The sequence below is a fragment of the Quercus suber genome, unplaced genomic scaffold (genome assembly GCF_002906115.3).
Source record: "Quercus suber isolate HL8 unplaced genomic scaffold, Cork oak 2.0 scaffold_152, whole genome shotgun sequence".
NCBI classification, from domain to species: Eukaryota; Viridiplantae; Streptophyta; class Magnoliopsida; order Fagales; family Fagaceae; genus Quercus; species Quercus suber.
The window spans coordinates 184,277-328,455 of NW_027069613.1; the positions used below are offsets into that span (position 1 = coordinate 184,277).

General features: G+C 34.8%; 8 protein-coding genes and 1 long non-coding RNA gene across 13 annotated transcripts in view; 3 read left to right on the forward strand and 6 right to left on the reverse strand.

Annotated features, from left to right (window-relative positions):
• Positions 1 to 20,111: 20,111 nt before the first annotated feature.
• LOC112012526 (uncharacterized protein At5g39865) lies at positions 20,112 to 21,306 on the reverse strand. The gene has a single exon (XM_024044899.2). It carries the CDS (start codon positions 21,199 to 21,201, stop codon positions 20,323 to 20,325), a length of 879 nt encoding a protein of 292 aa, XP_023900667.1. The 5' UTR covers positions 21,202 to 21,306; the 3' UTR covers positions 20,112 to 20,322.
• Positions 21,307 to 25,158: 3,852 nt separating this feature from the next.
• On the reverse strand, positions 25,159 to 27,983 carry LOC112001989 (uncharacterized). The gene is made up of 4 exons (XM_024034165.2): positions 27,767 to 27,983; positions 27,099 to 27,200; positions 26,106 to 26,266; positions 25,159 to 25,506 (listed from the first exon to the last, which is right to left on the reverse strand). Exons 1-4 carry the CDS (start codon positions 27,861 to 27,863, stop codon positions 25,399 to 25,401), a joined length of 468 nt encoding a protein of 155 aa, XP_023889933.2. The 5' UTR covers positions 27,864 to 27,983; the 3' UTR covers positions 25,159 to 25,398.
• A 5,778-nt stretch (positions 27,984 to 33,761) lies between these two features.
• LOC112012522 (RING-H2 finger protein ATL70) lies at positions 33,762 to 34,718 on the reverse strand. Its single transcript, XM_024044893.2, has one exon. It carries the CDS (start codon positions 34,540 to 34,542, stop codon positions 34,042 to 34,044), a length of 501 nt encoding a protein of 166 aa, XP_023900661.1. The 5' UTR covers positions 34,543 to 34,718; the 3' UTR covers positions 33,762 to 34,041.
• Positions 34,719 to 51,292: 16,574 nt separating this feature from the next.
• On the reverse strand, positions 51,293 to 51,858 carry LOC136069108 (uncharacterized). The gene is made up of 2 exons (XM_065777278.1): positions 51,635 to 51,858; positions 51,293 to 51,551 (listed from the first exon to the last, which is right to left on the reverse strand). The coding sequence occupies exons 1-2, from the start codon at positions 51,856 to 51,858 to the stop codon at positions 51,293 to 51,295; spliced, it is 483 nt and encodes a 160-aa protein (XP_065633350.1).
• Positions 51,859 to 54,589: 2,731 nt separating this feature from the next.
• Positions 54,590 to 56,838, forward strand: LOC112012523 (uncharacterized). The gene is made up of 3 exons (XM_024044894.2): positions 54,590 to 55,005; positions 56,102 to 56,206; positions 56,310 to 56,838. The coding sequence occupies exons 1-3, from the start codon at positions 54,691 to 54,693 to the stop codon at positions 56,619 to 56,621; spliced, it is 732 nt and encodes a 243-aa protein (XP_023900662.2). The 5' UTR covers positions 54,590 to 54,690; the 3' UTR covers positions 56,622 to 56,838.
• Positions 56,839 to 63,537: 6,699 nt separating this feature from the next.
• LOC112012527 (protein VERNALIZATION 1) lies at positions 63,538 to 65,318 on the reverse strand. Its single transcript, XM_024044901.2, has 2 exons — positions 63,923 to 65,318; positions 63,538 to 63,806 (listed from the first exon to the last, which is right to left on the reverse strand). Exon 1 carries the CDS (start codon positions 65,164 to 65,166, stop codon positions 63,946 to 63,948), a length of 1,221 nt encoding a protein of 406 aa, XP_023900669.1. The 5' UTR covers positions 65,167 to 65,318; the 3' UTR covers positions 63,538 to 63,806; positions 63,923 to 63,945.
• A 1,771-nt stretch (positions 65,319 to 67,089) lies between these two features.
• Positions 67,090 to 68,922, forward strand: LOC136069102 (uncharacterized). The gene is made up of 3 exons (XR_010630381.1): positions 67,090 to 67,228; positions 67,940 to 68,025; positions 68,748 to 68,922. It is a non-coding gene; the product is annotated as an uncharacterized LOC136069102 (long non-coding RNA).
• Positions 68,923 to 120,305: 51,383 nt separating this feature from the next.
• On the forward strand, positions 120,306 to 130,413 carry LOC112011729 (uncharacterized). Of its 5 annotated transcripts, none has more exons than XM_024044071.2 (5): positions 120,306 to 121,279; positions 122,003 to 122,141; positions 122,213 to 123,415; positions 124,112 to 124,555; positions 130,222 to 130,413. In XM_024044071.2, exons 1-4 carry the CDS (start codon positions 120,432 to 120,434, stop codon positions 124,502 to 124,504), a joined length of 2,583 nt encoding a protein of 860 aa, XP_023899839.2. In that variant the 5' UTR covers positions 120,306 to 120,431; the 3' UTR covers positions 124,505 to 124,555; positions 130,222 to 130,413. The 5 variants fall into 5 exon arrangements, with proteins under 5 accessions (XP_023899839.2, XP_023899840.2, XP_023899841.2 ...); XM_024044072.2 differs by having other exon boundaries at positions 130,225 to 130,413; XM_024044073.2 differs by having other exon boundaries at positions 122,216 to 123,415.
• Positions 130,414 to 143,485: 13,072 nt separating this feature from the next.
• Positions 143,486 to 144,179, reverse strand: part of LOC136069109 (uncharacterized) — a 783-nt gene continuing 89 nt past the window's right edge. The window contains exon 1 of the mRNA XM_065777279.1: positions 143,486 to 144,179. This exon is cut by the window's right edge and continues 89 nt beyond it. Coding sequence (XP_065633351.1) covers positions 143,486 to 144,179 — 694 coding nt within the window.

A 144,179-nucleotide genomic window follows, 5' to 3' on the forward strand; every position in this document is an offset into this window, starting at 1 on the left:
TAGTTGAGTCCGACGAGATGATGAACAAATTCATTGTTGACTATGGGATACCCAATAATGTGAGTTTGAAGTATTGTGAAGAAGGGGAGTGGTACATTAGGAGGAGAGAGGGCGAAGTCGTGATCCCGATAGTCGCTTTCGTAGAGGGAGGGATGAGAATCCCTATGAGGCCAGTGACTCTCAATTACCTTAGGCATTTCTGCCTGGCTCCTACTCAGTGTGCCGTGAATGTATTTAGGAAATTAGGGTGTATAGATACCCTGAATGAGAAAATGGGGCTGAGACTGACTCACCACGATGTGAACTGGTGCTACAACCTTCATCACCTGAGGGGTAAGAAGTACTATATGAAGACAAGGGACGATAGGGTTCGTCTCATCCAGTGTCTTCCTGATTCCAATAAGGGGTTGACCCAAGATTTTCTCATAGTGTTGGGGGAGTGGCACAACGGTTTTCATTGCCCAACAGTAGAGGGGGAGCCAGGTAGGGTATCCGAAGTAAGAGACAATCTAGGTTTCAGTATTTTCAAGTTTTATAACTGTATATCCGATTTGGTTGATTAACCATAGGAGTTTCACTTTTCTTTTCGCAGATCCGCACGCCTTTGCATGTCATTTCCACTTGGTTAACAAAGCGGATTTGGAAACCGTTCTTAGGTCGGACCTTTTCCTGAACGAAACTAATAACCAGGTCAGAGCTGCTCATCAAATCCTCGGATACGACCCAGCTCAGAAATCATTCCCAGTCCCGAAGCACGTAATTAGAGCTCGTGACCCTCAGCTTACGCAGATTACCGTGGTGGAGGACGTTTTGCATTTTTCGAGGGGTCTTATATACCTGAAGGCATTCCGCTAGCAGGTCCCTCATCATCCCAACAAGTAACGGTGGCCGAGGAAGGACTATCTAAGAAGGCAAGGGAGGTGGTTGAACTGAGTTCTTCTGAGGACGAATATAGTGTGTTCAACCTAGCTGATCAGTCCGAGGATCCCTCTGGTGATCTAGGAGACCCTCGTTTGTCCGAAGCCGACCTCCGGCCCCTAAGAGTTGGTACTCAGGCTGAGATGGGTTTAAAAAGACAGCCCCAAACCAATCTTCTTGACCTGCTCGAAGGCGGTTCCAAGAAGGGTGTACCGGAAGAGTCGCAGCCCCAGCCCCCAGCACCTCCGCCCCAGATTTTAACTGTGCAAACCAGGTCATCCTCTGTCCCCATAGTATCAGACCCTCAGACCGAGTCTCATGACCCGAAAAGGAAGAGACCTTCTAAGGGTAAGGAGCCAATGGATGGGAGCAAATCCCATTCCCCGCCCGAGAAGGGTAGATTTCATAGGCCTCCGAAGCAGCTGAAGCTCGGTGGTCAACGGAAAGGTAAGAAGACCATCCAGCAGTCCGAGGCTCAAGTCTGGCTGCCCGTTGCCATGCTCCATGATCAGCCCCTGATGGATAATGCATCGATGCGGGAATCTCAAGGAGCCGAGGGGGCTCTCATAGCCGATGCCCTGGAGAAATCTCTTCTTCTTCCCACTGACATGGCCGAGTTAAGAAATATGAGTGGGTCAGAGGTTGTCCTTGACATTAAGAAATATCTAGGCATGGTGGGTCCTTTGGCACCTATTTACTTTATTCGAATTTTGTCGCTTAGTACCTTCCTTTCTCTTTACGGAGTTACTTGTTTTTATTGGCAGGCTATCCAGGCTCTTTTCAGGTTAGACGAGGAGGTCGACGGCCAGAGCAATGCTTTAGCGCAGGAGCGTGACAAGTTCTTGGAAGCTGCTAATACCCTCAAGAGATCTGAGGCCGACCTAAAAAAGGCGACCGAGGATCTAGAGGAGGTGACGAAGGCCAGGGACACTACTGCCTCCGACCTAGCCGTGGCCAGGAAGTAAGCTGAGGATCAAACTAATTGCTTGCAAGACGTTGAGGGTCAACTACAGACTGCCAAAGGGGACATTGCCTATATGAAGGAAAAGTTGACCGTGGCAATCCATGAGAAAGGTATTGCCGAGTATGCCAGGGACGAGACTGTGAGAGCCAAAGACGAGGCGGTATTTGCAAAAATAGACACTGAGCGCTCTGTAGAACAGGCAGAGGAGGAGGCTTTCGCAGATTGGGTGGCTAAGACCGAAGCCACCCTTCGGGCTCAAGTTCCTGCAGTGTGCAAGCATTACTGTTCTCAGACCTGGCATGAAGCCCTCAACCAAGCAGGGGTTGATGCCTCTTCTGACCTTAGGAGAGAGGACAGGGTATATTACCCTATTGCAATTCGCGAGACTACCTCTGCTGCTCCCGAGGAGGGGTCCTCATTACCAGCGGTTGAGAGTCACGATAAGACCGCCGAGGATATATCTTTAACTGACCAACCATCCGAGGAGGTTAAACCCCAGAGAACGTTGAGGGGAGTTATAACCGAGGGTCAGGAAATACCACAAGACATGGCGAGGCCTCCGGCGGACCCTTCGAGACAAAGCCCTTAGGCCTTGGCTAAAGCCTTTTGATTTGCTTATCGAATTAATTTGCCTACTGAGTTGGGGAGACTGATATACGACATAGGATAATTTTGTTTATTTTCTCTTTTATTTCATTTTGTTTCTTGCCTCAGTGGCGTTGTAAGGAAATTGTATACTTTCTGTTTGAGCTGAATGCTTAATACTTTGCTTCCAACTACAGATATTTTCTTTTATTTGCTTCACTATAATATTCTGCTCGATATTTGTATTTTATTCTGGAGTTAGTCTCATGAAATCATCTGTTATCCTTCAAATATAAATCTAAAGACCGTATCATAGCTTGACTTTAGGTAACGCTTTGGTTTTTCTCCAGATAGTTATTTTCTCCATGGGTTCGAGTCCGAGGACCATGCAATACCCTGGTTCCGTCTAGTACTTCTATTTTTCTGTAAGTATCTAGTTTTCCATAGGCTTGGGTCCTCGGACCATGCAATACCTCGGTTCCGTCTAGTACTTCTATTTTTCTGTAAGTATCTAATTTTCCATAGGCTTGGGTCCGAGAACCATGCAATACCTCGGTTCTGTCTAGTACTTCTATTTTTCTGTAAGTATTTAGTTTTCCATAGGCTTGGGTCCGAGGACCATGCAATACCTCGGTTCTGTCTAGTACCCAGGTATAAGGGTGTGAATAGTTTTACCATAGGCTTGGGTCCGAGGATCATGCAATACCTTAGTTCTGTCTACCACTTCTATTTTTCTGTAAGTATCTAGTTTTCCCATAGGTTTGAGTCTGAGGACCATGCAATACCTTGGTTCTGTCTAGTACCCAGGTATAATGGTGTGAATAGTTTTACCATAGGCACCCTTCCCCCCCCCCCCCATTTTCTTAATTTACTCGCTGTTCTTATATAGTCTTCATCGTCCTATCTTGTTCTTCCATCTGTTGATCATCCATTCGCCTTTCTCCTGGCCGTCCGTCCCCTCAGAGGTCTTATCAGTACTCAAGTAGTTCACTCTGATCAACGTTACCTTGCTAAGGGGTTATATCTCCATTAATGCGGCCAAAGGGGTTAGGTGAATGCATTAAGTGTGAGGGTGACAGCTTATTTTGGGCCTGGTCTTTCCCAAAATCATCATTGGCATGCCAAGGACGATGAGGTCCTCGGCGTGGATCCGAAAAAGAGGCTTTCCCCAATTTAGCCTTGAATGGTCAGTCTTCCTCGGCGTGAGCCTTGGGCCTGCTACACGATGGGCCGAGGCTATCAGGCCCACGGGCCCCACAGTTATTCTTACAGTTTAGCTATTTAATAGTTTGGTTGTGTTTTTATTACAAGGAATAGTCATTATTTATGAATAAGTATTCTTTAAAATGAGAAATAAACATTCATCTCTAAAAGAGATGTAATAGTTATTCCTTAATAGGTGTATTAATTTTTAAAATTAATATATTTCCAAATAAACAAATTTTTCATATGCACATAACAATTATGAAAATAAAATATCATAAGAAAATAACTAATCTTTCTTTCAAATTTAAAAAATATTATTTTTTAGGAAATATAATTCAATGAGTAAGATATTTCCTAAAATATATTTTAAGTTTGATTTAAAATGCTTTTATTCCTTTGTCTTCAGGTTGTGTTGTCACCAAACAAATGAATTGTAATAAGTATCACATTACAGTGTCTTGTATTCTTTGTAATATTTATTTTTATTCCTATGTAATTAACTAATTATCCTTACAGTCTACCAAACGTACCCCTAGTTCTCTTTTAAGTCTTAATAGTGGAACAAAAATAAAACTGAAACCCTATTAGCATCACACACAAACAGAGACTTTGGTTTTTTTTTTTTGTTACAATTATGAAAGATTGGAAAGTTTCTTGTTTAGTCTATGGTTTAATGTGTCTTAAGGATAAACTATGAGTTTTTTAAAATTAAAAATTACACCTAAAAAAAAAAAAAATTCCCCTAGACATTAATGTTTTCTTTTGGCTAAAATTCAAATTGAACTCTCTAAGTTGGATTGAAATTTATTTCAATCCTCTTACTTTTGTTCAATTAAGTCTAAATTTCAATCCTCTTACTTTTGTTCAATTAAGTCCTCTAAGTTTTAAATTTATTCAATTCAGGCATTTTGCCTATTTCTGGTAAATGTTCATAGATTTATTTGTCTGAGTTTTACACCAAAAAACGTAGTGTTTCTCTTTCTTTGCATACACCCAATAAATTGTTAACTTCCTCAGATATATCATATATGTAAACACTACAGAGGTGGACTGATTTAGGCCCATTCGCTTTCTATTTGTGTTTTGTGTTTTTTTTTTTTTTGGGACAAATTTTATTAATCTTTTTTAAAGGACTCGCCTCTAATGTTTTGTTTAGACAAAGTAAATTTCAAAAGCCCAAGATGGACTAGCTTGGGCCGTTTTAAGAAATGCTAAAAGGAACACAAACTGTTGAGCAAAACAAGCTTACATCTATGCTTTTGGGCCAAATCACACAACCTTCACATGCTGTTCAGTACCCCAAATTTACTCTACACGTCTCTTATGCACCCTTCATATGCAATACGTATAGAACATTTGTTACGTCAGCCTAGTGACCAACCCCAATTAATTATTTCTATATGCTTTTCTTTTTAAGCCTCTATAAGCTTTAAAATTAAAATTGAGCAAACAATCTCGTTATTTTATCCAAAATTGTAAATAGAACAGCTATAATTTATAGTAGTTCTCTCTCTCTCTTATATATATATATATATAAATATATAAAATAGTGCATCAAGTTATATAAAGATCAAGTACAAAATAATCGAGTGTACATCACATCCGTAGCATTGGCCTTAATATAATCTGCAACAAAATAATATGTATAGTGGTTGCCTTTCCTATGAGAATGTGCAATATGATAAGCGGTCAACTTAGTAATAAGATTTATACAATTACAAACAATTACACTTGATGGGAGAGATTCATGATACATTAGAAAGATAAAAACCTTAGCCTTATCTAGTGTGAGAAATCGAATCCAATAATTTATTATTATTAGGCTAGAATGCGAATTACACCCTCCAAGTTTAACAAAAATTTATTTCAATCATTTAACTTTTATTTTGTTTAATTGCTAAGTTTCAAATTTATGCAATTCAAGAATTTCGATATTAAAGTGCCATTAAGTATGCAATTAACTAATAAAAAAATTTTGAAAAAAAATATTCTCACATTAAAATCTATGAAATATTTTTATTAATTATATAGATTTTTTTCATGTGAGAAAAATATTTTTTTTAATAGAAATTTAACGAGATTGAGCAGAAGGCTTGATTTAAATAAATTTAAATTTTAAAGAATTCAATTGAACAAATGTGAAGTAAGAAAACTGAAATTAATTTTAATCAAAAACTGTGGATGCAATTAATTTACATTTTTATCTTTTCTTTTTACGCTGCTCTTTGAAGTTTTGTTATTTGTGGAATTCGTTTTAGATGTAATGGATCTTGTTAGGAGGTTTGAGATCTTGATTTACTTCTTGGCGAATAGTTATTGATATTTTGTCGGCTATTGAACTTTTGTTAGAGAATAGATATAGATATTTTATTTGTTATTTGATTGTTTTTATGAAAATAAAATTTGACTTTAAGTGAGGTGTTGCAAAATTATAAGGTGAAAGTGAAACTTTATTGGTGCGTAATCGTTTTCAGTGTTTAACTCATATGATTGGATTAGGAGAATGACATTGGATTACTTGTGTAATTATTTGTTTTGAGTTTTGACTGCCTCCAGGCCCAGGCTTGAGAACAGTCTAAAATGCCACTTAACCAACACAAACAAAAATGCACACGGTGGGATTAAGAAGGCATCACACTCAATTATTATTATTTTTTGGGATAATATCCCACTCAAATTTTGCTATTCACCTTAATCTACAGCTTTACGAAGCAAAGAGGAATCCCTTTCCTCTTTTGGTCATTTGATTTTTCACACCTTTATCATGTACTTCTAACCGATTAAGCTTTTTAATGAATTTTCATGGTCTTTCTTCTCAAAAAAAAAAAAAATAATAATAATAATAATAATAAAGTTTTGAATGTGAGAAAGAACCATGAACTCACGCATAATATATTGACAAAATATAATGACTACCACGGCGATAGATAAAAAGTTAAAAACAAGGATAATAATACTAAAAAAGTATGAAGAGCTTCGCTGCCCAACGTTGAGGACCATTTCTGAATTCTTGCCAAAGCAAAAGTGCCCTCTCCTTCCTAATACTATATTGTAAACTTTTAATTATCATTTATGTGGGAATCAAATTTTGACATCGATTACATTGTCACATAGAAATTACATTGGTTAAATACAATGAAATAATTCAAAATAATAGTACAAAAGTAATTAGGTAAGGAAGAGCACAATAACTAAAGCTTGTAAATTTCTTTTCATGTAAACTAAATCTGGTACACTTGTTATATAAGATACATTGGAGGATTATATTGGTACAAGAAAAGTTAAATATGAATATATGACAATGCTAGGTTCATGTATTAGACAAATAAGTTGCAGGGATACTACTTTCCAACTCACCCTTGATTGTCAAATTGGTTGCCAAATTTCTGACATGGCTAGAAGATTGAAAATTCCAGCTTCTGATGCTGGTTTGATCCATCGTTTCACAAGTTTTCTGGACTTATCATGCTGTTTGATCACTCTCTTCACAAATTTCTGAGTTTATTGCGCCTTTAAATCCTCAATAAGCCTTGGATGTTTTGGAGTTAATTGAGTTTCCGGGCTTATCGCGCCTTTAAAAGTCTCAATAAGTCCCAACTGTTTTAGAGTTGTGCAAGCAATTCATTATTTTATAGACCGAAATATTAAGATAGTGTAGTCTAAGAAAAAGACAAGTAAAAATAAAAAATAAAAATCAAGGTGCTGGATTATTAGAAATTACATTACTAACTCAAGTGCTAAAAAAAAAAAAAAAAACCAACAGGAAGGAGGAAGAAGCAATTGAATGGTCATCAGATATAAAAATGTAATGATTCAAGTTCCAAATGATGAAATACCATCACGATAAATACGTTATAGAATTATTTTTAGTTTTTAGCTCAAAGAGGTTTGAACACAAAACCTAATATCAAATTAATATCATGTTAGAATACAATGACTAATAGTAATTTGACACACATTAAACAATCAAAGGAAAGGAGCTAGTGAAGAATTATTGAATTTCTTTTATAGGTGACTTTTTTTGTTTGTTTCAAATCATTCAAGTAATAATATATAAGAACCCTAGAGATGCGATAGTAGGAAGTAGGAACATACCAAAACCAGCAAGCTTCCATCGGCATTGTTACACTAGCCTGAGAAACTAGTGTATGCTTCAAGACTCCATGCCTGCCTAGTTTTGTCCCGTTGCTGAAAAAGGCAATTTTATACCGAAAAGACTGAGTTAAGGTGCAAATATAAGAAAGCTTGAGTGCTTAAGGAATTAAAGCCGTGGGTAAAAAAACACTTTTTCTGTATACGTAATGTACTCAAAATAGATATAAAAGAAAAGAATAATTTATATTTATCCCAAGATAAATTTTATATATCAATTATCATATCAGAAGAAGGGTTAAAACTTAAAAGTAAGCTTGATCATAAAATCTAAAAAAAAGCTAAATGGAAGATGGTTAGGCAAAGAACTTGCCATTTAATAGTAGTGTAAATAATTAACGTCGTGTGAATGCTTTCTGGTAAATCATTGATCCGATTTAAAATTCTCCTAATCGAAGATCTTTTCAGATTCTCATAAGAAGGATAGTGCCTGGGGGGACGCAAGGGTGCTGGTTGGGTTGGAAACATGGATATTTCAATGGGTACAAAGCATAATCATTGGGAGACTGCAATATTCGTTGTCTAGAGGAATATTTATACCCTCAAGAATGGGACTGAATTGAATCCATGACATGCCTTCCAAACCAATTTAGGAAGCACAAAATCACAATTTCAGGACAGCAGATAAGGATGGTGAATTGACATTTACTATGTTGCCAATTTAAGAAGAATTCCCTTTTCATTTTCTTTCCACATATACCATATGTGCATTGCCATTATCATCAAAATTTAATTTCATTCCAAGTCATGGAAATTTTTCAGCATTCACAGACAATATATGTTTAGCATGCCAAATACATGCACATTAAGATAGGGTAAAAGGAATTTATATCAATCCAAATTATTGTCCAAGTCCTACCTACCACGCAAAATTTTTTGCTTTCCTTTTGTTCCCAAATAAAGATTTAAATCTCAATATTCTTTTAATTATATTTATTGATCAAGGAATCACACTTTTTTTTTCTTTTTTTTGAGAGGGAAACAAATCAAGCTTTATTAAGAAAAAACCAACAATGTCATATTGGCCAACTAAATTTAAGCATTCATTCGGATGGAACTAAACTCTCTTTATTTCATAGTCTTTTTTTTTGGTTAAAATATATATATAATTTAATAGTCTAAAGAGTGTAATGACGCTTAAAATTATAAATAACATGACATTGAAAAGACATTTAAATTTATAATATTTAATATTAGCTTTTTCAAACGTGCTAGCCTGCCAGGTGTTCAAATGCTTTTATTTATTTATGGCGAAAATGCCATTTCGTCTCCATATTTTCATCAAATTCTCATTTTGGTTTCTACTTTTTATTTTTACTCTTTTTAGTCCTTATTTTGAAAAACGCGTTCCGTTTTAGTCCTAATTGTTATCTCTTTAACGGAAATATTCTACGTGGCTAAAAGATTACATTGTTGGCACTCAAAACGCCTATGTGACCATTAAAATAATAATAAAATATTTTAGTTAACATTAAAAAAGTCCATGCCAACATTTAAATAAATAAATAAACACAACAAGAAAAAAATAATAATAACAAAATTTTTTGTTTCAATTTTTTTTTAAATAAGATAATTAAATTAATTTTTATATTCCTTTCGTTCTTTTTTTTTTTGGAAGAACATCATCATGTTCTTTGTGTTCTTCTCCAAAACATGACTCATATTCTTAGCAAATTAAACATTATTTTCTTCCCTTTTCTTTGTATTTCTTTTCTTTTCTTTTCATGTATTTTCTTGGCAACCAAACTCGAAAAAATCTCATTCACAAACCTAGAAAATTTTCACACAATACTACCTTATCAAACCAGTTCACTGCCTTCTAAAATATTCTTAAACCTTCCTCTCTCTCTCTCTCTCTCTCTCTCTTCCAAAACTCTCACAACTTTTTCTAAGTCCATGGCCAGCCTCCTCTACTCATCGCTATTGTTGCCACCACCACAACCAGGAGTGGTTCTTTCTTTTCATTCTCTTACCAACACACTCTCTCTATCTCATGATTCGCTCAAACTCAGACCCAAATGGCTCAAAATCTCTCTATCTCTCGATTCTCTCTCTCATGGATCGTTGTCTCTGTCTCCCAAATTAGTAAGTCTCTCTCTTTTCTCTCTTTATCTCTCAGCTCAGTGGTGTATGTTGATTTCTAGGTTTGTGGTGTATGTTGATCTAGGTTTATGGGTTTGTGGTGTATGTTCTGATTTGGGTTTGTGGTGTATGTTGTATTCCGATTTGGGTTTATGGGTTGTGGGTTTGTGGCATATCTGTGTTTCTAGGTTTGGATTTTGTGATGTGGAGGTTTGATTTTTTGGATTTGTTCATGTTTAATTTTGTGTTGATGTGGATTTGATGTTAATTTTTTAGGTTTTAAATGTTCTGGGTTTTAACAAGAAGATGATGTAGACCTTTTGTGAACACTGGACGAGCAGTTGTATTCATAACCCGGTCTTTGCTGGACGAACTCTATGGCTGATGGCTAAAATTTAGACTGGGTTCACCTATGAGATGAACCATTGAACAATTCTATTGCATTCAACAAATGGTAGCTATGGTTTGAGTTTTATAAGTGGCTTCTATTATATCTGTGTGAGGCTTAGGCTTCTTGATGGCTTGGAGAAGAAATGGAATTAAACCTTCCATGATTTCTTCTTCTTGATGGCTGGGTTTCAATATCCTGTTCAAATTTTTTAGGTTTTAAATTTTGTGTTCATGTTTAATTTGATGTGGATCTGAAATTTAATTTTGTGTTATTATTTTTTGGGTTTGTGATTTTGGCTTTTTTTTTTTTTTTCTTTTTCTGAAGGCTTGGTTTTTAATTTTGTATTTTGTTAAGGACATATTTTATGTAATTGACTAATCCTTTAACAAAATGCACTTGTAATTAGGTAGATCTAGAATCGGTTTAAGACTTCAAGAAACATGTTGTTCAAATCAAGTGTTAAAACCATGAAAATCTGACTAAGAAACAAGTGAAGAAGAGCTGTTTATTAAAGCCCAACAGAAGTCTCGACAGAATCCTTTCTATCGAGATTTAGTGTTGAAGCTCGACAGAAGCTGTTTCTATCAAGACTTACGAAATCAGAATTTTCATATTTGATTTTCAACCCTTGTTTGTATATTTGTATAGAATTTCTCTTCTCACAACCCTAGACATATATAACGCTTATTTTGAAGGCCATCATACATAGAGAACACATGCAAAAATTGACCTAGTTCATTATTCTCTCTGAAGAAGCTAATGCGTCTTTACGCCATAGGGTTTATGTAACCAAGGAGCTTCCTAATCTTCATCGTTGATAAATTGAAGAACTCTGCAGCCAACATCTTCTTCAAGTTGCTGATGTTAGTCACGTGCTTGGATCCGTGTATCATTGGTTAGTCACATACTAGGACGTACTGGGATTCGTGCATTGAACTGGAAGATTGCCATTATAATACAAGTCCAATTGGGTATCGGGGTAAGGTTTCAACTGTAGGTTGGTATTTTGAGATAGGCTAAAGGGTTTGGTAAGATTTCTTATACTTGTAATTGCTTGTGATTGATAATGATGGATTCTTGGGAGTGGTGACTTGAAATTCACCCGGTGGAGTTTTGCCTCTGTGGTTTTCCTCATTTGTAAACAAATCACTTATGTCAAATTTATTTTCCGCTGCATTTAGATAATTTGGTGATTTGTTTGTGCTACCACACTATGGCATGTAATTGAACCTAATTAATTAACTTAGGTAATTAATTAATTTGCAAAGGGTCAATTCATTTTAACCCAATAAGTAGTATCAGAGTAGGCACACTCTAATTAGGTTTAATCTTTGCTATGTGATCCATTGACCCTTGTTTGTCATGGATAGAGAACAGTCTCTTATTATACCTATTTTATTTGATGACATTAACTATGCATATTGGAAAGTACGCATGAGAGTTTTCTTGTAGTCTTTAGAAGGTCTGGCAAGCTATGGAAATTGGCTAGGTGAAGCCAAAGGAAGTGCCGGCTGATTGGAGTGAGGCCAAGATCAAAGTGGCAAACTTCAACAGCAGAACATTGAATGCCCTATTCAATGCAGTGACCAGTGAGGAGTTCAAGAAAATATTCTCAACTAAAATTGCAAAGGAAGCATGGACCATCCTCCAGAAAACCTATGAAGGGACTAAGGTTGTCATGGATTCAAAGCTCCAAAGGCTTATGACTAGCTTTGTGGAGGAGGATGAGACATTCGATGAGTTCTATGCCAAGCTGAAGGACATAGTGAACTCAGCATTCAATCTTGGTGATCATATTCCCAAACCTAAGATTGTGAGAAAAGTGCTCAGATCTCTCCCTGAGAGATTTCATGCCAAGATAACAGCAATTGAAAAATCAAAGGACATTGACACCATTCATTTGATAGAGCTGATTAGCAACTTGCAAACCTATGAATTGGGTTTGACTAGACTTGGGAAAGGAACCAAAAGTAAGAATATGGCACCGACGGCCAAAAGTAATGAGATTGATGAAGAATACCAATGTGCAAGGTTTTGAAAAGGACCGTAAGCAATCCAATTCTTCACAATTCAAAAGTCAAGACAGAGGGAAGAAGGATGCTAAGGATGGCGGTTAGTATACTATTCCCTCTGGACCAAAGTGCTTTGGATGTCAAGGTTTTGGACACATGAAACAATAATGTCCAACATATCTCAAGTTGATTAGGAAAAGCAAGGCTCTTGCAGCTACCTTTAGAGATACCGAGCTTGAGATTGAGTTAGATGACAGTGATGACAAGGGAATCTTGAGTGCTTTTATTGCCACAGTGGATCCTACTGAGGGGATCTTAGAAGTAATGGATGAAGAAGAGGACTTAGTGGAATCTAAGCTTGAGAAAATTGATGAACAAGATGACATCCACACAGGTTATGCAAAATTGTACAAGGTTTCTGAAAAGCATAAGAAACTGTATAGGCTGGCCATCAAGAAGCCAAGCGATGTGGAGCTAGATCGAGAGGAACTCTCTTCCAAGGTTGATAAAGCCAATAAAACCTTTGGAGCACTGCGATTTAAGAATAATTTCTTGGCTAAAAGGATTAAGAAGCTTAAAGCGGAGGTGTTTCAAGTCAGAGCTCAATTGGAAAGTACTTTCAGTGCATAGCTCGATGAGATGCTAAGCTTTCAGAAAGCTGCTTCTAACAAAACTGGTTTGGGGTATGAATTCTCTTTTCCTAATATTGTCTCTTCTAGTAAGATTGTTTTTGTTTCACCCACTAATGATAATGATGCTGAAAATAATGAAGCTAAAACTAAAATAGCTAGTTAGAAGTTAGAAAAGGGAAAATCTATTCTAGGAGCACCCCCAAAGGTGGAAAAGAAAAAGGCTAGGAACCTAGGACTAAGAAAGACAATAATAAAAAGTCTCAATAAAAGAAGCTGCATTTCTGTTATCACTACGGAGCTTCAGGGCATACTCGTCCAAATTGCAATAAGTGGTTAGCCACTCAAGAAAGCAATAGTATGCTCTCGTTTGGAAACCAGAATTAGTTTTCATTCTCTCTTTCTTCTCTGGGAGATCTTCTTAAGGTCATTATGTTTCTTTTGAACCTTAATGGATTCAATTCTTTCCCCTCTCCTCAAGATCAAAGGTTCACACAAAGGAAAGGTACTTCCTCCAATTCCAAAGTGTGGAAGGAAAAAGGTTCCAAGTGATTAAATCACTTCCTCTCTCTTTTGTTCTTGCATGTCCTGTTTGTCTGTTTTTTAAATATTTTGAGTCAGTCTAGCTTTATGCTTTGTGTGTTTCTTTATGTTTTTGTTTGGTTGTTTTCAGTTATTTTTTTTCATAAAAAAAATTGAAAAATTAAAAAAAAAAAAATACAAAAACAGTGTGTGTATATGTATATTGGTACTTGTGTACCCTAGATGGCTATTAAAACTAAGTTTTCTAAACTTTGTATCTCTTGTAGCTTAGATGAGCATCTCTATGCACAATTAAGCAAGTGAGCTTTGTAGCTCGTGTTTATGATGAGTACGATCAAGTGATCTTTCACTCTTTATACTCTAATCACTCTTTTTAATGGGAAGGACTAGAAAATCCTAAGAGAAATGCATAAATAATAATCTCACCACTAAAACCCGCCAATCATGTATAACATTTGTATGCTCTAGTATAGCAAAATTGTGATGTTTTTGGCTTACATATTTGGGTATTTCTTTTCTCTCTATATATGCCCATGCATGGAATTTTTAAAAAGAAAAATATGCAAAGAACATGAAAAGATAAAAAGATCAAAATGTTTTTAATAATGGTTGTAAGCGTGTTTTTAGGAGATACGAGAGTTATATGATGTAGCTCAAAGATGATAGTCCCCATCAAACAGTTATGATTGTGTGTGAAGTATATTAGATCACCTCATATCTTGAATCTTCATAATATGAGAAACTTGTGCAATCTTGCTATATTTTCACACATAACATGCATAGTCTTTGCTACTTTTGATACATGTGCAGATACAATGTGATTTGGTTATCACAAGGAATACATGTGTTAATATATGCTCACTAAACTGTCTTAACTTGTTTTTTAAATATAAAATTGGTTAGACTTGTTTAGTGTGTGCGTGTGTGTATGTTATGGATCTATGGATGCTTTGCTTATATGTTGAAAGATGTTTTGAGAGCTTAACATGTTGATTTTTTTTTTTTTTTTTTTTTTTAATTTATTCCTCTCTTGAAAAACTCATTTTCTTCAAGATGTTTTGAGAGCTTAACATGTTGATTTTTTTTTTTTTTTTTTTTTTTAATTTATTCCTCTCTTGAAAAACTCATTTTCTTCAAGCTTGATAGATTCTCGACAAATACCTCGACACATCCATTTCTATCGAGCCTCTTTGCTTTGCTCTCGATAGATTCTCGACAATAGGGCGATCCATCGAGATTTTCTTCTGACCTTTCTGTCTAGTTGACAGATCCTCGACACATTCTCGATCCATTGAGATTTTTGGGTTTCTTCTCGATAGCACCTCGATAGCTTTTCAATCCATCGAGATGGTTTCCTTGAGCTTCTGTCTCCTCGACACCTTCTCGACAGAAGTTTCGATCCATCGAGCTCATGTTTTTGCCGTTGATAGCACTTCGACAGCACCTTGACAGATTCTCTTTTGTCGAGATTTAGTGCTCGACAGATTCTCGATAGATCCTCGATCCATTGAGATGCGTTTTTCTATATATAGCTGCGGCGCAATCCAGTTTTCATTTTCTCACTTCTCTCTCGATAGAAAACTCTCTCTCTCGACCCAAAACTCTTTCTCACTCTCAAATCTCCTCACCCATGTGTTCTTCGGCCTAGATCAAGCTCCAAACACTTTGTAAGTGTTTTCATCTTCTCTCTTTTCATGCATTCATGCATTTTAGACCTATGTGTTAGGGTTTTTTCAAAATTTTTGGGGTTTTTAAGTTTTTTTCATGAATTTTTGGGTTGGGCTTTTTGATATTGTTGTTATATGTTGATGCATTGCATCTTCTATACATTATAACAATGTTTCTTGAATTTTAGAATTGCGTGCTTGATTAAACTTGAGAGTGCTGTTAGGTTTGGATTAGGTTTTTCTCATAATACTTTTAACTTTTGCACATCACATGTTCATGCATTCTTCATGCATATGTTTTTTCTTTTCTTTCCTTTTCTGAAATTGTGTTGTGTTTCTATTTTTTCTTTCTCTCTCTCTTTCGAATAGAACCTTCCTTATGGCACCCAAACAGCGCAAATCTACTCTGGCTCAGAACCCTCTTATTTATTCCCTCTCATATTCAGTTCCATGATGAGAAGGCCAAGACGGACTTCTTTGAGAACTTCCAGAACCGTGGTGTTCATTCAAAACGCTAGATCATTCTGTCGAATTTCTCTGACACTATGCTACCCGATGTCATTTGGACTCGGGGATGGGAATCTCTCTGTGAGAAACCCGTGCGTTGTCCAGTCATGTTTATTCTAGAGTTTTACTCCAACATACACAACATCGATACCTCTGTGCCTCAGTTTGCTTCTACATTCATAGGTACACGAATCATAGTTACTCTGGATCTTATATTCAAGGTACTACACGTCCCTAGGGTAGCGCATCCTGACCACCTTGGCTATGCGCATCTCCGGACTGTGTCTAGAGACAACCTGATCTCTCACTTTTATGAGACTCATTCCATATGGTGTGGTAAGCTAAACACTCCATGCTCGAGTTTTGCTAAAGGCCTGAGATTCCTTAACATGGTCATGACATTCACTCTCACACCATTGTCTCACTATAACTCTATCACTAAGCCTCATGCTTGTTTTTTTCTTTCTTTGATGGAGGATCTTTCCATTCACTTTCCCTCTCACTTCATCACATCTATCATAGATGTGTATTAGGACACTGCTACTAATGATAATCTCATCTTTCCTTCGGCTATCACGCATATCCTTACACACTTTCACATTCCCATTCCTCTCTCTCTCTACTCTCTTCACCATCATAGGTGCCATATGCCCTGGTTTTGTCTGGCGGAGTGAGGCCCAACTTTGACCGAAGCAGCCACGAGTGGAGACGACTGATCCTGCAGCTTCTGCTGTTCCACCCTCTTTCTCAGCTCCATCTACCTCCACAGCTGGTGGTGTGACCCTTGAGGCCATCATGGCGTAGCTTCAACGAATGGAGATTGACTTTGGTGGTCATCTTGACTATCTCGCAGAAGAGATGTGTCAGATGAACACCCGAGTCAGTCGCATTGCACGCTGACAGGCTCGCATGGCTAGTTTTGCTCCTTCACCATCTCCAAAGCGTCCCACGGCCTCTCCTTCTATAGATGATGAGGATGATGCTAGCTCTTCTAGTGATGACGAGATGACAACCTCTATGTAATTTGCCCTTTGTTATTCATGACAAAAAGGAGAAGAAGTTTTGGGTTTGAGAGTATTCTACTTAGGGAAGAGTTAGTATATGACTTTTTATGATAGGGGGTGTGCATATAGTATTGAGAGATGTAGTGAGGACTTTATGTATTTTCTTTTCTTCTTTATTTACATTAGCCTCTTGTATACCGGTCTTTTGACCATTTTATGACATACATTGTACTTTATTTTCTTATATATGATGATGATGTATATTCATTTTCTTCACTTACCTTTACATGTGTTGTTTTTTTTCTATCTTTATTCACATGTTTCTTTATGTACGCAATCTTTATTTTTGTTTCACATATGATGTCTTGATGAGTTTTGTTTAAGTGTTTCGGAAAGACAAATTGTTAAAGTCTATTTTGACATGAACTCTCTTCTTGTAAATTTTTTCAAGAGTTTGTAGTAAGGATAGATTTATTTTGTAATACAACAAGTGGTTATAAGTTTAGTGATTTAAGACTTCTGTTATGATTATTTGTTTGTTGTGGTTTTGTCATGGACTGCCAAAGGGGGAAATTGTTAGAGACATATTTTATGTAATTGGCTAATCCTTTGAAAAAATGCACGTTGCTTGTAATTGGGTAGATCTAGGATGGGTTTAAGACTTAAAAAAAAATGTTGTTCAAGTCAAGTGTTAAAGCCATGAAGATCTGACTAAGAAACAAGTGAAAAAGAGTTGTTCATTAAAGCTTGATAGAAGTCTCGACAGAATCCTTTCTATCGAGATTTAGTGTTGAAGCTCAACATAAGCTGTTTCTATCGAGACTTACGAAATCAGAATTTCTAGATCTAATTTTCAGCCCATGTTTGAATATTTGTATAGGTTTTCTTTTCTCACAACCCTAGACATATATAAGGCTTATTTTAAAGGTAGTCATACATGGAGAACACATGCAAAAAGTTACCTAGTTCATTATTCTCTCTGAAGAAGTTACTGCGTCTTTACGCCATAGGATTTGTTAACCAAAGAGCTTCCTGATCTTAATCGTTGATGATCTGAAGAACTTTGCAACCAACATCTTCTTCAAGTTGCTGGTGTTAATCACGCACTTAGATCCGTGCATCATTAGTTAGTCACGTACTGAGATTCGTGAATTGAACTAGAAGATTGCCACTACAATACAAGTCCAATTGGGTATTAGGGTAAGGGTTTAACTGTAGGTTAATATTTCGGGATAGGCCAAAGGATTTGGTAAGATTCCTTATACTTGTAACCGCTTGTGATTGATAATAATGGATTCTTGAGAGTGGTGACCTGAAATTCACTCGGTGGGACTTTGTCTTAATGGTTTTTCCCATTCGTAAATAAATTATCTGTGTTAATTTTATTTTCCACTGCATTTAGATAATTTGGTTATTTGTTTGTGCTACCACGCTATTGCATGTAATTGAACCTAATTAATTACCTTGGGTAATTAATTAATTTGCAAGGGGTTAATTCATTTTAACCCAACATGTTTAATTTTTTTTTTTTTTTATTCAAGATATACTTTGATCTTAATTCATGTAATCTTAGATACAATCTATAATTCATGTTCCAGTTGATGAGACCTGTAAGTTGTGTGGGGAGCAAAGGGAATTGCTAGTGCATAGCTTATGGTTGTGTGATCAGGCCCAATATGTTTGGAAATCCGATCTAAGTTTTGCTTCTTTGTATCAGAGACAGTCCGGGTCTTTTTTGGATTTGATTTCAGAGATGTTGAACAAGTTTTCAACTTATCGAATCGCTTTGTTCTCCACCATTGCCTGGGCCTTATGGCAGAGACGGAACTGGCTTTGTGAGCGTCAACACACCTGGAGTCTTCAAGAGTTGGGGAGTCGAGCTAAGGAGCTGATTGGAGAGTAATTTGAAGCAAATTCCCAGCCTTCTCAATGTGCACCTCGACGTGCTAGGGTGCGTTGGTGCCCTCCGTCTGAACAGCACTACAAGGGAAATTTTGATGTAGCTTTCTTTGATGGTTCGGGTTGTGCAGGGATTGGTGTGGTTTTTCGCAATCACACGGGTCAGGTTATTGCTGTATTAAGCCAGAAGATCAAAATTCGTGTGCATTGCACAGAATATCAATCAATATATATATAAAAGAATGATAGTGATCTAAAGTTCTACCAAGTGATGCATTCTTTGAGAATGATAGAGAATTGTCTTCAATTACCCTTCCAACTCATTAAAACTCTGCATTTATATTAATGTATTAATAACCTACTATGTGTCAATGGGGTATATGAATTTATTTCCATGTATTAATTATCTATATTTGGTGCACTAATGCTATGTCCATAATATATTTACAACAAATTATAAATGATATGTTGTCATTGGTTGTTACTAGTGGACAAAAAAGTAATTTCATTAATGAATTCAAATTAAAACTAATAACAACTTACCACCTATGATATTTTGTGAAAGTATTGTAAAAATGTTGTGGATGTAACACTTCTCATTTGAGTAATGTGTGACAATTACCCATATTTCTTTTAGAACCTCATTAATATGTTAATAGTTTATGGGTATGCATTTGTGTTAAAACATTCATTCTCTCTCCCTCATGTGTGTGTTTGGTTCCCAAAAAAAAAGATGGATAGTTGTCCCACAATCCTTGAAAGTGTGTTCTATGTGATATCACTTGCACTTTCTTCCCTTAAAAATTACCATGACTCTTACGTAAAATTTACGGTGTACCTTTATACTAATTTAAGCGTACTTTTATCTTAAATTAGTGGAAATAATTAATTATTTGTATCCATTCCATGTCATGAGTACTCTTATAATATATTTGAGTAAATATTTCCATAAACATTGGGGGTAAGGCTACATTTAACAACTTCTCCCAAATATTACTAAAAGTGAGTGTTTTGTGTAGTAATACAGCCTTTATACTGTTACTATTATCTTGCACATCAAAGAATAGAATTTAAAATAAATTAAAAATAAAAATAAAATAAAAAGAGAAGAAAGAAAGAAAGAGAGAATATATGCAATGCCGACAATAACATAATAGGGAATAGGCAAAGCCCGTGGTGCGCTTTATCATAAGCTCATCTTTCTCAGTACATAACCCCTTGAAACTAACCACTACCAGTGACTTTTGTCTACAATTTAATTAATAGCCATGTGCGTGCTCTTCCCTAATCATTATTCCAAATTTATATTTGATACAAAAGAAGTTCGAACTTATCAAGCTCCTCATTAATCAACTATAAATTGATATTGTTCTTTCCTTTACTATTTGTGATTCCTATACTTCCTGCAGCAAGGTGCATTACGCATTAACATAGTCTGCCTCACAGCCTGCATAACCAATCCACCTGATCTAACATTTATGAATGTTTTTCACAATAGTAATAACATGCCATTGTTGGAACTTTCTACTCTCAGCCAGCAATAACATTCATGTAAAATTTAATTCCAGGAAGAAAAAATTGCTTTTGTAGTGTTCAAATTAACATCACGGTGCACCCTTTTCCACCTAGACAATCTAGTGCAACAACAATCAGATTTAACAATTGTACAACTTAAGAATTCTCTAGCATGAAAACATAAATATCATATTTACCAGATCATGAAGAGCTAGAAAGGTAGTAATATATCAACAATAGTTAGATTCTCAGCAGCAAATGGGGCACTTAACCAAGCCATTTTCATTACATTCAGGGCATCTAATGTACAATTCATCGTTCTCCCCATCTGCAACAATCTTCCTGCTGCCATTGCAATTGAGGCACACCACGAATCTCACATTGGCGCACCCGCTGCATGAGGAATTGGCCAGTTCTAGTGGTATACCTTTCAAAAGCCTCCTAAGCTTGCCTTGCTCATGCAACCCAACTACTTCATCAGCTCCTCCAATGTACCTTCCCTTTATGAAAAGCCTTGGAGGTATCACTCTTTCACCCAAGATGTTCCACAATTCTTCTCTATATTCCAAGTGCATTGAAACATCCCTCTCATAGAACGTTACTTTAAAACTTTCCAACAAGAATCGTATGCTGTTGCAGTCTTCAAATGTTTTTCTGATACCTCTCATGCTTGTTGTGTAGAAAATGACCAATTCGCTTCCTCCTGGTGGACAATTCTCTTCAAAATCTGACAGAGATGAGTATTCTTCATTGTCCTCTGTTGCTTCATGTTCCATGATGATGTCTGACAAGATTGGAACCTCTGGATTTTCTATTGCAGGAACTGTATCTTTGGACTTTATGGGGGATGTAATAGTATCTTTGTTGCCAACACTGAAGTCATATTCCATTTCTTCATCTTTAGGATGTTTGTCACCTTCACATACGCCAGTACTGCCAAACACTAGCTCTGAGAGGTTGTTGCTTTTTTGATCTTGCTCTTTGTAAACAAGTGGAAGTGGAGTTTGGCAGTGTTGATTGGAAAACTTCTCCGAGGGGCTTAACTGATGAACTATACCTTGTTTCAAGGTACTAAATGTTGGGATGGATTTCAATTTCCTCAAGAGTTTTCCCCTCATTCCTTTCATGCCTAATATTCTAATCTATAGTTCCCAGAGTACAGTGCCTGTGATGGTTCCCAGTTTGAAGAAAGGTATGGGCAAGTTTTGAGGTAAGAGAATGACTAGTGAGGAGATTAGAAGAGAGTAGGAAGATGAGATGTCTCTTTTGGTTTCCAGTGAGAGGAAAGTGAAAACTGAAAAGCCGTGTTGGGGATTGCTTTTTAAAGTTTTGAATGATCAATGCATGGAGTGGGGTTTGGCCAGTCCATCTTCATTCTCCATTAGCATCCATGGCCCCATTATCAAACCATTTGGTGGCTTAATCATTGTATGAAGGGGTATGTTTGTCAACTCATCCATATACGTATATCTAAAACGCACATGCATGATTACCATAATAGTGACCATGCCCTCTAGACCCTAAATTATGGCACAGTTTCATTGGTCTACTTATGCTTTTAACAAAGGGTACCCCAGGACCGCAACTAATCCCTGGAGACAAGGTGTGGCAATGGTCATGACTCAATAGCAAAGAGTGCAATAGCATCTTTCCCTTTCCTCTTATCAATTGGCAACCTATATAGTAGTGAATGAATTCTTTGTACCTGAGCTAATAAATAATCAAACAAAAAAGAACCTTTTTACAGGGTCTGACCCTAAAGTTTCACCCTTTTAGGCTTTTACCCGCAATCACATCCAATTATCACGCCAAAAAAGCAAGAACGATTCCAAAGTCTCACCGCATTTAGCTCAACATACTTCAAACACTATCATGCCTGAAGGAGGCCAGTTAACTTACTCCCAAATGATGAATGTCTGGAACATTTGATTGCATTGGCATTGCAGACACATTGATCCATACATACATACATTCACCCAATTTTAGAATGAGTCCAACCTAAATCAACCACATCATATGGTGTGTCAAGAATCATCCCACACAATAAATGTGTTCAATACCAAAAATAAAACAAAATAAAAATCCCAAAACAAGGGAAAACTATTTAATACTCTCTCCACTCACATGAATAGTAGGTCTCACTATGAATTTAATTAATGAAACTTAATATTATGGGAAAGAAATGAGCATTGCTCCTAAAATACTGAATAATTACTCCAACACAAGACTTATTCAGTAGACCCGGTGCATTACCTCTCTCACTAATATAGATGTGGACTAAACAATATGGGTATCATGTATGAGACCAAAATTTATTTGAAAGAGATGTGTAATACGTGGGATGCATTGACATTGAACACATAGAGATCGCATTCAAATTAGTTCAGCCATCAGATTTTTCTCATCAATGTTCCCTAATGGACCTTGATTTCAATGACGGCTACTCTCATACCAAGAATCAAAATGACCAAACAGTACATATCTTCATGTGACAACAGTGTAACATAATGTTTTTAGGTAATACTTTTTATCATGTACTTTATCTTACATTCCGTTTTGTAGTAGCTGTAGGATTAACTTCCCATAGTTTCCCATGTAGTAGGAATAGTCACAATTATACAACAGATAGTGCTGACAGTTTAAACGTACATGGAAGCAACCGATAGTGAAGAGTTATTTTTACATCCTATTCATACGCTGATTATTGAGACTTGAATGAATAATCATTCTTGGAAGCACTTTAACTATCAGCCACAGATGATGCAAAGCCAATGTCAAAATCGAAGCCAATGCATGTCAATTGATTTTGGTCTGCATCATACATCTTCATTGTAAGAGAGTATGAGCCCTGCATAGGTCAAACATCTTTAGAGACACAAAGCATCACAAATGATTTAAGATGAACATCACACAAGCATTCTATCACAACCAAATCTACTATTTCCTAACTTAGCATTCTATTGCCAGAAAGTGAAATAAGGCTGCAACTAAGTAATTGCAAAGTGAATCAAGTGTGACACAAAGGATACACCCAAGATGTTCCACAATTCTTCTCTATATTCCAAGTGCATTGAAACATCCCTCTCATAGAACGTTACTTTAAAACTTTCCAACAAGAATCGTATGCTGTTGCAGTCTTCAAATGTTTTTCTGATACCTCTCATGCTTGTTGTGTAGAAAATGACCAACTCGCTTCCTCCTGCTGGACAATTCTCTTCAAAATCTGACAGAGATGAGTATTCTTCATTGTCCTCTGTTGCTTCATGTTCCATGATGACGTCTGACAAGATTGGAACCTCTGGATTTTCCATTGCAGGAACTGTATCTTTGGACTTTATGGGGGATGTAATAGTATCTTTGTTGCCAACACTGAAGTCATATTCCATTTCTTCATCTTTAGGATGTTTGTCACCTTCACATACGCCAGTACTGCCAAACACTAGCTCTGAGAGGTTGTTGCTTTTTTGATCTTGCTCTTTGTAAACAAGTGGAAGTGGAGTTTGACAGTGTTGATTGGAAAACTTCTCCGAGGGGCTTAACTGATGAACTATACCTTGTTTCAAGGTACTAAATGTTGGGATGGATTTCAATTTCCTAAAGAGTTTTCCTCTCATTCCTTTCATGCCTAATATTCGAATCTATAGTTCCCAGAGTACAATGCCTGTGATGGTTCCCAGTTTGAAGAAAGGTAAGGGCAAGTTTTGGGGTAAGAGAATGACTAGTGAGGAGATTAGAAGAGAGTAGGAAGATGAGATGTCTCTTTTGGTTTCCAGTGAGAGGAAAGTGGAAACTGAAAAGCCGTGTTGGGGATTGCTTTTTAAAGTTTTGAATGATCAATGCATGGAGTGGGGTTTGGCCAGTCCATCTTCATTCTCCATTAGCATCCATGGCCCCATTATCAAACCATTTGGTGGCTTAATCATTGTATGAAGGGGTATGTTTGTCAACTCATCCATATACGTATATCTAAACCGCACATGCATGATTACCATAATAGTGACCATGCCCTCTAGACCCTAAATCATGGCACAGTTTCATTGGTCTACTTATGCTTTTAACAAAGGGTACCCCAGGACCACAACTAATCCCTGGAGACAAGGTGTGGCAATGGTCATGACTCAATAGCAAAGAGTGCAATAGCATCTTTCCCTTTCCTCTTATCAATTGGCAACCTATATAGTAGTGAATGAATTCTTTGTACCTGAGCCAATAAATAATCAAACAAAAAAGAACCTTTTTACAGGGTCTGACCCTAAAGTTTCACCCTTTTAGGCTTTTACCCGCAATCACATCCAATTATCACGCCAAAAAAGCAAGAACGATTCCAAAGTCTCACCGCATTTAGCTCAACATACTTCAAACACTATCATGGCTGAAGGAGGCCAGTTAACTTACTCCCAAATGATGAATGTCTGGAACATTTGATTGCATTAGCATTGCAGACACATGGATCCATACATACATTCTAAAAAAAGGCCATTCTTAAACATCGATGACTCTAGGGTCAATTCTATCCTATTTTATCTTATCTCCTACTTGCTGGGTCTCACCCAATTTTAGAATGAGTCCCACCTAAATCAACCACATCATATGGTGTGTCAAGAATCATCCCACACAATAAATGTGTTCAATCCCAAAATTAAAACAAAATAAAAATCCCAAAACAAGGGAAAACTATTTAATACTCTCTCCACTCACATGAATAGTAGGTCTCACTATGGATTTAATTGATGAAACTCAATATTATGGGAAAGAAATGAGCATTGCTCCTAAAATACTGAATAATTACTCCAACACAAGACTTATTCAGTAGACCCGGTACATTACCTCTCTCACTAACATAGATGCGGACTAAACAATATGGGTATCATGCATGAGACCAAAATTTATTTGAAAGAGATGTGTCATACGTGGGATGCATTGACAAATTTAACCATTGAACACATAGAGATCGCATTCAAATTAGTTCAGCCATCAGATTTTTCTCATCAATGTTCCCTAATGGGCCTTGATTTCAATGACGGCTACTCTCATACCAAGAATCAAAATGACCAAACAGTACATATCTTCATGTGACAACAGTGTAGCATAATGTTTTTAGGTAATACTTTTTATCATGTAGTTTATCTTACATTCCGTTTTGTAGTAGCTGTAGGATTAAATTCCCATAGTTTCCCATGTAGTAGGAATAGTCACAATTTTACAACAGATAGTGCTGACAGTTTAAACGTACATGGAAGCAACCGATAGTGAAGAGTTATTTTTACATCCTATTCATACGCTGATTATTGAGACTTGAATGAAGAATCATTCTTGGAAGCACTTTAACTATCAGCCACAGATGATGCAAAGCCAATGTCAAAATCGAAGCCAATGCATGTCAATTGATTTTGGTCTGCATCATACATCTTCATTGTAAGAGAGTATGAGCCCTGCATAGGTCAAACATCTTTAGAGACACAAAGCATCACAAATGATTTAAGATGAACATCACACAAGCATTCTATCACAACCAAATCTACTATTTCCTAACTTAGCATTCTATTGCCAGAAAGTGAAATAAGGCTGCAACTAAGTAATTGCAAAGTGAATCAAGTGTGACACAAAGGATCAGGCATTAGGCATTTATGTTTTGGTTTCAAAGATAAATGCCTAATGCCTAATCCTAATGTGAAAGTTTAAGGGCAAGTTGTTTGCATTAAAAGGATTTCATCTCTATCATTTAAGGGCAAGTTGTTTTACAGATACCATGGGGCAATTGGAGATATTAAATTATCAAGTAACACTAGCACTAGCTGTGTTTTATTAGATGAATTTACAAGGGTGAATCCCTCCTGAGGTAATAAACTAAACAACTATCAGAATATGACTTAATTGAATACACCAAATGAAGCAGAGACCTAGGTCTTTGAATTGGTCCAGATGGAAACCAAAAACTAAACTTGGTGTCTTGTTCCAAGATTGTAAGTCAGAGGTAGTATAAAATAGATAAAATTTAAGGGTTAAATAACTGAATAGAATAAAGACTTACTGGTGGAGTGAATCCAGGTAGCTCTTGTGAGTGAGCAACAATAAAATCACCAGTCGAAACAGGGCAAGATGTCTCCCCACAAAGGTCATGGGTCTCACTGTGAATGTGCCATCCAAAGTACGAAACATCAATCACCATCTTTCCTCCAGAGATAGTTTTCCCTGTATTACATATAAGAGTCTCCATGTCAAAATTAAAATCCCAATAACTATTCAAAGGGCATGGGTTTGTACAGGTTGGGCTTGTTTTGTGATACCATCATTAACCCTGTGGATTGCGATTTTTCAATTAAAAAATGAATAAAATGGGTGGATGAGGATGACAAGGAAAAGCGCTGTCAGCTTTCTCTCATAAACAGAAACTTTAAAAAATAAACACATGCAAGCACAACAGACAATCATGAATTGGGGAGGGGGGGTCACCCAAGAAGCCCAGATATTGCATATTGCATATCCATCAAAAGATAATTGATCTTTAAACCTCTAGAAATAAAACAAATATTAAACCCTTATTTATAACTTCTTTCCCTTACTTTCTTTTTGTCACATTGCTGTCCATTTCCCTAATAGAAACTTACAAAGAAGTACATATTTTAGCCATCATGCTGTAATTGTATGGACCAGTTATCATATATATTATATGCAGGTCCAAATTTTTGTGTGTAAACTTTACAAATTGATGTGTAAACTTTAAAACGCAAGACAAAAAAACAATTAAAAAAGTCATTTTTATAATGTTGTTAGGGTGACACCATTGCATTCATAGTAATATCAATTTGTAAGCCTTTTGTAGTAAAATTAGTAGCAACTTTAACATCTTCCATATAACTTCCGGTATACAAAAAACACTAATTTTCAGTCCCAAATGAATAAAAAAATTCATCAAGTATATGGTAAAAACTACGCGCAAGTTATAATTAATCAAACAGCACTCAGTATTGAAAGAGTCTAGAAGACAGGTCAAAGTTCAATCAGATTGATATATTGATATTACCTGTAGAAGCAGAGATGCTAAAGGTTGCGGTCTTGCCTCTCGCGATGGGATACGGGACTATCTCAACCCCGCTGACCTTCACATCATACTCAGCTTTCTTATCTACAACATCAAAATTTAATTTAATTAAATATTAAATCATATAAAGGGTCCATTTGGTTAGGCATTTTGAGAGATTAAAAAAGTGTTTTTAAAACCCGAAACTCTATTTTACAAACACTCAATTTAAAATTTAAACTCAAAACACAGTTTTCCAACCGCTTATACAAACGAACTCTCAATAATTGTACACATACATAAACGAACATAATCAGTTATTAACAATTCAATTGAAAATTACGAAATCAAATTAAATATTAACTCATATTCAGTAATTGTACACCTACATAAACGATCATAATCGGTTATTAACAATTTTCAATCGAAAATTATAAACAACATAATTAGTAATATATATGTTTTTTCGTTTATGGAAATAATTGTACACCGTTTATCAATAAAAGTAAACAATAATCAAGAACCTATTTGAGAATATAATCGAAACCCTAATATAGAAGCAAAGCACCGCGTTTCTGTTTCTGACAATAAGGTGCTCAAATAAGTTGATTTTCCAGCAGAGACTCAAAGAGAAAGGAAAAAAAATTTGAGAGAGAGAGAGAGAGACTGACCGCAGTACTTGACGTCGGTAGTTGCTAGGGAGAAAGATACGAGCATCGAAAGCGAGAGAAGGAAGAGAGCGAGGAGCTTGCACTGAACAGCCTCCATAGATTCTGCAATTCGTCAAAAAAAACAAAAAGATAAAAAAAAATATATATATATCAGAGATGTTAAAGTATCAAATTTTAAGGGATTCTAAGCCAAGAAGATTTGTTTGGGAATTTGGGTGAAGAATGGAAAAGTGAGAGATTGGGAAGTTTTAATATGGTAAATAGGAGGAGAAGAAGAAGACCTGAAAGAAGAGAATGGTGGTTGGGTTTTGGGGAACGTTAGGTGCGTTTGTTTGGACCTATCTGTTTGAAAATTTTTGTCATATTTTCTTAGTCTTCGTCCCGTCTATTTTAGGAATCAATTATCTGTTCCCATTTTATCAACCCAAAAAAAAAAAAAAAAACTAAATTATCTCTTCCCATCTAAACTTGACCCGAGTTTTTTTTTTTTTTTGGGGGAAAAATTATAAAAAATCTCACTATATCGAGCTAATTTCATATATATATATATATATATATTTAAATTAATTAGTTTTTAATGGTCGAAATTTACTGAAGAGTCTGCTTGGGATTAAGCTTATTCTGCTAACTGAAAGTACTATAGATAAAGGTAAAAGTTAGTTAAAATAGTACAGTGAAACTCATGAATAGTAGCAAAAGTGCAATGAGATCCAAGAATAGTGTCCGTTTGGCATGATTAATTTTGCCAACTTATTTTGCAAATCAGCTTATTTTTGCTACTATTTATAGTACTCATTGCACTTCTTGGTACTATTTATGGGTCTCACTATACTATTTTAGCTAATTTTTATATTTATCTACAGTACTTTTAATAAAATAAGTGGATCCCAAACAGACACTTAGTGTGCATTTAGCTCCAAATTAAAAAGCCAGCTTATTTTACTATTCAGTTTATTTTTGTTACTATTCATGTGTCTTACTGCACTTTTTAATACTATTCATGAGTTCCACTATATTATTTCAGTTAACATTTATCTTTATTTACAGTACTTTCAATAACAAAGTTTTCAGTTTCAGCAAAATAAGTAGATTTCAAATAGATTTTTAAGTAATAGGTCAGATTACAAATGAAAGTTGACAATAAGCTAATATAAAAAACAGAATCCAACATGAAGTGCCAAAATACAAATTTTGAAACAAAAAAAAAGAGCAAAACTGAAAAATAACCCCAAACTTTAATTGCCAAAATTTTATTTTAATCTATTTAAAAAATAAAAAGGATTGACTTGTATCCTGTACTTTAGAACACAAGACATGATGTAGACACGAGTCACACAACACATTAAAAAATGACCATTTTTGTGTCATGTCCCTGCATTAGACAGAAGAGTGAATTGAGATTTAAGGGGATTTTCACCCAAATCGATTCAGTCGGTTTTGATTTTTAATCCTTGATACCAACCAAACAAATGGGATCCCAAGAGCCAAACCAAGGGCGATTTGGTTCGGTCAGGCAGGCCTAGGCGTGCGGTGTTCTTCTTTGCTTTATTTCCTATTCTTATTTAAAAATAAAAAATAAAATAAAATAAAATAATAAAAAATAAATCAGCACCATTTTTGGTTGAGCAACAAAAAGAGGCCCAAGTCCCTCTGCAAAATTGCAAAGAAAAGGTCATATAAAAGAGAAAGTACCAAACAAAAGTTATATATTTTGTAAATTTAAGTAGGTTGTAATCCCTTTGGAAGCGGAAGAATGATGTTTTAATCACATTTTGAAAGTGGAAGAGTGTCATTATTGTTAGGATCTAAAAATTTAGATTTAAACATTTAGAATTATGTTTGTGTTGTGTTGGCAAACCGAGATCAAAACATATCTAATCTACATTTTTAGGCAATGTTTAAAAGTAGCTGTTTCAAGGTTCAAGTCCAGCTGATTGCAGAAAATGAAGTATGGTTCTGCCTTGCTCGACCGAACGAAAATCACAAGTCCAGTTTTTTTTTTGTAGAATTTTAAATAGGCCCTAGCCTGCAAAAACTTTTAGGGTTTCGTCTAAACTTCGTCACATATAAAAGAGAAACCCTAGCCACGTTTTGAAGAAGTTGAAAAGACTTGTGTGTTACTCTTTGTGAGATTTGAGAGGTTTTGTACCTTTTAACTACACAAGAATCTACTGGAGCAAGAACTAAAATCAAGCATTTTGGTAGAACATATTTGCTGCATCAAGATCATTACTGATGGTGATCTAAAACCTTTTAATCTCAAAGTCACAAGCAAGGCGGCTTGTGTTGGTGTAAATCCAAGAAAAGGAGTCCGTGAATTTGGAGCTTGCACGTAGTCGTATCAGTAAGTTACTACTGCAAGTAGCAATAAATTTAGGGTTAAATCTGATGATAAAAATTTCGATTCTCTTATAGTGGATTTAGTTTACCTTGAGAATAATTAGGTCAAATCTTCCCTAGGTTTTTAACTTGAAACGGTTTGTTTCATCAGTTTTTCTAGGTCATCATATCGTGGTATTATTTACTTTTCTGCATCTTTGCATGATATGATTTATTTGTGTTTAACCTAGATCTGAAAATTAATCTAAGTAATCACTTGGTTAATATATTAGGTTAAACAATTTGGTTTAAAGGGTCTAAAAAAACAAACAATTATCTTTGTGTGACTTCAAAAAATTTTAACCTAAAATTAGGTTGATCAAATTTTGAGCAAATGTCGAGTGAAAGTTTCTATTTGACAATATCAAGTAAGAATATGCAAAATTGGTGTTTTTGCAAAATTTACGTGCAAGAGTTATATCACTCGATATTTAACCTTTTGTGAATGTTCAAAGTAAAGGAGTGCAGCCAAACCACCAATTCACCAAAATCGACCTGACCCAACCCAACTCCCCAGGTTGGGTTGGTTTTTAAGGGTTGGTGGGTTGGGTTGGGTTATGAAATTTTTTTAATAGTGGCCCGAGTTGAGTTCAGGTCATAACAATTTCAAACCCACCTAACACAACCCAACCTATCTATTTATTTAAAAAATATATTATATAATTAATTTTTTTATTTAATTTTTTTCCCTATTCAGCTCTTCCTATATAAAACGCAATTACCTCACAAACCCTAACAATCTTATTTCTCTCTCTATCACCTCCCACTGTCCCACTCTACTCCTATTTGTTGTAACTAAGTTGGGATACTAGGTTTCTCAAAAAAAAAGTTGAAATATTTTTTCATGTATATTTTGTTTATCAACTTAGTTGGATATATTTTGTTTATAATTGAGTTTGAATACAAGTTCATGTATATTTTTTTTTATCAACCTAGGGTAGGTGGGATATATATATATATATATATATATATATATATATATTTTTTTTTTTTTTTCTACTCACTTTAATAATAATAGTATAAAAAAATATATATATATCCAACCGATGAGTTCAACCTGACCCGACCCGATCCATGTAGGTTGGGTTGGGCCCCTGTGATGGGATGGATTTTTTTTAACCTACCATGGTGGNACACCCTATTGAAAGATTGTTTCTAACTAGTTTCTAATATTTGTAACAGTTTTATTTGGGACTTTAATGGCTGGTATATATTGTTTAAACTCTTATTATTATTGTAAGATTGATTTCTTTAAGAAACATTAGAAATCTTGTGGGCTTTCCAAAGTCAATATATGTAGATCCTAATAGGTCTGGTGATGAATTGCTTGTATCCCATTGGCATACTCAATCAAGTGGGGGCAAATATCATTTTAAGGGAAAAATTTATCATGCCTCTAAGCCTTTCTAATGAAGATTGCATTCTTCCCTAACCCACTAACCCCAACGGCCTTAACATGATTTTTTATTTAAAATGGAAGGAGGGGCATTACAAGTGATGAATCAAGAAGAAAACTATTGTTTTCTTAATTGGTGAGAATTGGTGAACAAAGTAGAAGGAGATAATAGTTTCCAATGTATTTAGTCAAGAAATTCATGAAGATTTATCAAAGAAAATTTGATAAAACAAGTTCTTGTTTGTGGGCAAGAATTGATGAAGAACCTACTGTAATTGATGTAGAGAAAAGATAGTGCTGCTTAACATTTTTGTTATTCTAAGTTTTAGTTAAGAAGATAAACAACGTACGTTAAGAAGCATATATATATATATATATATATATTTTATAAGAACATAAAATATGTTTTGTAATTCAATTGACACCTCATAATGTTTTAATGGAGACTTCATGATTCAATCCCCTTTCCACAATTTTCAAATTATTAAAATAAAATAACCAATTAATAAGCTATTAGTCTATATGTATATATATATATATATATAATATAATATAATAATAAGTGAAGTGAGAGAAACTCAAATTAGAATTCCAAATTAGAGTTCTAATTTTGCACCATGTGTCATAAATTATTTATTCTTAAAGAGTTCTATTTCTTAATTTTAGAATCAAATATGAGATCACATCATAAATATTCATCCAAGTGAGTTATTAAGTACAAGAACCAAAGAGTCTAGAATAAATGTCATAAAAAATAAAAAAAGTGCTTCACACTAATTAAAAAAAAAATGGACAATTTACATTTTATACCTAATAATATCCTTACAAATTTTTTAAAGAGTTAAAAAATATATAAAAATGACTATCAATAATATTTAAATTATATATATATATATGAATTATATTATGCATCTTATTGTATATCTTTAATTTTATTCATGCATATGCATGAAGCTACAAGCTCTTTTTATAAAGAAAAAGAAAATTGAAATTGTTTTGCAGAAGTTTCTCTAGAAATTTATTTGAGTACTTTTAATAAAGGGAAATTAAGTGAGAGAGAGAGAGAGAGAGAGAGAGAGAGAGAGGGAGAGGAAAATGGAAAAGGTCATAGAAGTATCACTTAGGTCCGATATGATACATCTGCAGAGAGAGAGAGAGAGAGAGAGGAAAATTGAAAAGGTCATAGAAGTATCACTTAGGTCCGATATGATACATCTGCACAGAGAGAGAGAGAGAGAGAGAGAGAGAGGGAGAGGAAAATTGAAAAGGTCATAGAAGTATCACTTAGGTCCGATATGATACATCTGCTGATTTGAAATATCCGTGCTTCTTTCTTAGGTTCCAACTGAATTTCATGTTTGACCCTTGTTAAGGGAATGGCCTAAAGATTTGATTTATCGAAAATTTTCTTATAAAAGAAGTAAGATTAACGTGGCATGCTTCTGTTGAATTGTGAGCATCTAGCATTAATTGACTGACTCTCTCCTATGACTGCAAGCTAGAAAAAAGTTACTCTCCTATGAATTATTTTAGATCTTGTGTAGATTATGTTTGACTATGGAGGCTTTATTAGGTGGGGGGCAGCTATTTTCATTTCTAGACCAAGTGGATTGAAAGAGCTTGCGTTTGTTTTGTAGGAGATTATTTCAATGTGTTCAACTCATGTTTAAAGAAAGCTTGAAAGAAATCAGTGTTACTTCAAGTCAATTATGTCCAAGAACATTTTTTGAACTCTAGCAAAGCTAAATAGACTTATTCTGTTCTTCAAGTTGAAGAGGACTCTGTCATTAAAATCTGAAGTACCCATCTTCTTAACAAGACAATGGATTGTCTCTTAAGTTTTCAGGTTGTGAATATTGTAAATAGATTAGGGAAGATATTCCAGGATTTGTCATCAAATCAAAGAAAGTGAGCAGAAATTACTCAAATGGGGGGAGGTGGAAATTGATGAAATTCTTTATATGAAGAGCAGGCCTCAAAAGAACATAGTTTGGCCGTTTAGGAATTATTCCAAAATTTTGCTAGAAAGATATTCTTTGGGACATGTTGTGGGGTCTCAGAGCATCATAAAATCTTAGACTTGAAGCTATGAATTCGTTTTACATTCTTCTTTCTACAATATTGTGGTTACGTTTTAGTAATAATTAGATGTATGCATCTGAATGCAATTTCCCCATGATTTTACATTTCTGGCTCTTGCCCAAACTGCTGGCCTATGCATCCTGTTTATCTCTATGCATTGCAAATCTGTTTAGAATGCCAGTTTTATACTACTGCCATTCCTGCTTCAAGTAAAACACACAAAAAATTCATTTCCAGACCATATACATAAATTCCTGGACTTAGCGACACAAATTTCAGTCACTATATGATATAGAATTAGATTAAAGGCTACCCAAAAAAAAAATTTCATAATCTACCAAAAGAGTTGTCATGTTGCAATTTGTAAATAGACCAAAATTGCATTTCTACAATCTCCACTCATTGTAGCCACCAAATATCAATCCCTTCTGCTTGCCAATGGAACTACCTCGGCCAGAGGTGTCGAGAGTGGCGTTGGCAATGGAGATGTTCTACAGACTGGACAAGTGGGGTTCAGCCGCAACCACGGATCAACACACTTGAGATGGAAGAGGTGCTCACAATCAGGCAGCAGGCGAAGCATATCAGTACTCTTGTAATCTGCTAAACAAATGGAGCAGCATGTCGCGGTGGAGTCTGTCTTCTTGAGCTTGGCCTCCGAGTATAGCAGCTTTGGATAACTCAGGATGGTGGCCTCATCGAGGCCTACATCGACGACATAATCATGAGTTTCAATGGGGTGTTGAGGAAGAGTCCTTTGAGTTGCTGGGGCCACTGTCTGCAGGTCAGTTCGGGTGCAGAAATAGGAAGCCAGGGTGATAGTTGTGATCAGCAGAAGGATTCCAATTGAAACTCCAATTCCATATCCAAATCCTCCAACGCTGTTAAAAAGTCCACCAGAATCTGCTGTGCTATTCATCTCCTTGAGGAAGAAGGAAGCTGCAGGGATTGGAAAAAGAGATTATGTGAGTATTGATTTGGTCAGCCATGGCAATGACTAGAAAAATTGTTATTTGGGTTGTTTAAAAAGTCAACTAACGCATGAGATAGAGAGAGGAAGAGAGAGATTATTGGTTGAATTTTAATTAAAGGAAGTTTTATTTGGTTGCAAGTAAAGAGAGGCCAATGGGGCATTACATGTGACTCATTATGCTTATTTGGTTGCAACTTGCAAGTAAGATTATGGGTATTTCAGCATTTGTCTGCAAGCTCTTGGAGGTCAACGGTTCTCATAACCCTTTTGTTTACACCTGTTATTTGATAAGAGTAACGTCTTTATTTCGAATAAAGAATTTATATATCGTCTCTCCATCTCCAAGTTACAGTGCACATTCGATGCATTGCAAGGTTAGAGAGGCTTAATTCTATTTTATTAGAATGAGTCAAAGAGTTATGTAGTCCTAAACTTAAAATAGAATGAGTTAAGAGTTATGTACTCCTAAACTCCCAAATATTTTTAATGAAGAATTTTAAGATTTAAATCTAGAATAAGGTCAGCTTGTGTCATGTTCCAAGGAACTTTTTTTAATATATAGATATGATAGAATTAAATCTATGACATGACGATTGATCTTTATCATCAAACCAAAACTTAGAAGTCAATTTCATATTGGAGGTCATTTCAGTCTAATTAGAGAAATAAAATATTTTGATACTGATTAATACCGGTATAACATTTAGTTGTTACCTATACATATCCCCTAAAAAAAACCAATATATATATATATATATAATGTAAATATATATTTATTTATATGTTTATAATCATTTAATTTAAAATCCACATATTTATATGCCCAAGTATTAGTATAAGTACATTAGTCCAATATATTAGCTTAAATAAAATATTTTTATTAGTGGTGGCTTTAGGAATTTTTTTTAGAGTAGTCATTAAGAAATTTAAATTATACAAAATTTAATAAATAGATAACTCGAATATATCGCAAATACATGAAGTATTACAATTTTTTTATACCAACAAAGAGAAAAGGGGGAAAAAAAGGACTAATAAGAGATAAAATGGAAATTAAAAATGTTGAGATGAGAATAATAAAGTGAGAGAAAGTCTGAATTAATTATAATAGAGAGGGAGAGAGAGAGAGAGAGAGAGGGAGAGAGAGAGAGAGAGAGTGTGTGTGTGTGTGTGTGTGTGTTAATATTTGCTATAACTGCGAGCCGAGCAGCTAAGTCGAGCAAAATTGTTGCGATTGCAAAACCAAAGATAGCATAACTACTGGCACTGCCAAGAAGAACTCACAACCATAGTTTTTTTTCGTGGTACCATTTTTTAAGGAAAAATGAAATTAGAAATTATTTTTATGTAATAGGTTGAACGAATTACAAATTTAAATGATTAGAGATTTTTTTTTTTCCCTCTTTTGAATATGATTTTTGTTGAGTTATTTATTCATTTCTTGTTGTTTGGTCTAGTCTTGTTTTTGTTTGGGTTATTTTTGTTGTTATTTGGGCTAACTTTTATTGTTGTTATTTAGGTCTTTTTTTTTCTTTTTCTTTTTCTTTTTTTTTGGTTTTTAGGGTTAAGAATTATGTTTGGAGAGCCATAATTATTTTTGAAATAATGTTACGTCTACAACATTGTTCACAACAAATTTTATGCGACAAACTGTTATTGGTGAGTAAAAAAGTAATATTAGTATTGAGCCCAAATTAGAATCGGTAACAGTTTACCACATAGAATTTTTCATGAAATTATTGTGAAAATGTGGATGCATTACTCTTTTTTTTGTTAAACTCAAATTCTTGTAATTTTCAAGTCTGGGTATTCAAAATTTTTACTAGCTAGAGTGGTCAAAATAGGTTAGTTTATTATATAATTTTTATGCAAAGAAATAAATAAATATATATACACACACACATACATATTTTTGCAAGTCAAGGTTGTCTTGTGACCACCCTAAGTTAAACATGGAGTTGTCACTGATTTTTATTATTTTTTACTATATCATCTGAAACATCAATATTGCTAAAACATCAGAAAAACTCCAAGTACAATCCAGTATTTTATCAAGTATGTTTTAGAGGAGTACTAGTATCGGTTTATGGCCAGCAATATATTTCCTCGAGTACTAGTATCGGTTTAATGACCGGTACGATATATTTCCTCAATATGGTTGGTATCAATATTGTATTAATTTCCTTGACCAAGACACCAATTAGTTTTGATGTAGGCAGGATGACCAAGACACCAATCGATTTTGATGTAGACGAGATTTTTGAACCATAGATCTTTTATTCAACAACAAAATACTTTACCAATCGATGACAATTGCTTTTACCAAAACACCGGTTGTTTTTTAGTATATAGGTGGGCTTTGAACCATGAATTTCTTACTTGACAATAAGACTGTTTACCAATCGGGGATAATTGTTTTTTTATCATCAGACAAGAGACTTAACTTTTTCAACAATAAGATAAAATACCAATTGATTCTTGATGTAAATGGGATTAAAACCCTAAACTTATTAAACGACAAGAGTCTTAGAACTTATTGTTTCCAATGAACTTGATGGTTGTATAAGAAATCTGGGGTTTAATCCCCACCTACACCAAAAACGGATTGGTGTCTTAGTCTGATGATAAAGAGTTATCATTAGAAGCGGACGCAATAGGTTGAAATTCTCTCAAAAAAGAAAAAAAAAAAGAAAAAAAAAGGAAAAAAAAAAGGAACTTTTTTTTTTTGAGAAGCAAACTGAACTGGATTTTATTTATACGTAAAATTAGCCACCTTCGGCTAGAAGTACAGGTAAAATGTGGGAGGGAACCTCCTCCATCCAAATCACTAAGCCGCTCACATGTCTAGCATGTCGAGCAAGGCTATGAGCTACAAAATTCCCTTTTCTATTAATATGAGAAAATTGGACAGTAGGAAAAGAGTTTGCATGTATTTTAATCTCTTCAATGAGATTACCATAGGAAGCTAGGGACTGCTCCTCCGCTAGAATAGCTTTGGTGACGATCTCCGAGTCTCCCTCAAGTATTATGGAATTAAGGTTAAGCTCCTTTGCAAGCAATATGGCTCTTCTTGCTGCTGCTGCTTCCACGTCTGCCACTGTCTAAAGGAGAGGAATTTTTTCTGACAAGGATGCAAGCACCCTGCCCTCATTGTCATGTATTACAGCCCCCAAACCTGCACAGTTGGATTCCCGAAACACAGCACCATCATAGTTTATCTTCATGAAAGGGACACGTGGAGGGGACCAGGTCGCAGCTGTGTGCACCGAAGCCATTTGGGTCGTTGGCTTCACTGATTGTACCCGGTTGTAGTCCAGCAGCTGTTGTCGAGCACAGGGCATGATGTTGCCGAGCGGGGTAGCAGAAAGACCCAATCTGACCTGGTTTCTTCGATGCCACAGCTGCCAAACAGTCATGGCAAACAAATCCAAGTCAAGACCAGCCTCTTCCATATGCAGTAAGAGCTTTTGGATGTCATCCCAGTGTGCTCTGTTTCTGAAGTTCCAAACCGTATCAGCATCCCAGACTTCATTCAAACACGGACACATCCACAAAGCATGAACCACGTCCTCTGAACATGATTTGCACTGATCACACACATCGTCCTGTAGCACCTGCCGTTTGAGTAAGTTTTTTTTAACTGGAATGACATTTTTTGCAGCCCTCCACATAAAGTTTCGGACTTTTGGTGGTACCGAGAGCCTCCAAATAAGCTTCCATAACATCTGTGATGGTTCAGGATTATTGTTTGGAGAGTCCAAATCGTCTTTTTCCTTTGACAGTAGATAGTAGCCTGATTTAACCGAGTAAGTACCAGATTGAGTATGAGGCCATATCCATCATATCTAGTTGCGTTATCACCAAGTATAATGCCCTGTATCAGTTAAACCTCCTCCGGCTTGAACAAAGCTTTTAACAAATCCCCATCCCATTTTCTAGTTTGGTCATTAATCAAGGAGCTTACCCTCACTTCTGGAAAATCAATTCCCATTGGATTGCTGACCCTTGGTGTGAGAATAGATGGCAGCCAGGCATCACCCCAAATGCTAATATCCTTCCCATTACCCACCCTCCATCGCCCTCCTTTTTTCAACACCTCCCTTCCCTTCAAGATGCTACGCCAAGCATACGACCCTTTGGCTGAAACGGGTGCTTCCAAAATAGAGCAATTGGGAAAAAACTTCGCTTTGAAAACTCAATAGAAGAGTGAGTTTTCATTGTGGAGAAGCCGCCAAGCCTGTTTTGCTAGGAACTTGATTTCCTTGAATACACCTAAATATAATGACATTGCATCCCTTCTTTACTCTCTTATGATTTCCTTGAATACACCTAAATATAATGCCTTTGTATCTCTTCTTTACTCTCTTATATGCGGTCGAATTATTCTATGTTGGGAGCCAAGACCATGACATATGAAGTTGTGATAGAGATAGTAGTTTCCATCTACCGAACCGCCACAATATGTACAATATTCAAAATTATTGCTAATACTCCTATATATTCTAACGTAGAGGTTTGCCAAATGTCAACGTGTTCTTTTTTAGTTTTTTTTTTTTTTTTAATATTTATTTCTTGAGTTGATGTAGGACAGTAGGAGGCCCACCTCTTATGACAACATACAGTTGTCATCAAAGATACAGCTCATCCTTGAAAAAAAAGTAGGCCTTGGGGGTGGTTAGTGAAAAAGACACAACTCATCCATTTTATTGGAATACATAATAATTCAATTAGCTGCATGTTTTATCTTTTTGTTTTTCTTATCTTCATTCACATATGGGGCTGGAATAACTCGGAGGTCGGAGGGTGAAAGCCATTAACATGTTTCAATCCGATCATGGTAACGTATGTCCAAATTTATTATTACCAAAATGCTTCAATCCATTGGGTACATACGGCATTATTCCATCGATGCTTACAATTTATCGAATTTGATATATATATATATATATATATATTTGATGAGCTGTTCTTATTTGGGAATGTAGTGCTTTTTCAATATCGTGATTGAACATTGAAGACTCCATTTTTAATTTTGTGACACTGAAGTGGCAAGCATGACAGGAAAGTGTAGAAAGAACTATTAAAATATGTTAGAGCTAATATAGATTTTACTACGACGTAGAATAATTTTTATAATATAATTTTTTTTTTGAGAGAATTTTATAATATAATTGAGTTTGCAAAGTTTTGAGTGGTTCTCATTTTAGCCCAATATTAACACCATATTGCTGGGTTTGGAAAATTATATTTTAAAGTTAAGTGTGTTTCCAACTCACCAACTCAATGAAACTGACCCAACACAACTTAACATCTTGGTTGGTATTTGTGAGTTAGAATTTTGAGTCTCGACTTAGGTTAGATTTAAGTTTATAGTTTCAACTTGTTTAACCCAACCCGTTTAACCTAAAATAAGAATTTTATTTTGGGTTGGTTTTAGCTTTTAGGGATGGCAAAAGGGACGTAAGGTATGTGGTCAAAAGGGTTTTCACGGGCATCTGGTGTCACAACAAGCCTTCAACCTAAGCTGAGGGCTCTCAAAAATGGGTTAAGTATGACTTTAGACATGGGTATAACTCGTTTTGAAATTGAACTTGACTCATTGACAATTATTGAACTTATTGAATCAAGCAAGATCAATAACGATTTTTTTTAGACCTATTGTGGATTAGCGTAGGTGCTTAATGGGGAGGCTTGAGCGTTACAATGTACATCACATCTACTAAGTGGCTAATGAATGTGCAGATATCGTCTTTAGACTTCAATCAAAATATACTTAGAAACTCTTTAGATTTCTTATATTGATTGTAAACAAATGTTTGAAAACTATTTACACTCTTAAAAGTTTTTGGGAAAAATACATTGTTGGTCTATAAACTTTGGCCTATGAGTGATTTTAGTTCATGAATTTTACAGTGATCGTTTTTAGTCCCTAACAAACTTAAAGTAATTTTTAGTCATTCCGTCATTATCAGTTAAATCTCTTTAAAAGAAGATGATGCGGCCAGACTAAAAATTGATAAGTTAGGTACTAAAAGATATTACTTTGATTTTATAAATGATTAAAAGCTATCATTTTAAATTTTAAGGACTAAAATCACTTATGGCTTAAAGATTACTAGTCCCATCACATGTGCTTCACGTGTGTGATGAGACTTTTTATTATTATTTTTTTTTATAGTGTCATAATTTTTTATTCATTCCAATTTAAGGTTTACACATTTTCTCATCTATACTACTACTATTTAAGGGGTTTTCTCTATTTGAGATCCTCAATTTAGATGCCTAAAATACCCTCAAATTCATCTGTTTCTAAGTCTTATTAAATCATAGGGTTAGACATGTAAAATTTGTAATTTAAAATTTCCTAATTTTTAGCTAAAAAAAAAAAAAAAAAACAATTTTTTCTTCCACCTCCACATTTCTCTCTCAAGTTAATTGTCAAGTACTAATACAACTTCTTCTTTTAAAAAAATAAAACTACTTTTTTTTTTCCAACAAATGTACCATTTTTTTTTATCACTAAACCGTTTTTTCCCACCTCCACATTTCTCTCACACATTAGTAGCCAAGTACTAATACAACTTTTTAAAATAAAAAATAAAATAAAACTACCATAAGTAAAATGTGTAAACTCAAAAAATAAAAAATAAAAAGCCTCATCGCATGCGCGACGTGCGTGTGATGAGGCTAGTTAATATTAAGCATTTAAAACTACTAATACAACCAAGAGTATCATAAGACTAGCTTCAAAAAATAAACAAATATTACACGTTTATTTTGTAGCCAAAAAAAAAACCTATGTTTTTATTTTATATATATATATATATAATTTTTTATTTTGAGAATCTAATTTATAAGTGGATAAAGCAATTTGAAAATCAACAGGAGAATGACCCTATTTTTTAGGCAATGTTTTAATGGGAGTTAGAGTTGTATTTTTACCGAATTGTTCTTTAATTTTTTTTCTACTTAAACATATGAGTGTAGGGGTATTTTTGAACAAAAAAAAAAATGAAGATCATAAACAGTGGAAGCCTCTTAAATAATAGTATAGATGAACAATTAATAACATGATTTTTTGTACTACATTGCTAATTATATTTTAATAAATTATTAGGTTAATTATAATTGTAAGGCCAAGATTTGAGTCCCTAGCCCAAGGGATTGATGGGTTTAGGCCCAAAAAGCCCAATACAATGAATTTGTAGAGAGTGGGTTAGAAAACTAGACTTTAATGAGTTAGGTAGCAATTACAATTGATCCAAATGACAATAAGGAAAAGATAGAATGGTTCTTTTTTTTAAAGAAAATAGTCATCGGCACAATCCAAGGAGATCAGTTCTTATGTATTTCTTCTCAAGTTTGATTACAAGTTCAATTCTTGATTGCTACAGTGTTTTTCTCTTAATTTCTCGATCCCTTTCTCTCAGTGTCTCCCTTCTATTTTATACTATCATTTTTCCTTTATCTCTGTCTTCTACGTGTAAATTAGATTGTTGATCCTGATCCTTGTCACATCAGCACTCTCCTGAAATCTTTAGGGAGTAGCTGTAAGGCTGAAAACTACTGTTCAGGTATCATTTCCTCATTAATGCGGTCAGAGAGTTAGCTGTAGAGCAATTAATGCGATAGTAGCAGCTTTCCCTTAGTTATTTTTCAGCTCCCATTTGTCCTATACGTTTACAATGCATATCCTTTTCAATAGAATTTCCTGGAACGTCACTCTGGATGATTGAACACACTTTCTGACCTCTACTTTGTTTAGCTGAGGAGATGCTCCTCCTTAGCCTACCTCCCTAGCCTTCACAATCATGGCTTGCTTGTGAAGTTCAAAGTCTTACATCTTCCTTACTATTGATCTATCCTCGAATCACTAAGCCTTCTCGGACAAGACTCAAGGCTCAACATATATTTTGGGCCCCTTATCCCTACAATAATCCCTTAAAACTCCAGTTTTCCCCTTATCCCTACAATAAATCCCACATGTTCCTTCGATTTCCACATGTGAGAATGTCACTTCGCTTGTCCTATAACTATTCTTGACGCTTTGGAGCCCGCAATTTCTCATTAAATGCTCTAGGAGGCACTTTGTTCCCCGCATCTTACAGTGAGATGTAGATCCTATGGTTAGCATTTCTCCTTGAATTTTGTGCGGGATAACTCCCACTCAATTCTGCCTTCTATATAAGGCGCCTGAGGGGAGTCATTTTTCCTTATTTTACAAATCTTCGAGCTCTCCAGAAGTCCCAAACTCTCAAACCTTCAAGGCTTCCCAAGTTTCTAAATCTTCCAAGTCTTTTTCTTTAAAAAATTTTAAACCTTTAAGAAGTACAGGAAGTAACACATGTGCTTATTCTTATAAGTTCCTTCTTTTTTAGGTTCTTTTCTCCTCAACCGATCTCCTTGGCCTTCTATTCTTTATTTCCTTGAAAATTTCTTCCACTTCCCTTTAGCTTACCTTGATGGGTAGATTTAAGCACCTTGTAGACTCTCCCGCCAGTATAGAGGGCTTCAAGGCTAAGTACCACATTCTTCAGGGAGTTTCCCTACGGTATTGTGCCCCGGACCAAGTGCTTACCCATAGGGAGGAAGGGGAGGTGGTCATTCCCATGATCGCCTTCATAGAAGGGGGGATGACCCTTCCCATGGGTAAGGTAACCCAAGACTACTTACTCGCCTATAGGTTGTGCCCCCATTAGTGTGCACCCAAGCTCTTTAAGATTTTGGGTAATGTAGATACTTTCAACGAGCACATGGAGCTAAACCTCACTTGGCACGACGTCGTCTGGATGTACGAGTGCCACCTACTTGGAGATGCAGGATACTATCTTAAGTTTAGATCCTCAGTGGTCAGGCTTATCTCGTGCCTCCTTAAATCCAACGAGGGTATGAAGGATGACTTCTTGATAGTCTCAAGGGATTGGCACGACGGTCTTCACTACCCTGTTCGAGAGGTAGAGCCAGGTAGGGTGCCTTAGACTTAGGTTTTCCTTTTTTCTCTTTACATAGGCATTAGTCTGGCAATTTCACCACTATCTTTTCTCTTTTAGTATCCTGTTTACTTCTGATAGACAGCTTTGTTATCCTAACCGTGTTTTTGCTTCTCAGATGTTTTTGCAGATAAAAGATATGTAGGTCCTAACCGCAACCTCGTCAACTTCGCTGGTCTTAACAAGGTACTAAGGTCAAAAGTGTTCATGAGTGAAGACAGGCAATTGCGAGCCATCCACCTCATACTTGACTTTAAGCCTTTGTCAACTCAATTCTAGGACGAAGGCCACGCGATAAGGGCAGGAGATTATCAGCTAGTGTAGATTGATGTTTCTGTGCCTGATTTTCTAGCCTGAGAAGACCTCCTACTAGTTGAGTTGCCTTTCCACCGCTCTCCCCGTGAGGTAGCTACCCCGATAGAAGAAACAGCCTCCTCACGCCTATCCTTTGAGGCTAAGATTGACCAATTGCACCTTGAAGAGGACAGAGAGGAACAGGGAGAACCTATAATCCATCTCCTGGACTCCAAGGACAAGTTAGGCTAACACTCCATTGCCTGATCTCCCAAGCTCATCATTGCGTGTGTTGATAACGACTTCGAAGAGGAAGACGAGATGCCACTGGACAACAAAAAGAAAGAATTGTGCGACCTCCTCAAGGGTAGGGGGTTAGGCCCCAAGGACGCCTCAGGATCCCAGCTTCCTCTTGCACTCCCCCATCTCCCTCCTCCGTCCACAGTCGACTTGCTCCCCATCCCAAACCTGAAGAAGAAAGGAAAAGAGAAAGAAACTACCGATGAGAGGGAGGTGGTCCCGAAAAGGAGCCCAAATAGCAAAAGATAACTAAAGACAGGGGTAGGTCTCCTCGTGGAAAGCAAGGAGGCTAAGCACTTGGCTGACGTGCGCCATCTAACTTGGAATCCCAAGTTGGAGTTGGACGGTGCAGCGTTACCCTGGAACTCCTCAATCAAGGAGTTCTAGAGAGGCCACTCCTACCATGTGGTCAAGGCTCTAAAGCGTCATCTCCTTCTCCTCAAGGATATGGACGCGTTAAAACATATGAGGCAACCAAAGCTTTTCTTGTCCCTAAAAAGGAACCTAGCCCTAGTGAGCTCCTTGGCATCCTTTATCAATAGTAATTCCCTTTTCTTTTCTTTTCTTTTTTTTTTTTTTTTTTTTTTTAACATACTCTTTTGTTACTTATATGCAAGCTATCGAGGAGGTCTCTGTGGCCGAGGAATGGGTCAAGGACGCGCTAAATGAAGCTAAGGTTGAGGCCAATCTCTATGCCAAGACTAATAGGGCCTTGGGCACTGCCAAGTAGAAGAACCAAGAGCTTAAAACACAGCTGATAGCCGAGGAGAGGGCACAGAGGAGTGCTGAGGCTGGTCTACAAAATGCCCAGGACCTAGCTAAAGACCAGTGCAAAAAGCTCTATCATATTGAGATAGAGTTGGCCACCCAGAACTAGCTGGTCTTGGAGTTGAAGACAGATCTGCAGAAGGCAAAGGAAGTAGCTCGAACGGCTAAAGAAGCTGCTGAGGCTTCGGAGCAGGCATCCTACCACCGTGGGGTGGAGGAAACCGAAGTTTGGCTAACGGAGGAGCTAGCGGAGGTGTGCAGAGATTACTGCAAAGAGGTGTGGGCAGAGGCCCTCAATCAAGCAGGAGTCCCTGCTACGTCCGAGTGGAACCTCCGAGTGGAGGCTCACTGAGAACATATTTTCTTAGAGGACATCCGAGAAGTTCCAGCGGTGCTTCCTCCTCCCACTGTTCTTACTCTTCCCCCTCGGAGCCGCCTTTCACCACCCATGCCTTTCTTCCTCCACTTGAAGTCTTCAAAGGGCCTAGTAAGGCTGGTAACCAAAGCCAAGAGGTTGAGGTGGCCGAGGGCAAAGAGGCTGGTTAAGGGGGTCCTCAGCTCGAGGATAAGGGCAAGGGCAAAGAGGTCAAAACCCTGCCAGAAGCCAAGGGTAAAGAGGTTGCACTCAAGATCAAGGATGTTGACTCCAAAGCCAATGATACTGCTACTAAGGTCAAGAATGCTGACTCCAAGGCCAAGGATGCTACTACCAAGGCTAAGAATGCTGATCCCAAAGATGACCCTCCTCGCACCAAGGCATAGTTTTAGGATTTTTCCTTTCTTTTTTGTACTTTTTTCTTCTTTTTGTTGTGGCAGTTTGCCACTGTTTATAACGTACCCCTCTTTCCTTGTTTAATGAAAAGATATCAACTTTGGCTTTATGAATATTTATTTTCTTTGCGATGTTTGTCTATGGTTGGTGTGATTATCATTTTTCCTCCTAATGAGACTTAAGATTGATGTTATCTTTAAGGGTGAATATCCACACTTTAACAAAAGCTAGTAGTAATAACTTGCCATTAAGTTAAACAAATTATAATTGTATACATGGTGAGAAAAATGGTTAAGTCCTTAGATACAAACGAAATACTTAGTAGGAAAAAAGGGTGTCCGAGGTATCTCATTTTAAGGGTATCTTACTAAATTACCTTTGAAATCCTTTAATGAAGACCCATGGTGGGCTTTCCAAGTGTCAATTTCACCTAGGCATGTGAACCGAGGAATTTGACACGTCCAACATTCTGTTCAACACTTAGAAAAATGAACTGACAATATCAATTTACCCAAGGTATGTGGTCCGAAGGGCCAAGCATGACCAAGATTCTGTTTGATACTTAGAAAAGATGACATGAAGTGTTAATTTGCCCAAAGTAGGTGGTTCGAAGGGCCAGGCCTAAATAAGATTCTGTTTAACACTTAGTAAAATAAACTGAAATATTAATTTATCCAAAGCTTGTGGTCCGAGGGACTAGGCATAACTAAGGTTCTATTTAACACTTAGGAAAATGAACTTACAATATCAATTTACCCAAGGTATGTGGTCCAAGGGGCTAGGCATGACTAAGGTTTTGTTTGATACTTAGAAAAGATGACATAAAGTGTTTATTTTCCCAAAGTAGGTGGTCCGAGGGGCCAGACATAATTAAGGTTCTGTTTAATACTTAGTAAAATAAACTGAAGTATTAATTTATCCAAAGCATGTGGTCCGAGGGACCAGACATAACTAAGGTTCTGTTTAACACTTAGAAAAATAAATTAAAGTATTAATTTACCAAAAACTTATGGTTCGAGGGACCAGGCATAACTAAGGTTCTGTTGAACACTTAATAGAATGAGCTTACAATATAAATTTATCTAAGATATGTGGTCCGAAGGGCCAGGCATGACCAATATTCTGTTTAATACTACGAAAAATGATAAATACAATGCGTATTGTAATAAAAACATAGCAAGAATGACTTTCATTAATAATAATACATTCCCAGGTTATTTACATTCCAAGAGTGTGGTACAACTTTTTCATATAGATCTTCGAGGTAATATGCATCTATTCCAACCATTGAGGTGATATGATATGACCCTTCTTAGTTGGGCTCCAACTTTTCCCATGCTGGGTTCTTTGCCGTCCCCAAAACCTTTCTTAACACCAAGTCCCCAAGTGCTAGTGACCTTAACATCACATTTAAGTCGAACCCCTACTTGAGCTTATGTTAATAATATGCCAATTGAACCATGGAATTTTCTCTCTGCTCCTCAATTAAATCCAAACTCTTTTCTAATAACCCATCATTGTTGCTTGGAGTAAAAGAGCTTGTCCTCATTGTTGGGAATCTAGTCTCGAGGGGAATTACAGCCTCGGCCCTACTAGTTATTAAAAAGGGGGTTTCCCTAGTGGACCTACTAGGCGTAGTCTGATATGTCCAAAGAAGATGTGGCAACTCTTCTACCCATTTTTCATTTACATTATCCAGCCTTTTTTTGAGTCCATTCACTATGACCTTGTTAACAGCCTCAACCTATCCATTCCCCTGTGGATAAGTCAGGGTGGAATACCTATTTGCAATGCCCAAATCACAGCAATACCTCTTGAAGGCTTTGCTATCAAACTAAAGACCATTATCCGAAATGAGTGTATGAAGGATTCCAAATCGAGTGACAATATTTTTCCAGACAAATCTCCCTAGCATCCATGTCCTTGATATTTGCCAATGGTTCAACTTCAACCCATTTAGTGAAGTAATTCGTGCCGCCGATTAGCAACCATCTCTTATTCCCAGCTGCCTTAAGGAAAGGCTCTACAATATCCAAGCCCCATTGAGCAAAAGGCCAAGGGCTGGACAGAGGATTAAGGAGCCCTCCTGGTTGATGAATGTTTGGGGCAAATCTTTGGCATTGGTCGCATTTCGTCACATACTCTTGTGCTTCCCTTTGCATATTTGGCCATCAATATCCTTAAGTGAGGGCCCAGTGAGATAAAGACTTGCCTCTCGTGTGACTTCCATAAATCCATTCATATAACTCTTTTAAGAGTAGTTCAATTGCTTTAGGGTGTATACATAGCAAATATGGTCCAGAAAAAGAGTGCTTGTACAACTTTTGGTCTTCAGACAGCCAAAACTGAGGAGCCTTTCTCCGTAGTTTGTCAGCCTCGGACTTACCCTCGGGCAAGATGTCTTCCTTAAGGAATAGCACAATAGAATCCATCCAGCTAGGACCTATCCTAATTTGATGCATATGAACCACATTTTCCCTTATTTTAGTAGGCTTACACAAGTCTTTCACAAGTCTAACCCGATATAAACTTTGTATCGAGGAGGTTGCGAGCATAGCAAGAGAGTCAGCATGTGTATTTCTACTTCTAAGGATTTACAATAAAATGAAAGACTCAAATCCTGACTGCAAATGTCTAACCTAATTCAAATATTTCTACATTCTGAGATCTCTAGCTTCCAACTCTCCTCCTACCTGGCCTACCACCAATCTCGAATCTGAAAATATCTCTACTACCTTTCCCCCCATTCTCTAAACCATAGTCTTTCCTACCAATAGAGCCTCATACTCTGCCTCATTATTGGTGGTCGAAAAGCCTAACTTTAAGGATTTTTTAATAATGATCTTCTCAAGAGAGATTATAACTAGCCCCACCCCTGATCCATTTTGATTCATTACACCATCAACGTGTACTCTCCGGGGTAAAGGCTCTTGTAGGGAGACCATGCCAACTAATTTTTCATCAATGTTTTGCTTCTCAACTTTTTCTTTAAATGGGGTTTCAGCAAACTTGGCCACCAAATCAGCGAAGACTTGACCTTTAATAGAGGTGCAAGGCATGTACTTAATATCCAAAGCCCCTAAGATCGTGCCCCACTTAGCAATCCTCCATGTGTAATCAGCATTTCAAAGTAGAGATTTAAGCGGAAGTTAAGTTAGGACAACAACTGTGTGTGATTGAAAGTAATGGAGGAGCTTACGCCTAGCATACACCACTGCCAAAATGGCCCTCTCCAGAGGTAGGTAACAGACCTTAGCTTCATGTAGTGACTTGCTCACATCGTAAACTGGCCTCTGCACACCATTGTTAACCCATACAAGCACCAGGCTCACCGTTTGGGAAGCCACGACAATGTAAGCAAACAAAATCTCATCCATCTCGGGTCTGGACATAATGGGTGGCCGAGAAAGATATTCCTTTAACTGTTGGAAGGCCAAGTCACACTCTTCGGTCCATTAAAATCCCTTCCATTTGTTCAACAATTGGAAGAAAGGCCTACACCTATCTACTGACTGAGAAATGAATCAATTCAGAGCAGTAGTCATCTTTGTCAACTTCTGGTCCTCTTTAAGATTCCGAAGTGGTTGTAAACTGTTAATTGCTTTAATTTGGTCATGATTGACTTCAATTCTCTAATGAGTAACCATGTACCCCAAGAACTTCCCTAATCCGACACCAAAAGAGCACTTACAAGCATAAGTCGCAGCTTGTGTCTCCTCAAGATCTCAAAGATATTCTCGAGATCGTTAACATGCTCAGATTCAAATTTACTCTTGACCACCATGTCGTTTATATAAATCTCAATGTTTTTTCCTAGCTATGACTCAAACATCCTGGTCATCATCCTCTGATAAGTAGACCATACATTCTTTAGACCAAAAAGCATCACCTTGTAGTGGTAATTCTTAGTAAGGGTGACAAAAGATGTCTTCTCCTAATCATCCAAAGTTAAAGGTATCTGATGGTACCCTTGAAAGGCATTCAGGAAACTCATTCGAGAATGGCCTTTAGTGGCATCCACCAATTGGTCAATTCAAGTCATGGGAAAAGGGTCCTTAGGGTAAGCTTTATTCAGATTTGTGAAGTTCACGCATACCCACCACTTCCCATTCTTCTTCTTTACTACCACTGTATTGGCCAACCACTCAGGATAAAACACTTCCTTAATAGCCCCAGCCTGCTTAAACTTGTTCACCTCCTCCTTGACAGTATCAAAATACTCTTTAGATGAGTGCCTAAGTGGTTGCTTCCTAGGGAGGACAGCTAGGTTGACATTCAGATAATGGCAAATGAAGTCTGGATCCACTCCAGAAGCTTCATAAGCATTCCATGCGAACACATCAATATTCTTCCTTAGAAATGCTAACAGTTCTTCCTTCTCCCGAGGAAGCAGATGAGCTCCGATTTGAAAAAACTTATCTGGATCATCATATATAACAATTTCCTCCAACCTCTCACACTTCGCCTCTTCCGACACCATGTTTATAGATAGGACCGGAATCCTTGATTACTATGAGCCCCCCTCAGTAGAGGCCAAGGACTCAACTTCAGGCTAATACATAATTGTAGCCACCAGGCACTGCCTAGCCATGGATTAACTCCCAACAAGCTCTTCAATCTGGTCCCCTGACAGATATTTTATCTTCAAATGCAAAGTTGAAGAAATATCCCCTAGGGCGTGAAGCTAAGGTCTTACCGTAATGGCCGTGTAGAGAGAATAAGCATCCACCACAATGAAGTCCACCTTTACTACCTCTAAACCTACATGCACGAGTAGTTTAATTTGACCCTTTGGAATTACAACTTTCCCATTAAAACTTACCAAAGGTGAATCATAGAATGTCAAATCCTCAGACTTCAAATTCAACCCTTTGTACAAGTCAGGGTACATAATCTCTGTACCACTGCCCTAGTCTATTAACACCCTCTACACATCATACCCTTCTATCCTAAGTGTGACCACTAAAGCATCATCGTGTGGCTATATGGTTCCAACCTTATCCTCATCCAAAAAACTCAATGTCGATCGAATCTCCACCCTAACTCTCTTCGATTCAGAATTAGAGTCTTCGGCGGGTGACCGAGCCACAGATATTACCCTAGAGGGTTGAGAACCAGTTCTCTCAAGAGCAGCAAAGATGACATTAATTGTGCCTAAAGGGGGCCTTAAAGAAGCATTCCCCTGAGCCCCTGACCCTGCTTGGTCTCCTTACCCATTGGGCCAATGCAAAAACTATTTTAACCTTCCATCTCTAACTAGTTGCTCCAGATGATTCCACAAAATTCTACAATCCTCGGTGGTATGTCCTCGTTCCTAGTGGTACTGGCAATGAAGACTTTGGTTGCGCCTCAGGGGGTCTCCTCTTATCTTATTTGGCCATTTGAAGTATGGCTCATTCTTGATCTTCTCCAAGACTTGATGTACTGGCTCTCGAAACACCATGTTAACCACCTAAGGAGCCGTAGACCCAGATTGCCCAACAAAATCCCTTCGGGGTCTGTTATTATTGTATCTGTCTGACCTGAAATCCCTCCTGTCCTGAGAGATAACCTTAGCCTTTCCTTTCCTTTGCTACTGGTCTTCCTCAACCCGCTTGTATTCGTTGATACGATCCATAAGTCGACACACACTCCTTACTGGCTTCTTGGTCAAGGACTTTCTCAAATCATGCTCGGCAAGCAAGCTGACCTTGAAGTTCCTTATAGCCACGTCATCAAAATCCCCATCCATCTCATTAAACATCTCCCAGTATCTATCTGAATACGTTTTTAAGGTCTCTCCTTCTCGCATGAACATGGACAACAAGGAATCTAAAGGCCAAGGAACCCTACTGCACGTAATAAAATAAGATCCAAACGCCTGGCTAAGCTCCTTAAAGGAATCAATAGAACCTGCCCCAGGCCATCAAACCACCTTATTGCCACAGGCCTCAAGCTAGATAGGAATACCTTGCACATTAAGGCCTCATTCTTGGAGTGTACAACCATTCTTTGGTTGAAGTGACTTATATGCTCCACAGGGTCTGTACGACAATTGTACATGGTAAATGTTGGCTGAGTGAAGTGTTGAGGAAGTTTTCCTACTTCAATCTTGCGTGTGAAAGGTGATTTGGAAATTTGGTTCAACGCCCTACTCATAGCATCATTTTCCAAACCTTTATGGGATAGGCTTTTACCCCTTCGCCTATGGTGGTGATTCTTATTGCACGAGAAAGACTCACTAGGGGGAGTCCTCGATCTGGGCCTATAGTTGCCATCTTTTTCTCCACCAGAAGAAGAAATAGAACTTGAAGGAGTTCTCCTCTGTCGTTCACATCGCAACTTCCTCTGCAAGTGATTAATCTCCTACTGCATGTTTCTAGCATTCTATTCATGAGAGACATGGCTCCCACCCTAAGACTGGCTCCTACTAGTATGGGTAGTGTGCACACTTCCCTATCTGTCTCTTCTTTGTTTAAGATTATAGAAGTGATCTTGACGCTAAGACCTTATAGATTCTACCTGGTTCAGACCTAAACCTACCATAGTTTAACGTTACCACACCAGAATTCCCATAAACAACGCCAATTGTAAGGCCAAGATTTAAGTCCCTAGCTCAAGGGATGGATGGGTTTAGGCCCAAAATGCCCAATACAATGAATTTGTAGAAAGTGGGTTGGAAAACTAGGTTTTAATAAGTTGAGTAGCAATTATAGTTGATCCAAATGACAATAAGGAAAAGATAGAATGGTTCTTTTTCTAAAGAAAATAGTCCTCGGCACAGTTTGAGGAGATTAGTTCTTATGTATTTCTTCTCTAGTTTGATTACAAATTCAATTCTTGATTGCTACAGTGTTTTTCTCTTAATTTCTTGATCCCTTTCTCTCAGGGCCTCCCCTCTATTTTATACTAGGAGATGCTCCTTTTTGACCTACCTCCCCCAGCCTTCACAATCATAGTTTGCTCGTGAAGTTCAAAGTCTTACATTTTCCTTACTATTGATCTATTCTCGGACCATTGAGCCTCCTCGAATAAGGCCCAAGGCCCAACATATATTTTGGGCCCCTCATCCTTACAATAATGTATCATGGTTTGACCTCCAATCAAACTCAAAATTGAGTTTGGGTCAATTTTTTCTTTAAGCTTCTTAAGCTTATTTGCATATCTGCATTTTTTTTAAATATATTTTTTTCTAAACACATCTATATATTTGTTAACTTTTAGTAAATAAGCAAATCCACTATTAATAAATAACAAATCTAAACACGCAATTGAATCGAACTTGAAACTATTAAACCAAGATAAGATACCATCCTATTGAATCATCCAATTCCCTCCAATTTTTATCTAAATGTAAGACCTGTCATTTAAAATTCAAATAAATGTCATGTGATGCATATTGAACTAAAAATGGGAGATAATTGAAAGATTCAATTGGAGAGGATCCTTCAATCAATCAAAAAGTGGAGGGGATTCCATCATCTTGAACCTCGAAATTTTTAATTCTAAATACATTACGTTTTTTTTTTTAATTAATAAAATGGTTTTACAACTTTGTTTGGATGGATGGGAGGAGAGGAAAGGGGAGGGGGTAGTGTTTAATGGAGTCCAAATCTTCTATCCCACTTTTCCTGTTTCACTCTATACTCCACCAATAAATATTTGCCACGTGTTTACCTAATTAATTAAATATTACTATTAATTAATAACTGTAGTATTAATAAGTCAATAATGATAGTATTTAATTAATTAGGTGAACACGTGGCAAGTATTTATTGGTGGAGTATATAGTGGAGCAGAAAAAGTGGGACAGAAGATTTGGACTCTGTTTAATGAACCTTGTTTGGATGTTTTTAAGTGGGAAAGAGAAGAGATGTTTGGAGAGGTATTTTACTCCTCATAACCCTTATTTTTTAAATTCCCCAAATTGGAGGAATTTGGAGGAGAAGTAAAGTGATTTCTAGTTAGCTTGATTGCTAAATTTTTTTATCATTAAATAAGATATTTGAATTTCAAATTTTGCAATTACTAAAAAAAAATTAAAGGGGCAGAGTTCTCTTTATATTAGAAACCTAATATATATATATATATATATATAATTTTACCCTGTGATATCATTTTATATCAATTTCCTTAAACTTAGCAAATAAAAGGGTCATAATTTTCTATTTACATAATCACTTCACTGACCCTCTTTTACTCTTCTGCCTTAATTTTTAAATGTCCAAATAAAGTGGAGGAATATCTATTCCATTATTCCCTACTTAATTTTTAAAACATTTAAACAAAGTTAATGAGTAGCAATTTCCATCCCCTCTTCTCTTTTTCTCCCCCTTATCCTCTAGGCATCTATTCTTCTCCAAACTTCCAACATATTGTTAGGGCTTGAGTAAAGTCAAAATACCATTTTTTTTTTCCAATAATTTGATTGTTGCAATGGAGGAGGAAAATTTGAAAGCTGGATGTTATAAAAATATTAAGGTATGTAAATTAATTAAGCTATAATACTCACTTTTGGCCAGACAAAATACAATTCTATGTGTCATAAAATTTGGCAGTAGGAGCAAATATAATTAGGTTTTGATGATTTTCCGAGATGTTTGTTCAAAATTATACCAAATTTAGTTCCATAAAAAATTGTTCTTCAAGTAAATTCTCACAATTTTTTTAAAAATTTATTTATTTTCACATCCATATTTCTATAGAAAAATAGTTTTAAAATTGACATTCTCATGTACATATTCTCACAAAAAGTGATTTAAATTTCTAATAAGTTTTAACACAATCTGATTAATAAAACTAAAAATCACTTTAAATTTGAATATTATGGTATTATTCTTTAAAAACAAATCTGGTTTTTATTTTATTTTATTAGAATTTATTCTTAATATTAGATCACAGTCTCACACCAACCTGTAACGTTTAGTCGCTTCCAAAGTTCCAAACTCCAATTTCGAAAAAAGTCAAAAAGCACTCGATTCGCGATCGGCCATGGCGGTTCGCCGAGCGCAAAGGACGTCGTTTGCGACCATCACTCTGATCTTGATGGTTCTGGTCTCCGTCGACGCTGCGAGCGACAACAACGGCCAGTACTCGCCGTGCGGTGACACGACGGTGGCTCGCTCCGACGGGTTCTCCTTGGGGTTCGCCTTCGCTGGGAAAACCTCTTTCTACTTCAACACAACACAACAGCTCTCTCCCTGCGATAGCAGACTCGGCCTCTCCTCTTCCAACTCTCTGTTCGCTATCTTCAGACCCAAGGTCGACGAGATCTCACTCCTCACCGTTAACTCTACCACCTCTCTGGTTAGCTCTCTCTCTCTCTCTCTACGGTTTGCCTTCAGTTTTGGGTTTAAATTGTGCATTTGGAATGCAAGATTACAATTTGTATTATTCCTTACTTTTGATTTTGTGGAACAAACGCTGCCATATTAGAGTGTGGATTTGGTTTAAGTTGAATTAGGGTTTGGTGTTGTTATTGATGGTATTTTCTCATTGATTTTATGTATGCACATAGTTTGCGATTTTTCGCATCAAGCTGAAGAAAATCTGTTTCAATAAGTTTTATTCATCTGGGCATGAGCATAAACTGCTTAGCCCGTCAGGAGGAGTGAATGCTACCGGATTACCCGGCAGCTGGTTCTGGCGGGTGGCCGGTGGCCGGTGGAGTCAGTTGCCCGTAGGTTTTACTGGTTAGAGGCGAGTCCAAAGGGCGCTTCTTTAGTAAGGTTTCCTATGCTAGAAAGATTGCTGAGTAAATTTTCGTTGACTTTAGGTGAAAGTATTCTCAGTAGCTTGCTTAGACTACATCCCTTGTACAACCCACTTAACTTGTGGAGAAAATTGCACTAATGAGCTCTAGCTCAAACGGGCTTGTGTAGAGAATTGCTTTCGTCTTGATGTTCATAATAAGTTTTCGACTTTAGTTTCTATGTTAGATTAGACTGAGTTGCATCTTGGGTGGTGTTTGAGACATTATGTGGCTGTTTTCAAGAGAGTGACTCCCACAGTATATGATATTTTTGGAATTAGTATTTTGGGTTGAAATGGATAGTTATTTTATTGCTTGCATTCAATATCTGCCATTGGTTTCATATTCTTATTATGTTGCTTGCTAGTTAAAGCAGTTTATATAGCAAAATGGAGCACCGTAGTGGTACTAAGAAGTGTTTGCACTACTTAAAACTTGAAAATAGGTAGTGAATTTGTTGATTGAATTTTTTGTGCCCAAACGCCCAAATGGAGGAAATGATATTCTCACACTTCCGCTTGATTGGTTAATCCGAGTATTTGCGTATAATTCAATTAATCAAACTTGTCCTTTGTCCTGAAGAGTTGACATGTATAAATGCAATAATTTTTATATCACTTGTAATGTTCTATATTCTTCTGCCTTAACCAGGAAAATAATGGGTATATGGTTGCATTTGCTGGACGGAAATATGCTGCAAGGTCCACTCCTGCTTTTGTTGCGAATAGTACATATATTGTAACCAGCTTTACCCTTGTAAGGATATCCATCTTTCATTCACTGTTTGTGATCTCATTTTTTCCTTCATAATCATCTTTGAGTAAAAATAAATAAAAACCAATTAAATTTTGTGATGCAGGCACTCGAGTTTCAGAAGGGTAGGCTGCAAAACTTTTATTGGAAAAGGGATGGTTGCGCTAAATGTTCTGGAAGCTCAAACTTTGTCTGTCTTAACAATCAGGATTGTGCAATCAAAACATCCAACTGCAAGAACAATGGAGGCACTGTAGATTGCAGTCTCGGTATACAATTGGCATTCTCTGGTACAGATAAGCACCTTCAAGCTCTCAACTCTTGGTATGAAGTGGCAAATCTTCGTCAGTACTCACTTTATGGAGTTTACTCAAATCTCAAGGATTCTCTCACTAACCAGTATAACAGCTTCTTCTAACTGCGTTTTAGCTGGTTTGTAGAATTTTCCTGCTTCTATGTTGTAATTCATTGTACTGTTAAATTGTAGACGAATTTTTGCCCTTTTTTACCGTGTGGATTTGCTGCCTCCCCTGATAAGAATCTTTAGGGTTAATGGTGTATAGACTTGTGTACTTGACAATTATTTGTGATTATAAAAAGGAGAAGAGAATTACACATAAACTCTTCCTTGTTCATGGTGCCCAAGTTTATATCTCTATCTACTAGGTGACTTACAAATTAAATTTACTTGTCTGGGGGATTTCACAGACATGGCGTCCTGAATATGATTCATTTCCCAAACTTTATCCCCACAGTGCTAAGATAATGTGGTGAACCGATCATCAGTTGCAAATCATTTGCAGTAAGTTATAATCAAATGCTTAGCTGTAGGACCCTTTATTTTTGAAAATAGGTGTAGGTAGCCTATTAAAAAAAAGAGTAGGTACTAGGCATGTAGGGAATCCAATATTTGGTCGTTACTCTGGACTCTGGAGAGGAGGATTATCATTGCAAAGTGATACTACATAAAAAACTTAGCTTGAGCATTACACTGAATCAAATTGTAACAACAATATGAATCGCTGTTACTGGTAATTACTAATTAATATATCCAGTAATAGAATTTTTATTTCATATCATTTGCTTACAGCATTGGAATAAAACCCAGAATTAGTAGAATTTATGTTATGGTATTCCAATAAAATTTTCATATTTAATCCATGTATGTGTTTATTATTTTAAAGTAGGCTAAATTGCAAACTACACTCCTAAAAAATTTGAGGGTGTTTGGATTTTATACTTTGAAGTTTTAGAATTTAAATTTTATCTCATGAAATTCTAAAACTTCAAAATGTTAAATCTAAATTTTGAAATTTCAGGATGTAAAATCCAAAACTTCCAAACTTTAGAGATGTAGTTTGTATTTTAACCTTTACAGTATATGGTAAATGTGAAAATGAAAAGCGCAATGAACAATTGCTAATGAATTTATTATCAGTTTTGATTCAGAGAAGTCAAAATGGTAGGGAAGTTAAAAAAAAAAGTGGGTGTTTTTTTTGCAGGGACTCCGTCCCTAACCCTTGAGTCTGGCTCCACCCACTCACGGGTAGGATATTTTTTGCCTCCCACCGAGGTGATATTCGGTTCCTTGATCCTATCCAGCCTCGCCCACCCAAATTTTCCTTGGGTCAGGTCTGGTAAGCTGATTTTTTTCCTCTAATTTTTTATAATTATATTTTATTATTAATTAGTTAATGAGCTATAACTCAATTAATACTTTTGCTATAGATAAAAGGATGAAGAGTGAGAGGCCGTGGGTAAAAAAAAAAAAAAACAAAACGAGTCCTAACACAGCTGATCCAGTGCCTCTCTTCTCCCTCTCTGGGTTCATGGTCAACATTCTTGAATTGGCATTGGCCTTTTTGGCTGGAGTTGAGATTGGAGAGGCTGGGCCATTGGGGTGGTGGTTATTTTTGTGGCTAGGGTGGGTTTTGGTTGGGGTTTTGTGGTGGGTTTTGGGTGTCGAAAACTAATTTGAACAATGGAAGAACAAGGGAAGGGCGGTGGGTGGTGTTGCTCGATGGAACTCACTCGGTTACTGATGGCTTTTTTTTTTTTTTTTTTTTTTTTTACTTTTACTTTGGTTGCTCGGTAACGGTGGTGGGTTTGTGGTTGGTGTGTCGTGGGTTGAGGCAGAGAGAGGATGAGAGGGAAAAGTGGGTTGGTGTGTTGTGTGGTTGGTGTGCCGTGGTTGTGTTGTGGGTAGTGTTGTGGGTTGAGGCCGGTGGGTGGCGTTGTGGGTTGAGGTCAGTGGGTGGTGTTGTGAGTTGAGGCCGGTGGGTTGTGCCATGGGTGGTGTCGTGGATGATGCTGTGGGTAGTGCCGTGGTGGTGCCGTGGGTTTGTGGTGGCTTTGTGTGGGTTTGTGGTGGCTTGGGTGATGAGAATAAAAAGAATAAAAAATTATAAATAAATAATATTTTAATTAAGTAGTAAAAAATAGAAGTTTTGATATTAGGTGTATTGAAAAGTAATGTGTTAAATGGTATAAAGTTGGGTTTTTAAATGCTAAATGCTAAAATTGAAGTAAAAAGGTAAGGGTCTTCTTAGAATTATTAAAATATAAAAAAAAAAAAAAAAAAAAAAAAAAAAAAAAAAAAGAGAGAGTAAAAGGTTAAGGGACTATATGGTCTAAATTAAGGTTGTAAATGAACCAAGCAGTTTATGAACAACTCAAGCTTAACTCGAAAAGGGGAAAAAAAAATATTTATGTTCATTTATTTAGAAAACAAGCCAAGTTCAAGCCTTAAGTTTAGGCTTGATTATTAAACGAGCCAAGCTCAAACATAATAATGTCATGAACAAACTTGTGAACATGATGACTCAATTTAACTATATATAATATTATATTTTTATATACATACTTGTCTAAAAATATATTTATATAGACTTGAAGTTGGATATATAAGTTTGTTAATAGGTTCACATGATATTAAATTATTACTTGTAACTTATTAATGATATAAACAGTCTATTTGTATAAAAATTCATAACATTGTGAAACGATCAAATATTTTAGTCATGCTTTCACAATATATAGAAAAATAATAAGTTAATCAAGCTTGCTCGACCAAAAAAATAAGCCAAGCTTGAACATAAAATCTTGTTTGGTGATGAGATCAAGCACGACTTGTGTTCGAAAAAAAATAAATAAAATAAAATAAAATTGAAGTTTTAGTACTCAACACGACTTGGCTCGTTTACAGCCTTAGCCTAAATTGAATTTTAGCCAAATAATAATAACTTGTCACTAGTTCGTGGTGGAGACAACTTTATACTCCCTATTCCAAATTTGATTCGGGTGTGAAGAATTGGAAATTTTCATATAATTTATATTGATATATTTTATGCTTGATATATAATTATGTTTTCTAATAAATATATGTCAAAAATATAAAATATATAAATTTCTTTAATTATACTATTTTTGTTTTTATGTTTGATGATTTTGATTGTTATATTGTTTGCTGTAGTCCTAAAACTTGATTTGTAAGTGCTTCATGATTTGGATATTTATTTTTATTAGAATTATTTATTTTTGATAAATTCCGCTCGCATTCTATCATTCTTGAACTCACTTCACCCTTTATTTAGAACCTATAAGAGGAGAAGGTGAAAAAAAAAAAAAAAAACGAAAACAGAGAAGGAAGAAGGTTGAGATTGGATTGACGGAAAAGAAAATGAGGGAGAAAGAGAAATAATAAGAAGAAAAGAAAGTGGGCCCTACTGAATAAAAAAATATTATAAGTTTTACAATTGGTGAATAGTGCGGTCTCAAATATGAGATTGCACTGTTCATTAATTGCAAATATCATGGCATTTAAAACACTCGATGGAGTTTGTTTTTTAGAGTTTGGTGTGTCAAATGCCAAATATGGCATTTGACACACTTGATGAGAATGCTCTTAGGGAATGATAGGATTGATAATTTTAAGAGAATTTTTATTTTTATTGTTTTTTGGTTGTTAGGCTATTACATAACTTAAGGAATAACTATTTCAGAATGCTCTTAGGGAGTGATAGGATTGATAAATTTAGGAGAATTTTATTTTTATTTTTTTTAGTTGTTAGGCTGTTACATAACTTAAGGAATAACTATTTCAAATCTTTTAATAATGAATAGCTATTTCCCGTAATGAGTGCAACCAAACAATTGAATGATTATTATAAAGGAATAGTCATTCTTATTCCATTCATGAATCTATTCTCGTATACGAAACATGCATTAAGTAAATTTAGACACGTTTTATTCAAAAATCCGAAGTCTACCAAAACACTTCGTCCACACATTGGTGCTAATTTAAGTCTCCCACAAAGTCTCTACATAATTCACACACTACATCCAAAGTGTTACACCATTCTCTTCATCCACATTTCATTGTAAGATGCATATTAGTATCTTCTACGTTCTTGTTTCCACTTCACCGTGCAATAATTCTAAGGTCACAATAATTTTATAAGAATAATGTTAGAGATACAAACTATTTTACAAAAAAAAATTATAAACTGCTGATGTAGTGAGTTATTATTGGTAAATAAAGAAGTGATATTAATGGTAGGCCTAGATGAAAACCAATAAGAGGTTAGCCGCATCAACATTTTGTAAAAATATTGTAAAATAGTTTGTGACTATAGCATTACTCATTGTATAAAATATTTTTCAATTGTTGATGTGTCAATTTATTAATAGTAAACAATAAAGTAATATTAACTGTAACCCACATACTTGGTGGTTAAAATAACCATCCACGAGGAGAATTCTATTGATAATAATAATAAAAATATTTCACTGTTACCAACATTTTATACACACACACACATATATATATATATATAATCTTTTAGGGAGTGGCTGGATTAATAATTTTTGGATTGATAATTTACGAAGAATTTTTATTTTTTTTAGATATTATGTGACTAAAGGAATAGTTATTAGTCTATTACAGATCTTTTGATAATAAATAGCTATTCACTGTAATGAAAGTGCAAACAAACAGTTGAATGATTATGAGTTTGGCTTACCTCTAGTATTTTTTTTTAATTGGAAATCTCCTTTTGTTTTAAATACACAATAGCAAGTGGTAGTTTGTTTGAATCTCCACCTTTTTATTTAGTTAATGGGTAATATGACAGTTTCTCATTAAAATAAAAAGAGATTCTAATTAAAAAAGTACTGGAGGTAAGCCAAACCCAATGATTATTATATAAAAATAGTTTTTCTATTACTAGGTTTATTCTCACGTGTCAAAGGCCTTGTAACTGAATTGATACTTCCCCATATACCAAGTACTTGGAAGTCTAGGAGGGAAATAGTTCGAGCTGCAGTTACCAAATATGCATTAAGTATATAAAGACGTTGTATATTCAAAAATCTGCAGTTAACCAAAACACTACATCCAAACATGGGTGCTAATTTCAATCTGCCACAAAGTCTTTACAAAATGCATACGCTACATCAAAAGTTATACCATTCTTCTAATCCACATTTTGTTAGAAGATGCGTGTTACTATCTTCTTCCTTGTTTTGGTTTTTTTATGCAATGATTATATGGTCACAATAATTTTTAAAATATATTTCACAAACCACCAATATAAGTTTTTAATTAAAAAAAAAAAAGTAATATCTATGGTGTACCTAGATAAAAACCAAGACATACCTACAAACTCAACTTTTATGAAAAATGTGAAATTTATTGTCTGTACCATTTCTTATGGATATGTATCTGTAAATTGAAACTCTTGCCCACTTTGCACACTTGTAATCTACCACTCTGTATTCTCTCTTAAATTGACAGATGATGCTTTAAAATATGTTTGCGCGTGATAGTCACGTATGTCTTAATAAATACATTTATAATAGGATAGAATTTACCTCCTAATCATTTTGGAGAATCATTCCTCAAAAATAGTACGTGGCAGATGAAATGATCATTCACGTGTAACTTTATTCATATGACAGTTTTAATAAGTAATGTAACTTGTTTATATAATAAATGTAAATGATTTTATGAATAGACACATAGTGGGCAAAAGGAGATTCTACCAAACTGGTTTGGAGGAAAATTTTGCCCTTTATAGTAACACCAACAACAAACAACAATACCGCAGTATGCGTTGTCTTTGCATTTCTCTTCTGGTTGGTATTATTATACCAGTAGGTTTAGATACATAAATTTTATTTTTTTTTTCCACAACTTTTAAGGTAAAAAGTTATTAATGATAGATAATAAAATGTTATTAGTACTAGACACATGAAAAAAATTGTAAAAATCGCGGGAAAATTTGTGGCTAAAGCACTAATCTTTATCGTACCCCACTTAAACATTAGACGAACAAAGGATGTTTTAGGGTAGAAAATTAATAATAACAAAAATGATTAGATGTCTTTACAGTAATGTTAGGGATAATATTGGTTTTATTATATAAGTTTTACAAATTGATTTATCACTAGTCCTAAAAAAAAAAATTTCAGACATGTTATCAAGTTGTTGAGGTCACCCCCTCTCCTTGTGTGTTTGTTTCTTTAAAAAAAAAAAAAAAGATTAATTATCTGACTTTGTTTATGCCTCGTTTTTTCTTAAAAGTTTACTATGGATTTTGAGTGAAATTTGTGGTGTGTTTTCGTATTAGAAACCCAACCTCTCTCTCCTGCATGTGTGTTTGTTTCTAAAATTGAAAAAAGAAGAAGAAGAAGAAGAAGAAGAAGTAAATATCCAAAATTTCTTAAGAGAGTGTTATGTGTATTATAACTTACTCCATCCTCCCTTAAAAGTGTACCTTGGTTCTTGAGTTGATTGTAGTGTGCCTTGGTTTTACTTAAAACCCCATCTACTCTCATCTGTGTTTATTTCTTAAAAAAAAAAAAAAAAAAAGTTGTTGAGTTGACACCAAATACATTCATTGCCAGGTCAGTTTGTAAGCCTTTTATAGTAAATGGGTAGCAACTTCAATAGTTTCCTTGTATATTTTACTACTAACATTTTAGTGATTGTTATTTGTTGTTAGTCTGGATTTTCTTCACGTCATGTTTAAATCTCAGAACGATTTTTCCTGTGTTTTCAGTGAAGTGGGCATGTGCTAGTCATTGGAGTCGCACCAGTTGTTTGCCAAATTATTCACTTTCGTCAATAAATGCAGTGCAGTGATGATGGCTCATTGGCTTGTAACGGGTGAAGCAAGATAAAATTCTCAAGGCACGTACCTATAGCCTTTTTCAAGTCGTTTTTGGTATAGAAATAGAATATGTGAAGTTATAAATTTGTATTCATTTTAATTTGTTCCCATTCATTAGGAGGCTTCATATCTTAGTTCTTTTAATTATTTCTGCAACATACATAAACCGAAAAGGACTGCTATTGCTTGAAATTAGAAGAGAAAAACATAACATTACTGTATAGAACATCACTGTATAGAGAAATTTATGGCCAAACATGAATCAGACATAAAAGCCATAAAAGGAACCTAACAACATTCCTATTAGATCAAACAACAAAACTAGAAAAGAAACTACTCCAATATAAGGGGAGAAAAAGTAAGGCCATTCTTTGGATGATAAAGTAAGGCCACTGTCTGGATCATAAGGCAATCCTGCATCACTTCCAACACTGCTACAAAGCATAAACCAAAAGAGAAAAGAACAAAACTGTTACATAACATTGAAAGAGAGAAACATATGACTGCAATAGAGAAAATTCATATATGAATGAACATAATCACTGACCTTTTAGATCTAGGATCCAAAATCTAAGGATTGAAAAAGTGAGCTTGCCATGGTTTGGTGACATCGTAAGGCAAAGGCAGCCCTGCATCACTTCCAGGCCCAGTAATGCTCCTTTGTTGCCATGATTTGGTGACATCATAAGGCAGCCCTGCATCACTTCCAGGTCCAGTACTGCCTCCTCCATAGTACCCAGGCAGCCCCATGTCACTTCCACCTCCTCCAGATCCAATGTTTCCTCCATGAGGCATCATGCCAACCTCCATGTCACCTCCAGCAGCACCACCTCTCATATTCCCATGATAAGGAAACCCCATCCCCATATTATTTCCTCCACCTGTGGCTCCATAATTCCCATGAGGGAGCTCCATGTGATCATTCACATTCACACCACTGTTAATTCCATAATTCCCATAAGGTAGGACTCCCATCTCACTTCCTCCAGTACTACTAGCACCTATAAAATCCCCATAAGGCAACCCCATCTCAATCCCACCTCCAGTTCCTCCATAGTTCCCATAAGGTATCGGCCCCATGTCACTGGCACCACTAGGACCACCAATATATGAATTTGGTGGTAGCCCCATGTCACTCCTAACACTGCTGTTACTGGCAGCAGCCTTTTTTTCATGTTGGCGTATCATTTCAACAAACCATGGTTCCCACATGTAAGACTCTGTGGGAGCCCTACCCTGATCAGCAGTACTGCCACCTGCTCGGCCTGTGTCATCCGAATCAGGAGGTGGAGGAGGCATAGAACCTGGAGCACCAGAAACCTGCTGGAAATAATCCATCCTTTTCCTGTTCTCCTTGATCTTCTCCTCCAGCATCCATGCCAAACCTGTCATTTCACACAGTTCAAGTTCTGCCAATCCCTTACCTTGATCTACTTGGTGCATGAGATGCCCCATCTCCATTTCTTTGTTCTTCCTCTGTTGTTTCCGCAGCTGTTCTTGCGTTTTGGTTGCCCTCTCACGGAGATAAGTCTCTTGGTTCATCATTTTCTTGTGCCTCTCCATTTCTGGCACGCCCTGGAACCTTGTCAGCAGTTGTTGCACCACCTGGCGAGAGGGCCAAGCTGCTGGCTCCTCATTGTCAGGGCCATAGATGACGACAAAAGCATTCACACCACACAGGGTGGTCAGCTCACTCACTTTTTTCAATAATCCCACCCTCCTTTTTTTGAAACTGGCTTTCCTAGCACTATCATTCACAATCCACATAAGTTTGACCTTCTTCCTTGTCATGGTTAGTGCTTTGAAGGCTCTCACTCATGCTCTAACTCTACCAACCCAAGAGTATATATAGGGGGCATGATATGGGGTAGAATTGGAATACAAGTAAATAGGAGGGTCAGGACATTAAAACTGAATTTGTGTATAGGTTAAAAAATCTATAACTCTAGATTATATGTGATTATGTTGTATTAGTAAGGTAATTAATTTTGATGCTGGCTGAGGTAGAAAATTCATTGTTCTTTAATGCTATGTGTTTAAAGTATAGCTGGACAATTACCAGTCCTTTGGTTTTTTTAATTGCTTGAATAAAACCACACACAATCTTCATTGACAGAGGTAAGATATCAGTAAGTAAAATGGGATACAAATCTAATCTAATGATCATCAACGTTGATTTCAAATAAGGACCATCCAATGGACTGAAGTGGTTCGATGTAGATTTGAAAACTAATCTTAACTGTCCATTTCCATTCATGGGTTATGATTATAAAGCATATTGATTGATCGATTTCATGAGGACTAGAGCCTAGCTTTCTATGATGCGCTGCAGCCACGTGCTACGCTTTCTCAGGATAAGACCATATTTATAATCTAAACCCCTTACAAATATGCATACTGACTGAATTTGATTTTTTTTCTTGAAAAGTAAATCAACTTACTTGGATTTTTCTAATAAGAGCTTTGACTTTTTTTCAACAGAAAATATCAAAGGTAATCTTATGAGGTGCATTTCACAAATGCACATTAACTCATGCATTTGAAATTAGAATCTATCTAGATATGCACAGATAATTCATGTCGATATTTATCTTAAGGTTGATTGCGCATTTAAGTTACATACTTTTTAGAGGGCATGAAAATCAAGTGTAGTAGAAATTTTGTTAAAAGCTACATTGTGTATCATAAATTACATTTCTATTACATTCTCATAAAAGGCATTCATAAATGTGAAATACTGTAATTGAATTGGAAACATCTGTAATTTTCATAACAGTGACAAATTCTGCATAAAACTTGGTAATAAAGTTGAGGTTGGAAACTTTTGTGTTGTTAAAGAGTTAGACAAAGCCTTGAAGTAAATAATGAATCTAAGTTTCCAAAAATCTAAAATTCTAAATCCATTATGTTACAGAGGTTTGAATTCATCCCAAAGAACATTTAATTGAACTACTCCTTAGATTGTGCTCCTTTCTATTCTTACCTCAATCCCTTTTTAACCCCTTCTTTACCATCTTCTTTTCTAGTTTCTATTTGCATATCATATTTTTCATTTTTGATGAGCTAAAGTGATGGTTTATCTATGTATATATATCTTCAACAATAGTATACATATACATGCCTTATTGTGTACCTATATATGCATAGGTTTCTTCTACCCTAGTTTATGATTATGATAAGAATACACGTACACACGTTACATAATTTACTCTTTGACAGAAGAAAATGTAACAGAAATAAACAAATTTTCAGCCATGGGCTACTTTCAAATCTCATTTCAACTTAAATCATTTGTCTGATTAAAGAAAACAATTCACAGATATGTACTAATACATTTACTCTGCTCTTCTTGCCCTGCAGTTGCAGCTCATAAAACTAAGGTTAACTTAGCATTATGAGTATTTTCATGAAACTTCTGTTAAGAAATAATTGCTTATGAGATTACATATAATATAATTTTTTTTTTGCCATTGAGTTGAAGAAACTAGAAATCATTTATAGTAAACATAACTAGTGTTTGTAATAACTATAAATTTTATCTAAGTGAAAGATTCTGGACCAATTTAGTATCAACCTTGAAAGTGCATAACATTAATGCCAAAAATAAAGTGAAGAAGCACATAAGTGAGACTGACTTTGGAGTCATATTCATTTAAGACAATCTTGTCGTCATGTGCACGTGGAATTGATGTGATTTCGATTCATTGCAGTAGATCTATCCTTCAACTGAAGATGGAATGTAAGTGACGATCTTGTCGTCATATGCACATGGAATTCATGTATAACTTGGAATCTTTCAGGAGATCTACCCTTTAACTAAAGACAATATAAGTGAGTTATCAATCCATTCAAGGTAAAATACTTGAAACCTATGCTCATATGCATACACAATAAGGTATTTTATATGCATACTATTTTGAAGATATATATACAGACATAAATGATCAATTTAACTCTTCAAACATGAGAATATGATGCACAAATAAGGACCAGAAAATCAGATGGTAACAAAGGGATTATGATAAGAGTACACATACACATGCATACACATGTTAGATGCTTTACTCCTTTAACAGAAGAAATTGTAATAGAAAGAAACAAATTGTCAGCCATGGGCTACTTACAAGTCTCATTCCAACTTCAATAATCTGTTCTGATTAACGAAAAAATCACAGACATGCACTGATACATTTAGTCTACTCTTCTTGCCCTGCATTTACAGTTCATGTTATATCTAAGGTTAATTTAGCTTTATTAGTATTTTTGTGAAACTTCTGTTAAGAAATAATTGCTAATGAGATTACATATAGTATAATTTTTTTTATCCACCAAGTTGAAGAAACAATAAATCATTTATAATAAACAGAAATAATGATTGTAATAACTACAATTTTATTTAAGTGAAATATTTAGGATCAATTTAGTATCAACTGAAAGCACATAACATTAATGTCAACATTATGTACGGAAGCACATAGGTGAGATTGATATTGGAATCATATTCATTTAAGACAATCTCGTCGTCATATGCACGTGGAACTGATGGGACTCGGATTCTTTGCAGGAGATCTGTCCTTTAACTAAAGATGGAATGCAAGCATGTAACCTGGTTTCTTCACAGGAGATCTATCATTTAACTAAAAATAAAATGTAAGTGAGAGATCAATGCATTCGATGTAAAATACTTGTTATCACTACTAACAGAAAAATGGTGGATTAAGGACAAAATTGGAATTTACAACTTAATATTGGCTGGCTGCATGCGTAAAAATGCCTATTACCGGACTAATAGCAATTGTTTAGCAGCCATACCTTGAGTACCCCATATCACTGGGTATCAACTGGCTCAAGTTTGGTCATTAAAAATAATAGTTGAATTGGGAACCAAATGAAACGCTTCATTTGCTATAGATGCAATCATCCAAACTATTTGATAGGAAAATTGATGATTCCTAGTAATGGGATTGACATTACATCTGTACATATAGCATGCGGAGGAAAATAAATAATCTTTTATTTATTTTAGGAGCCTTTAGTTTTCCTACAATGCTAATAATGCTTTGTCTGGTTAGAGGCAAGCTAGCAAGAGGATGCCTTGTACACAAAAGACAATAACAGGAATTGGGGTAAAACAAAGTGATTAACTCCTGCTCTTAAGAATTAGAATAGGTCCCTCCATGGAATGACATTCCATAGCAAAAATGTCCCTTTAATTTCACCTTCTATCTCCTTTATTTGGGGCACATATATTTTTATAACTTATTACTTTTTTTTATATATTATTATCTTGCTCTCAGGTCTGCTCTTCTGTGTATTTATATGTGGAACTAGTTTCGTTCATCCTTTGATTTTCTGATTTATATTTTCACCAGAAAATATACTCATGGAAGCAATGCAGCTCTAGCGAAATGGAAATAGGAAATCAATCCGTCACAGACAAGGAAAGCGCTTTCAGATAAATAAAAGAAAATTATTATTAGGAGATGAGTGTTACATGCTCAGGAACAAGAAAGAAACAAATAAACATACTCTTCTTTTTCATTAAGGTTTTTTTTTTTTTTTTTTTCCAATTCTTCATCCCAAAAAAGAAATAAAAGAAAAGGAAACATATGTGATTCACCATTTTTGCATTTGACTTTATAAAGTTGTTATTAGCATTTCTCAGTTGTTTTGGCCATTCCAGATGGAAGCAATGTCAATAGAGGCTTGATGATGATCGAGCATGGTAACTAACTCAGGAGCCTAGCATTTCCTCTTCTTCCTCTTTTGGTAGGTGGCCTAATCTACTTTCAGAGAGGAAGAGAACTGATGGCTGAGGCAGAGTTTGATACTAAACTAATCACCTCGAAGGAGATTTGTTTTTCCTATTAATGAACAATAAAATGTAATTGCAAACTCTACCAAAGTAAGTAAAAGGAAATCCAAGTTAACGGTGGACATTATACTAAGCCTTTCTGCTACATGCATCTTCACTTTACCTGGACTGATTGCCAATCTGTGTGATTATGTATAATGTATTATATTATCCTATTTAAATTCTTTTCTATGTAGAGGAAACAATATTATGTACCCCATGAATAATATCAATGCCTCGCCTAGGCTGGTTGCCATGAACAGATTACAGGTTATGAGGGTTACAAAGAACTGATATCAAAAACTCTAGATATCCTTTCACCTGCCAGTTTGATCTTTATTTCCTGGTTAATCTTCTAATTTTTGTTTATAATCGATATGCCCCTGCAATTGCAGCAACATAAAAGTGATGTTCAGCTTGCTTAAAGACCGTTGAGCAACCTTCTCTCGAACAAAATGGAAATCAATAAGCATGATCACAAACAAACATGAGTACGGGTATGATATGGTAATATGAAAAATTGGTAAACGGTATATTAATTAATTATTAAAAATATTTTTATTTATATTTTGTATATATTGTTAAGCATTTATTTTTTATATATTGTTAGACAAATATTAATTTAAAAGCAATAATGGATAATAAATTGACTCTCTAGCCATTAAATGATGTTTAGAATACAATCATTACCTTCTTTTTTTTTTTTTTTTTTTAATTTATTTATTTAAAGTATAACCCATCAACATTAAATGATGTTTAGAATACAATCATTACCTTCTTTTTTTTTTTTTTTTTTTAATTTATTTATTTAAAGTATAACCCATCAAATACTAACTAGGACCAGCATTTATTAATAACCAAATCTTATAATTTTTAACATTAAAAAATAGTATTAAACAAAGAATTAAAGTTAAAAAGTTAGTAAAATAATTGCCAAAATTAAAATGCACACGCAAGCAAAAGTGTCCAAGGAGTGTCCATGTTCGATACGTGTTTAACTTCAACATGGACACACAGCCCATTCAGTAGTGTTTGTGCTTCGTAGCTATATCAACGCTATGTTAAGTTGCACTGATGTTAATCACATCAGAGTAGGTGGTTTAGAAAGAAACACATGCCCCATCTCGTGAAAGAGAAACTACAATTGGAGAAAGTTCAGCAGAAGTATGAGCTAATGCTCTACACTCAGCTTCAGTACTTGACCACGCCCGCTAGTCTCATAGGCTTGGCATGCAACATATTGGTTCGCTTGAGCACAGGGCCTAATCTCCTGGCCCAAAATTTTACAAAAAGAGCCCCAGGCCTCAATTACTGGAAAAAAAAAAAATTAATAAAAAATTCCTATATGAGGGGTTTTGCATTTATTTTTTTCCTTCCGCATCCTGGAAGTTCAATTTAGTTGAAATCCTAAACTGTTTCACAAAAAAAATATATATTAAAAAATTTGTCATGAGTTTACCGAGTAACATTGACAATTGATTTCCCTAGCAACTTAAAAATTTAAATTTTATGTAAATCAGTCTTTCACATGGTAGATTATATTATTAACTGAAGTTGCAATAATGAATTAAATAAATTAAAATTGATAAAATCTTACTTAGATTGATTGTGTACTAAAATGACCATATTGCAAGTAAAATGGTTTTAAAATATTATAAAAAGTTAAGTAAATGTTATTTAATTGTTTTATTATTTGGGCCTTTTTAGAATATAGAATTATGGGGGTGAAAAGTATAAATGCTAAAAGTTGAAAATGTGGGTCATGATCTTTTCTTTCCTTAGTAAGACATGTATCCCACAAAATTTCTCCCTTATCTTCTCTTGACTGTACCAGAAAGTTCAGCTCTTCTTTCTCTTTTCCTTTTTCTTTGTTCTTGTTTCTTTCTTCTTCTTTTGCTCTTACACAGCAGCATCTCTCTCTCACTCTCTCACCAAAAATCATAGACATTTCTCTCCAAGAAGAAATTAAGAGCCTAATACTAAGGCTATTACTTATGATATGAGAAGGAATTAGAGGAGAGAGAAGGAGAATGGCTACCCCTTCCTCTTATTTGGTTACTTGGATGAATTTAAAAATTAAGTTGTTCTAAAAATCACTAATAACTAATTTGGAGAATTTATTCTCAAGAAAATCCAAAAACACCGAAAAGATGTTTTGGTGTTTGCATAGTGTTTTTGTGTTAGCATGTTCTCATGGGCTTGGGCTTGGGCCACGATTCTAGCTATAGAAAATGTGTGATGATTATCCAAAGGCTTATTACTTTTCGACTCAACCTTTCAACGACAGCTATCTGGTCCGATAGCCACAAAATGTTGGCACAAAGTGAATAATGAGTTCACGATCGCAAGGCAGTGGCGGCAGCATCTCAAATTTGAGTTTGAGTCTTGTTAAGCTTCTGTTGGTTTAGCCACAAATTATCCACTTAGAAATGCTATAGTTCATGATTTCACCTAAAAGTACAAATGAAAATGGGCCATGCCCAACCACGCCAAACTATCAGTTTGAGTATTAGACATAACCCTATTGCTATTGTAAAGCAAATTGGTGACTAACCATTGGGCCTAGTTGGTGAGTCTAGATATTGGGCTTGAGACGATTCGTCCTCAGGATTGTCTGATTCAAGTTCAACAAACCATTGGAATTTGGAGGTATGTCTACTGTCTATGATTCATGGCCAAATGTGACACATGCGGCATGCTAATTACTCTATCCTTACCACTTGGGTTTGCCTTGTGGCCTTGAACATGGGAGACATTGACAGTTTGTCGTTTACGGCCCTTATGCGATTTCTCACTTGATTTAAGCCTAATTTTGCTCTTGAATTGTCAAAATAAAGAGAATTTCATGAGCTTTGTTTGGGATCTGCTTATTTTGTTGAAACTGATTTTTTTTTTTTTTTTTACTAAAAGTACTATAGATAAATGTAAAACTTAGCTGAAATAATATATTGGGACTCATAAATAATACCAAAAAGTACAGTGGAGCTCATAAATAGTAGCAAAAAAAGCTGATTTTTTAAGCTGGAGCCAAACTCACACTAAATATAAGACCAAAATTAATCTGATTAAAAAATTAGCTTTTAGTAAAATCTCAGCTAGATTTGGTCAACTCAATAAAAATTTATTGGAATCAACCCAAAAAAAAAAAAAAAAGCTTGATCATATTTAAGTACTCTAGTTATCGTAGGTCCTTATATATATATATATTATATATATTTTAGGAAGGTTATTAAGAAACTTAAATTAAACAAAGACATGAAGTTTTTACAATTTCTTTCTACAAGTTGTCATATTTTGAAATCATTATATAATAGTTTATTATCAATTGCCATTATTTATTGTCAATGTAGGTGTGACCATTTTATTTTGTTAAATTTATATAACATTTTTTTATGCAATTGTCATTATCTATTTGTTATTATTTTTATAAATTATTGACCCACATAATCATACTCAACCATACATAAAAAATACACTTAACAATCACTAACTTTTTTTCTTTCTTAAATAAGTTTTATATCAAAAAGTTATTTTATGTAGTTGTCATTATTTATTTGTTATTTTTTTTTTAAAATTATTGACCCACATAACCACACTCAATCATACATAAATAATACATTTAACGATCACTAACTTTACTATTTTTTTTTCTTGAATCACTAGTTTTATATCAAAAAGTTATTATAACATGATAATAATATATACACACATGTAACAAATCCTCTGTATTTCTTGGTTATTAAATTATATAAAGTTATATTATATTTATACTATACATCTACACATTAACTCACATCACAATTCACACAAATAACATTATAACAAAAAAAAAAAAAAACACAAAATTAGTATCAAACACACACACATATGTATATAATATAAATTTATAATAAAGAGAGACATTCAAAACTCACAAGCATTCACATTTTATTCTTAGAGTCGGAAATACATAGAAATTTAGTTAGATATAAGACAGATGAGATGAGATGAGATTCATGAGAGAAAGGGAGAGTGCTTTGTGATTTGTGTTATTAATTAGTTTTGGGATGAGCTGATCTATGTTCTTTGATTTTGGGATAAATTGATTTGTGATTAAGGTGTGTAAGATTTAAGTCAGGGTAGTGCAAAAATATTTTTAAAGGCAATTAAATTAATAAAAATATTATATATATATATATATTCCAAGTCAAGGGGTTCATTTGAACCCCCTGAAGTACAAGTGCAGCCGCCTCTCATGAGATCCTTTGATTCAAAACTAAAATCTTCATCAAATTATTTCACTTCCTTGTTTATCCAATTATCATTATTATCATTCAAGTTTGCGGTGGGTAGGCTTGTGCTATAAAAGGGTGTAAGGGGTCTTTGGGAAGGATCACCTTTTGTCATATAACTGATATCAATAAAACCATTTGGTTTTCAGAGTTACTCCGGTGTTCTTATTTCTTCTCATTTTCCTTGAAGTGGATTGACAACCCACATAACGGAGTTGAGTTGTAAAGCTATTTCTTATTTCCCGTTTATTTCCATTGTTTAGTTTTGCAGAAGCTTTGGGTCAGATCTGTCCCGCATCAATGGGCAAGAATAGTAAGAGCAAAGTATGGCAATGGAGATCAATTTTGAGCGAGAGTGACTTATTATTGAAGAAATGAATGTGTAGAAAAATAAGGATACGTTTGGTAAATTGTAATATATATTGTAATGTAATAATTATTCATATGATTTAGCTATTCAATAGCTTGGTTATGTTTTTATTATAGGGAATAGTCATTCCTTATTAATAGTCATTCTTTAAAATAAGAATTAACTATTTATTTCTAAAAGGTTGTAATAGCTTTTTTTTTTTTTTTTTATAATTTCTAAAATTAATATATATATATATATATATCCAAATAAGTAAACTTTCTATATGCATGTAACAATTATGAAAATAAAAAATCATAAAAAAATAACTAATCTCTCTTTCAATTTTTTTTTTAAATTCTTTTTTAGGAAAATAATTATATGAGTAAGATATTTCCCCAAATATATCTTAAATTTGATTAAAAATGCTTTCATTCTATTATTAAGTTTGATTTAAAATGCTTTCATTCCACTGTCTTTAGGATTCTATTATTGTGTTGTCACCAAACAAATAAATAGTAATAAGTATTACATTACATCATCTTTTATTCCTTGTAATACCTATTCTTATTCCTATATAATTACCGTTACAATCTACCAAACGTGTCCTAAGTAATAGAGTGTGTACAGAAGTTGGGAATGACTCATGGATCCCTTCTTTGCTAGGTACAAACCATCACCTAGACAAAACACTTCCATATTGGTAAATGGGTTTTACAAACGTATGCCCTAAGGGCATATGTTAGTAGACCATTTTAGAAAACTTTTTATGGAAAAATGAAAAAAATAACTGACTAATTTGACAGTTTTTTCAATTTTCTATAAAAAGTTTTCTAAAATTGATGCTTAATGTATGCTCTAACTTGCTAACCATTTGTAAATTGGGTCTCTATCATGATTTTGAACTATCCTACAATATGGGATCGAATAAGAGTATCGGAAGTATTACTTGTATTGAAACTAAATTGGGAAGCTCATGACTAACTATAATTGTATGGAAGATTATTGCCTGGATATCCCACCAACCAGGGATGTCTTAGGCATGAGGTTCACAATAAAAGACTAAAAGTGCCCAATATACAATAGTAAGAGCATCTCCAATGGCTTCTTTAAAGCCAATTTTAGAGAAAAAAAAACACCCAAAAAACCCACTCCAACAGCTTCTCCCTCTCCATTTTTTAGATTAGAATTGCTACAGTGCTTCTCTACAAGTAGAGAACACTGTAGCGTTCACTGTTCACACTTCAAATGTTTTTTTCTATTATAATAATTAGCTATTGAATAAAAAAAAATGTTGGAAGATGTGTAATTGTTAAAAAAAGAATAAAGAATGAATAAAGAATTAATGAAGAAATAATATTTAAATGAGATGGAGAAAAAGATAGAGAATCTGTTGAAAAATGTATTTGAAAAAGTAGGTAGGTAAAATCTAAATATCACTTTTCACTTTTCAAACAATACAAAAATTTAGATAAGCTAATGGAGATGCTCTAAAGAGTCTATTATTCATCAATTTGTGTTATGCTTTGTAGCACGAATACTATTGTTCATCTCAGAATGGCAAATACGAGTACACACCTTAAATATCAACACGCCAAATGACTGAGTGAGTGGACAAGCTTACTATCAATGGAAATGTCTACTGCAAACACTCACACACAATACACACTTAGTTTTTTGGGTGAAAATAGCCAAATACCACGTTTTGGCAAAATTTGTGGCAATTTAGCACTGTTTTGGAACTAATTAGTAATCTACCACCTTTTTAGTACTCAAGTTTCTCAAACTCAAGTTCTAAATAGTGCTCAAGTTTAGTAAACTCGAGTTCTTAGTGAGCATGCCACTGTGGCATTGGCAGAGCTGGATTTTGGGCATTAAAAAATGCCACTTGGTACTCGAGCTTACTAACATTGAGTAGTGTACATCATGAACTCAAGTTCTATGGACTCGAGTACTATGTAATTTTGCATACACCATACCCAAGCTCCTTAAAATCGAGTATGGCTCGAGTTTTTAGCTTCTGAATTCCCATCTTACTCGAGTTCATGGAACTCGGGTTTAGCTTGGGTTGCAAGGTCACCATACTCGAGTTCGTTGAACTTGGGTTTGGCTAAATCTTACTCACCATTCCACTCGCTATCAATACTCACCATTTCACTATCTTTCAATCTCCCTCACTTGGTATTACTCTCTCAATCTCAATCTCCCTCTCACTTTCTCAATCTTGCTCTTAGTCTCCCTAAGTCTCTCAATCTCCCTCTCCCTCTCTCTCACTTAAACTTTCTCAATCTCTCTCTCACTGTCTCAATCTCGCTCTCAATCTTCCTTCAAAGTGACTCTGACCTTTGATCCAAAGCTTCTCTTCAAAGTGTTCGTTCAAATCAAACTCTCTCTCTCTCTCTCTCTCTTAGTGTTCCAAAGGTAGCACCTTTCACCGTTGTTCTCAAATTTGCCGCTGAAGAGTTCAAAGACCAACACTATCATCAATAACGACACTTCTTTATCTCTCTCTTCTCACTTTATCTAGGGTTTGTCTTGCATGTCGTTTCTGATCTTAATTTTCATTTTTTTTTTTGGTATCTCGTAATCCAATTGATCAGTTATATTGTAAAATTTACACAATATGCAAAACCCACTCACTACATACTTCATTATTTCTTAATCGGGTCATCATTACATTGTTGCCTATTTCTGATTACTTTCTATTTTAAAAAACATGAGTGAATTGATGCACATCATATACTTTCAACTTCTAATTGTGAACTGCCATACCAATTTCAAAGATTATGCTTGTAGTTTAGACACCCTGCCCATTGTAATGCCATGACTCTGTTTACCTACCAGGCATAAACACATCCAAAACAAATGGCTTCACTTTACTCTAATGCAATTCTTTTTCTTTTAAATTTGCCAATAAACTATAACACAAATAACACTTTTTTCTTCGTCTAGTAGTTCATTGAATCGCTTGTAAGGTATATAGCCACTCTCTTTTCAATGAAATTCAAGCTTATAAAAGAAATTTATTAAAGAAAAAGAAAGAAAAAGTAGGAACTCAATTATGTTAATTTTCCTTATGTGTCATGCTCCTTAAAAAGAGAATTAGAATGGGCCATTAATCAACTCTGTAGATACTCTCTTAACAAGGTAGGTTGTGCATCGTTCAAGTTTTCTTTGGGATGCTCCTTCGGTAGGCGAGGTATGCACTTTGTTAGGACATATGTGTTTCACTTGTTAAGAACATATGTCATTCTTTTATGTAATTGGTTAATCCTTTGACAAAATGCACTCAACTTGTAATTGGGTAGTTCTAGGTGTTTTTAATACTTCAAGAAATAAAGTTTCAAGATCAAATGTTGAAGTCATCAAGTCTGTCCAAGAAACAAGCTAAAGAAGTGCACGGTCATTAAATCTTGACACCTTCTCGACAGCTGCTTGACACCTTCTATCTGTCGAGGTTTATAAAATCAGAATTTTTGATCTGATTTCTTGGGATCCATGGATGTGTCTTTGGGCCTTTTTTTCTTCTAACCCTAGGCATATAAAAGGATTGTTTTAAGGGCCGTTAAAGTGTTCACAAGTTGCACAAGTATTGAGTAAACTCTGTTCAAGCAAATTGTGACCAGAAACAAAGTTTTGCCCTAGTTCATCTCTTCTGAAGAAGTTGCTGTGTATGCGAACCTTTGGGTTTTGTGATCAAGCATTTTCTTGATTTTCATCATAAATGAACTGAAGAATTTTGTAGCCAACAACTCTTTCTAGTTGGTGATTGAAGTCACATACTGGGATTCGCGCATTGGTTAATCACGTACTTAGGAGCTGTGCATAAAAAAGGGGAAACTATCACTACAGAACAAGTTCAATTGGGTATTGGGGTAAGGGTTCAACTGTAGGTTGGTAAGGTACTTGAGATTCCTTTACTTGTAACCGCTTGTTGTGATAATAGTGGAGTTTCAGGAGTGGTGACCTGAAAATCACCCGGCGGAGTTTTTGCCATCAGGTTTTCCCCATTCGTAAACAAATCACTGTGTTATTTAGTTTCTGCTGCATAATTAGTTTATTGGTGATTTATTTATACTACCACGTGTTTGCATGTTAAATTGATTAATTAATAATTTGGCTAATTAATTAATTAATTTAATCACAATGGGTCAATACGTTTTTGGCCTATCAAGTGGTATCAGAGCAGGCACACTCTGATTAGGTTTAATCTTTGCTGTGTTGATCCATTGACCCCTGTTGTCATGGCTGTAACCAGCTTGAAGAGATTTTTATTTTCAAATACATCTTGTTTTTCTAATCACTATTTGTTTGAGTGTCTCAGAAAATACAAGTCTAAAAGTTATTTGAATTCTTTTATGATGACTATTGGAAAAGATCTCAATTTGGCTAAGAAGAAACTAGACTGTCTCAGAATGAAAATGTGCAAAGGAGTTCGTCTGAGAAGAGTGAAAGTTAAAAGCTTAGCTCATAAAAGGCAGTTGAGAGAAAGTACCATTCCCACTGATTTGTCATCTAAGCACGAAGTGTGTTTTATGATGAAGTATGCATTCAAAGTGATGGACACATGTTTGTGGTACTTTGACAGTGGTTGCTCAAGACACATGACTAGAGACTGATCTCTCTTCATGGTTTTCGAGTCAAAGAAAGGTGACAATGTCACTTTTGGTGATGGGAGTAAGTCACAGATTAAAGGTAAAGGAATCATATCTCTACCTGTATTGCTGGACATTGCAAAGTTCTTTATGTAGAAGGTCTAAGGGTGAACCTGTTAAGCGTAAGTTAGATATGTGATCAAGACTTCATGGTACTATTCTCAAAGGGAAAGTGTCTTGTCATGGATGAGTCTGGAAAGAAGCTTATTAGTCGTGTTCACACTTTAGACAACTGTTATGGATTGGTTCCTGATGCTAATATTGTGTGTAATAGTATTCGTTTGCCTAATGAAAATCTATGGCATCAACGAATGGGACATGTTAGTTACAAGCATCTTTCTATTGTATCTAATCATGAATCACTCTTGGGGATACCAAAACTTAGTAGAATGAGCAATGTGGTGTGTGGACCATGTCAGCTTGAAAAACAGACGAAAGCTAAGCATCCAGGTACTCAGACATCAGCTACATCTAGGCCATTGGAGCTTCTACATTTAGATCTTATGGGTCCAACCAGAACCGAGTCTCTTGGTGGTAAGAGATACATCATGGTTGTGGTAGACGACTTCACTAGATACACTTGGGCCATTCTCCTACGATCCAAGTCTGATGCTTCTGAGCACATTGAAGTTTTGTGCACAAGACTACAGAATGAAAAGAGCCTAAAGATTGATCGAATTCAAAGTGACCATGGTAAAGAATTCGAGAACTCATATATGGAGTTCTTTTGCACAAGATTAGGTATATCTCAAGAATTCTCTGCTCCTATTACGCCTTAGTAGAATGGTGTGGTAGAAAGGAAAAATAGGGTTATACAAGAGATGGCCAGAGCCATGTTGCATAACAAAGATGTGACTAGAAACTTGTGGGGAGAAGCCATGAACACTTCATGTCATACGATTAATAGGGTGTACTTCAGACCTGGTACCAAAAAGACTCCCTATGAGTTATGGAAATGAAGGAAGCCAAATGTGAAATATTTCATAATCTTTGAAAGTACTTGTTTCATTCTCAAGAATAGAGAGAATGTGAGAAAGTTTGACTCTCGGAGCGATGAAGGTATATTTCTGGGTTATTCTTCTATAAACAAGGCTTATCGGGTATATAATAAAAGAACTATAAAGGTGATAGAGACAGTAAATGTTGTCATTGATGAGTCTTCAAATTCTAGTTTTGAGAAAGGCATTGAGGAACTCCCCAAATAAATTCTTCCTCCTGAGCCTAAGGAAGTTCAAGACATTGTTGAACAAGAACCTGCATCTCTAAGTACTTCTGGTACTCCTAGTGTTGTGGAAGACTTTACAGACATACCCACTTCACCAGATTCTGAATCTCATGAAGAGAAAGGACATTCCTCTAGGATTAAATTAAATCATCCTCTAGAAGTTATTGTGGGAAACATAAATGAACTCGCATTAAGGAAACGTACAGTTGATAAATGTGTTGCTAACTTTGTGTCTTATTCTTATTATTTGTCACAAGTTGAATCCAAGAAATTTGAGGAAGCACTACAAGATGAAAGTTGGGTCAAAGCAATGCATGATGAACTGTTTCAGTTTCAGAGGAATGATGTTTGGACTCTAGTACCTAGACCGAAAAGTGAGCACTTCATAGGTACAAAATGGATATTCTGCTACTGATGAAGATGGCAATGTGATTCGCAACAAGGCTCGACTTGTAGCTCAAGGATACTCACAAATGGAAGGAATAGACTATAATGAAACATTTGCCCCAGTTGCTTGAATGGAGTCGATCAGAATTCTCCTTGCCCTAGCATGTCATCTGAAGTTCAAACTTTATTAGATGAATGTGAAGATTGCTTTCTTGAATGGGCTACTTAAAGAGGATGTCTATGTGACTCAACCAAAAGGATTCATTGATCCTCACTTTTCAGATCATGTGTTGTACCTCAAGAAGGCACTTTGTGGGTTGAAGCAAGCCCCTAGAGCTTGGTATGATAGACTCACACAATATTTGGTGTCACATGGGTTCACAAGAGGAAAGACTGATCAAACTCTCTTCATCAAAAAGGAAGATGGTGAGTTGATAGTTGCTCAAGTCTATGTTGATGATATCATCTTTGGGTCAACTAAGGATGAACTTGCTCATGGCTTCTCAAAACTCATGCAAGCCGAGTTTGAGATGAGCATGATTGGAGAGCTGACTCACTTCCTTGGATTGCAGATTCGCCAACAAGATTCAGGTATATTCCTATCTCAATCTAAATATGTTAAGAATCTTGTTAAAAAGTTTGGTTTGGAATCTTCTAGTTCTGTTAGAACCCCTATGAGCCAAAATGTTAAACTCATTGTAGACTTGTTAGGCAAGAGTGTTGATCCTTCTCTATATAGAAGCATGATAGGCAGTCTTCTTTACCTTACTGCTAGTAGACCTGACATTAGTGACAGTGTTGGTGTGTGTGTTAGATATGAGGCTAACCCCAAAGAATCACATATGACTGCATTAAAAAGAATTATAAAGTATGTCAAAACCACTGCTGAGTTCGGTGTGTGGTATAGCAAGGACACAAATGATGTCTTAACTGGGTATTCTGATGCGGATTGGGCTGAGAATGCTGATGATATAAAGAGTACTTCGAGGGGTTGTTTTTATGTGGGTAACAATCTTGTCTCATGGATGAGCAAAAAGCAAAACTCCATCTTTTTATCCACTGCAGAAGCTTAGTACATTACTGTCGGTAGCTGTTGCACCCAACTCCTCTGGATGCAAAAACTCCTTCATAATTATGGTATTTGTCAAGAGCATCTCACTATTTACTATGACAGTACCAGTGCCATCAATATCTCTAAGAACCCGATTCAACATTCTCGAACCAAACACATAGAGATTCGACATCACTTCATTAGGGAACTTGTCAAAGATGGTATTCTCACTCTTGAGTTTATTCACACTGATGATCAGAAGGCTAACTTGTACACCAAACCTCTTGACAGCAAATGCTTTGAATTCCTTCATCAAAACATTAGTGTTATCTCCATGGATTAATCTCTTTCTCTCATTCTTCTTCCTCATGCATTTGCATCTAGTTTTATGCTTTGCTTTGTCTAAAATGTTTTTTCTCTTTTTTTTTTTTTTTTATTTTTTTTTTTTAAAAAAATTAAAAAAAAAATTGAAAAATAAAAAAAATACAAAAACAGTGTGTGTTCTGTGTACTTTGGTACTTGTGTACCTTAGATGGCCATTGAAACAAAATTTTCTAAACTTTTTATCATCTGTAGCTTAGATGAGCTTTCTTATGCACAACTAAGCAAGTGAGCTTTGTGGCTCTTGTTTGTGATGAGTAAGATTAAGTTATCTCTTGAACTTAACACTCGTATTACTCTTTTTGACGGGTAGGACTAGAAAATCCTAAGAAAAAAGTATAAATAACCATCTCAACACTGTTGCCGCCAATTATGAAAAACACTTATATGTTTCGGCATAGCAAAAGTGCAATGTCAAATGTTTAATATCTTAGGTATTTCTTTTCTCTCTCTTATATGCTCATGCATGATATGCTAAATAAAAGAAAATATGCAAAGAAAATAAAAAGCAAAAAAATAAAAAATGCTTTAAATATGATTGCAAGCGTGTATTCTAAGAGATGTGGGAGTTATAGGATGTACCTCGAAAGTAATAGTCCCCATCAAACAGTTATGATTGTGTGTGAATTAAAGTAATTTTCTCATATCTCAAATCGTCATAACATGTATACACATGCAATCTTGCGATGTTTTTCACACACAACACGCAATATTCTTTGCTACTCTTGATACATGTGCAGGTACAATGTGATTTGGTCATCACAAGGTTTTACATGTGCTAATGTATGCTCACTAAACTGTCTTAACTTATTTTTGAAATATAAAATTGATTAGACTTGTTTAGTGTGTGTGTGTGTGTTTTTGAGGATCCATGTGCTTAAATTTTCTATTGAGAGATAATTTTGAGAGCTTAATATGTTAATTGGATCATTGATTGAGTTGTATGTTGGATTACATTCATGTCTGTGTTTTTCTCTTCTCGAAAAACTGTTTTGAAAAGTTGGATCGACACCTCCTCGATACTTAGCTATCTGTCGAGCTTCTCAAGCTTTTTCTTATCACAATCTTGACACCTCCTCGACACCTAGTGGATCAATCGAGAAAATTCCTGCCTCCTCGATAGCTTCTCGACACCTGGTGGATCGATCGAGCTTCTATTCTTTGTCAGGTGATTCTTGTTCCTTGATACCTCTCAACACTTGCAGCTGTCGACGTTCATTCTTCTCGACACCTTCCTCGACACCTCTTGACACCTTAGCTATCGAGATTTACTGAGGTTTCTATATAAACCCCTCATGCAATCCACCTCTCATTTTTGTCGATCTCCTTCTCAATAGCTCCTTATGTTCTCTCCCAAACACTCTCATCTCACTCTAATCTTGCTCCTCAAGGTTTCTTCAAGCTTTTTCAAGTTTTTCTGCACTTGGTAAGCTTCTTATCTCTTCATTCTTCATGCATTTCATGATTTGAAACCTAGGTTTTGGGATTTTTGAAAATTTTTGGGGTTTTTCAAAATTGATGAGTGTTTATTGAAATTTTGGGATGGGTTTTCACTTACATATGTTTAAAATCTCATGCATTGCATCACATTAGTATCATAACAGTATTTTCATGCATTTAGATGTGTGTAATATGCTTATGTGTTAGTAGGATTGGATTAGACTGAGCCCATAATGTGTTTTCTTTTGCATGTCACATGTTCATGCATTCCTCATGCATACGTACTCTCTTTTCAATATATTTGATATATTTGAATTGCTTGGGACTTTTTTGATTGTCTCTCTCTCTCTCTCTCTCTCTCTCTGTTTACGTTAGTTGTGTCTATGGCACCTAAACGTAAGTCTGCTCCGTCCTAGAACCTTCTGCGTTCTAGGACATCTTTATCTTTTGTTCCTACACCTTCTAACATTCGGTTATGTGATGAGGATGCTCGTAAGGATTTCTCGAAGAACTTCTCTGGACGAGGTGTTCATTCGAAACGCCAAGTCATTTTGGCGGATTTCGTCGACACTGACCTTCCTCTGTCATCCACAGTCGGGGATGGGAGTCACTATGTGACGTCCCGATCACTTGTCCTCTCGTACTTATTCAGGAGTTTTACTCCAACATGTACGGGATTGATCGTTTAGTACCTTTTTTCTTCACTCGCGTTTGAGATATGCGCATTTCTATCGCACCGCAGCTTGTTGCGGATGTGCTTCGGGTTCCTAAGATAGAGTTTCTAACTATCCTAGTTGTGAGCGTTTGCGGACTGTGTCCAAAGATGAGCTCATGGCTGCTTTCTGTGAGCACCCTGCTGACTAGGGTGAGCGTCAGTATACACCATGTATGGCTTTTGCTAAAGGCCCTCGCTTCATTAACATGGTGATGACTTTTGTACTCCATCCACTCTCTCACTACAACTCCATCACAGAGCCTTGTGCTCGGTTTTTGTTATCTCTTCTTGAGCATCTTACCATAGACTTTCCTTCTCATTTCATTCTCTCTATCATATATGTTCATTTAGATTCAGCGTCCTGTGATAAGCTCATCTTTCCTTCCACTATTACGAGGATCTTACGCCATTTTTTTGTCCCTTTTTCTGTGTCCGACCACTTCACACACATTTGTGCCATAGACGTTGCTACCGTAAAACATAATACAGTGCAGTTTAGCTCGCGACAGCCGAATTCCACTCCTCCCTCCCATCCGGTTCCGTCTCGTTCAGCTCCATCCATATCCACTCCCTCCACTTCCATGGGCGATGTATCTCTTGGAGACATCATGGCGTAGCTGCAACACATGGATGCTCGCCTTAATACATTCTCTACTAAGTTGCATCAGGTGAACGTTCGTGTCGGTCGTATTGCACGACGGTAGGCAACTATGGGTGGTTTTGCTCCTGAGACTTCTCCTCCACCACCTCCTCTAGTGGCTTCTGATTCTAATGCTAAGGATGATAATGATGATGGTGATGGTGATGACGATGATGCTTCGGATGATGATAGAGATGCTAGCTCTATCGATGAGATGTCTACTTGATACTCTTACCTTTTGTCACTCATGACAGAAAGGGAGAGTAGTTTTGGATATTGAGAATAGTCATATTTAGGGGGAGAGTTAGTGTAGGACATTTTGTTAGGGGGAGAGTGCTAATATGAAGGATGTAGTGAGGATATGATGTATCTTTTCTTTTCTTTCTTTTTATAGATACATTTGTTCTTGTACATTAGGTCTTGTGACCAGTTTTTACATACATTGTACTTATTTTCTCTATATGTGGATGTATATTTCTTTCACCTACCTCTACATGTGTTGTTTCTTTTCTATCTTTAAACACATACTTCTTATACTTATATGCAATCTATTATTTCTATTTTATACTAAGATGCCTTGATGAGTTTTGTTTAAAGTGTTTCAAAAATACAGGTTGTCAAAGTCTACTTGCCATAAAATCTCTTCTTGCAAAATTTTTCAAGAGTTTGTATTAGGATAGATTTTATTGTATTCAACAAGTAAATATGAGTTGAGTGATTTATGACTTCTCTCATATGTTCATTTGTTTATTGTGGTTTTGTCATGGATTGCCAAAGGGAGAGATTATTAGGACATATGTGTTTCACTTGTTAAGAACATATGTCATTCTTTTATGTAATTGGCTAATCCTTTGACAAAATGCACTCAACTTGTAATTGGATATTTTTAGGTGTTTTTAATACTTCAAGAAATAAGGTTTCAAGATCAAGTATTGAAGTCATCAAGTCTGTCCAAGAAACAAGCTGAAGAAGTGCACAGTCATTAAATCTTGACACCTTCTCGACAACTGCTCGACACCTTCTATCTGTCGAGATTTATAAAATCAAAATTTCTGATATGATTTCTTGGGATTCGTGGATGTGTCTTTGGGCCTTCTTTTCTTTTAACCCTAGGCATATAAAAGGATGTTTTTAAGGGCCGTCAAAGTGTTCACAAGTTGCACAAGCATTGAGCAAATTCTATTCAAGCAAATTGTGACTGGAGACAAAGTTTTGCCCTAGTTCATCTCTTCTGAAGAAGTTGCTGTGTATGTACACCTTTGGGTTTTGTGACTGAGCATCTTCTTGATCTTCATCGTGAATGAACTGAAGAACTTTGTAGCTAACAACTCTTTCTAGTTGGTGATTGAAGTCGCGTATTGGGATCCACGCATTGATTAGTCACGTCCTTGGGAGCTGTGCATAAAAAAGGAGAACTGTCATTACAGAATAAGTCCAATTGGATATTGGGGTAAAGGTTCAACTGTAGGTTGGTAAGGTACTTGGGATTCCTTTATTTGTAACCGCTTATTGTGATAATAGTGGAGTTTCGAGAGTAGTGACCTGAAAATCACCCGGTGGGGTTTTTGCCATCAGATTTTTCCCATTCGTAAACAAATCACCGTGTTATTTAGTTTCTACTGCATAATTAGTTTATTGGTGATTTGTTTATGCTACCACGCATTTGCCATGTTAAATTGATTAATTAATAACTTGGCTAATTAATTAATTAATTTAATCACAATAGGTCAATACGTTTTTAGCCTATCACACTTGTCCAAAATCGTAGTCAATATATGTAGTAGAAAGATTTTTGGAATTTAAGTTTAAAGCGTAATTATTATGTGCTTAGTGAATGCTATTATAAATACTGAGCTCTGTTTGCAGGAAGTGCTAGGTGTACTCACTTGTCATCACCGAGAGAAAGGTCTGCTTGAAGGGGGGTTAGATCCACAAATTGTCACTTATATCACAGATGCGAGGTTAGATGGGCTACTTCAGGTCCCAAATATAGATCTTGATCATGCATTGATCATGGCGTTGGTGGAGAGATGGTGGCCAGAGACACATTCATTCCACTTGCCCCACAGTGAGATGACCATCAAGCTACAAGATATGGAGGTTATAATAGGGGTACCTGTAGATGGCTTGCCGATGGTGGGATTTACAAGTACTAATTGGGGTGACCTTTGTGCCAAATCGCTAGGCCATAAGCCGCTGGACAAAGCCGTTGGTGCTAATGAGAACGCTACAGTGCTGTGTGGGCCGAGGGTAAAAGCATGTTGGCTCGAGTCACAATTTAGCGACCCTCTCCCGGCTGACGCAATTGACTTGCTTGTGCAGTAGTATGCGCGTTTTTACATACTAGAGATGTTGGGTGGTATGTTATTTATAGACAAGTCTGGTGAATGGCTCTCAATCATGTATCTACAGTTTTTTGCTCCAATTAGCAATGGAAAGAATTTTAGCTAGGGTAGCGCAGCACTAAGTTGGCTATATAGACACCTCTGTGACGCATCAGAGAAGACAGCCAGGTAGATTGGCGGTGCACTGCTATTGGTGCAGTTGTGGGCGTGGGCAAGATTTCCACACATATGTCCTATGATAAGGCATCCACACCAGGCACTACCCCCAAGTCCACTTGCTGTTAGGTATGTAGGCTCTTAGATAGTTACCGTTTTACATTTCCGTATTAACTTTTTTGCATGTGAATTATGTAAGTAACTTATATGATGAAGGTTATGTATGTGTTGTTTGCTAGATGGAAAGGGGCTAAGTGCACAACTGACCATCCAATGCACGTCCTACGTGCCTATCGTATGACGCTTGCTTCGGTACGGCCAAATCAGGTATCATGCCTTTGTTGGGGACCGCTTTGGCATGTAGTTGTTCTACTTACAATTAGCTTTGAAATGAATAAAGATTTTTTATTTTGGAGTTAAATATTTTTGGCATGTATTGTTCACACTTGTTACACATTTTTTCTAATTATATTGTTAACACGGTTGTTTGTATTTATTGGATCATTGCAGATTGTCTAGGAGCCATACAAGTCTGTGTTGGGTTCCCTGCCCGCATATTGTATGGCAGGCCAAATGGGGCTATATGGTGATGAGATGCATGATTGTATGTTTAATGAGTTGAAAATTATGTTTTGCATTCGGGCTATATCAAATTATGTTTTAGTTGTTGAAGCTGAAGTAATGCCTCAGGTATAATGTTAATCAACTTCCTCACGTTCTTTGTTCTTCACTATTTGCTGTGTCATACTAATTACTCCCTACTGGTGAGAATATGGACATAAATCTACAATAATATCTTCCTGCCAAAGCTCTTGTTGTTCATGTGCTTAACTATTGTACATGTGGAATTCATTTAAAAAATAATTTTCTAATTGAAGAGTGCTAGCATTTGATGATGTTGTCCAAAGTGCTTTAATTGTTGGAGATTACAAGGGGGCAGTTGCACAGTGCATATCTATAAATAAAATGGCTGACGCTTTAGTTATTGCTCATGTTGGTGGTGCATCCTTGTGGGAGAGCACACGAGATCAATACTTTAAGATTAGCCGATCACCTTACCTAAACGTAGTTTATTTATCTTGAATAGCCTCATTTTACTTTGATGAACATATGAAGCTATGTAAAATGATTGGAGATAAATATTTTTTTATCTTATCAATCAATTATTAACAATGTATTTATAATGTCTCTTTCATACATGGGGGTTTCATTTTCAGGTTGTTTCTGCAATGGTGAACAATGATCTCCTAAGCCATGTAAATACAAGGCCCCTCAAATTCCACCTTTGAGACACTTGCTCTTCTCTGTAGTGTAAGTTTTATTACTCCTAGCAAAGATAGAGTTTTTTTAGTGACATTCTAGTGCATTTTTTACGATTTAGATGCATGGATAGTTGAATCAATTTTTTTATTGAATCCAAATAAATGGTATTTTGTTGCTGAATTTCTTCCATGTTTCATGCTTGTTCCATTAATATATATATATATATATATCCCCTTTTAGTTTACTATGATCTTGAATGTTGTGGAATGGTTATCCGTTACTTGTATTTACATAGTATCTCTTCCTTTCCATGTTGATGTTAGCAAATGGTCTACTCAACCTGTCTGACCTCCCTCCTAATGCCCACAGCTGAATGTAGTTGCAAGAATTTCCAGAGACGTTGTTTCTTTTATGAGGCATCTTTTGTCTAAATTATCCTTGCATTTAGACATTATTATTAGAAGTCAACAGTCTGCCTCTTGAAACTATGAATTTAATGAGTTTCAGTTTTTGGATTTATTGTGGAGGTAATGAACTCTTGACCTAATGACAATACAGGCTGACTTACACTACGATGCCATGTTTGCAGTTCCCTGCATCCGTCGAGCCGGAGGTTTAGCTATGCTCTGGAAAGAACAAGTGGATTTACATGTCCAAAATTACACTCAAAACCATATTGATGCCCATATTCGAATTGATCCATCTACACCATGAAGAATTACTGGTTTTTATGGCAGACCGGAGGAGTATCGAAAGCAATAATCTTGGAGTTTGTTGAGACACCTTTGCACTATAGACTCACTTCCATGGTTATGTTTGGGAGACTTCAATAAAATTCTCTCATCTGAGGAGAAGCAAGGGAGGATTCCGAGATCACTTCGTCTGATGGAGGAATTTAGGAGTGTATTGCTGCACTGTGAACTAATTGATCTTGGCTTCAATGGGATCATTTTTACTTGGAGGAATGGTAGAAGGGGTGATGCGTATGTACAAGAAAGATTGGATTGCGCCTGTGCAACAAATGAATGGAGGGATATCTTTCCAAATAGTAAGCTATACCACTTTAAGGTAGCATATTCGGACCATGACCAATTATGCTCAATACCTAAGCGTGTACACAGGGTGTTCGCCAAAAAAATTACTAAAGTGATTTGAGGAAAAGTGGGCCTCTCACCCAAAGTGCGAAAGTGTAATTTTTGACGCTTGGAATGGAGTGGTGACTAGAGGCAGCCCCATGTTTCAGCTCTTTGAGAGGATAAAAAAATGCCGAATGGCCTTAGGGCGTGGGGAAGAAATTTGGTAAACTCCAAAACAAAACTTGAAGAGAAGCACTACTCTTCCAAGATGAATTATTTTGGAGGCAGAGGCCAAGATCCATATGGTTATAGCAGGGGACAAGAATACAAAATATTTCCACCAAAGAGCTAGTCAACGGCGGCGTAAAAATCAAATCCATGGCTTCTTAAATGAGAGTGGCCATTGATGCAACTCTGAATCTGATACGGCTAGGGTGGCTTAGCCTATTTTTAGAATTTATTTACATCAATAAACCAAACAAATTTGGAATCAGTGCTGGACTTAGTGGATAGAGTGGTAACTCTGGACATGAACCACACACTTCTCTAACCATACACTCCTGAAGAGGTCAAGCGGGCGCTATTCCAAATGCACCCCTCCAAATCCCCAGGACCAGATGATATGTCCCCTTTCTTTTTCCAAAAATATTGGCTTATAGTTGGAAGGGATGTTACTACTGCTGTATTATCTGTATTACAATCTGGTCATTTTTTTGCATAAAATGAATTACACCCATATTGTGCTTATCCCAAAAAAAATGAACCTAGATCTGTCTCAGACTACCGGCCTATCAGCCTAAGCAATGTAGTGTCCCGAATTGTATCTAAAGTGTTAGCCAATCAGCTGAAATTAATCCTGCCAAATGTAATATCTGACTCACAAGGTGCTTTTGTCCCTAATCGGTTGATTACTGATAATACTACAATAGCTTTTGAAGTTTTACACAGGATGAGAAACAAAAGGACAAGAAAGAAAGGGCAAATGGCAATAAAGCTAGACATTAGCAAAGCCTACGACCGAGTAGAATGGGCCTTTCTTCGGCAGATAATGCTCAAATTGGGTATTGATGAAAGATGGGTGAGGCTAGCAATGGAAACAGTCCATACCGCATCATACTCGGTACTCATAAATGTGAACCAAAGGGATAGATCACCCCATCCCAGGGTATAAAGCAAGGCGATCCACTCTCACCATACCTGTTTCTATTGTGTGCAGAGGGCCTATCCTCACTGATTAGAAAGGCAATAGAGTCACAACAACTACATGGAATTTTATCCTACACAAATGGGGTGTGTATATCTCACCTGTTATTTGCAAATGATAGTTTTATTTTTTGCCAAGCTACAGTGGAAGAAGGCCAACGCCTTCTACAAATTCTAGGGCGGTATAAAGCTGCATCGGGGCAAGCAATAAATAGATAGAGGACCTCTATCTTTTTTAGTCGAAATACAGGACAAGAAGTTAAAACAGATATCCAAGGCCTTTTGGGAGCATGTGTTATGGAGGATTGTGAGACCTATCTTGGACTACCTATGTTGGGTGGTAAATCAAAGGTTAACACCTTTAAAGATTTACAAGAAAGAATAACCAAAAAAGTCATGGGTTGGAAGGAAAAATTGATTTCCAAGGCAAGAAGGGAGACCCTCATCAAAACAGTTGCTCAAGCTATTCTGACTTACTCCATGGACATTTTCAAAATCCCCAAAGCTTTATGTGACACAGTTAATTCTACATTGGCAAAGTATTGGTGGGGCTAGACGAAGGATGAGAAGAAAATCCATTAGATAAACTGGAAAAAGTTGTGCAACCCAAAGGGGAGAGGAGATAGGGGGTTTAGGGATATACATGCCTTTAATTTAGCTTTGCTAGCAAAACAGGCATGGAGGTTGATCCATCACAACCACTCCTTATTTTTCTGGGTCTACAAGGCTAGATACTTCCCAAATTGTTCGTTTATGGATGCTGAGTTGGGGAATAATCCATCCTATGTTTCGCAAAGTCTACTAGCTGCAAGGGATATAATCAATGAAGGAGCACAATGGAAGGTGGGGGATGGCAAATCCATTTGAGTGGCTGCCCACAGGTGGCTGTCCCATAAGCCTGTTTTCCTAGGTAAGCAACAACATAACTTGATGGTAAAGGACCTGATTGATGCCCATGCTTTCCAATGGGATAGGGAAAAAATACATGACCTCTTTGCACATCGGACACATATGGAAATATTGTCTATCCCTTTGCAAAGTAATTTGAATCGGGATGTACTGGTTTGGAAGGAAAACAAATCTCAGTCTTTCTCAGTCAAGTCGGCATATAATGTAGCCATCAAGTTGCAGGAACAAACTCGGATTGAACACTCCACAACTAGTAGAGACAGGAGTCATTGGAAGAAAATCTAGAAGATGAATGTGCCCCAAAGGTCCACAATTTCATTTGGCGAGCATGCTCAAATATACTGCCTTCTATGGAAAGCCTACATTGGAGAAGGGTGAAGGTGGATGCACGGTGTGAAATGTGCTGCCAGCAACCAGAATCTGCAGGTCACATACTGTGGGAGTGTCCTTTCGCAAAAAACGTTTGGGCGCTATGTCCGGGGAAAATCCAAAAATGCCCAAATGAAGCGAATGATTTCTTCTTGCTGTTCCAAACGCTGGCACAGAGACTCTCTATAGTGGAATTAGAAAAGAGGGCAGTGGTATTATGGGGGATTTGGAATGCACGAAATAGAGTATACTTTGAGGGAGTTCAAGCCCACCCCAAATCCATTTTGGAGGGGGCAGTTGGATTCTTGCAGGAATACTACAATCTCACCAATGCACAAAGAAACAATGGATAAGCTTCTCAGCTTTGCAGATGAAGAAGTAATGGAGGACCCACGCAGCAACACTCCTTCAGCCTTGGAATTGTCTAGATATTTTTTTAGGCATGTATTTGGAAGTTGTTTAGAAGTCTTCCTCTTCCCCTGTTTCGGTGTGTCTGAACAGGGTTTATACACTCTCTTGTACATTGGTATTTCTCTATTCAATAAATATTTTCTATCTTTTATCTCCAAAAAAAAAAAAAAAAAAAAGGAAAAGAAGAAAAGAAGAAGATGTGCTTTGATTAGATTATACGTATATGTTAATTCTTAACTCTTCAACCTTGTGTTTGGCTGATATAGGACAGTTCGCTTGTGTTCAGTAAATATAATATTTTTGTCGATATTAACTTACACATATATCTTTATGCAAATTTTTTTTTCACTAAAAGTGCTACTTCTATAGTGCATTTATTTTTAATTTTATTACAAAGTAATCATATACATTACTTATAAACTATCTTCTTTGGGGTTGAATGCTGCTGGATAGGCAGGTGAGCTTATGAAATTTGAATACCAGAAGAAGGTTGCTTCACTGAACATGCATAAGAAACAAGGTACCAACTCTGAAGCATTGAAGAAAGCAAAGGCTGCAGTGAGTCATCTTCATACAAGATACATTGTTGACATGCAATCCTTAGATTTACAGATGAGTTGGAATAATATGAGTTGGAACAAGATAAGTACTCACGGAAGAGGGGGCCAGATGAGAGAGGCGTACGTGTTTGGAGGAGAAGACTCTGCCTAACACTGTTAACGTTAGGGTTAACAGCAATCCTCATAAAATGGGTCATGTGCATTGCACATGTCCCTTGCTTATGTGTTTCTTTAAGTTTCTGACACCTGTCCCTGTTTGCAGCAGTTGCTGCAAACATGTTTGGAGGAAATCTGTATCCTAATTTGCTCCAATTTGTAGACTCTGAGGACTGCTGAAATGGTTGCTGATATAGTGTAGGGAAATCCTGGGACAATTGATCATGCACCCTTTGCCGTGAAAAGGACAGGAGTAAAAGTTTTTAATTACATTGAGATATGAACTGTTAAATCTGATTTTGTTTTGGTTGATCTTTGTAGTCTTAGAGATCTGGGTTTTATCTTATTTAAGTCCTTGCCTAAGGCCAATGTATAACTTATTGCCTTTGAATTTTATGTTTTTAACGGTTTTTGTCAAGTTTTTTCTATCAAGAAGGGCAAATTGTGATGTTGACCCTATAAGCTTATNCTTGCTTATGTGTTTCTTTAAGTTTCTGACACCTGTCCCTGTTTGCAGCAGTTGCTGCAAACATGTTTGGAGGAAATCTGTATCCTAATTTGCTCCAATTTGTAGACTCTGAGGACTGCTGAAATGGTTGCTGATATAGTGTAGGGAAATCCTGGGACAATTGATCATGCACCCTTTGCCGTGAAAAGGACAGGAGTAAAAGTTTTTAATTACATTGAGATATGAACTGTTAAATCTGATTTTGTTTTGGTTGATCTTTGTAGTCTTAGAGATCTGGGTTTTATCTTATTTAAGTCCTTGCCTAAGGCCAATGTATAACTTATTGCCTTTGAATTTTATGTTTTAACGGTTTTTGTCAAGTTTTTTCTATCAAGAAGGGCAAATTGTGATGTTGACCCTATAAGCTTATAACATTTTTTGCTTAACTGAGTAGTTTAAATACAAATGAAAGCGTGAAAATATATTTACATAAAAGGGAAAAGAATGTATTTATATGTGCATCTCATAAACACCTATGTTGCTATATAGGACCTGAAACCATTTGATTCTATCTTTAAAATATCGATACAATTTTCCCCCTTATTGGGTCACACTCTATGTCTTCAATTGAAATAATACGTATATGATGTTGAACTTTGTTGAGTAAAGGAATAAAGTAGAATGGAATGAGTAAAATCTTTTGATAATTTTTATTATTATTTATTTTCAAAATATTATAAAATAAAAATAAAAATAAAAATGTTATTTTTCCAACTTACGCATGAAATGGAATTAGGAACGTTGGTTTTTAGTTTATGTCAAGTATATCTGACTTGCCAGTCAAACAATGGTACAATAAGTCTCTCTCTCTCTCTCTCTCTCTCTCTCTCTCTCTCTCTCTCTCTCTCTCTCTCTCTCTCTCTCTCTCTCTCTCTCTCTCTTAAGAAATACACTTTCATTTGTTAACGGGCTTGGAAGGTAGATAGTGAAGTTACAGGCGTTGCTCTGTGATTCGAACCATTAAGAAAAAAATAGCATCACTATGCCATGCTATTTAATATCAAATGGGTCTTAGAATTTGTATTTACGTCAAACTAGTATCTTTTTTTTGACTTGGGTAAGTAATATAAATTGATGTGGTATTAAATTTAATCACAAGTTTTACAATTTTATATTAAATTAATAAAATATTTAAATAAAAAATTCACATAAATTGTGACTAATACTCAACCATAGTAGTTTTTACTTTTTTGAAGTTAATGGGTAGAAATTGCAAAGTGGTTGTTTGGGAGAAAGGGACATTTCATTCAAGGAACTCGAGTGTACAAGACTCGAGTACTTAGAAAGTATAGTACTCGAGTCTGGTGCACTCGAGTTCTATACTTATTACCCACACCTACTTACTGGCATCAACCATCCCAATTAATTATAATGAATTAACATAACTCGAGTGTACAAAACTCAAGTACGTAGGGAGTACAGTACTCGAGCTTGGTGAACTCGAGTTCTATACTTATTACCTACACCAACTTACTGGTGGCAACCATCCCAATTAATGCATAATGAATGGTACTCAAGACTAGTCGGCAACCATCCCAATTACTATGCACCATATCTGACAGACACCCTGGGATACAAGCTGTCTTTAGAGACACTATCGAGAATATTTGCAGCCTCCCATGACAGAACATTGTTACTGCCTTCGTCATCTACGCAGTAACGTAAACACTAGATGGAACAATGAAACTTTAAAGAATTTAGTATGGAAGGCAGCAAGTGCTACCCATGAGCAAGAGTTTAATGCCACCTTCGATTTAATTGAAAATGTCAACCAGGATGCGCACCAATATCTCAAGGATGTGCCCAAGCACAAATGGGCTCTAGCTTTTGACAAGGGTTACCATTATGGGGCGATGACCACAAATGTCTCCGAGTGCTTCAATGGTGTTTTAAAGAGTGCTCGCAACATGCCTATTACGACAATGGTGAAATACACGTGGTTCAAACTAAATGCTTACTTCAATGATCATCGCAATAAGAGCATAGCATAGTTGAATTCTGAGAAAAAATGGTGTAAATATGCCTTGGATATCTTCATGAGAAATAAGAAGAAGGTAGAGCATCACAAGGTGACGAGATTGAGCGCGTAACAACAATCATATCAAGTAGATACACCGCATAGCCCAGGGACTGCTGGTGGGGGGGGATCACACACATGGAGTTAATCTGCTACAGAGAACTTGCATGTGTCAGAAATGGAAATTGTACAAGATACCATGTTCACATGTCATTGCAGATTATATTAGGTATCAACACGATGCAGAGCAGTACATTGACCCATACTATAGAGTGAACGCACTATTCCACAGCTATGCTCCTGTTTTCCCTGCGTTGAAAGATAGATTATTATGGCTGGATCTTGAAGAAATTCGAAGGGTTGTCCCTAACCCTTGATTGATCCAAAAGAAAAGTCGCCCTGTCTCAACACAAATCAGGAATGAGATGGACGAGGGCGAGAAACGGCCGAGAACCACACCATGGAAGGAGGGGGGGGAGGAAAGTGCAATGCGGGTTGTGTGACCAAGAGGGACATAACCGAAGAACATGCCCTAAGCGAAACGAGGTACCAACGAGTGGTGGTCTCGCGGACTAAGGACGCTAAGTTTGAACTTTGGCATCAGGGACGGAACCAGGATTTGAACTTAGGGGGGGGGGGCAAAGCATGAACCAAAACAATTTCATGTGACATGGTTTATTTTAAAAAAAAAAAATCATGGTAGACAAAAAATTGCACTTTATTACCTAAATATTTAAGTCAAGAAGGATATAATATGAACCAAAAAAGTTGAAAGTTACAACATGATATTCTAACATTTTTCGAAGAAGAAGAGGATTTTAGATCTCTAGATTTTGGGTAATTGGAATTAATATGTTGATATTATTATGTTGACCAACTCACTAATATGATAATCTCATACTTTTGGATGCAATTGAAAATCACACTAATGAAGTTTTTCAAAACTTTGTTTGTGGATTTTAAAAAATTGGGATATCAATATTAAGAGTTGGCAATGCTATGTCATCAATATTGGCTTCTAAAAGAATTTTGGCATTTTATCTTTTGAAAAAAATATAAATATTGTTATTCACTTTCCCATAGTTTATGAATCAATTTAAAAAGTCATATAAATTGTTGTAACCCCGGTAAGGGAATTTTTTTTTTCTATGAGATTTTTTTGGTTATGAATTATTGAATTATGATATTGGTGAATTACGGATTTTTTGTTCATCCTATATAGTATATACTATTTAAATTTTTCAAAAAAATTGTTTTTGGGAGGAGGGCATGCCCCCAGCCCCTTAGTGGGTCTGTCCCTGCGTGGCATCCTTCTAAATGCAACTTGAAACAAATTGCGTGATATATGCCATTAGATCAAAATGCATGCACTTTGCACCTGAACTTACAGGTTCAGAGAGTCAAAATTTATGCATTAATATTACTTGGCATGTAGATAAAAAAACTGGATCATAAGTCAATGATCTATTTTGTTAAATATATTTACCGTAAGCGTATATTCAAAGAGATGGATTGCTATCATGTGTAGTCATTTAGAATTGATATTGCTTTCATTCCTGTAAGAATTTAAGTGCAAGTTCATAATTTGCCTTTCAGAATAAAAGTAGCATTGCAATAATCTTGTTCTGACAGTACAGATGAAAAAAGTAGCATTGCAATAATTTGCCAATCAGAATAAAAGTAGCATTGCAATATGTCTTCCAACAAGAAGTGACTGTTTTATCAACATTTGAAACTATGTGAAGTCTGGGTTTCTTAGGATGTTATAATTATGCGGCTTTCTCTTCATTTTCCTTTTTCAATCTGATGTCTGTACTGATGGAAACTTTGTCACATTCTGCAGCCTGAGCTTGTACTGCGTGTTGTGAAAGATATGCTGAAGATCAATGCTGGTGCAACAGCTGAGAATGTTGATATCCTTTTATATTATGTACTTTTACATAATTGAGTTTCTAGATTCACAAGTATTTTTAAGTAACACATACAATTTTACTGGTAGGGAAGTAGTCTTAACTATGAATGTTGGTTTAAAATCCAGCAGCTGATTGGGGTAGTATTTGCAGTAATGGCTGCTAGTTTGATTTGAATCCTAAGATATATGGAGAGTGGAATTGAGTACTATACCACAATTGGAAGTATGTTATGATGATTTGATATCTTTGTTTTCAAACGTCTAATTCAATATGTCACTATGCTGAGTGTGTTAGGTCAAGGCACTTGGTACAGGTACATTGTTTCACAGAAAAGCATAATGGTATTAGTCAAAGTTTTCCTTCTTGTGAATGATGGAATCAGTCATGTGCCGTGACGTAACACACTTGGATTGGCAGCTGTTGCGATGTGAAGATTTGCATACCATGTTTTTATATGTTGATAATTCCTTGACTGAGTTGTGCACATGCTGAAATTGCTGAGCAAGAGGAAGATGGAGATGGAAGTGTTCGTAATGCAAGCAAAAAACCTGTGCCTGCACCTGTGACAAAGGCTGATGCTCTAGAGACTGGAACAAATGTTGGGGAGCCTGACAGAAGTGACTCCGATGAATCAGATACTCAATTTGACTCTAAGACGGTTTTAGAATTTAAAATATGTTTACAGGAGTAACAAGAGTTTGTATCATGCAATTTGGCTGTTTAGTTTGAATATTTTGTTGAAAATATCTGATGTAATATGGTGGTAAATTAAGAGCACTACCCAAGTCTGCTTGTACTTTTTTTTTTTTTTTTGGCTTAATTATTGCAATCAGCAATTCCTTAAGTAAGAAATCAGGATTTTAGAATGCTGATCTGGCTTGTCCAACAAATTTGCAATCCTACAAGTGTGAGGTCAGACGTATGGACTAGAACTCCCAATTGTCATCAATCTCTGAAGAATCAATTAAGTGATGAGCAAAACAGTTTTGGAGAAAACTATCTATTTTGATGTCTAGAACTCCCAATTCTCAAAGCCAAGTATTTCCCTAAGACCCTAACGCTTCACTCTTGGAGTCTGGTAGGATTGCTTACGGGAGGGTCTACAAGAATACTTGTAGAGTTAAATTGCCTTGTAGATTTTACGGTATAAGATTTCCCATGCCTATCAGAGAAGAACAAGTGATGGACATCTGAAATCATAAGAGAATGTCCATGTATTCTGCAATGAAGAAGACACTTGATCACCTTTTCATTCATTTTGATACTGGAGCACATGTTTCATTTAAGAGTCAGAACAATAAATCAAACACTTTACTGAGAAAAAGGGCCATTACCCTTGGTGTCAATGGAGATGTTCTGCAAGTCAAATAAATTCAAGTGCTGTAAAATTCAAGTACCCGCGTTTGGGGAACTCAAGTACTATGTATGTAAAATTACACGGTACTCGAGTCCACCAAACTAGAGTATGAGTCTAGATCCTGCGCCTGCGATACCCGAGCCATACTCGCATTTAGGGAGCTCGGGTACTATGTATTACACTAACACAGTACTCAAGTTCATGAAACTTGAATTCAGGGCACACAGTACTCGAGTTTGAGAAGTTCGAGTACTAGGTGGCATTTTTTAATGCCCAAAATCCAACTCAGCCAGCGCCATAGTGGCATGCTCACTAGGAAGTCGAGTTTACTAAACTCGAGTACCATTTAAAACTCGAGTTTGAGAAACTCGAGTACTAAAAAGTGGTAGATTGCTAATTAGTTCCAAAACAGTGCTAAATTACCACAAATTTTGCCAAAACGTGGTATTTGGCTATTTTCACCAGTTTTTTGAACTGAATTGTCACAATTTATGTGCAAAAGGTGTATATGTACTATTTGTGTGAGTGAGTGAGTGAAATAGACACTGCTCTACTATTAAATGCATGTAGTCGTCTTAAACTCAATGCTAAAGAGTGAAGACTACTAAAAGATCCTCCTCTTTGCTACTTTATGTTGTGAAAGATTTGGATGGAAAGCAATTAGCAAATCCATGATCCGGGCCAATTAGAACCAAGAAAGATAGCGAAAGATATCAAAAAGTTCTCACAACTACAAAGTGGTTGGGAAGTGACCAAGGTTAGAAGTTCACTGCTGGATGTGTGGAGTTGCCTACCCCTGGCCTTAGGTCTAGTCAAGGTAAATTTTGATGCTGCAGTAAGGACTGGAGTCTGTAACTTTGGCAGCTGTGTGTAAAAATCACAATTTGTGAACTTGCTAAGGCGGTTTTGTTTGAAGTCCGGTGTTCAAAGGAAGAGGGTTACACTGACTTAATCTTGGAAGGTGATGCTAATAATGTGCTTGATCCTATAAGCTGCTCTACGTCCACCCCTCGTTGCTCTATAGTATTAATCGTTGATGATACTAAGATTTAATTTTGTGTTCCTTTATGTTTTGGAGATCTGGTCTTGTTATTAGAGAAGCCAACTCTTTTGCTCATGTGGATGTCAGTAGTTGGACTTTCTGTTGTAAGCTTAAGAAAGGATTCCCCCATCTCCTCAATTCCAAATTCTCTGTTTCTTTGTTTTTTGGATGAGGAAGATAAAAGCTCCATCCCTTGTGGTTTGTTTTGGTTAATAATATGACTTTATTATATACATAAAAATAAACCCGAGCTCTTTTTGGGTGTTTAATTTATTATTATTATTATTTAATAAAATGTATTTTCGGCTTTCTTCGTCTCTAGAAAATGGGTAGGGAGAGTGGAGATAGGGATGGCACCAAAACAATTACAAATGGGAGCCCAATCAGCTAAAGAATGAGCTAATACATTTGCAATGGGTGGAGGCACGTTGTTGGGTGGGGGGGCAATGGCCCCCCAAAAGTTCAAAATATTTCTATAATATGGTCTAAAACATTAGTTGGGGTCTTAAAACTTAATAGTTGGCCCCTCCAAAATATATTGGTTGGCCCCCCAAAGAATGGACTTTACATTTAAATAGTTTAAATCCCACATAAATGTCACTTGGGTTTCTTACTTTTTAACTTTTGTCTAACTTATGTGTGCAAGTGTGAAAACATGCACTATGCAACACCAAACTTTGTTTCTTTTTCTTCTTAATAGCCCATGCAACAACACACTAAAAGTCCACTGAAAACCCATGATCATGAGGGGCAAAGAAAAGAAACTCACTGAAAACGTGTATTGGGTTTTAGTGAGGTTTTTTTTTTTTTTTTTTAATCTTTAAACTTCACCCTTTACTTCACTTCATCATCATCACAATTTTTTTTTTATCTTTTAAATTGGATATAATTTTCTCTCATCATCATCATATATCATTTTTTTTTTCAAATTTGATTTGTTTTCTTTTGGATTGAATTTTGATGCCAAATAAGTTGTTCCAGTAGTGATTTGTTCATAAAAGATAATTTGGGTTTGTTGCAAAGAGAAGATATATTTTTTTCTAAAATTTCCCTTTTACAATAGAATCTTCTCAAGTTATGTATAATGATTTTAATAAATACTTATGCTATACATAGTATTAAATATATATATTTTATCTACTTAAATTTTCAATTGTTTGTTATGGTTGATTTTTTTTTTATTTATTCTGCTTAAAGGAATAGCTAAATATAGGAAGTGAAAGCCATATATTAAGACTAAAGATAATTTTTTTTTTCTAGATTAATTTTTTAACCATTTTATTAAAGATTAAGGAGATGCATGATAATGGATGATTTTATTCGATGAAAGATCATTTTCAAGCATAACTTTGATGGGAGTTGCTAAATTCTTCATTAAAATATTTTGTACATCTTTATAGCAAAATAAATAATTTTTATATATTCATTTGAGTTTAGAAATGTTATTTATTTTTTAATTTGATAATTATATATATATATATAATATTTATATAATAACGGTTAACATATGAATGTATAATCCAGCCCCCCATGTGGAAATTCTTGGCTACGCCCCTGCGTTTGCAAATCAAATTGTATGGGAAAAAGAATAGTAGACAGAAGATTTTGCATCTACATTGAAGTCACCAATTATAATATTAGGGATGGACAAGTGAAGAGATTCATAATGGAATTAATAACATTAAGACAGTCTCCCTCAAAAATAATACTATAGTTCAAACCAGTAAAAAGAGCACTGGTGACAGCAAAATAGACTCACTTTAGCTTCAGCCCAAAGAGAATCACCATGACCATTAATCAATCCAAGCATGAGTGATTTGAATCCCAATCGGGTGAAATAGAAAAATCACAGCTTTGAAAGTATGATGAGAATGGCACATGGAAAAGTCTTATAATAAGGAGCTCGCTCCACTTACTCGTTGGTCCCTCCATCACACTATAGAATCTTGAATTGTTGGGTGTTAGAGCAAATTCTAAGAGTGATATTTTTAATTCAAAAATTGAAGAAAGAAGATTCTACTAGAGAGAGATTATAACTTTAATTTAACCATCGTGTACATGATCTAATCACCACTACATGGAAAAGATCCAAGTATCGGGAAATATTAATCTACTTTGCTTAGTGGTACTTCCATTTCAGATTCATCCACGCCAGTATTACTTTTCAAGTAATCATTTCTTTTAAAGTGAGGGAAAAAAAAAAAAAAAAACATTGTTTTTGTCTTGGGCATTAGGGTCTTAGGAAAGAAAAAATCAGAAAAGAGAGGACCAATAATACATTGAACTTAAGAGATATGTGGTTCATCTTTTGACCTACATTATAAACGAAAATGATGCAAAAGAACTAGCAGATAATTGTTGTATAATCTTTTTCTTATTACCTAACAGTCTTTTATGATCGATATTCTCAACAAAAAAAAATGTAACCCGAATTTGAAAATAAATCCCATTTATTTATATCTAAGTTGTTGAAAATTATGGATACAATTATACCTCTTATTCTTTTAAATCTTAAAAATTCACTCTACTTTCCCTCTTGGATTTATTACAATTTACCCATCTACATTTTGGGTCAAGGTTTAAAATGTTATACTTTACCTGCATGAAGTCATATCTTTAATATTTTTTAATCCCTAATACGTTTTAAAAAATTCACATGTATAAATCAAATATCTTGAAAAAAAAAAAAGACTTTAAAATATAATGTATTAGATTGTAATGAGATTGCTATTATATTTTGGCCTAAATGCAAAAACATACCATGAGATTTAGTTCAATAGTAAAAACACTTTTTTAGGTTTAAATTCTTCCTTATAACTTCCTAAGGTTTTCATATTCATCAAATTAACTCTTGTAACTAACTTTTGTTACTTCTTATGAACAGAAAAATCACATAACCATTACATGTGTAGTGACATGAATAAGTTGTGGAGTCTTCTTAATGTGGTCATAGGATGGTCACGTGATTTTTTCGTCCATAAAAGTTAATTCCAAAGGTTAATTTGGTAGATATAGAAACCTTGGACAATTAATTATAAGGAAGAATTCAAAGCTCAAGGATTTTTTTTGCAATTGAGTCAAACTCAGAGATTTTTTTTTTTTTTTTTTTTTTTTTTTTTTGCATTTTGGCCTACATGAAAAGTAGAAACTAAGTGTGGGTTTGGATCCGCGTTTCCAAACCCACGTTTGCGTTTCTTTCTCTTTTTTTTTTTTTTTTTTTTTTTTTTTCAAGCCGCATTTCAGTGGGTTACGGCTATTGTTCATGAACAATAGCCGCAACTTTTGACCGAGTCTTCCGTGAACAGTGCATTCATGTACTGTTCATGGACCCACTAACTTGACTTTTCAACAACTTTTTCATCAAAAACGGGTCCCATGGCACTATTCACACATTTAAAAATTATTTTGTTACAGTATTTTCAGTTTTCAATTTCAGCAAAATAAGTCCTATCCAAACAGACCCTAAAAGTGTTGGGTTTTATATATATATATATGTGTAGGTTTATTGGCAAATACACAAATATAAATTTGTCTAGATATAGATCATAATATTTATAGGTATGATTATACAATAATCAAGATGCTGCCAAGGCAATGTACAAGAATATGAAGGTGCAGATTCAAGGAATCAGAATTTAATAGTTTCAATCGATCGAAACTAAAGTCCAACCGATCTAAAATCAATTTCTAGAATTTTCTTTTTCATCCCACTAAGCCCAGTACGTGATTAGGGTTTCAATACAACTACACTTAGTATTTAAGTGAAACCATAATGCACGTTTTCTAAGACTTAGGAGCTGCTCTTTTGATATCTAAGAGGTTTTGTACTTTCTATCTTTCAAGCCTGTACCAAAGATCAAACATATGCTCATTGAACCGGTGAAATCAAGTTGTTAACCTTTAGTTTTAACAGCATTGAAGATCTAAATCTTCAATGGGATTTTGAAATGCATGGATTGGAGATTCACGTTGTAACAATTCATTATAAAAGAAGTCTGTGGGATTTAGAGCTCAATTTGGTAACTGAAGTTAGATTTACTACGAATTGATATTCTTGACTGTAAATCTCCAGCTTATAGTGAAATTGTTAAATCGGGATTGATTAGGTCAAGTCCCACAAGGTTTTTCCTTTGGAACAAATTGTTTCATAAGGTTTCCTAGATCATCAAACAAATAACTTGGCCTTAAAACTAGTTAAACATTGTTTGTCTCAGGGGTTTAAATCTAACAAAAATAAAATAAAATAAAATATCATGTGGATAAATTAAGTCCCAACTTTAAAACTATAAATTGGGAATTTAAACTCAAATCAAATCATAGGTGAGTAAAATAACATTTTCCCTTTCTCCTTCTATAAAGAATCAAATATATGTGTTAAGAGCTTTATTTAATCTTCTCATCTCACACGCATCAAGTTATTATAAGGAAGAATTCTTGTGGGTTGCCTTAAGATACTAGCTAGAGGTTTTAAACCTAGAACCTCATGAATATCATAAATCTTTAGGAATTACCAAGCCTATCTCTTGGCGTTGTCAAATACTTTTCAAAATTGGGGAAGAAAAATATATATGTATACTTTGTAAATAGTCAAAATTGTAATGAATAAGTTGTGCAATATGTTGCTCAAGACCAAGGTCCCAATGTTGGGGTGCCTCCCATGTGCCCAAGGAGGAATAATAATAATAATAATAATAATAATAATCACTTCTACAATGCATTTAGAATATTTTTTTTGTTTATTTCAATAACAATACGTTAATATTGTAAATTAATTAGGCACTACTTTAGAAGAGTGTTTTATTTTAAAACCTAGATAATTTCCCACGTGATGTACCGATACTTTGCAAATTAATTTGAAACATTTTTAAAAAAATATTTTTTAAGACTTATTTATAGTATCCATTTTGTTGTATAATATTTATGTTTTACCAAAATATTGCTAAATGCTTTGAAACTCAATTTTCTTAATTCATATATATATATATATATAAAAGACAAAATTTAGTTACAAAATTAGTTGTAACCTAAGAATACAACCTTAGTCAATATCTTTTTATTGGAAGTGAATTTTGACAAACCCACCATTGGATTACATTTTCTTATTACATCCTCCATACTTACAAAATTTCTAGAAAATTATAGATCAATAGCTATTTCATCAATAAATTATTTCCATTGCAAGTTTTTGTTGTTTAAAATTACGCATAAAATATAATCTTATAGATCATATAGTAAATAAAATCCGATTGTCACAAAATTTGACATATTTATTAAGAGGGTAAAGAACATGTAATCTAATGGTTAGATTTTTAAAATATGTAATAATGTTAATGATATTGAGTAAGGTTGTAGCCTTAGGCTACAACCAATTTTGTAGCTAAACTTTGTCTATATATATATATATATAGTCATAGAATTGGTTTCTAAATATTGGGTGGAATTGTTCTACTAATATAAAATTTTGAGGTTAGAATAGTCAAGTTTTTCAACATTTGTAGGAGACTAACATATTATATTATTAGTAGACTTTTTTTTAAAAATTGATTTAATGATTTTGAAATTTAAAATTTATAAATTTAATTTAAAAGCATAAAATATTTTTATATCCTAAAATTACAAAAATTCAAGCAACCTCCCAAATACTTCCTCAACTACTCAATTTTTACAACCAAATACCGAGTCTCATATCTCAAACACTCATCATTTCATTATCTCAACAAAAAGAAATCATTTGTAAGTACTGACATATAAATAATGTGATAAAATAAAGAAAAAATGATTAAAAATGTTTCCATTTATCAAGATTTAATAACCTTTAGCAAGGCTTCCACATTAAGAAATAAAAATAAAAATAAATCATGAAAAACACACTAAAATCATCATTGACTTTTACTTTTATTATCATGACTCATATCAATATTGCACTAAATAACCATAAAAATAAAAAATACAAAAATACAAAAGAGTCTATAAACTATGAGTTCTAAAACATAATAAAATAAAAATAACTAATCTCATCAATAAACAATTAGAAAATTTCTTTCTATTTCTCTTTAGTTCTAAAACAAAATACAATATTTATGACTTTTCCACACCAAGCACCCAAAGCAATTATATGTTTTACATAACCCGCAATATCTGGCCTCAACATCAAAACCATAATCTTTATTAAAAAAAAAAAACAAGCTCTCTTCCTTTGTTATAGCCCACTCATATGGGTTAAACATTAGATGGAATGATGAAGTTGAAAGGTTTTGGGCTAAGAGGTGTAATTGAAAGATTGAAGATAATTGACATTATTTTTGTCTGGATGTATTTGAGATGAGATGGCATGAAAGGTTTTGGGCTATATATAAAAGAGTAGAAGTGCAAGAGGTTTACCTTTGAAAGCTCAAATAGTGTAAAACACTATTGCTTGTTTAAACCCTCAATTTTAAACTTACAGCTAGATTGTTTTTACCATACTTAACTAAATGCGGAATAAGAGTAAGAGTAACGCAATAAGGCCGAAACTACTCTAAAGTATATGCATATACAATAGACAATAAATATAATGCGTAAAGAGTAAAGGAAGAGAGATGCAAACAACAAGATAATACCGAGACGTGTTATCAAAGAGGAAACCCGAAGTACTAGTGAAAAACATTTCCACGGCCCTCCAAGCTGAAATGATCTACTAATGAATATAGTTGGAGTACAAGGATATCAAAAAAACCCTCCAAGACTAATCTACCCAACCCTCCGAGTTCCAACTCCCAACGGACTTCACCGAGTCTTGTCTTTACTAGTTATCCAGATCCCGCAATTAGCTCCAAATTGCATCCGCTAATCAATGGCTTCTTCCAATACTTCCCACAAACACCAAAACTTCTCTCAACACTTAGATTGGGTGAAGTAAGTGTTTGGGATAAGAACCTCTCTAGAACTTGTAATTGGAGAGGTAGGAGTAAAGGAAAACTAAGAGAAATTGTATAGATGATTGTGGGTTTACAATCTCTAACTCTCAAGTGTAGTGTTAGGGTTTTCTCTTTGAAAGTCTCCTTACAATTTCGTGGATAATATGAGCTTATATAGTGTGTGCAAAGAAGTGAGGAAAGCACTTTTTAAAATCATCCAAGCAAAGAATTTCGCATTCGCAGGCACTTGCGAGTTGGCTAAGTCGCGAAGTGACTCACGAAAACCAGCCTGGCATAAGTCTTTTTAGCTTCCAGCATGTGCTTCTCATGTAATCTTTCGCAAGTTGTCCACTCGCGAGCCAGACGCGAGCAAGTCACGAACTTCACTATCTTCATAATTCTTCACAAAACTTTCACACTCAACCCTTACATTAAATCTCACAAACATACAGGAAAATGATTAAACAAAATACAATCAAATTAGATACGAAATTAAAGCCAACAAAAATATAGTTGTAAATCACAACTTTATAATTTTTTTAGGGGAGCAAGAAGTTTATCTTGAAATATTGAACAAACAAAACAAAAAGTCTTACAAAGAATCTTTATTCTTTAATAAAATAAAATAACAAAAGTCTTGAAACTTTGAATCAAAAAAACAAAATGTCCATATTTTTTGTTCTTATCATGTGGCTTAAGAGCTTCAATTCTCTTTTCAGAAAGTGTATCGTATGGTAGAATCTCATGCTCTCCTGCATCAGGTTTCTGTGTGTGTCTATATATATACATATAGATATTGATGATTAGAATTCTAACAACTAGTAGTAGTAATAATTCTATCATCATCTTGTAAACTCACAATATTACACATGTTAAATTTTATAGTTAAATTAATTAATTATTTTTATTTTCTTAATAATTCTACTTGTATAAGGAAAATGGTTGCCTTATTTTTTAGCTTTTCAACTTTTCTGGGTTTATTCAAAAAAAGTCAATGAATTATTTTTCTATGCCCGTAAATCTTTTACGCAATGAGTTATATTTTTAAATTATTTCTTATTATATTGAATAACTCGTTTATGGCTTGTAAATTTATGGATTCTATAATTTGTTTTCATTATTAAACTAACTGTTGATTTTTTATTCACTTATTCACTATATATATGAGAGAGAGAGAGAGAGAGAGAGAGACCAAATTTACAATTTACAACAATGAACAGTTTATTGATTGTTTAAGTGTCGTGTATCATATTATTTATTAAATCACAGTTATGTATTTAGTTGTTACTTAAGACGAATAAAAATTTATACAATATTATGCGTAATGCATAGGATCGTATTCAATCAAAGTCTAGATGAATTCCTATTGAAATATAATAATAAAAATAAAAACTATTACATAAAAAAGAGGATTGAAAATTAGAATTCTTCGATCTACTAAGTAATTAATTTTTATTTAGTTATCAAAATATTTTATCAATTCATTGTTAATTTTTCCCCATAAAGTGAAGTCATGCCCACGCTAATACTCAGGACTGTTTGTTTATGTAATGAACTTATGAATAATCAATCCAACAATGTATGTTATTGCTAAGCCAAAAACGTATTGACGCATTGTTATGAATTAATTGATTAATTAGCCAAGTTTATTAATTAGTCAAATTAACATACAAACGCGTGGTAACATAAACAAGTCACCAATTAAACTAAGTATGCAATGGAAAATAAATTGACACAGTGATTTGTTTATGAATGGGGAAAACCTACACGGCAAAAATCCTACGGGTGATTTTAAGGTCACCACTCTTGAGAATTCACTATTATCACAACAAGCGGTTACAAGTAAAGGAATCTCAGTACTTTATACCAACCTACAGTTGAACCCTTACCCCAATACCCAATTGGACTTATTCTATGGTGACAATCTCTCCTTGTAATGCACGCCTTCCAATACGTGACTAACCAATTGCGCGAATCTCAGTACGCGACTTCAATCATCAACTAGAGAAGATTGTTTGCTACAAAGTTCTTCAATTCATCCAGACAATGAAGATCGAGAAGATGCTTGGTCATAAAACGCTACGGTGTACAAACATAGCAACTTCTTCACAAGAAAGATGAAGTACGGAAAATTCTATCTCAAGTCACAATTTGCTTGAACAAACTTTGCTCATCACTTGTGCAACTTATGTCTCTGTTTACGGCCCTTAAAATAATCCTTTTATATGTCTAGGGTTGTGAGAAAAGAATGCCCAAACATACAATCATGGATTGGATGAAAAACAGAACTGAAACTCTATTTTTCATAAACCTCGATAGATACCTATCTGTCGATCTACTATCGAGCCTCGGCTAGAAAAGCTCTTCAAATCTCGATAGATGGCTAGCTATCGAGTTTTAATGAACAACACTTTCTGCACTTGAATCTTGGATAGACTTGCATGACTTTAATACTTGAGCTTGAAACAAGGTTTCTGGAAGCATCAAACACATCCTAGTTCTACCCAATAACAAATAAAGTGTATTTTGTCAAAGGATTAGCCAATTACATAAAATAGTGACAAATGTTCCTAACATGTGAAACACATATATCCTAACAGTTATTAAGCCCATCTAAAGTAGAGCTAAATAACTATTCTATGCCAAAAAATAATAATAATAACAACGAAAGTTAGAGTAATCCCTTCCCAAGCTTAGTTTACTTAACTATTATGTTAATAATAGTTAAGTCTAGCTATAACTCTAGACTAGGTTTATTTTGTGTAATCATACTGAAAGCACATATAGAGTAATACTAATCATACTTGTCTTTTTTTTTTTTTTTTTATATAAGAATATTAATCATATTTGGAGTACAAGTAAAATAATTATAGTATGCATTTTAATAAGTTTATTTGTATTAGCTTTTTCTTTTTTAGAAACAGATTAACCGTTAAACGCACACACTTATACACATGTAAAAGTACATGTATACATTATAAAAGGTGTCCACCAAAACTTTACATCCAAACATTGGAACTAATTTTAGTCTCACACAAAGTCTCTACATAATACGTACACTAGCTACATCCAAGTGTTCTTGTAAGGTTGAAATTTATCAACCATCTTGTTGGCTTTATTCTGTGCCAATTTGCTTGTAATTTAGCACTTAGTAACCTTGTATTTAGGTGAGATTATTGTAAGGGTAGTGTGTGAGAAGATGTGAAGAAAAGCTCAAGTATGTGCAAAGAAGCAGAGCTTCGCGGCTAGGACTCGCGGGTGGCTCGTGGCTACAAGCCGCCAAATGCAGGCACGTGAGATGCACACAGGGAAGCTAAAGGGTCACGCCGGCTGTCGTACTACAGGACAAAAGTCCCAGGCTGGCCAAGCCGTTACGTCGCGACTTGAACTCGCGACTTGCACAAACCACAAGACCAAGCCGCCAATTTACCCTGTTTGGCAAAAACTATCTCTTCGTATTCCTTTCTCACCCCACTATATATAGACCCTTATACCCACGATTTTAAGAGAGCCTCTAGAGAGAATTTTTGTGAGAGAAACCCTAGAGAAAAATAAGATTGCCTTATCCCCAATCTTTACCTGAGAGACTCTACAAATTCCTCTACTTTCTTCCTCTCCATTGTCACATCCTTGAGAGGCCATTGACCAAATTCTTGTCTCACCACACCCACGTCTATGAGAAAGTTCATTTGGTGCTAAGGAAAGCAGTTTGGAAGGAACCAATATACATTGGTTGATGCTATGGTATAATAGCGAAATCTGGGAAGCTAAAGAGAAATAGGTTCAGCATAACCTCGTTGGAGCAAGAAGCTTGGAGGCTTAGGTACTTGGGTAAATTAGGCTTTGAGGGTCTTCTGCTGTTCATGTATCCCAACTACATTATTTAGTGGATTATTACTGCTTGGAGGGCGGCAAAGAGATTTTACGCGGAAGACTTCAATTTCCTCTTCGATAACACATCGTGTGTTGTCCGTGTGTTTGCATCTTTCCTTCCTTTATCTTTGCCTTATATTTACTACCGTGGATGTGTTTATATTTGACTTAGATTGTTTATCAATTTTGTTGTAAGCTTGTTATCTTGTTCCGCACATTAACTGTTTGATATAAAGCTTGAATTGGTAATTTTGTAATTGGGGGTCCAAACATTCAAAGTGTTTTACACGTTTCTGAACTTTCAGTTCTCTTCATCCACATTTTGTTAGAAGATGCATATTACTATCTTCTTCTTCGTCTTTATACGGTCACACTAATTTATAAAATATATTTCACAACTACAAAGGTAAATTTTTAATGATAAAAAATATAGTAATATCATTGTTGTACCTAGATGAAAACCAATAGGTACCTACCAACTCAACTTCTATGAAAAATGTAATATTTATTGTCTGTACCATTTCTTTTGGATCCGGATGTGTAATTTGGTACTATTGCTCACCTTGCACACTTTTAATCTACCAATCTATATTCTCTCTTAGATTGGAAGATTGTGCTTAAAAACGTATTTATGTGTGATAGCCACATACACCTTTTTTTTTAGTTAGTTACAATTTGCTATTAATCCCGCAGTTCGAACCATTTTCTCCTAAACTCCCTAGTAATTTATACATAAGGAGATATCAATTAAGTTATAAGGCTCTTGACACATACACCTTAATAAGTACATTTCTAATAGGATAGAATTTACTTCCAAATTGGTTTGAAAAAAGATTCCTTAAAATGAGTACATAGCGATTGAAATGACCATTCATGAGTGATTTTTAGTAATGTGACATTTTTAATGAGTAATGTGACTTATTTAGATAATACACATAAATGAACAAAGTTTATCTACAAACTTGGTTGGAGTTAATGACTACAACTCCGCTCAATATCTTTTTATTAGATATGAATTTTGACAAAGCTACCAGTTGGATTATATTTTCTTCTTGTATCTTCCATACTTGCAAAATTTCCAAAAGATTAAAGATCAACAACTATGTCATCAATCAAATGTTTAAATTTCAATTTTTTGTAGTCTAAAATTATGCATAAAATAAGTTTATAAATCAAATAATAAATAACATCCGAATAGCACAAAATTTGACATGTGTATTTATTACATAAGGAACATACAATTTAATTATTAGATTTTTAAATTATGTAGCCATGTTAATTTTTTTTTCTAGTAGGAGTTGTAGCCTTAGGCTACAAACTTGGTTGTAACCAAACTGTTTGCTTGTTTAGACCCTTTTATACTCAGATTATTTAACCTAATTAATGAACCAAATTGATACTTAGGTTTATTATTCAGATTTAGGTTAAACACATAAAATCATATTACTTAATGCGGAAAAGTAAAGAAGGCAAGTAATATGATGACCCAAAAAACTAATGAAACCAACATTTTCAAGATAAAAAACTTGGGGAGGATTTAACCTAATTATCCTCAAGGTAAACAAATTCACTATGATAGAATGAAAGTATATAATAGATTTTCTCCCTAAAATCTAAAGATACTCTTGTAGAACTTACTCACACAAACACGCGCAGCCCTACTCCACAGACTCTTCTATTTGAATTTTTTTGAACACAAACACCCACGTTTATGACTTTGAGATCCCACTCAAAAGATTTAGATCACCATCAGTAGTAGATCTTTATGTAGCAACTTGTTTCCACCAGTTCTTAATTGTAGATCTCATTCTGGTAGATGCTTGTTGAGTTAGAAGGCTATAGAGACCTCACAAATCTCACAGGAGTAACTGACAAGACTTCCAAGAGCTTTGAAATGTAGTTAGGATTTTTCTTTTATACCTAGTAGTGTTGGAATGAAACCCCAAATGTTTTCACGAGCTTTGGGCCTGATTTAAGATCTGCAAAATACAACTTTCGATTGGTCAAACCTTTCTTATGATTGTTCGAGCTTCACAGAATTTGAACTCATTTTTTTTTTTTTTTTTTTTGCAACTTGACCATTCTTGAATCTTGATTTAAACAATCTTGAGTAATGTCTAATACCTAAATTAGACATATTTCTCTCGGCTTGCCAACATACATAAATTTAGAATCTAAACATTTATCCTAAATATTTAGAACTTAACACAAACTTTATCCCACATAAATGATTTTATGAATCGACACATAGTGGGTTGGAGGAGATTCTACTAAAACGGTACGGAGGAAAACTTTGTCCTTTATAATAACACCAATAACAACAAACAACAATAATGCAATATGGGTTGTGTCTTTGCAATTCTCTATAGGTTGGTATTATTATACCAATTGGTCTAGACACATAACTTTTAATTTTTTTTTCACAACTATTAAGGTAGAAAGTTATTACTGATAGATAATAAAGTGGTATCAGTGCTAAACACATAAAAATCAATAATAACTTCACACTTCAACAAACTATAAAAATATTGTAGAAAAAGTTGTTTGTAGCATTAATCTTTATTGTACCCCACTTAAACATTAGCTAGGCAAAGGCAATTTCAAGGTAAAAAAATAAATAGTAATAATAATAATGTTTAGATGGTCATGGATTGATATTAGGGATAATATCGATTTTACTATATTAGCCTTTCAGCACTAAGGTTCTCTCTCTCACCATCATTGACTGTCATTCTTGTTAGGTTAAAATGAATTGACCCCTTGCAAATTCATTAATTATCCAAGTTAATTAATTAGGTTTAATTACATGCAATAGCATGGCAGTACAAACAAATCACCAAATTATCTAAATGCAGCAGAAAATAAATTTGACAAAGTGATTTGTTTAAGAATGGGAAAAACCATCGAGGCAAAACCCCACTGGGTGAATTTCAAGTCATCGCTCCCAAGAATCCACTATTATCAATCACAAGCGGTTACAAGTATAAGGAATCTTACCAAACCCTTTGGCCTATCTCGAAATACCAACCTATAGTTAAACCCTTACCCTAATACCCAATTGGACTTGTATTGTAGTGGCAATCTTCCAGTTCAATATACGAATCCCAGTACATGACTAACCAATGATGCACAGATCCAAGTACGTGACTAACACCAACAACTTGAAAGATGTTGGTTACAAAATTCTTCAGTTCATCAACGATAAAGATCGGGAAGCTCCTTGGTTACAAATAAAGACACAGTAGCTTCTTTAAAGAGAATAATGAACTAGGTCACTTTTTGCATGTGTTCTCCATGTATGACGGTCTTTAAAATAAGCCTTATATATGTCTAGGGTTATGAGAAAAGAAACTCTAGACATACATGTCAGCTAGGGCCAAAAATCAGATCTGCAAATTCTAATTTTGTAGAGCTCAACATATTCAGTTTCTGTTGAGCTTCGTTCTTAAATCTCGATAGATACTGTTTCTATCGAGCTATCTATTGAGCTTTAATGAACAACTCTTCTTCACTTGTTTCTTGGTCAAATCCTTGACTTGAACAACATGTTTCTCGAAGTCTTAGACCCATCCTAGATCTACCCAATTACAAGTAAAGTGATTTTTGTCAAAGGATAAGCCAATTACATATAATATATCCCTAACAATTCTGTAAGCTTATCTTGATTTATTCCCTACCACGGACAACATCCTCACAACCTCATAATTGTCAACTTCTTATGGTAGGAAGATTTTAGTGATTTCAACTAATTCAATAAGTACATGCATCTTTCTTGTATATTAAGTTTTCAGTTTTCCTTTTTAATTAATCATTCATAACCATCTTGGTTGAGTATCACAGAGCATGTATATTAGTAGCATCATCTATTAGCTTTATTTTTTATCATGTTTCTTTACCATCTTTAGTCTTTATTACTTAGATCAAGCCTCTAATCAATATCTTACTAGCTTTCTTTTCTTAACAAGCATCTATATCATCTTCGAGTAAATTTTCTCAAACCACACATCTAATTAGTAGCCTCCGCAAATTGATCTACGATATGCTCCACATTCAAGCCTCAATAATTGTGCACATTTAGCCTCGATCAAGGAGTAATTTTTAGGTACTCCCAGAGTACGGAGAATTGTGCTCCCTTCTCTCACATTTATGGTAGAGTCTACTCATTAAATTCATTGTGGGGTGCACCATGAATGTGAGAGGAGGGAGCACCCTTTTTCCGTGCTCTAGGAGTACCTATGAATTTTTCGTATTCAAGATTGTCATCTTTAATTCATTTAATTTTGTCTAGTGTTGTCCACTCCATATCCAATCTGGTTTCACTTTCCTTCAAGGTCTTAACTTCTTTTAAAACTCAAGTTTTCTTCAAGTTTCTACCTTAAGTTCAAGGTGGGATGTTTAAAATATTATGTTCCTAGCCCTAGTTAAGGGCCAAGCCTTTTATATAACTTTAGTCTAAATTCATTGTATATAATCTTTCTTGGAGTGTAAACAAAGTAATCTTAATATTACTTAGAATGCAAGTAAATTAATCATAACCCTAGTTTTTTATTATTAGTGTAGGATTAGTCTTTTATAAAATCCTTCAATGGGTTTATTTTAACAAATATAGATTATAGCAATCAAAAGCTTTCCCTTGTGAATGTAAGCCACTCAAGCTAAATCCTGTTAATTTCCTGTATTCTCTCTCCCTTTTTCCTATCTTTGTATTCTTTTTTCTCTTCTTCATATTTTATCATATACCTTCTCATTATGTCATAACTATGTCTCACCTCTTTTAATATATTATAAAAGTTATGTTAGAGGGTAAAGTATGCATTTTCATAGTCTAGGGGGTAAGTGTAAAAGGGAGTATAGTTTAGGGGGTAAGTGTGCATTTTATAGTTTACTGTAATGAGAGATAGAGTAAAAGCTGAAATGCTAATATGCACAGATACAAATACGAGGGTACATCATTCCTTGAAAAACAAGGGTATGACATGTCAAGGTTACGATAATTAATTAATATATATATATATATATATTTAAGGTATATTTTAAATATCTTTGCACATAATTTATGTTTATTTTACATTTTAAAATTAAGTAACAACAATAAAATGGTTGAAAATATATCTAAAACTATAATTTTATTTATTTCCATTTAATAAATAAATAAATTACCAGATAATAATATCATTCCTCTAAAACAAAAGCATTGAAGAGTAAGGCTAACCAAATAAATTACCAAATGCTATAGAAGAAAATATATTTTTAGAAAAATTCTATAGTTTTTTTTTTTAGGGGAGAAGAAGAATTTTTTTAAAAAAAATGCTATAGATTAAATGCATTGTTTATAGGGAAAATTACATTTTACCCCCTAAGTTATACCCCATTTTACACTTAGCCCCCCTAAACTATTACTTGTGTAATACTTCCCCTCCTAAACTATGAGAATGCACACTTACTTCCCCCCTTCCCCCAAACTATTACGCTTGTAACTCTTTGCATCACATCCCATGTGTTAGGTTCTAAGACTTTAGAAACTAAATGTATTAGAACTTCAATTTATAATGTGTTGGCAAACCATGATCAAAATTTAGAGTCTAGATTTAGGTTGCTCAAAGTGTGTCTATTTGTAAAGTTAGAATCAAGTGATTGTAGGATTTATTGGACTAAATCTGCAAGGTTCAATCAATCAAAAATTAGATTCAATCAATCGAACCTCGTGCAAATTATTTTTTCTGCGAAATTTCCAATTTAGCCTAAGCCCGTTTTGATGTGTAGGGCTTTCTGTTTTACTCAAAGTATAAAAAAATGACATATGGCCAATTTATTTTGAGTCTTTGGCCAAATATTAAATATGGACAGTGTATATGTTGACATTGACATTGACATATGGCCAATTTATTTTGAGTCTTTGGTTATAATGCTATTATGTAGGTATTGACATATGGAAAATATGTGGACATTGACATATTACTAATGAATTAATGAAATATGCACTAGTTATTTTATTTTGACTTGTACAATTTATTTTTTAATCTTGTTTGTATTTGATGGGTGCTTGTAACAAGTTATAGATTAGTTTGAGGCTTTGAGCACTAGAGCAATTTTTTGCTCTAGATTATTTCTGGATTTATGAATCTGTGTTCACAGGTTGTGCTGGTGCAAATGAATTGTGGACAGGTTATATCATGTTGACAGGTTATTTTTGGATTTATGAATATGTGATGTGTATTTTAATGAGTATAATAGAAGCTCTAAAGTAGGTTATGAATTTATGACAGGTTGTGATTTATGAATTTGCTATATGTGTTGTATTTTTGGATTTATGAATCTATAACATGTTATTATTTTTTTTTTTTTGAGGAATCTGCTATAATGTGTATTTCTGGATTTATGTTGAGTAAAAGCAAGTTATGAAAAATGTAAAATGCAAAGTAGGTTGTGATTTTTTCTTGTTTGTAAAATGTTTTATGGATGTGTAAAAAGGCCCAAAAATGGCCAAAATAGGAAAGACCTGAATCTGAGCCAAAATGGCCAAAATAGAAAGCTAAAAAAGGCCCAAAAATGGCCATTGCCAAAATAGAGAAGGCCCAAATCTAGGCCACAACTGGTTCCTAACAAAGGCCCAAAACAGGTTTCTAAATAAGACTTAATTAGAGCATAAAAGGCCATAAAATAAGAGACCTGAATACTGCATTTTTTTTATTAAAAAAAAAAAAGTCCAAATAAAAAATTTTTGGAAAAAAAAAACCGAAGGCCCAACTGGCCCAAACTCCAGGCCCAAAAATCGAAAAACCGACCGAAATTGAAACAAACCGAAACTGATGGTTTTTCAACTATTTCGGTCGGTTTTGGTTGAGACTTTTAAAAATCGAAAATTTCGGTTTCGATTGGTTGGATTAAAAAAAAACTGACCGAACCGAACCGATTACAGCCCTAGAATCAATTAAACCTGCCTTAGGTTTTGAAATACGACGACCTGATCTTAACAAATGTCTTTCTGCTGGTAGTGCGAGTTCATGATTATGCTATAGATTAAATGCAGTAATCCTCCACACATCATTTTCAATTGTGAAACAAATAAATACTTTATAGCTAGTTCTAGTCTCTAGTTTCTTCCAATGTTTCTCTTCACAAGGATCTTCATCTATTTTAAATCCCTCCTTAGAACATAGAAATTCACATTGCCTTATGTTCTTTGTCTCATTAAAATATCTAGGCTTTCCTTTCCGTATACTAAAACCTATTCGTAATGCATAATTTTTGAATAAATTGTATGCTTCATCTTTAGTATATGCCACTTATCTAACAAATTGTCATCACTATTTTCTAGTCGTTCAACAAACAAACAATCCTCTTCAATTCCTTCAATATCACTTGAATTGCAAATAACTATAATAATTTTTATGAAAAATATAAATGTTAGAAATAAAATATTAAGGAATTTACAATACAATAATTATCTATGTGTGCAATTTTTTATGTGTTCTTAAAAGCTTATGGTATGCTTTATTACAAAGCTTCCCCATTTCTAGGCACAAAAATATTAGAAATTAGACAAAGTTACCAATATAAAGATGAATATATTTATTTATTCCTATCATAATATACACACACACACGTAATTTAGTATATAATAATCAAAAAAAAAATAAACAACAAAAACATATATCACTACACATATTTTATTTGGGGCAACACCTTATATATTTTTATTTGGGAGCAAACTTATCACAACAAAGCAATAAATTCATACCTCAATACATTTTTATATGTTTTATTTGAGAACAAACATATCACAACAAAGCATTAAATTTTTCACCAAAAAAAAGCATTAAATTCATAACTCAATACATTTTTATATGTTTTATTTGGAGCAAACATATCACAACAAAGCATTAAATTTTTCACAAAAAAAATGCATTAAATTCATACCTCATTACATTCTATATATTTTATTGAGGAGCAAACATATCACAACAAATCATAATACATTCTTTAAAAAATGAAACAAACACAACAAGACAAAATAAATTATACCACTATTACTTTGAAAATTGGGTTCTTCCATGCTTATGTGAACAAGATTTTGTCTCTTTAGACTAGAACTTTTCACTTGATTTCACTAAAATCACTCATAGTAACATTTGTTTGTGGTCACATTGTGCACTTGTTTTTTATCAGCACAAAGGAGTAGGACCCTTTGGCTTTTGTTCATAAGAGTGAGAACCCTAAAAGGTTCTCTTTGTCCTAGGTCCTAATTGGAAAACAGTTGTCTAGCTTCTTTTATATATATATATATATATATATATATATTTAATAACTAACGTTAACGGGGTTGTATATCGTTGGGGACTTGAAGACTAGCATTTAGCCATTGTTGATGAGCTGTAACATTTAAACGATGTTAGCATTTTTATCTTACATGTTTTGTTCTTATTAGTCGGGACTACAAGGTCAGCTTGGTGACCTTGTAGTCCCGGATTAGGTAAGAATTTCCTGTGACTCACACTACGCAAAGAATTTAGACCAAGAAATAGTATGGGTAGAAGATAAGTCTTTATTTGTGAAAATATGGAGGCAGAAAAATTGTCTTGCACTAGTAGATTCATTTTAACCGAATTTCCTTAATTTTTGTTAAAAATTTAAAAAGACGAATAAAGACAATTATTAATTTTTGGTATAAGAAGGATTAAATATAGGCTATTGTTCAATGATAGGATACTTTATAAGAAGAGCTTAGTGGAATCTATTGCATTAGGAAGAGATCAAATTCAGTTAGATCCTTAGTTGAACAAATTTGGGTGCATAATACCTTTTTAATCCCGCACCCAATCACCTTGACTTTAACATCAAGACATTTTGTCCAAAAAAAAAATTCAAGACATCAAGTGTCAATTTTACTAACTTCATTTTTGGACTTTTAATTATTCTGTCTCTAAAATTTATATACTTGCCCCCCTCCTCAAAAAATTTACAAATTGACCAAAGAAATCCAACAAATAGATAACAAGAAAAATCTATAAAAAATGCACATATTTGGATAATAAGAAAAATCTTTGGACAAATTATAAATCTAGCCTAAGCAAAAACAATAACAACAAATCAATTACAAATCCTAGCAAAAAAAAATCACAAAAACCCAATAACATTTACCCAATTTCTCCCTCTCACTTGAGAGCTCTATGCCCTTCTCAAATTACTCCACCTTCATAGTCATAGAGACAACTCTTATGTCACATATTGATCGTTCCATTCACACATTAATTAGACCTTGAAAATATTAAGACGTGCCAATTGACTTACAAAACTTTTGATTATAAAATCCTATTATTAAATTTAAAAAAAAAGAAAAAATACAAATAATAATTAATAAATAATGCTAATAAAGCAACTTTTTCAACCTCTAGCATTGATATTCTATTTTTTTTTTTAATCATTGAACAAAAAACTTTGGTTCCCTTAAGTTTGAATCGTGGTTCCGTCCCTAACTCCAAACACATTAAGCTAGTGAAAGTAAACTTTGCGTAATTATTTTCCATTAAATCCAAATATATCCTATCTTTTCTTCCCAAAAAAAAAAAAAAAAATCCAAATATATATAACATGATATGTACATAATTTCTATCAAACCATCAAATTTTAAAGTAAAATTAATATTATTTATAAGAAAAAAAAGTAGAATTAATATTGTGGATTTTAATTAACTCAATTAATAAAATCTCATATTTAATGTATTAGGTTAAATATAAAATTCCATACTTGATTATTTGTATCTATAAAAAAGAGCAATTTTTTTTTTAGAAGATATCAAAAAGATCAACTAAACATAGTGTTTTGAGAAATGTCACTAAAAATCTAAAATGGTCTAAAGGCAATTTAAGAAACGAATTTCTAATAACATATGATTTTTTTTTTTTTTTTAATTGTTAAACCCACCCTCAGAAAAACCACAAATCTTTCTTCACATTCAAAGTTGAAATCCAATTTTTGCTGGCAAATTACACATTCTCCTCCACACTGAACTCAATCTTCCCTCCTCTCCCAAAATGGCAATGGTGGCCACCACCACCACCGCACCACCACCACCACCACCACCGTCTCTACTAAACCAAGACTCCCTATCACACATAGACCTCTCAACACTCTCCCAATCCGAACTCCACTCCCTCTCCCTCTGCTCCACTTCTCCCTCTCCCTCCACTTTCCCCTCCCCCCTCCTCCCTCCCAAAATCGACCGTTCCCAGTTCAACGAGTCCGCCGGCTCCCGTCGCCAAACCTACTCCCGTCCCTCCATCTCCGCCGGCCACCGCCGCCGCGTCGCCGGCCTCCTCCCCACCCCTAAACTCCCTCCCATCCCCGCCGACGACCCCGAACGCGTCGAGAATCGCTACATCATCAACCACCTCAAGCAGTTCCTCAACCAAGACCCTCGATTCGATCGCTTCGACCTAACCCTAACCCTTCCTTCCATCTCCTCAATCTCCATCGCCGGAGACAACAACAACAACAACAACAACAACAACAACGAAAAGGTGAGCTTCGGGAAGAGGAAGAGAGGGAGGAAACCTAAGCTGAAGGCTTTGCATTTGGAGGAGGACTATCGGAAGTTGGAGATTGTGAATAAGAACGGCGTCGTTGTGGACCTCGAGAAGTTGGCGAATGCGGAAGATCCGTTTGGGGAAGAGTTGCGGAGGAGGACTGTGGGGATGGAGAGTGAAGAGGCGTTGCTTGGTTTTATGAGGGAATTGGGTGGGCAGTGGGGGAGTAGGAGGAAGAAGAGGAAGATTGTGGACGCCGCAGCGTTCGGAGACGCGTTGCCCGTTGGATGGAAGCTCTTGTTGGGGATCAGAAGGCGCGATGGCCGCGCCTCCATTTACTGCCGCAGATATATAAGGTGTCAATTTGGTTCATTGTCTTCCTTGGCTGCAATTAGTACTTTAATTTTGCATTCTTTCGCTTCTTTTAGAATGAAATTTCTTATGAATGTTAGGATGCTTTGCAAATGCTTTGATTACTCTCGGAATTACAACTGATAAGTAGTGTGAAAACTTGATCATCGGATTGCCCCCAACAAATTAGAACTTTAGAGAACTTAATTAGAATTCAACTAGGAACTTGCCAAGTGCCTAGTAGCTTAAGTGGTTGGCACCTCCTGTTGTTTCCACTGGAAAAAAAAGGTGCTAAATATGGAAAATTAAAATTAACACTCGATACAAGCTAAAGTAGCCTATGTTTACAATGACACGTTATGAGTCCCTAACTTAATCATTTGTTTAAGACTAATGTCTCAGACTTTATACGAAGTGATACAAAATAAAGGATGTTATTTAAAATGCAATCTTGCACATGCTACAGTTCCATTTCCCAGAATCCTTTTTTGCTATGTAATATGATGTGGAGTCGTGTTAATTAGGTAGAAGGAATGACAATGATTGTTGACATTTCAGCTCTAGTGTAGCTGTTTATTAGTCACATGTGCCATTTGGGTTTAGAGATTAAATTAAAAACCCAAAAAAATTCTGTAACTATTAAGGTTGTTAAATGATTTCTGGTTACTCTGTATCTTTGTTCCCTCTTCCTGCTGGGTCTTAGATATTCTCTTAATTTATTGTTCCAGCCCTACTGGACAACATTTTGTGTCCTGCAAGGAAGCTGCTTCATACTTGCAGTCCTTTTTTGGTCTTAGAGATGCACAATGGCCCAGTAGTCAGATGGTTGAAAATATTCAGCAGGACTACAGACTAACTTCTGAAACTGTAAGTAAATATTTGTGTAGTTCTTTGGCGTATTTTAATGTCATTCAATAAGGTTTATGGGGGATGTGCAGCAGCTTGTGGCTGTTGCCCAAAAGGATGAAGACCGAAGGCAAGAAGTCATTTCTAGTTCAACTGCAGCAAGAGTTCCGATATCTAGCGAACAGCCGAAGGAAGCAACGTTATTGGGAATGGACAATCTTGCAGATGTCCAAATACGTGATCTATTTGAATGTCACAAGTGCAGCATGACCTTTGATGAGAAGGATACGTATCTGCAGCACCTATTGTCCTATCACCAAAGGACTACGAGGAGGTACAGACTTGGTTCTTCTGTTGGGGATGGAGTAATAATTAAAGATGGCAAGTATGAATGCCAGTTCTGCCATAAGGTATTTCTGGAAAGGCGTCGTTACAATGGTCATGTGGGGATTCATGTGAGGAATTATGTGAGGAGGGTAGAAGAAGTGCCTGGTACAACTCCTCTTCCAATGAGAATCGAGTCTCCAACCAGGGATGATGTTCCCTCAAGGATCTCAAAAATGGATGCATTGATAGAAATTGCTCAGAATTCTATTCTAGAGACTTCTACTGTTAGACCTAATAATGAACCCAATGGTGGTCCAACTCCTAATCAACTGAATGTTGTTTCTACTCAAGAAATTCCTGCTTCCAATTTTAATAATGACACAAATCTTGGTTCTCCTCTTAGTGGACCAGAAATGGATGATGACTCGAGTGACAGAACTCTGGATCAAGATTTAAATCGGCTAGATGGTGAGCATATTAGCACTGCTGAAAATATGGAGAAGACTACTGATGAAGTAGTGGATTCTAAGATGGATTGTTGTTTGGGTGCCACGACTGTCTTACCTGCTAAAGATCAAAATGCTAATACAAATGAAGCTTTTTGTAAAAAAGACAGTTTGGCATTTGTCAATAATGAAAATGACATTTCTGGGGTTGAGCAGGAGGGAGTTCCTGAAGGCCATTTAGTTTCTCAGTTTGAAAATCAGATTATTTGTGAGGCTAGGGATAATATTAATTTGAGTTGCACTAGCACTTTAGACCATCCCAAGCCTTGTGAAGTCAATAATAATATTGAGCTAAAAGTTGGTGTTGGTGGCATCAATGAAGGGCCATCCAAGAATGTTGTGATGGAAATTGTACAGCAAACTTCTGAAGAAAATATACTCCAGCATGGGGTTTCTGACTCCTCAATGTCCCCAGAACAACTTTTGCAAAAATTTTCAACATTCAATGCAACCTCGGATAAGGTTTGAGGCATTGTTGTTCCAGCAATTAATAATAAAATGAGCATCACCTCTGTGTGTTTTACCTAGCTTTTCTATACCTTTTCTGTTTTGTTAGAAGTCTACTCTACCATACTTTTTCTATGTGGTTGTTAAATATGGTAACCCATATTTTCCAGTTATTCCGTTAATATGTGAGTCCTGGGAGATGCAGGAATTTATTGGATTGTTCTGTCTGTTTGTATATTGTTGCTTAATTAATTGTGCTTAGATTTTTAGCATGTTGCCTGAGAGACTGTTTTGTCTAAAGGCTTTCCTGTTGTGTTCTGATGGTTATATGGTTACAAGGGGTAGTACTATAGATTGGGGACTTTGTATCATTGCAAAGTAATATATCATAATGGATAGCTTTTTTACTTATTGAAGTTAGTATTGCTTTTAATTTGAGTGGTTTGCCAAAATTTAACTGCATATACTTCTTAATGTACATTTAACATTTGTATATTGTAAATTAGGTTATATAACATAGTTGAGTCATGATGTTCATGTTCTGTAGATGTAAATGGTCTAGCTCCTTCATTTTTGGCAAATTGGTTGATACAATGTGTAAGGTTTCAAAGAACTCTTCTTTTTACCTTCCCAATGTTTGTGATGAAGATGTTCAGTTTTTGTTCCATCTTACAAAATTAATTATTTTTTTATTTTTATTTTTATTGACAGGGAGACCAGTTACACAGTGTTGACCAACGGCATGACAATTTAACTGGGTTTGAGGAGCTGAGGTTGGATGAAATAGAACCTCTTAAGTATAGCACTGCAACTGGGCAAGAATCTCTTTCCTTGCAGGAGGTACCCATGGATTTGACGTATAGCGTAGATATGGAAAGGGAATATGCTTCCTCTGTCCAGTTTGAGTCAGAAGAAGTCATGTTAAATATGGGTGGGAGACATCAGCTTACAACTGTTTGTGTATGGTGCGGAGTAGAGTTCAACCATGAGGCTGTTGATGCTGAATTACAACCAGATTCTGTTGGTTTTATGTGTCCAACCTGCAAGGCAAAAATCTCTGGACAGTACATCAGTGGTTCACCAATGACTTCCCATCGTCTTTGATAAAGTGCATCCTTTTCAATTTGCCACAGGACAAGCTTTCCTTGATGTGGGGTAATTACTATTTCTCAATAAAAAAAAACTATACCAATTAGTAATTAAGAATGTTTCTGTTATATAAATTTTAGTTGTCACATGACTAATCAAAAAATAAATAAATTAATAAATAACATTTTTGTTGTCATACTTATAAGGTATTTTTCAAGGTGTTATAAGATTATTAATTTCTTTTTTTAGTAATTTATAATTTACCCTCTTGGTTCAGCTTAAATTTGGTTTACTAATCTATGGTGGTAAAAGGAACACTTTATCCACTGTGATTCACTCAGTTATCTTTACCTATTAAGTCTCCAATGGGTTGATCAAGAAGTGACACTTTGTCTCCTTGTGGTGTGTCCCTTCACATGTAATTTCTGTCCAACTAAACTGAGGAAGATTGCCACAATGGGGCAGGGTGTCTCTTTCTAAACCACTTGTTGGTAAACTAATTTTGGGCAAACAACAGGACGGTGTCCTCTTTTTTGATAAGTAGTCACCTTTTTATTTTTATTTATGTTTATAATTCCCTCATTAAGATATTTTTTATTATTATTATTTTTAAATCATTCTTGGTTTCATAGAGATAAGTTTAGAATAGTTATTATAATGTGTTTTATTTATTTATTTATATTTTTTATTGATTCACAAGTTGATAGAATTACTTTTGCAATCCTGTTAGTTTCTCATGGAAATGTTACCACTAAGATTGCCATTTTGCTGCCCATTATTGGCAATTAAATAGCAGCTACTAGGTATTGAAAAAAAGTATTTATTGATTTGGGGTTTGTACGAAATTTAGCACTACTTTAGGTTTCTCAATAGATTTTGAATGTTTCTTGTACGTGGCTTGATGTTTAAGGGCTAAATGATGATTAGCTAATAAAAACTGATTGAATCTTAAAAAATAAATAAAAACAGATTGAATCTTGATCTGTTTGGTATGAATACCATGAATTAAAGGAGAAAAGAAAAGAAATCACACCTAGGAAGGAGATGGCAATAACATCCTTAATTCTTTAAGAAAAGCTGTTGGAATCTTTTTTTTTTTTTTTTTGATAAACACTATTGGAATCTTATTGAACTCCATTTCTAATCTTGACAGAATGCATAAAAGCTCAAAAAATAAAAAAATAAAAAAATAAAAAAGAACATCTAAACCAAGTAGGGTACTAGTGCTACAAATTCAAAATAAAAAGAAGACCCAAAAAATAAGCAAAAAAACTCATGGGCCTCTGGAATTGAAAAATTACCAGATTACCACTGGCATAGTGAAACTTAAAAAATCTTAATTAAAGGTACTGATAAATCTAGTCAAAAACTATTGAAACAAAATAGAAGAAACGTCAAAAACGTAGAAAAGGACTCATGAGTGTCTGTTACATTGCATTGTAGCAAATCTGCAAATTCCCACACTACCCCTAGCATAGTGAAACTTAAGAAAACTATCAATCAAAAAAAAAAAAAAAAAATTAAGGAAACTTAAATAACATGAACCAACAGTCTATTGAAAAAAAAAAAAAAAAGCCTAAGAATGTGCCAATAAGGGCCCATATTGGGACTAAACAATTAAATTGCTGCAACAAGTTATGGTTTGAAGCACAACTTCATTGCATGTGGTCTGATATTAGCAGTAGTGGTAACTGGTAAATTAAACTTTCATCTACATAGTTCTCTCACTTTTAGTATAAATGAAAATGAAAATGTACACGTCACCTATTAAGGTTCACCATTTTGTGTGACCTACATAAAAAGGTTCACTATTTTGTGTTGGGGGAATGTCCTGTTTCTTAGCATAAGTATTGTTTTACTTGTTAGAAGTATATTAAAAACTAATGGCTATGTTAACCATCCACTTTTTATCTAGATTGAGGCATGTCAAGAACTTTTGGTTATAGCATTTGGAAACACAAGTGAAACAGCTACCCTTCCTGCCCATGATTAAATATTGATAACCTTGACCCTGGCCTCTTTATTTTTATTTAATTGTATTATATTAATTTATTTTTGAAGCCCATGGCTGTATGAAGATTTCACTCTTTACATACATGGGGTTTCATCCCGAGAAATTTTACCAGTGATTCAGAAATTAATGGAGGACAAACCTTAATAGTGGAACTAAGCTTCCTGTGATGAATATTGATTGGGTAATTCAGGAAAGTTATCATAAAGGGTTAAAGGATGAAAGGTTTAATGGTGTTGGTTTTAAATCAAAATATAGTTTGAAATTATAATGGGAATATATTGCTCTAATTTCTGGACATTATGGTAGGATTTTAGTGCTAAGCTTATGCACATGAAGTTGCTAACAGTTTCAGAGGTCAGATTTAAGGAATTAAGTGAGTTTTAAAAAGTGCTGGTTGGTAGTGAGTGAGATACATGCAAATAATGCGATGGAAAAACAGACGAGGAGAGAAAAGTCAAAATATCTTAAAATATCATAAGGTGTCCACTGCCGAGGAGATAATCCATTGTGTCATAATTAATTGCGCCAAGCTTTTAGCCCGGGGCAACTGATATAGTCAATAAAAAATGCTTTAGTGAGAGGTTCTTCTGGGTTGGGTTTAACAAAGGCATGAAGTGGGCTTGTGAGTTTTCAGGCTTTATTACATTGATGTAAGGTATGGTTGTTAGATACAATTGTTTTGGCATGATAGTTGTTACAGTGAGGTTGCTTTGAAAATATTTGTTCAACTTGTTTCCCATCATTGACAATAGGGAAATGACTAAACAACCATATCCTCCAATTTAGGCATAAGTTGAGGATTTAAGTTTGATCCCCATTTTGTACGAGCAATTTGAGGTTGGTCAGTGGTGTTTTGATTGCTCTTCAATCAGGAAACTAGCAAAGGAGAAGACAAAATACATTGAAGGTTAATGAGAAATGTCAGTTTGTATTTGTTTTAATTTTAAGGCAGTTAGAGTGTTAGACTGTGGAGTGTGGAGGGACCTTAAAAAGGTCCATTCTCTTTTGGGAACTGTGTTTATAAATCTTTGACAAGTGAATATTTATTAAGGAAAGAAATTATTGTACTTAGAGAGAGAGAGAGAGAGAGTAATTGTAGATTGGTACGGTATGATCAAAGCAGCAGTAAGATATTGTATTGTCTTTTACTACACTGTGCAATTGCAGATATTTTTGGTCACTTGTCTTCTCTCCTTGTGGCATTTAAAGAGTGACAAGTTGAATGGATACACTGTGTGGCAGCTGGAGAATTTTCAATGAAAGAGTCCAAGAAAATAATTTTGGCTTATGTGGTAGTATGTTAGAAATAGTTGTAAAAGATTTTCAAAATATGTGAAATTCTCAGTTGGACATGGTAGATGCTTCTAACAGAAGTATGTGTGGTGTGTTGGTGAATCGCTCAAAATTATTTTTCCTAACTTTTCTGAAACTGTGGTTAATAGACAAGCTAGTGTTGCTGAATGTGTGAATATGCTTAATGATATTGACCCATTGGTGTCATACTTTTTCGTGGGCCTTGAACGATTGGGAGCTTGAATCTATTGGGTTTTTTTTGTTACTCTTTTCTCATCTCGTACTTCTTTGAGAGGCATGGATAGGATGTATTGGACTTAATACAAGAACCACAAATTTGATGTGAAATCCTTCTATAGGGATTTACAAGGAAACTATAGGGTGGTTTTACTTGGTGAGAAATTTGGAGCACCAAAGTTCCAAGGAAGGTGTCTTTTTTGTTTGGAAAACCTCCCATGGTAATGTACTTACTATGGATAATCTTTGAATCTGAAAGATTACAATTGTTGATTAGGCTGTATGTACAAAACGGATGGGTAGAATATTAATCACTGTCTTCTTTGTGCATTGCTAGGGACCTTTGGCTTATGGTTTTTTCTGTGTTTAGTGCCTCTTGGTCATGCCTTTTTTCAGTGAAAGACCTTCCAGCTTGTTGGAGAGGAGCTTTCAATGGCCATCAAAGTGCTGATGTGTGGAATGCTATTCCTCAATTTCTTATGTGGTACATTTGGGAGCAACAGAATTCTTGGTCCTTTGAAGGGGTTGAATCCCCATAGCTTCAAATGAAGTTTTCTTTCTTAGATCGATGCTCGATTGGTTAAAGGCCTTAGGGAATTTCAATTGTTCTTTTCTGTAATTTACTGATCTCTGTAAATTTAGGTGTTTTCTTGGTGTGTAGCTCTTGTATTACTCCCAGTATGTGCCTGGGCTTTGTCCTTTTTCCTTTAATATAATTTTATTACTTGTAAGAAAAATGAAACACCAACTTTACAGAGCAAAGTTACGTGGTCTAGTGATTAGGAACAGGTGTCTCTAGTCTGTTATGCTACAGTCTGACACTGTTCTAACTCAGCCTTTTTAGATTATTGATCAAAGCTGCCTATGGAAATGCTTGAAGATTGAAAGCCCAAAAGCACGGTATATGCCAAGAGCCTTGTGGCTCAATTGGTTGGCACATCTTGGTGTGTCCATGACATCCAGGGTTCCTCCCTCCCCTGTGGTAACTATAATTATCAAAAAAATAAATGGGGATAAATAAGTTGCATTGCTTGACAATGGCATTTCTGTAGATTCCTAACCAATAAAATGTGCCCCTAAGATGTCAAGAGTGTTGCTAACCTGTGCTCTCAGAAATGAATCCATGATTCATGGCTGATCCATATCCTAATTTCCAAATTTTGAAATGATTCCATCCCTTTAGGGAGTGATAAACTGTCTCATAGGTGATGTCCAAGACAGTAAGGTTCACTTGCCTGTGTTGAAAACTTGGGTTTGGTCATTTGACTTTGGGTACTGTAGAGCTTCAACTGAATTATCTTCAGTTTCTACTGATATATTATCCAGTCTAACTCTGTTTTGGTCTTAAGTTATTTTGAATCTTAGACAGTGATTTTTTGGAGGAACTTTTGTATGCTTTCTGTGTCCTTAAAATTTTCCCTCCTTGATAACCATTTTGTGAAAAAAGAAAAAAAATTGCCTTCCCCTGTCCCCTCTCTATCCAAAATGTTTAATTCGTTATGCACAAAAGAATAAAAAATTGAGTGCAAAAATTGTAGGAAGTCATAGTTAGTTCTTCTCTAGTTGTGTATACACTCCTTATGTGTCATAAGCCTAGCTTAGTGTTCCTAAAGATTATACCCCTACTAAAACTAGGAAGGCACTTTCTGTGAATCAAATATAACTCAAGCTAATGAGAAGAAATTTCCTATAGCCTAATGCATATCAGCTCTGACACCAAGGAACCCTGGGATTTTACTTTCTCCAAATTTGACATGAAGATATTTTTTTACTGCATTCAACAAACGGTGTTTATGGGCACACTTGTTGGAAATTTTACTACAATTCATAATGCTAACTTAAGCATTGATTAACTGAAATCAGAAAATCCTCTGGAAACTAAAATCTGTTTCCTTGCTTTATCTTTGGTAGAAATTTCTTCAGCATTAAAGCATGCTCACAACTCAAGCTTTGCACAAAAAGACTCAGACCTTGCATACTAAGATACTATGCTGTCGAATTATAAACTGGCTCTGTTGAAATGAAGCAAATGCTAACATGAGGGCGTCATATATATGTATCTAATTCCAGTGTTTAAATCTATTTTTGCCACAGCTCTCGAGTTAGTTTAGTGTTATCACTTCTTTAGAATGGTAGGACTACATATCGTGTTATTGATACTAATGCTGTTCTTTTTCAATTTTGGCAGCAGGCTGGTGGCTGAAAGATGCTTATATTGGCTCTGTTTAAAATTTTGATGGCATTCTGGGTTGCGATATGTCTGTATGTGGTTTCTAGTTGCTGGGGTTAGCTATTAAATCTTAAGATCGTAAGTTTGATGGATATGTCTTTGTTGCATCATCCTTATGAAGTGAAAAAGAAGGCCAGCTGTTTATATGTAGTTGATATATCTTTTGTTTTTCTACTCCTTTTAGGTATATGAGAAATTTTATCTATCTACAAGCCAGGAAATTTAGTAACACTAGCATCTATAAAATAAATAAATAAATAACTAAAAAGAGAAAAGCTTATTGCAGCTGTATAATCCATACTATAAAATTTAACCAGGTAAAACACTGGAAAAGGGAATGTTCTTGGTTTTGTGGCCTGAGCACAGTAAACAATTTAATTAATATTTATATGATAATACAAATAAAAAGAATAAATTTCTAATATTTGACAATATTTACTCTATAAGGTCTAAGCAAACATTGTTTCTCAAAACAAAAAGGTCTAAGCAAACATTCAAGTTAGTTAACAACTTATGTGAAAAAAAGTTAAAAAAGGTTGCCATTGTGTACGTAGGAATTGCTCGCTTCTCCGTTTATGGTAGCAGCCATATCAGAAATATGGAAGATCGTTGGTCCTATAACTACCTGACTCCTTATGTGAGCCTAAGCAGTATGGTAATATGCTTTCTAAAGTAGCATGGTAGTGACCATTAGAGCAGTTACACTAGTTCGTGCATAATAGAGAAAGAAAAAAAAAAAAAAAATACTATTTAGGATTTACACAATTTTGCTTAAAAATAACATATATTAGTTCGTGTATAATTATGTAAATTTATATGTTTGCTAAATTAAGAGCAATTATAGCAATCATGCTAAAATAGAAAAAAATGATAAAATTTACACAATATGGCATAAAAAGGACTTGCACTAGATTGTCTAGACTTTTGTAAATATACAATTGTATTACAGTAACCATGTATATTTACACAGTTATTTTAGCTTTCTATCATATTATTTTATTAATTTCTATATTTTTTAATATTATTTTCACTTTCTCTCTCTCTCTCTCTCTCTCTCTCTCTCTCCTAGTCGTTCTTCTCCTTCATAGTCATTCTCCAATTAGGAACTCAGTTTTATTTTTTCTTGGCAACGCCACCTGGGCTAGATCTTTGATGAGCGATTTGATTTTCGCTTTTGGGCAGCCTTGATCTTCTCCTTATGGTGTTGTCCTCCTCGACTTTGTGTCTTTATTGGGCAGTGTTGATAGATTTGTATAAACCCGAGTCTAATTTTCAATTTTAGTAGCCCATTTTTTATTGGTTTATTGTTGTGAAATTTTTTTTGTTACCTAAACAAATAGGGTTTAATATTGGAGATTGTAAATAATTGGATATGGTTGGGCGTGATTATCAAATGGGCATCATTGATTTGGTTGTTATGGGTAGATTCATTAGCTGATGTTGTTTGATGATAAGGGATGACCGATGTTGTTTGGCAGAGAGGAAGGGAGAATACGGTAGAAAGGAAAAAAAAGAAAAAAAGAAAAAGAAGATTAAAATATAATAAAAATATAACATTTTAATAAATTATAGTGTAAAATACATAATCTAATGTGGGTTCTTTGAAAAAGTGGTGTGTTAAATAGAAAAAAAATAGGTTCTTATGCTAAAATAGACAACAATTTTTACACAAATTGATGTAAATACTTTAACTATGTAAATTTACACTAATACTGTTAATTTTGTATTTAGTTGTTTAATCTTTCTCTTACGTATCTTGAGGATGAAGAAAGAGAGTGAATAGTAGTTGTTATGTGTGAAAAAAGATAAACAATTTTAAAAATTAAGAAAAATTGATATTTTAAAGAAATATAGTGTAAAATAGATAATTTAATGTAGGGTATTTTGAAAAGTAAATATTTAAAACAAAAAAAAATAGATTTTTATACTAAAATAGAAAATTTTTGCACGAGTTAATGCGTTGATGCAAATGTTCGTAAAAACAAGTTCAAGTTTTTCAACCAAGCATTTATGTATCTTAGAAAAAGCTTGTTCTAAGCTGTAAATGGCCAGAGTATTAACATTTGGTTTGGGAAACCAAACATGGCTCTAGTTGAAAAGAAAGTTGGCTTTTTAGCTGTAAATGACCGAAGTACTAAAAGCTCTCGGATGCAACGTATCACAATTTTTAGAAATGTTCCGATACGGGTTGCAATACACACCCACTTAACACATACAATTAATCCAATCAAATTCATATAATCTAAGGTTATATAATCTCTCTCCTACAAATTTTTGATGTCCTTGTCAAAGTTGACATTATATTGCTAATTGCAATGCTCTCAAGTCATAAAGAGGTTTGATATCAATTCAATCAAATCCATACAATCCAGAGTATCACACCATATCTTCTCAACTTCCTTTTCTGTTGGTATGGTGTGGTGGGAGACAATTTAAAAGTTGGCAACCACTTTCAATATTCTTAGCATGGCTATAATGATCTTATGTTATGTTCTCTTTGACAATGAAATTTATTATTTATAATGTCCATAACATAATCTTAAATCCCCATTTTGAATATATACCCAAAATATCTACAATATTTTCTGCAAAAAACAACACGTCGATCTGCATACTGGCAAGACATACCGAAACCAATAGACTGCAATATCAAAATCATATTGGAATAGTGAACAAACAACAAAGGCATCAAATCAATTTTTTTATTGCATTTCAAAATATAAGAGTGAATTTGTTGCATCATGTACAAAAGCATTCCATGATTTTCATCATAGTTAGCATAGCATATGATCATAAGAATCATTATAGTTTTTCCACGACAGTGTTCGTCAATGGTGTTAGTAGTCAGGGATTGTGCCGGATTTGGTCTTGCCTCTAAAGTTTGTGTCTACCTTCATATTCCATCTCTCTGTTGTCACACCTAGGCCGGTGTGGTTTCTTTAAGGAAAATACATATATATGGGATTTTAGCATTTAGGTATATTTTCAAATTGGGGAAGAGGAGGCAAGAAGGAGAGGGCTAGTATCTTAAAAATGGTCTTATGAGATCACCCTCTCACATCATGTGACACCCCTACATATTGTGAGAGAAACGTCTCTTTAGACCTATTTTGCACAATGGAAGGATGATTATTTATGTAAACTAGTTCAGTTTTTGTATGATGTGCGGTGCAACTTATTATTAGTTTTCTCTAATATTCTAATAAGATTTAGCTTAATTGATTGACATCTCAATTTCTAATAAAGACATTTAGGATTCAGATCGCTGCCCTCAACTATTGATGTATAAAAATTTTTTTAAATAAAATTCCGTGTAAAAAATGGACAAAATAGAAAGACACTAAGATTAGTATAGTAATTTGATCATCCTATATATATTTGTTTGTAAATTGAAAATTCCATGATGTAGTGGTTCATATAGATAGGCATGTTTCATGCCTACTAAAAAATGAAAAAAATATATACTTCATTTATTTATTTTTATTTTTTATTTATTTATTTTATTTACATTCTTAATTTTGTGTTACTAAATATTTTTTTCCCCTTTTTGTTACCCCTACATATTGTGAGAGAAACGTCTCTTTAGACCTATTTTGCACAATGGAAGGATGATTATTTATGTAAACTAGTTCAGTTTTTGTATGATGTGCGGTGCAACTTATTATTAGTTTTCTCTAATATTCTAATAAGATTTAGCTTAACTGATTGACATCTCAATTTCTAATAAAGACATTTAGGATTCAGATTGCTGCCCTCAACTATTGATGTATAAAATTTTTTTAAATAAAATTCCTTGTAAAAAAATGGTAATCTTTAGTTATTTTATGGACAAAATAGAAAGACACTAAGATTAGTATAGTAATTTGATCATCCTATATATATTTGTTTGTAAATTGAAAATTTCATGATGTAGTGGTTCATATAGATAGGCATGTTTCATGCCTACTAAAAAATGAAAAAAAAAATATATACTTCATTTATTTTTTTTTATTTTTTTATTTTTTTATTTTTTTACATTCTTAATTTTGTGTTACTAAATATTTTTTCCCCTTTTTGTTGGACATTGTTTCAATTGTTACAAAAACAACTAAATTTGAGCAAGAATACCATATTTCAAATCAATTGTTCCTTACATTAAAAAAAATATCAATTTTTTCTCCTATAAATCTTAGAAAAATGATATTAAAATTTTGTTAAGCTTAGAATAATTAATATAACAAAATAAACATATTTATTCTATTAGTTATCTTTCTAATTATATAGAATAAATACTACAATGTTAGTTATCATTGCTTCCGGAAGAATGTCATATTTTAAATCTATTATTATTCCAATTTTCTTATATAGAGTTTATAAAAATAATCATATAAATTCATTTAATATAAATAATTAATGCACAACTATAGATAATTAATATATGTATTTACTCTATTGGTTGATTCAATGAACTAATTATATATATATATATATATATATAAAATTATGAATGGGATATTTTTATCATTTACCCCACTTGTGGTCACATGCAACTGTTATAGTTTACCACCCAAATAGATGGTGGGGTTCTACTTGCAGGGTGCCGTAGTTGTAAATTTTGTAGTTTAGGGTAGATTTCTATAATTAACCTTGTTTTACCCCTTTAATTTTGACAATTAGATAGATTTGGGTTTACTTTTTTAGAATCTCTAGAAATTTTTTGAAAAATTTAATAATTAGGAAAGAGGAGAATTTGAACCTTTGATGCTTTATTTGAAGATGAGAAGAGGTGCTAACTAATTGAACTACAAAATTCTTGGCATGAAATCTCTTCATCCTACTCCATTTTTGGCCTAATAAATAAATTTCTTTTGCTTAATATTCTAGCTCCTAATGAATTTAGCATGCATCATCTAGTGCTTAATTAGTGAATTTGCATGTGTCGTTATAAACTTATAATCCTTGCGAGACTAGGCTTTAGTCTTATTCCAATGGTAGTGACCTACATCTCACACAACACAACTCTATGTATGTGTAAAAGGAATAATGAAACCGGATTGATATTGTGATTCTGTGATTGTGAACGCTTGTCATTTCGGTAATTAGTCGTCGATGTATATGCCTTGCATAACCTAGTACTTCATTTGAAAAGACACCTATGGGATGCCTTCGCATAATATATTGGTTAGAAAAGACTCGTGCTTTAGACTCACCAAGAATTTTTTATTTTAGATCACTATTCAACTTTTTCAAAAACTCTTTCTCTCTTTCTTCGATCGGTCAAGGATTCAAAGCAATTTTTTGTCGTTTTCCCTAAAACTTTTGCAAGGTTTTTGTCTTCTAATGCTTGTAAGAGTCTTTCGCCCCTCTTTCATTTATTTTCATGTTTCATGCATATTTTTCATGCATTTTGCGGAAATTTTGAACCTATGAAAATTTGGTTTGTGATTTCAATCTTTTCTTTCTAAATTGATAATGGGATTTTGTTATGGATGATATTAACATGATCTTTGTGATTTAATTTGATCAATTTGATGAATTGGGAAAATTTGAATTTTCTAGGGCTTGAAACTACCCGAATTGGGGATTTTGTTCAATTGAGCATTAATTGATGAAATTGGCTTGTTTGTTTGATTAATTTGGTCATTATATTCTGTTATCTAACTTATGTAATGATCAATTGGTCAATTTGTTGAGTTTTTTTCAGTGGGTTTTCAAAATTTGGGATTTTTGATATAAACTCTATACTCAAGCTAATTTTGTGATTTTAAAGTGCAATTGAACTTTTTCTCACTGCATTAGAGCATGCATCATGTATTGATATTGTTCATGCATCATATAGATTGTTATTTCTATATTTTTATGCTAATGTAGTCTGCCCTTGGTTTCTGTTTTTTCTTTCTCTCTATCTTTTTTGTGTTTGTCCTTTTGATCCTTAGCATCATGTCTAGGAAGACAGAGCCAATAGAAAAGCCTTCACTTCTTCTATCCCTACCTTTGATAGTGACAAGTTCCTTAGTGAGAAAAACCAGGAAACTTATGAGAAGCTGAACATTCGTAGGAATGTATGGGTTGAGAGGAAGGTAGTGTTAGATAAGTTAGATGGTGAGATTCTGAAACTTTGAGCATAGGGTTGGCTTCCTTTGTTGGACATTTCACATCCCCATTCGGCTGCCTTGATCAGAGAGTTCTACTCGAACCTCTCTATCCACTCCTATGATTCTAACTCTCTGGTGAGAAGTTAGCTACGGGGTGAAAAGTATACCATTACTCCTTTGGTAGTGGCTGATGCTTTTGGGGTGCCTATGGTCCAGCATCTTGTTTATCCTTACAATGAGTCTCCACCCCTTGATGACGTTATGTCATATCTTATTGGGACTTCTATCCAGTGGGGTTCTGATCCTGGATCACCTCTCACAAGTTAACCTTGATTCATTATCTCATTTTTCAGATTTCTTGCCATTCCATCTAGCCTATCTCTCACCTGTATACTATTCCTTTGGAGAGTTATGCATTTTTGTATGCTCTTTTCACAGACGCCTTTATGAGTTTTCCTCATCTTTTTATTCGTTCTTTGATTAAGGTTCATAGAAGATAGTTCTACTGCTCATGGTTTGTTCTTTCCCATTTTTATTTATAGGATTTTGTTACATCTAGGATTAGATGAGTTTCTTGTATCTAAGCTCATTCATATCATAGCTCCTATAGGTGCCACCTTTCTTAGCAGAGGGTTACTCAAATGCGAGCTAGCTCTAAACGCCCTAGAGTAGATTCTTCCTCTTCTGGTGCATCTCCTCCTCCTCTTCCTCCTTTTACTTTAGGTGATTTGGTTGCAAATGCGTTTATTGATCCAACCGCCGCTGCTGATCCTCCACCTTCTGCTTCGAATGTTTCTAGCATTCATCATGATTTGGACACTATCATACCATTCAGGCGGCTCATGGTTAGTTGTTGGTGGACGTGCTTACCGAGCTTCAGGCTTTGCTAGCAGATTTGGCGAGTTTTAGACAGTCACCTCCGCCACCTCCTTTTGATGATGAGTGATTGCCCTTTGGCAATTCGTCACAAAAAGAGGGAGTACATATGGATAGAAGATTTTGTTGATAGGGGGAGATTTTTTGTTGTTTTGGAGCTATGGAGCTTTAGATTGTATCTAGGTGCTTCATCATGTATTTATATATATTTTTTTTGCTCATGATGTATTTTTTTTATTTGAGTTGTCTATGATAGGGAGAGATACTGTGATGTGTTTATTTCTGTTTCTTGTTTCACATTGTGCTACATTGATTATTGATTTATATTTATGAGGTTATTCATGATATATGTCTTGTAGTTTATGTTATGTGAAATCAAGAATTTATTTTGCATTACTTGTATTTTCTACACATGCGTTTATGTGTTGTTAAGTGTTATAATAATATACTGGTTGATTTAATCGTGCTGCTATCTACACTTGCAACTGATAGATAGTAGTTAGGTTGAATTTTTTTTTTTTTGTTGGGAAATGTTTGTAATGGGTTGTTTTTTGTAAACTTTGAGCACTTTGTTTATTCTTGAATCGAAATTGATCTAAAGATTCATAATTTTAATTTTTCGTTAGCATTTTCTTACGTTTTGGGCTAGTATAATCTTTTTTGTGTATTTAATAAAATCTGAATTAGTTGGAGAGTATTTTACTAAGTATTTCTTAGATTAAATAATAGATAGCGATGATCGTGTATTGTTAATATTGGTTATTTTAGTGCACATTGTAATTAATAGTATGTATTTTAGTGTTGTGTATTTTTTTCTGGTCATAGGCCTTTAGGTCTATTTGTTTAGACTTTTTGGAAGACTAAAATGACATTTTTAAAATTAAAATCTCTGCTTTACAACCATTACTCTTCAAAGTATTTTTAATAAACGCTCAATTTAAATTCAAAACACAATTTTCCAACAGTTTATACAAACACACCCTTAATGGGACAAACTTGTGTTTTGAGTTTTGATAATGGAAAGGTTCCTACTTTTTACCTGTTAAAATATTGGTTTGGCTCATTAAAATTCAATATATTTTGATTATATGTATATGTTGTGTTGGTGTGAGGTGTACAAAGTAGGGAATATGAGAGAGTGCAAGAGTCTTGGTGTAGTTCACCTTCCTCACACAAACTCCATTCTAAATATTCTTGCAGCAACATCGCCTGCTTGTTTTTGTTCTCATGAAGGGCTCTCCATCTTTATCATCAGGTGTGTTATGTCGGGTCCTCATTTATTTGATAAATATAGTGTATGATTCTTGAGAGTTTGGTAAATGCTTCATTCCTTAATTTTGTTATGTGGAACTCAGTACAAATTTTTTCAACTTTATGTGGAAGTTAGTACAAGAATTTCGACTTTTTAAACTTAAAAATTTTATGGTTTAGTTTGAAATTTCTCCTAGACTATTGGGTTTTATTGATAATTTATAAAACTATAAAGTTTAATTTAGATTTTTCATAAATTATAATATGTAAAATGTAATTTCGTCTAAATTTTATTTTACTTAAGGGAAAAGGGAAAAAAACAGAAAAAAAATTCTTGGCTTCGGGGTGGGAGCTTTGCCACATAGGAAGACCAACCTTGCAAAGCACTAGCTTTCTTTATATTATTTCTTTAAGAATTAAATTCTTTTCTGTTTCTTAGTACTAATTCATGCCCCTTTAGTTTTTTTTTTCTTTTTTCTTTTTACCCAAACTTTAAGCAATTGTAGCTCTTGTAAATATAAATTTTTTTAAACAGGTTAAAAAAATATAATCACTTCTATATCTTTTTCTTTCCCCCTTTCACATTTAGCAAATAGTCTTTAGAGTCAGCGTTATCAAGTATAAATAAGCATACACAAGGTTTGCATTCATCAAAGGAGATCGAAGGTGTGAATTCAGGGCCGCCATTCGTACAAGCTTTGTGGTCGGTGTAGGGCTCTGAATATAACTTTTCTACAAAGTTATGCTCTAGCATTTTGAAGGGTGTCAATTTATTAACAGCTATATCAATAAGCAAAAGTCAAAAGTTTCTCATTCTATATATCCCCGCCGAAAATAAATTATGCTGGATTTCTTGCATATTCAATGAATTCGGCTCAATAAAGAGTGTCTATATAGCTAGCTAGCTCTTTGGCCAGGAAAATTTTATAGGCAAAAATGGAAAAAACAGCTACAAGCAAACGGTGCAATACACAATATTCATTAAAAAAACCGGAGTCAAAATGCAATTGTTTTGTCCCAACAGGTGGGCAGTCAGGTGACAACCAAGAACGGCATCATCGGTTTTCACAATTTGTTAGAAATTTAAGGTTTTCTGAAACAACAAGTTTAGGGGACAACAACTTTCACATCAACTATTAGGACATGTTGTGATTTATGCATAATAAAAATAGTTTCACTAGTGAATCCAAACTAATGATAATTACAACATGCCAAGTCAGTATGCGGAAATAACGTTGTGTTTCTAGCTTTTTTCCCTTTTTGAAATTTCCCATTTTGTTTTTGTTTAGTGCATTGTGTTGTATTTATTGTAACGTTGGGGTGTGTTAGATTATGTATGTTTCTTGTTACGTTGATCTTTTGAGCAATGCCGCAATAATAAATATGCAACCTGGAACATGCTTTTTGAACATATAAACCTTGACTGGCAGAGAGAGTGTGGCTTTATAGTAGAAGTTCTTATATCACTTAACATGATACTTGATATGAGTTGAATGGTTCGATTAATAACATTTTAACAAATGTATTGTGTCCACTATAATAATACTTATTGTTGTCACATGATGTAGGGTCAATGAGTCTTCCTTTTTATATTCAGCAAAATATATATATATATATATATATATATGTGTGTGTGTGTGTGTATGTGTGCGCACGCGCACGCACCTTGGACCATGGGAGGTTTTATGACTCTTGCTTAATTTCTAAAGCATTGTATGTGTGCCTGGCATATTGGTCTTCATGACAAGCAATGCTGAAGTGTGTAAAATTGGAAATGGCAACAGGATTTAACAATTAAGTAATGGATGCTGTGATTAGTGACATCAATGTTTGCTAGGAGTGCTGATGGAGAGGATTTCGATTCAATGAACAAAAATATTCTTACTGACACTGCAGGATTATGCAAAAATGGCTGCCTCCTCTTTTAAGAATAAATGGTCCCCGAACTCTCAGCTCTCATACTGGTTTCCTTGTTTCCTTTTGTTGTTATGACTGCTGTAATATTAGTACTTTTGTTTTCTTCTGTTTTTCAGTTTTCTGAACTTGGTGATTGATGTATCGAAGAGAAAATGATTGATAGACAAGTTTGATGCTCATGCTTCATGTGCCATAAGGATTTTTCTTTTATTTTTTATTTTTATTTATTTATTTATTTTATTTTTAAATTTTTTTACCTAGTTGCAATGAGAAGTAACTTTGTTATCTAAACTCTAAATAAGGACAAAACCAGGATTACATCTTTAAGGAGTGAAAGTATTAACAAAAGGATTTTCACCATTCAAGAATAAAAAATATATAAGGACTTGAATTAAATTAAAATATTCAAACGCAATCTATCATCAACATTACAAGAACATAAAAATTAAAAATAAAAATAAAAATAAAAAATAAAAAAAAGAAAGAAAGAATTATTTCTTAATTTATTTCTACTCCATCTCTTAAAATGAAACTCCAATTTTTTTTCAATTCCCATATTATCTACATTAGTTTTGAATCAAATTTTTGTAACTATTTTGCTTTTAATATACAAGATCAATAATTCTGTTAAAAAATCATCTTACTTTTTTTATTTTGAAATTAAACCTAATTTAATTTTCATAATACTCATGATTAAAACAAGTAAAATATTATAATAAGTTTTTCTATCATCTTTAAATCAAATAAAATCATATCTATTTCTCATTATATATTTAATATTCTTTTAAATAAAAAATTTAATTAGCATTGCCTAGTTAATTTTTTTTTTTTTAAAATACAAACACAAAAATAAAAATTCGAAGCTACTTATCCTCAGTCTCTCAACATTATATTCTATAATATATCCCACGTTCTTCTAACATGTTGTCAAGTTAAAAAAAAAAACAAAAAAGGGTTTTTGAAAGCACTCAAACAAATTGTTTAGAATCTTTAGATGGAGTCAGATAGCAACAGAACAACATTCAATCCCAAAGTTCAAAATTTTAAACTTTATATCTCATACATCAAACAAGTGTTAAAAGCACAATAACTTTTTGTATGAACCTGGCGTATAAAATGCTTTCTCCTAAGGATGGAGTTTATGTCTAGTGGCTACATGTTGCAATATAAACACATGTCCAATAGAAATGGGCAGGATACAAGTCATTCCCTTCCCCCCAAAACACGGACATATTTGAAAAAGAAAACGAAACAGTTAAACATGTTGGTAGCAATTAGTTGCCTGCTGTCAAAAACATATTTCTGTATTCGGTCACTAATTCTAAAGTTCAAACTCTGCGGCTGATCCGCTGTCAACTTAAGGCTTGGTTTGGATACGGATGAAAAGCAGACACGTTTTGCGTCTGCCTTAATTTCCTCCTTCCTTCTTTTCTTCTTCCTTTTTTTTTTTTTTTATTTTTTTTTTATTATATATATTTTTGCCGTGAATGTTGACTTTTGTGCATGAATAGTGTACTTGTGTACTATTTACAGGACCCACAATCATGCAACTTTTTCATTAAAAATAAGTCCTACGGTACTATTCACATATTTAAAAATTATTTTGCTACAGTGTTTAGTTTTTAATTTTCAGTTCAGATCAATTCAACAAAATAAGTTGTATCTAAACAAACCCTAATTCCTTGGTACTGCATCAAATAATTGTGCACATGGCCAGCTTAAAAAAAAAAAAAAAATAGTGAGTTTATATAAAAGTTGTAGATAATCAGTCATAATTTACTACGTAAAATAGGTGTGGTAAAAATTATAAATTTTTATATGGTACTAGAATTAATCTGTTTCAAAACACAACAAATTTCCATAAAAGGGCCATTTAGGGTATGTTTGGATCAGTGGCGGCTCTAAGAATTATATTTAGAGTAGTAACTAAAAAACTTAAATTATACAAAATTTAATAAAAAGATAATTTGAATATATCAACATCACCAAAAAAAAATAAAAAACACGCAAATACATGGAATATTACAATTTTTTGTATTAACAAAGAGAATAAGAAACAAAAAATAGACTAATAAAAGATAAAATGCAAATCAAAAATGCTAATATGAGAATAATAAAGTGAGCACAACAATTTCATAACAAATCTTGTGCAACAAGTTGTTAGCTTGTTATTGGTGGGTAAAACATGTCAATATTGAATTCAAATTAGAATTAGTAATAGCTTATCATGTAAAATTTATTGTGAAAATGTTATGGATATAGCATTACTCTTATATTTATTGAACTCAAATTCTTATGAATCTCAAGTAAAAGTGTTCAACATTTTTATTAGGGTAGTCAAAATAGGTTATTTTAGTAAATAATATATTTTTTGAAGTATATATATACAATATTTTCAAGTCAGGGTGGTCCTAAAAGATATTAATTTAAAATAATTTTTTATATAATTTTTTTTGCAAATATAAATTTTTTATTTTGACAAGTGAGGATGGTCCTAGGACCACCCTCACATACAAGTAAAGCAGCCAGTGATTTGGATGGACTGATTTTTGAAAAGATGGAAAATAATAGAAAGAGAAATGGAGAAAAAAGAGAATTTTTTATTATTTAATAGAGAAGAAAGAAGAGATAATTTTGGTAGGATTCTCATGTTTTCTTCCCTGATCCACCGCGTACAAATCCAAGAAATAAACAAGGAATAAGCCTTGTGCCACGTAACGTGGCACAAGACTTATTCATAAACAAGAGGAGAAAAGATGTGTCACGGGTACTCTCATTTATTATTAATGCTGAAATGTGGTGTGGTACAGGTGTCTGTTTGTGCTTGCTTTTCTATTCAAACTTTTGTTTTATAATGTTGTAGGACTACTTGGTTAGGACTTAGGATTCAACGTAGTTGTTAAGATCTTAACTGACTGTGTAATGGAAGCCACCATTTTTTTTTTTTTTTGAAGGGGAAATTAAATTGCATTGCAAATAAAAAGAAGATACAATAGAAAAACCTGCCAAGCGGGTTAGTGCAGCATATCAGCTTGTACAAGTGGTTCTAAAAAAGAAGTGATAACCCCTTTCCACAAATGGACAAATTTATTCCTATGGGCAAATTAAGCAAGCTCGTGGGCTGCAAAGTTAAAGGCCCGATTGAGGTGCCTAAAGGAGCAGTAAACAAAGGATGTTTGAGCATGAGAGATGTCCTGGATGATGTGCCCGTAAGGAGTTCCAAAGGTAGAGTCATTGATGGCATTGATCACTGTGAGAGCGTCACCTTCAAACATAACCCGAGAGAGCTGTAGCTCTTGAGCAAGCAAGATACCTTGCTCAATTGCTAACACCTCCACCAGCTCAGCCGTGTAGTGGGACTGAAGGAGCTTGCAAAAGGCAGCAACTGTTTGGCCTTTGCAGTCTCTAATAATGACTCCAATACTGGAGAACTCCTCAAGATCAGATGAGGACCCATCAACATTGATTTTGAAGACATCGGGTGGAGGAGGAGACCAGCAGTAAGTGTGAGAGGGTCTAGGCGTGAATAAGTCTATAGTTGCCACGTCATTGAATTCCTCAATTGAGTTTTTAGCGAACTGCCATACCTGGGAGGGAGAAGAGTACATGTCATCATGGGTAACTTTATTTCTGTTGAACCAAATTGCCCATGCAACCGTGAGGAATAGCTCCAAATCAGTGGAAGGTTTGTGGACTAAGATGTACATGGCCGAATCATGGAATGTCCATTTATTTCTTTGGATCATTTGTGGCATATCAGACCAACAATTCCAAACCAGATTAGCCAATTCGCAATGG

Bases quoted from the DNA above. Each gene is read 5' to 3' on its own strand.
- LOC112012526 (XM_024044899.2), bottom strand. From the start codon at position 21,201: ATGAAAGGAATGAGGGGAAAACTCTTGAGGAAATTGAAATCCATCCCA.
- LOC112001989 (XM_024034165.2), bottom strand. From the start codon at position 27,863: ATGGAGGCTGTTCAGTGCAAGCTCCTCGCTCTCTTCCTTCTCTCGCTT. The intron at 27,201-27,766 runs GTCAGTCTCTCT...TTGATGTTGTAG, and splicing joins TACCGACGTCAAGTACTGCG to ATAAGAAAGCTGAGTATGAT. The intron at 26,267-27,098 runs GTAATATCAATA...TATGTAATACAG, and splicing joins TAGCATCTCTGCTTCTACAG to GGAAAACTATCTCTGGAGGA.
- LOC112012522 (XM_024044893.2), bottom strand. From the start codon at position 34,542: ATGAATAGCACAGCAGATTCTGGTGGACTTTTTAACAGCGTTGGAGGA.
- LOC136069108 (XM_065777278.1), bottom strand. From the start codon at position 51,858: ATGAGTAGGGCGTTGAACCAAATTTCCAAATCACCTTTCACACGCAAG. The intron at 51,552-51,634 runs GTGGTTTGATGG...TATTACGTGCAG, and splicing joins TTGAGGCCTGTGGCAATAAG to TAGGGTTCCTTGGCCTTTAG.
- LOC112012523 (XM_024044894.2), top strand. From the start codon at position 54,691: ATGGCGGTTCGCCGAGCGCAAAGGACGTCGTTTGCGACCATCACTCTG. The intron at 55,006-56,101 runs GTTAGCTCTCTC...TGCCTTAACCAG, and splicing joins TTAACTCTACCACCTCTCTG to GAAAATAATGGGTATATGGT. The intron at 56,207-56,309 runs GTAAGGATATCC...TTTGTGATGCAG, and splicing joins TTGTAACCAGCTTTACCCTT to GCACTCGAGTTTCAGAAGGG.
- LOC112012527 (XM_024044901.2), bottom strand. From the start codon at position 65,166: ATGACAAGGAAGAAGGTCAAACTTATGTGGATTGTGAATGATAGTGCT.
- LOC112011729 (XM_024044071.2), top strand. From the start codon at position 120,432: ATGGCAATGGTGGCCACCACCACCACCGCACCACCACCACCACCACCA. The intron at 122,142-122,212 runs GTAAGTAAATAT...GGGGATGTGCAG, and splicing joins ACAGACTAACTTCTGAAACT to CAGCTTGTGGCTGTTGCCCA. The intron at 123,416-124,111 runs GTTTGAGGCATT...TTTTATTGACAG, and splicing joins TCAATGCAACCTCGGATAAG to GGAGACCAGTTACACAGTGT.